At 38.5% G+C, this 144,179-nt stretch overlaps 7 protein-coding genes, 2 long non-coding RNA genes and 2 other non-coding genes across 14 annotated transcripts in view; 7 read left to right on the top strand and 4 right to left on the bottom strand.

Annotated features, from left to right (window-relative positions):
* Positions 1 to 6,927: 6,927 nt before the first annotated feature.
* Positions 6,928 to 10,128, bottom strand: LOC110922733. Its single transcript, XR_002583448.2, has 2 exons — positions 10,045 to 10,128; positions 6,928 to 9,498 (listed from the first exon to the last, which is right to left on the bottom strand). It is a non-coding gene; the product is annotated as an uncharacterized LOC110922733 (long non-coding RNA).
* Positions 10,129 to 13,261: 3,133 nt separating this feature from the next.
* On the top strand, positions 13,262 to 15,105 carry LOC110922983 (amino acid transporter AVT3B). Its single transcript, XM_022167181.2, has one exon. The coding sequence runs from the start codon at positions 13,403 to 13,405 to the stop codon at positions 14,696 to 14,698; it is 1,296 nt and encodes a 431-aa protein (XP_022022873.1). The 5' UTR covers positions 13,262 to 13,402; the 3' UTR covers positions 14,699 to 15,105.
* An 8,845-nt stretch (positions 15,106 to 23,950) lies between these two features.
* Positions 23,951 to 26,702, top strand: LOC110920802 (probable serine/threonine-protein kinase PIX13). The gene is made up of 6 exons (XM_022165001.2): positions 23,951 to 24,243; positions 24,508 to 24,830; positions 25,316 to 25,451; positions 25,573 to 25,715; positions 25,811 to 25,931; positions 26,024 to 26,702. The coding sequence occupies exons 1-6, from the start codon at positions 24,183 to 24,185 to the stop codon at positions 26,473 to 26,475; spliced, it is 1,236 nt and encodes a 411-aa protein (XP_022020693.1). The 5' UTR covers positions 23,951 to 24,182; the 3' UTR covers positions 26,476 to 26,702.
* A 4,719-nt stretch (positions 26,703 to 31,421) lies between these two features.
* Positions 31,422 to 36,862, top strand: LOC110926439 (probable galacturonosyltransferase 3). Of its 2 annotated transcripts, none has more exons than XM_022170203.2 (9): positions 31,422 to 31,698; positions 32,288 to 32,340; positions 32,499 to 32,559; positions 32,660 to 32,710; positions 32,784 to 32,921; positions 32,997 to 33,110; positions 33,193 to 33,527; positions 34,789 to 35,734; positions 36,460 to 36,862. In XM_022170203.2, exons 1-9 carry the CDS (start codon positions 31,519 to 31,521, stop codon positions 36,745 to 36,747), a joined length of 2,166 nt encoding a protein of 721 aa, XP_022025895.1. In that variant the 5' UTR covers positions 31,422 to 31,518; the 3' UTR covers positions 36,748 to 36,862. The 2 variants fall into 2 exon arrangements, with proteins under 2 accessions (XP_022025895.1, XP_022025896.1); XM_022170204.2 differs by having other exon boundaries at positions 31,494 to 31,708.
* A 5,323-nt stretch (positions 36,863 to 42,185) lies between these two features.
* On the top strand, positions 42,186 to 44,985 carry LOC110923520 (pentatricopeptide repeat-containing protein At2g17210). Its single transcript, XM_022167602.2, has one exon. It carries the CDS (start codon positions 42,396 to 42,398, stop codon positions 44,607 to 44,609), a length of 2,214 nt encoding a protein of 737 aa, XP_022023294.1. The 5' UTR covers positions 42,186 to 42,395; the 3' UTR covers positions 44,610 to 44,985.
* LOC110923521 (zinc finger protein ZAT3) lies at positions 44,705 to 46,069 on the bottom strand. Its single transcript, XM_022167603.2, has one exon. The coding sequence runs from the start codon at positions 45,767 to 45,769 to the stop codon at positions 44,705 to 44,707; it is 1,065 nt and encodes a 354-aa protein (XP_022023295.1). The 5' UTR covers positions 45,770 to 46,069.
* Positions 46,070 to 48,681: 2,612 nt separating this feature from the next.
* Positions 48,682 to 52,667, bottom strand: LOC110926022 (ubiquitin domain-containing protein DSK2a). The gene is made up of 8 exons (XM_022169793.1): positions 52,267 to 52,667; positions 51,126 to 51,830; positions 50,730 to 50,905; positions 50,536 to 50,649; positions 50,347 to 50,402; positions 50,207 to 50,235; positions 50,041 to 50,130; positions 48,682 to 49,124 (listed from the first exon to the last, which is right to left on the bottom strand). Exons 1-8 carry the CDS (start codon positions 52,496 to 52,498, stop codon positions 48,976 to 48,978), a joined length of 1,551 nt encoding a protein of 516 aa, XP_022025485.1. The 5' UTR covers positions 52,499 to 52,667; the 3' UTR covers positions 48,682 to 48,975.
* A 25,531-nt stretch (positions 52,668 to 78,198) lies between these two features.
* LOC118489355 lies at positions 78,199 to 78,305 on the bottom strand. Its single transcript, XR_004887374.1, has one exon. It is a non-coding gene; the product is annotated as a small nucleolar RNA R71 (small nucleolar RNA).
* Positions 78,306 to 100,651: 22,346 nt separating this feature from the next.
* Positions 100,652 to 100,758, top strand: LOC118489433. Its single transcript, XR_004887453.1, has one exon. It is a non-coding gene; the product is annotated as a small nucleolar RNA R71 (small nucleolar RNA).
* Positions 100,759 to 129,203: 28,445 nt separating this feature from the next.
* LOC110923478 lies at positions 129,204 to 130,975 on the top strand. Of its 3 annotated transcripts, XR_002584103.2 has the most exons (4): positions 129,204 to 129,526; positions 129,685 to 129,749; positions 130,305 to 130,448; positions 130,627 to 130,975. It is a non-coding gene; the product is annotated as an uncharacterized LOC110923478 (long non-coding RNA). The 3 variants fall into 3 exon arrangements; XR_004886513.1 differs by lacking the exon at positions 130,627 to 130,975 and having other exon boundaries at positions 129,205 to 129,526; positions 129,950 to 130,585; XR_002584102.2 differs by lacking the exon at positions 130,627 to 130,975 and having other exon boundaries at positions 129,207 to 129,526; positions 130,305 to 130,585.
* Positions 130,976 to 140,389: 9,414 nt separating this feature from the next.
* Positions 140,390 to 144,179, top strand: part of LOC110922623 (probable flavin-containing monooxygenase 1) — a 4,155-nt gene continuing 365 nt past the window's right edge. Inside the window, exons 1-5 of the mRNA XM_022166886.2 lie at positions 140,390 to 140,859; positions 141,605 to 141,842; positions 141,913 to 142,088; positions 143,549 to 143,907; positions 143,998 to 144,179. The exon at positions 143,998 to 144,179 is cut by the window's right edge and continues 365 nt beyond it. Coding sequence (XP_022022578.1) covers positions 140,428 to 140,859; positions 141,605 to 141,842; positions 141,913 to 142,088; positions 143,549 to 143,907; positions 143,998 to 144,179 — 1,387 coding nt within the window. The 5' untranslated portion in view covers positions 140,390 to 140,427. The remainder of the gene's footprint in view (positions 140,860 to 141,604; positions 141,843 to 141,912; positions 142,089 to 143,548; positions 143,908 to 143,997) is intronic.

Genomic DNA, 144,179 nt, shown 5'->3' on the forward strand with positions numbered 1-144,179 from the left:
ACTTTAAATCTGGACCTCCAACTGATATCAAATTTTCGGTGCAAGTTTATAAATTAGTAATAAAGGTTTCTACTCTTTCACTTTTCCAAAAATCACGTTTTATAGCAAAAAGGGCAAAATAGTCAACTTTAAGCATAAATCGGAAACATGCATATGAATCGGTTAAGCATGGAATCAAGTTGTAAAATTCCAGAGAGTTATACATAAATAAAAATGGTCCAAAATAAGCTCTAATGCAGATCTCAAACATGCATGCACGGATCCGAATCGAGAGTCAAAGAAAAAGTCGTTTTGTAAGACTTTCGGTTCCAATCCGGGCTTATACTAAAGATTGTCGAGTTGATCATGATAAAACATATTCTTACATTCATTATAAAGTTATTTTTGATGATCAAACTGATTGCATGTCATCTACATTTCCATTTATGCTAGATTTTACAAAAACAAGTTCTGTTGACTTTTTAAGAACAACTTTGACTCGACAAATAGCATGCTTAGAGTGGGAATCAGAGAATACCCTTTTGAGGGTTTGTTTCCCACATAAATACCAACTTGTAAGTAGTTTCAATTTGAGAAATGACAGAGCCATCTTCGTTGAATCGAAAAGTCAAACTATATTTACTACGGATTGACTTTTGGCTAATAATCTATGCTAGAACGAATTAGAGGAAGTTATGGATGCTTACAAGAGTCCTAATGAAGCTTAGATAGCACTTTGTAGTAGCCTTGTCGATCAGAAAGCTCCTGGAGATGCCTTGTGAATTTTTGAAGGTTGCTAGTGTTCTTGTTTCTAACACAAGACCTCAATTGTAGTGATTTTGATCAGATTTAAAGTGGTTTCAGGTGTTGTGAGAAGTCCCCAGGTGTCCTTACATGCATGGAAGGTGATTGGAGCATTTGGGAGGTGATGCAAGCTGTAAACCACTCAAAAATCGGACCTAGAAGCCACTGTTCGCGAGTTTCTGCATCTGGGCACGGGTCGCGGCCCGCGTAAGGCAGCCCAGGCGGGCCGCCTGGGGTCTGCAGCTCCCAAACATTTGTTAAATGTTGCAGTTTTGGTCCCTGTTCTTCGCACGCGAGGTTATTGCCGTTTATCTTGACTCGTAAACCCTCAAACTTGATTTTTAGGAACCTTGGGACTTTTACCAACATGGTAAAGTTCTCGGTTAACTTTGCGCTCACCCGAAAAGTCATGAAATTCGACGTTGACGCTTTTAACCCCTCAAGTACGGTTTTGGCCATAACTTTCTCATACGATAACGAAACTTCATGAAATTTTTACCACATATTCTAGTGAGTATATTCTAGCATTACAAAGCTTCGGGGCTGCTAAAAGATCACTCAGAGGTATAAATTCAACATGTTGACACTTTTAGTCCCTGTAGTTTGTAATTCCTCACTTTCGTGCATTTTCCGCTTCGTATGATCCATGATCTATCCGTTTAGGGTTATAAACACCATGTAGGGTTATTATAGAGTCTATTTATCCATTGTTGACACTTTGGACCCTTATGTTCCATAGTTTTCACTGTTTGTCAACTTTAGTCCCTCTAAAGTATGTTTTCACATATCCAATGCCCATGACACGTGTCAATGCATTATTGGACGTAATTTTTTCGAGGTGTTACATTAATAATGAAATCGATTATAAAACGTGTAATGATGGTCATGCTAATAACAAGATAGACTACCAAAAGAGGTGAATAAAGAGAGTGATCATATGAGAATAAAGTGTTGAAAGTTTGAGTTGCTAATACGATGTTGTCTCATATTTTATATGTTTAGTATACAAACAATGTGCACATAAAACATAGTGCAAGTAGTACATATATGATCATATGCTCATAAACTAGCAATATTATTAAAGAATATTCATGGTTATTACCAGAATAAAAGTTGTGTGGAGCTATCCATTCCCTAAAGTGAATGTAATGTTATAACGATCAGTGAAAGGTCACAATCATGTAATAACTAAGGAAATTGTAATAATGTCACCATGAATGTTCTATGATTATTCCTTGAATAAAATGTGATGATATAATAATTAGTGCAAAGATCGTGATCATGGTAATTGAGGAATGATGCTCATGTAATGAGATCAACCATGTTTATATTGCGATGACTATAAATTGATCGTTATAAAGGTCATGATCATAGTAAATGAGGAAACTGTAATGATCCTCAACCATGTTTATATCGACCACAAGAAGTGGCAATATAAGGGAGTGATTATACGAGAATAAAATATGGAAAACATGTTATAATATGAATGATTGAAATAATAATTGTTATTCTCTTGTATTTTTATTTGTGTATTGAACAAACACGAGTGCAACTAATAGCATATATGATGATCACAAACCCGAAGTTTATGGTTCATAATCATTTAATGATTGGCATGACCGGTTAGACCATACCGAGTCTAGATGATGTGAAAAATATCAAAGAACTAGAAGATTCTTCATGGTACTTACACATGCAATATTTGCTCTCAAGGGAAGTTAATGATATACCAACTAAAGTATGGTTTAGATCCCTAAATATTTTGGAAATAATAAGGGAATATGTGTATCCTGACATGATACCATTTAGTATTCTGAAATCGATGCATCGTCTAAATGGTTATCAAATCCACAACCTCAAGCTTGTGTGATTGTGGCTTAGCTAATGTGATAGCAAACATATTAATCCAGATTAGTATATTTATTTGATAATAGTGAATTTGATTCCCAAGTTATTAACGATCATGAATAAGTGTTATTGTTGAGATGATCACTAAACGTCTACTATTGGTTACAAAGCCAATGATCATGAGAGGAGCAAAAGTTCATTTAGGTACATGTAATTTTATATATAGTACCATCAATTCACATCAAGCCAATAAGTTATAGTTCTCCCCATACAGTTGGTTTTTGGTCAGGAACCAAAGATGTCTCATCAAAGATTTTGGTTGTGCGATACATATTGAAACTCATCCACCACACCGCACAAAGATGGGACTTATAAAAAGTTTGAGAATATGTTGGGTACAAATAATCGTCTATGATTAAATACTTAAAGCCATTAGTGAGAAAAATTCGTTTATGGCTCATTGGTTTTCACTTTAATAATTGAATGTTCCCAACATTAGGGGGAGATAACAAGCAGTTGAAAAGTGAAAAGTGAAATGAATTATCATGTCATCTTGATCCTCAGACTATAAACTATGAAATAGAAGTTAAAAGTATAATTCATTTACCAATATTAAAGAACAAATTACCAGACAAGTTCACTGACCTAAATAGAGTGACTAAGTAAGTCACATAATCAACTGCTTATGCTCCAGTTATATTTGTGTCCCAAGAGGACAACAACATATTTTTGTAATGAGTCTATTGCACGCCTAAAGCGTGGTAGAATAGTTGATTCCAATAATAAAATTCCTCGAAAATTGGAGCAAGTAATTAAGATGGTCAAGTCGAGGTTATAGTAATAAGATCTCCTGAAGAGGCAATACACATGATGGTTCAAGAAGAACCTCAGGTACCTGAAAATAAAGAGATCTCGATAAGTTGTATCATGTCTAAGATATGTATGGAATCGAAATAAAAAATCGACGTCGTTATACTTTTGTATATAATGTAGCGCTTAAAATGATTAAATGATAAGGATCAAGATTTAAGATCTGCCTATGAATGAATATTAAGAAATGATTGGCCAAAATAGAAAGACGCAAATAAGGCAGAGTTTAGTTCTCTAATGAAATGGAAAGTTTTTGGACCAACAGTCCATACAACTGAAGTTGTAAAATATGCTGGATACAAAAGTGTCTTTTACGCGAATCATGTGAAAATCAAATTAAGTGATATAAGTCAAAATTGGTGGCACAAGAATTTTCACAAATACCTATGATTGATTATTCTCCAGTGGTAGATGCATTGACTTTCCAATATCTTATTAGTCTGGTAATATATAAAAGAGAATTGACATGCGTCTTATGAAAGTTATGTATCACTTGATACTAAGTCATATAAAATAAGTTCTAGAGAATATTATGATTATTATATAAATTCAGATCTGAATACATATACATATTATATATGTTATTGAATTGAATATAATTGGAACTCCCCATGATTATCCTAAAGCATTTGAGTGCTTAAGAGGTTAATTGAAACACCTTATGGATGTAATTATAGTGCACCAATACTCTAATAAACATACATAGAAAATATGTACTTGGTTATTATGGCATCTCAATGTACACAGTGTACAAACAGGGTACAGTATGAATTTTGGAGATAAAAGCAAGTGTTCTTGATATTTTTTCATATGATACAGATATCTATGTGTTAAAAGGGCATGTTTACATGGAAAAACTTCTAAGAGGGAAAGCACATGCATATTTGGATAAGATGGAAAGAATTCCATCATGGATTAATAATGCTAGAAGCATTAGTGATGTCAAAACCTCAAGAACGTATTATATGAAGTTGACAAAATACGTATGGACTAAATAGTCGAAACGAGTGTTGTACAACTCGAGATATTCGCATAAAGAGGGATATAAGTTTGATTAAATTAGCCATGTAATATGAACATTCTACTTTTAAAAGTTTACTATAATCGCAATTTACAGTAATGATGTCTAGGCATCATCGAGAGAAATTGTCGAGCTTTAAAGGGAGAATTTTTTGAATGACATTGGCACGGTCTAATTATTACTCGAACTGTAGTTCGAGTATATATGTAATTATATTTTACTAATCCCTCAAGTACATCTAAAAGATGATGTTTGGATATTTTAGTATGGACATAGTTGAACCTTAAAGTATGTTAAAGGTTGTTAAGTCATTTGTTATAAGAAATGCCTATTATCATCTCCTACCAAAGTAGAGATTCTCATTCTAGAAGTACCATCGTTAAATGCATAAGTGTATTAATATGTTTTGCTAGCTATGTATGGCTATAATATCTCACTTGAGCTTATTGTCATGATATAACCTTTGTCAAGCGAAGAGACATTGGAATGAGTTCAAAGAAATATTTCAGGTATAAACGATATTTGATTATATTTTACTAACCTATCAAAAAACAAGTTTGGTTAGTCTTGTAGATGCAGGAATGTAACGAAACACAGTCATGGATATGATAATTTTTGGAAGGAGCCACCTAAAGTCTCGTTAGAAGATTATACAACATTGCTTAACATAAAGGATTGCACATTAAGGGATCAAGTGACAAATCATTCGGTACAAAAGCTTTATTCGACTTTCAAGAAAGATGAACACATGACACTTAAAGGACACATGTTAAAATGAGGGGGAGACTTATTCAAGTTGTACTCTTTTTCCCTTTACTAAGTTTTGTCCCATTGGGTTTTCTTAGTAAGGTTTTTAATGAGGCAACACACCTGATACAGAAGTATCAGGGGGAGAAAATACGCGCTGCACTCTTTTTCCCTTGGCTATGGTTTTATCCCATTGGGTTTTCCTAGTAAGGTTTTTAACGAGGCAGCATATATCACTAAGCGTATTAAAAGAATAATATATTATTTTACATAATCATGTGGATAGTCAAGGGTGAGTGTTATGAATGAATTAGAATATTGTGACTTTCCACATGCTTAACTCCCATCTCTTTATTGTATTTGTATTAATGTCAAGCACTATAAATACTAGCTATTGTATTTGTATGATACATCAATAAGAATGAGTTCTTCAATTCTTCTTTCTATCTTTCTCTCTATATGATCTTCTACAATTCTTGTTTACATACATCATATATTGGTTGCTATTAGGCCATTGTTTTGCAACATGTGGTTAATTTTGAAAAGGTGCGTCTATTAATTTTATGGTCGTGTCTCAAGTTACTATTTTGTTTGGAATAGACACGCCTTTTCGTTTTGTGTAAGAGATAGTGGTTAATTTTGAAAAGGTGTGTCTATTAATTTTATGGTCGTGTCTCAAGTTACTATTTTGTTTGGAATAGACACGTCTTTTCGTTTCTTGTCAAATCTTTTCGTTGCTTTTTGTATAAAAGATATAATGGGTTGCTTTATTGATTGATAACAATCTGTTTTTTTTGTTCTGTTTATTTTGATTATGTTTTTCCTTTTAGTTAGCCTCTTTTCTATGAGATTTCCTTGTTTCACACTTGTGTGTATCTTCGCTTTCTCATTGTTTTTTCTTTTTTTTTATGTTGGAGATTATTTAGAATTATGGTTTGTGATATTGAATACAAATGTAGGAATTTGGAACATGAGAAGTCACAAATAAGTAGTTTTCAGCTCTTGTGTGGACACAAATAAGGGATTTCCAATGAAGACTCATGTTTAATCCTCACTGGTGTCACTTTGGTTGATTAGGTAACGATGGATAGAGCCTAGCCTCTTTGTAAAGGTGTCAGGTTCTATCCTTTGACTTGACCTTTTGTGAGTTGTGATGTCACCCAGTTGTTGAGTGCCAACTAATGCTAATTTGACTTGGCATGAATTCTGATATAATGTTGCTTGATTCGGTTGGACACATGTATGCTTGCTTAGTGAGTTACGTATTTGGTTGTCTTTGAGTTTGAACAAAAGGTAGTTTCTTGAAAACTACTAGATGTTCAACTTGTGACTTCACACTGATCGACATGTGATCAACCCATGATCATTGCTTCAGTCCAGAACCTGCTGTAAATAAGAACATTTAGCCCTAACAATCTCCCTCAAAACTAAAATGGACAAACACTGCAACCTGGTCAATGTGTACACGACTACATATATAGTGTCATTTTCGGGAACCACCAACAAAATTCATTGATATATATGATATCTCAAAGGTGGAACCTTGTACCGTTGATAGTGCATTAGCCGCTAACTTCTCCACCTCTTTTTGTTTACGATTTCATAATCATACCCGAGCATTTTATATACCCAAACATGCTTCACTAGTATGGTGTTACTTTCTGGTCCAAAAGGTGCTTTCTAAGTTTTTTTTTTTTTTTTTTTGTATGTCTTGATTATAATGTGTGCTGTCGAGAGGTCGGCGTTTTATCACGCGCATAGTGGCAATTAGTTCTTTTTTTTTTTTTTTTTTGTATATGGACATAGCCTGCCGGTCTAGGCGACAATGCCCTCATGAAGGCTGCATTAGGACAACACCAATGCCCATGTTGGCTGCCTTCTCATTCCACAAAAGATTGACATAATTTTAAGATTGAGGACAACATCATGCATGTGTGTTCAAGAATGAGTTATCTTTAAAAAACACAAGCACAAAATAGAGTGTTAAAAATGGTTCTGTTTAGGTGTTAAATTATTTTTTTTGAGTTTGTCAACTTAAATTTAAGATGATAAACACAAGTTTTAAAAGTAATATAATATTTTACTTCAACAGTAGATCATGTGTTTAAGATGATAAAGGTTCTTTAATTACTTCATTTATTTTTATTTTTAGTTTTTATTTTCTATTTTTTATTTTTTTTTATCTTGACTTGAGATTTCAGCCACATATCTATTTAATGTTTATCACTTATCTTTTAGGTTCTTTTGTTTGAATTCAGCATTCAGATTTGCATGATCTGATCCACTTCCACACATACTGCTGTACCTTTTGCATAAAAAGTTGTTCTTGTAATTTTTTTTTTCCAAACGGTGGCTATTTTATTATTAGATCATAAAATAGAATATGAAGCTGGAAGTTCTAAAAGAAAAAACGAACATTAGACAATAATATCCCGGACATTAAAATCCCTCCATCTCTCCCAAACTAAATAACTAAAAGGCGCTCTTTGTTTAGGCCACATAAACGAGTCCTTTATGCCATCTACGGCTTTCAAAACTGAAAACGAGATGCTATTAAAAATGCAATCGTTTCGGGTCTTCCAGATCTTCCAAATGGAGGCATAAAGAATAGTTTTTTTTTTTCAATGTTGTTGAACCATTGGCCTCGTTCACCTTTTTCACCATGTCCCAGAACGGCGTTGCATTGGTCACTACCGGGAGTTGTTCTTGTACTGTTATGCAAGTTAATTTGTTTTCATGGTCTGATCTTTATGGTTATATTCAATAATAAAAATAAATTATTTTAATATTAAGGTATCTTGCTATTTTCTTAATATGAAGGTTGGGGAAACACATACACACGCAAAAGCAATAAAAAGCAACATGATAATTTATATAGTTTGGATTCGGTATGAATCCTACCTTCATGAGCTACAATCAGATATTCTTTATTATGCTCAGCACAAAACATAGGTTTATAACTTAGGCAAAAAAAAAAAAAAAAAAAAAAAAAAAAAAAAAAAAAAAAAAAAAAAACAATGATCGACCAAAAGAGGCCTAAAGTCATATAGGTTTTACCAAGCCCAAATATTTAAAGACTTAAAATCCAACAGTGCAAAGAATAATGTTTGAGCATTAGGAATTAGGAAATACTAGGAATGGCAATGTGACGGGTTTAGGTAATCTCAACTTCAAACCTGATTAAATAAACCCATCTCAAAACCCGCCAAAGTTCTATCGGGTAAAGACCGGTAGGGTATCGGGTAAACCCGTTAATCTAAAAAAATTACCTGTTGGGTATACACAACCCAAACCCGTAGGGTACCATTGGGTAACTACGAAAGCATTATCATTACGAAAATATATCAAATAATGGCAAAGTATATAAAATACCTAAATGTAAAAAAAAATACTCAAATTTATAGATGACAAAAGCTAATGTTTAACGATTCTTAGCACAATCTTGATGTTTCAAAAAGAGTTGCACCAAATCTTAGTTACAAGATTAAACTTTAACTTTCTTTGATGTTATTTAACTTCGATGTTGTTTCTAATAATGTGAAAAGAACCATTGTGTGACTAATTCAAAATGACGCAGGGGATCTGAGAATTGGGATTTTGGGTTTCCATAATAAAAAAGAAAAGAATATTTATATTTATATATATAAAATATTGAAATAAATTATGTCAGGTAAACGGGTACACTTTATCGGGTAATCCAGTCAGGTAAATGGGTATATCATCAAATCCCAAACCCATGAAAAAAATTAAAACTAATCTCATACCCGATCCCAAACCCGATTACTAGACCCAAACCCGTCCCAAATGTTTCGAGTTTCGAATTTACCCATCAGGTTCGATTGCCATCCCTAGAAAACAGGAACACACAATCAAGCATCAACTACTTTAATCAATATATATCAAATTTGAATACAACAATTTAATAATAAATGATTTGTAACATAAATATAGTAACAAAATGTAACATATTTTATGGTATTTTGCAACTAAAATGAGATGGTTCACAAAAAGACCTTTTACCTCGATGAAATTAAGGGTCCGGTTTCCTAAACCCAATGCTCACCATATGTCTTCAATCTGAAGCCGTAACCATGAAAATAGGCCAAGTTCGACGTGTTTGTGAATGACGGAGACAGCAACGCCAAATCCGCCTTGGTTTGTCAATCAAAATGTTGTATGGTATACATATAAATAGATGACAATAATAACAGGATGATTGATCCTAGTAACTGTTCAAATTGGGATAAAAAAAAGACATGTTACGCTTATTTTAATCCTGAAGAAGTAATGAAACTGAAAAACTTTTGTTATACAATGGACAAAATCACAAATTGGGAGGGGTTGGATAATGGGTAGGACCACAATCGTCGGGGTTAAGTTATATCTTATAATATAAAATGTTAGGATATTTGTACAAAAATGCAACTTATGTATACAAAAATTCATATACGTCAAAAGCCTTATTGGAAAAATATTAAGAAAAAAAACTTAATTTAAATTATTTATATACCTATGGCTAATTTTATAAAACAGACCATAACAATAACTAACATATTTATAAAACTGTATGCATTTAAAAGGTTGTATTTAAAAATGGGTGCTACTTTCTACACCCCCCTATTTACTTTTTTCACCCCCCTCCTCTCACATACTTACAGGTGGGGCCTGCGTGGGACCGACAGTTTTCCTCTCACAAGGGGGGGTGTAATCTTCATCGACACTTTTGACAAATTTTGATATATGAAGGACCAGAGACACGTCAACCCATAACTAACCATAAAATTTAGGAATCGGTGATGATTGGTCTTGAATCTTCATCGTTCACAAACACGTCAATCTTGATTTACTTCTGTAAACTCAAATTGTTGTTAGATGATGGTGTCTGGAATCTAAGTTATAGGCGCTCACCTTGTACTGTTTATGTGTACTTGGTACTACACAACATGTACTCCCCACTCGTACTACAACAAGTTCAACAATTCAAAAGGCAATTAATCATTTGGCATGATAATATAATTTAATAGGATCACACTCCATCATATAAAATCACTCTAGATCCAAGGTTCTATCTTGTTTTGAATTAATAAAAACCATGATTTTTGTTTATTTCTATCCGTTTAAGTGAATGACCAAGTTTTTTCTTTAATTGTGATCGTTGATAGTGTTTCTTTTAAAGATTTTATATGTTTGGGCTTGTTCTAAGACTATCCACATCAAGGATGTTTCTAGTTGATTCTTGGCCTATGTGGAGGACATTTGTGAGAGGGATGGATTAGTGGGTGTTGTAGAGGATGACATGAAGGGTGATCATTCTTAAGGATTCTTGGGGAAGAATGATGAAGAATGGTGAAGAATGGGGGAATGGTGGGTACTTTCTTTTTTTTTTTATTTAGTTTAAATTTAATAAAATAATTATAATAAGGTTGTTTGTGGGAAGGATATATATGTTATTGTTGTGGGTAAAAAGTGTTTGTGGGAAAAATAAATGAAAAGCTGATGTGGCATGCTGATTAGGCTGTTTGTAGAAAGGATAACCTTTCACTGATGCGGATAGTCTAAGGGGGGTTGGGACACCCATCACTCACTCATCATTCACAACTTCCAATCAAGTTCTATCATGTCATCAAATATTATTTCATCACTAGTTATGGATTTTAGTAGAAATACCCATCACTCACCACACCTAACAATTTCCCTCACATCTTCACGCGTGATAGATTCAACGTGTTATATATCTAGTATAGTCCACGCGTGATGGCCACGGGTGGCGACGGTGTTCCACGCATAGTCACCAGCCACCACGTGCCATCACGTATACGTCCCCTAATACTGCTTTGTTTATCTTGTTTTGCTACAACTATCGTATTAATGTTAGTATGTTACACTACGTATATATTCTTTTAGCATATTCGTACACTTGTAAATGTGAAAATGCTTGGAACTCCCATCGAATTATATCCAATCTTACATGAAAATTTAACTAAACAAGTCAAATCTGTGTCCAAAACTATAGAAAAAATTATTTAAATAATCATATTTTAAAAGGTAAACAATTTTTTAAACTGGAGTCTCCCCCCTTGTCGGGCTCAAGGACAAGGGCTTTGTCGTAGGGCAAGCGGTGCTCAAGGCAGAGGCGAGCAAAGTGGCAAAACATGAGAAAGCCTGCCTGGAGAATCAACATGTGTTTGTCCCGTTTGCGTTTGATACCTTTGGTGGTCTCGCTCCTGACGCTATGCGACTTTTGAATCGGGTTCAAAAAGTTGTTAATAGTAATTCTTCGTCGCTAAAGGTTTCAAACTTTGTATTTAATAGAATTGGTTTTTCTATTCAAAAGGGGGTGGCGGCGCAACTTGTTGCCCGACTACCTGCCATTGCTTTGTAATTACCCTTTTCGTGTGGAATGATATTAATTAAAAATTAGTATGAAATCTCGTATTAGCTGTAGAAATTTTCAGTCTTATATTGTTATTTACCTTACATTTATATTCTCTATTGTTAATGAGTCTCGTTATTAGTTCTTTTGTCACCTATAAAAGTTAAAATACTTTGATCACATTTAAAATACGATTACAAATATTACTTTATTATTTGTTTTTATACTTCCAAAAAAATCCAGCTATCCAAAAGATTCTTAATTTCGTGGGCTTTTCTCATAACCGGTTCTTGCCTCGGGGCCTTTGGGATTCTAATCAATCTTTTAAATTCCATTATATGAATTGGCCAGTTATATCGGTTAAATCGGATATTAGACACCGGTCCGGTATGATAAAGGTCGGTAAAACCTGAATACGACATTTCTTATATACCGACGGTAAATTCAGTTCTACCTATTCAAACCGTTAAACCGGTTTGCATTATCTTAAATTTTTTTTTTTTTTCATTATAATAAAATACGATATTAATGTAATACTGACCTCCCATATTTACGGTAATTAACTGCCTTTCATTCCAGTATTCTATCACTGTTGAAACTGTTATCCACCTCGTCCAATGTAGGGTTAAGTTCCCGTAAAAATAAAATAAACGTACGGAACGTACGAATTGGGGGGAAAAAGCAAAAAGTGGCGGTGGCTATCTGGTAATTATCAGCAACTTCAAAATTACTCTACTAGAGTAATTTTGAGCTTCTGTAGAGTAATTTTGTAAATGTTCATGTAGAGTAATTTTGGTCGTGTAAGGTAATTATCAAAATTGTAGGGTAATTATCAAAATTACACAAACCCCCCCCCCCACCCCCCAAAAAACCTAAACCACCCCCCCCCCCAAAAAAAAAAAAAAAAAAACCTAAAAAAACCTAAACCGCCCCCCACCTCACCCCCCCCCCCCCTAAAAGCTAAAAACTAAACCATAAAGCTAAACCTCATAACTAAATGCTAACAAAATTACTCTACAAGACATTTTCCAAAATCACTCTACAGAAAAGTCAAAATTACTCTACTAGAGTAATTTAATAATTACTCTACATTTCTCAAAATTACTCTACTAGAGTAATTTTAAAGTTGTTGATAATTACCAGATTGTCACCGCCACTTTTTGCTTTTTCCCCAGTAATTTTGAAGTTGCTGATAATTACCAGATTGCCACCACCACTTTTTGCTTTTTCCCCCAATTCGTACGTTTCGTATGTTTATTTTATTTTTATTTGATCTTTATCCGTCCAACGTAATATTGTTTATAAGTAATAAACATGTTCTTAAAATGTTTAATATTTTACAAGAAAATAATTGTTTTTAGATGAATTTATATTTTATGAAATTATAGCGTTAACTACTAACCCGGTTAAACCACCCGGTTCAACGTATTAAACCATTTGAGAGCCCAACCCGATATGATTTAAAAATCGTTTTTTAAAATAAAACATTGATTCTAATATTGGGCCTTGGGCTCCTCTCACAGTAAGCTGGCCCAACCCACACCGTTATGAAATATCTATCTAACCCCCATAAAATATCTGGATACGAGACAAAACAACACCAATCATCGTACTCAACTTACGCGAATACCCGCTGCTTCATCCACACATCTGTCACAATCTTCCTTCCTTCCATTTATTTCAAACCCATTTCTTCAAATATCCCCATCACATATCATCGATCTCCCCTCCAACAACAACAACGTTTTCATTCAATCAGCATGGTTTTCGACAACAATAATGAAACCAACTCTTCCTCAAACCCCATCATCAGATCAATCCCAAGAGAAGACTCCCCACTTCTCGGAACCTCAGACTCCTTGTCATCAACACCCAAAACATTCGCCAACATTTTCATCGCCATCGTGGGCGCCGGCGTGCTCGGTCTCCCTTACACGTTCATGCGAACCGGTTGGCTTACCGGGTTCATCATGATATTCGTTGTATCCGGTCTCGCCTATCGTGGCATGATGTTGTTAGTCGAAACCCGAAGGAAACTCGAAACACCTCTTACTTATTCTAGAATTAACTCTTTCGGCGATTTGGGCTTCGCTGTTTGTGGCCCGATCGGTCGGTTTGTTGTGGATATATTGATACTGGCATCACAGGCCGGGTTTTGTGTGGGTTATTTAATATTTATCGGTAACACATTAAGCCATTTGTTTCATTCTGCCCCTGTTGAGTCAGGGAATTATCTTAATGCAGCCCCTTACATTTGGGGGTTAAAGGCGAAAACGTTTTACATATGGGGTTGTTTTCCGTTTCAATTGGGATTAAACGCGATTCCAACGTTGACACTTCTCGCGCCTTTAAGTATTTTTGCGGATATTGTTGATGTTGGTGCGATGAGTGTAGTGATGGTTCAAGACGTCGTTGTGTTTTTGAAAACGACCACGAATGTGCACGCGTTTGGGAGCTTTTCGACGTTTTGTTATGGGCTTGGAGTGGCTTTGTTTTCGTTTGAAGGGATTGGAATGGCGTTGCCGCTTGAAGCGGAAGCTAGGGATAAGAAAAGGTTCGGTTTTGTTTTGGGTTGGGCTATGTTTTCCATTGCAGCTATGTATGGGGTTTTTGGAGTGTTGGGTTACTTCGCTTTCGGTGAAAACACGCGAGATATTGTCACTGCGAACATGGGGAAAGGCATGTTAAGTTCGTTAGTGCAGTTAGGACTTTGTGTGAACCTTTTTTTCACGTTTCCGTTGATGATGCATCCGGTTTATGAAGTTATGGAAAGAAGGTATTGGGAAGGAAGGTATTGTTTGTGGATGAGATGGGTGTTGGTTATGGTGGTGAGTTTAGTGGCTCTTTTGGTGCCGAATTTTACGGATTTCTTGTCATTAGTTGGGAGCAGTACTTGTTGTATATTGGGGTTGGTGTTACCGGCTTTGTTTCATTACATTGTGTTCAAGAACGAGCTAAAGAGGGAGGAGCTTATGTACGATTTGGCGATGATTGTTCTTGGTGTAATTCTTGGTGTTTTGGGAACTTGGTTTTCTTTAATGGAAATGTTGTTTTGAAGCTACGAGCGTATGATCACATCAAAGTATTAAATGATTGTGATAGTAAAGAGCCTTCGATCAAACAATGAGGTTTGGTTGTTTTGGATTGTGTTGGTTCGTTATGGCTGGAGAGTTGTTTAATAGTTTGTGGTTGATGTTAATCAATTGGTTGTTGCTTATGTGCATTGTGTTGTGGAACTCTTTGAACAGTTTATTCGGTGTTTTATTTGCTTTTGTTATCGTTGTTAGACGTTTGATCAAGTGATTGAAATTATATTAGCAAGTCTTGAATTATATATGATAGATTGGTAATGTCAGAGAAGGCTACGAGTATATTTGATTTATCGCGTCTTAACGTTTGGCGTATGTTCTCGTATACATGGGTATGTTAAATTAATATTCTTGTATCACGTTTAGCGTTATGGTTTATGGGGATGACAATCTGACAGGTCGTGGTAGCTTGCAGAATTTAGAGTGCGTTTGGTTTGCAAAATTCACTCGAATTAAATTACGATTCCTTATCTCTAATTTGTGGGTTCGTTTGTATAATATTCTTGCGAAAGCCAGGGTGCGTTTCTATAATATTCTTGAATCTGCTAGCCCCCCCCCCCCCCACTGCAGTTGACAATACGCTACCATCGTTCTGTTACAGCTCACTAAGAGCAAATGTAAATTGTGAAATATAAAGCGATATAAGTTGCTTACTGTTAAGGTTACCACTTACCACAAGCATGTGGTAAATGCAAACGAACTAGTGCTTCTGATAAATGCAGTAAAAGTGTAAAACAGCTTTGTAATATGAGATTAAAGAGACTAAACAGTTTTGAGTAACATGCCAAATACTGTAAAACAATATATATTCCTATTTAGTTGTATCAACAACACAAAAGACGAAGAACAAAATCAGTTCAAAATTAAACCAAAATCAGATAAGATATGTCATATGATGTCATTAAAGAAGGGATTGTAACATTCATTTAAAAGAGTACCAAAGGGTTGACACTTGGAGTGTATGACTGAGTCAATAAAAAGATGGTCAATTCAGCTCCAAAATGACAACAGCTAAACAAGTTTCATTCCATCTAATAGATTTTGACATCAAGATAATAAATAAGAAACCCCTAGAGTCAATGTAGAAATGCAAAATGTCATCAAGATTTGCAAAGCAAAGTTGGGTTCTTATTAGGAAATCTTCTTTGCTCTTAGTTCATTGTTTTGCATCAAATTTATGGTTGAACACAGCTCTAAAGCAGGAACCTTGCCTTCAATGGAGTCGACATTACCGTTATCATAGTTCAATCTCGATATGTGGTGACGTTGATAGCTGAAAGACACGGGGGCACATGCACCAATCAGTCTCTGTCCTGATTGTTTGAGTGTTATGTGTCTTAGGTCCAAGGCTTGATACAAAACTACAATCGAGCCGGGGGTCTCACTGGAAGCAGTCTCTCTATTCCTACGGGGTAGAGGTAAGGCTGTCTAAATCTACCCTCCCCAGATCCTACCTTAGCTTTGCTATTTGTGTGATTTACTAAGTATGATGATAGTTCAGTCTCGGTCTTGTCCCGTTTAATGTTGTCACCCAAATTTATTACAATTTCACATTCTTTTGATAGATTCCAATTTCTTTACATTCCAAATGCTTTTGGAAAATTCGAATTCATTCGAATTCCAACTGCTTGGACAAAACCATTACAGAAGGCCTTTAGCAATGGTTTTAAGTTGTGGCTGAAGGTTCTTCATGGTTGAGGCCTTGAGGGTATATATATACAAAACTCCAATCAATTCAAGTTTCGTTCAAAGTAAGAATATGGAAGACTATGCTTGTGATCATTTTGGATTTGAAGGTAAATGGAGAAGATATCTTAAAATTCAAGTGAAGTCATGGATAAGATTCTCCAAACATGAACAATGAAAGCATCTTTATGATGCCATTTTTCTTGTTCAGTTATTCCTCAACCACCAGAATTTGATCCTCAAATTTCAATTGTCTTTTAACGACCAACATGCACCCAGAAGACAAAATTTGACCATGTATTTTAATATTTGTTAATAAGTGTATTTTATTAAATCTACTAGGTATAGACCCACGTATTACATGTGGTTGTACGATGAAAACAATATAATTATATAATCTGTAAAAGAATATATTACCATGTCACAGTTCACACAATAAACTTGAATTTATCACAAAAATCGGCCTACGTTAATTAGTAATACTATTATACCATCGTAGCTCGTGTACTACACGGGTTAATTAGTAATACTATTCTTGATATGACTGAACTCACGTATTATATGTAAATAAAATAATATTATTTTTATTATTGTGTATCTTTTGTATATTAATCTTATTTAGTTTTTAAAGTAAATAAAAACAATTTAAATGGTATGTCATAAAATAGATTTGTTATTCTTATTAATAGTTTTTATGTGGATTTAATTCAAATTTATTATTATAAATTTATGATAAGCTAACCTTTATATTTGAAGAATAAAATATTTTCATAATTAATGGTTAATTTATTATGTCACAAATGGGTACAAAAAAGAAATTTATAATATACTTTTTTCGTACTTTATAAAACAATTTCTTTATATAGGGTCCGGTGGGATTTGGGCGGCCATTATTTAAGATTTAACACAAAGGATTGTTAACATACAAAGTGTAAAAATGATTTTAAAGCGTGCGTAATTTTGGTTGTTTTCATGTGTAATTTCCTTTGCGTGTAAGTTTGATGCTTAATATTTGATACGTACTTTTTTATTTTCTTCATGCATTTTGTACGCTTTATACGTTAAAATGCATTTATAGATTAACTTATCCCTTGAATTTAATTTAAAGATCTTCATAATTATTTGGTATTAAGTAAAGAGTAAATTACGTTTTTGGCCCCTGTGGTTATATCAGTTTAACTATATTGGCCCAAAATAAGATTTTTTAACAGATTTGCCCCCATGGTCCCTATAACTAACCGTTTTGGCCCCTAAATCTAATCAAACCCTAACTCAGGTTAATTTATTGGTCACATGAGGGGTATAATGGTAATTTCATCCTGATTTCTTTTTAACCCCTTCTCTCTCATCATCTTCCCCAGAACCCTCTTCAATCCCACTCATCATCTTCCCCAAAATTCAAAGCAACGGACGAACAAGCAATCAATTTCTAGCAATTAACAACTTCCGGCGAACCTGCAACTTCCGGCGAACCTGCAATTTCTAGCGATTAACAAAAATGTGAAAAACCCTATCCGATTTGTGGTCTCGTGAACCCTTGGCTCCCCCATTTAAATCTTCCTCCTCATCAGATCAAAACACACACACAAACACACTGATATTTTGTTTGTTCCTCCAAAATGTCTCTTCAAACGCCATTCTCATCATCATCGCCATTTTTGCTGAAGAATCTAGGAAAATCGATCGGATTTGTGAGATCAGGGGTTGTGCGTTGTGGATCAAGTGTTGGTGGGGAGAATCTGGGGATGAGCAGTGGAGTGTTGTTTCAGCCGTTTGAAGAAGTGAAGAAGGAGGAGTTTATTGTGTCGATTTCGCCTTAGAAGTCGCTTGCTTTGTCAACGCTATTTTCATGACTCTGAAGCTGTCATTAACGAGCAAATAAAGTAAGTTTGTGCCGATTTAGCCACTGTTTCTTCTGTTATATGAGTGAATCGACTGATTTGGTTTAGTTGCCTAATATGCTCGATTAGAAATCACAACTCAGTCATTTATGATTTGGTTTAGTTGCCTAATATGCTCCGATTGCTTGTGCTTGTTGACTGTACTGCTTCTGATGCTCGTGCTTGTTGATTGTACTGCTTCTGATGCTTGTGCTTGTTGACTGTACTGCTTCCGATTGCTTGTGCTTGTTGCCTAATAGGCTTTTGATATGTGTTTGAAGTTTATTTGGGGATGATGATGATGGTTGAAGATGATGATGTTCGTTAAAGATCTGGGTTAGATTTAATTGAAGATATGGGGATGATGATCATGGTTGAAGATGATGAGATCTGGGTTAGATTTAAATAAGATCTGGGGATGATGATGGTTGAAGATGATGATGTTCTTGAAAAATCTGGGTTGAAGATGATGATGTTCTTGAAAAATCTGGATTAGATGATGATGGGAGAGAAAATTACCAATTTACCCATCATGTGCCCATCATGTGCCTAATAATTAACCAGAGTTAGGGTTTGGTTAGATTTAGGGGCCAAAACGGTTAGTTATAGGGACCACAGGGGCAAATCTGTTAAAAATTCTTATTTTGGGCCAATATAGTAAAAGTGATATAACCACAGGGGTCAAAAACGTAATTTACTCTTAAGTAAATATATTTTGTGTTCTAATTTATGATTATGAAGAAGATATACACTAAAAGTAGTATATATAAATAAATTAATTAGTTTGAATGCTTATTATTCTATGAGAATATATTTACTAAAAATTGACTTTTTAAGCCAGATGGTGTGGACTAGACCTGTAAACGAACCGAACGAACACGAACATAGACATGTTCGTGTTCGTTCATTTAACTTTAACCGAACATGAACACGAACACGAACATATAATCGAACACATTTTTTTGTTCATGTTCGTTCATTAAGAAATCGGACATGTTCGTGTTCATTTATGTTCGTTCGTTTAAAGCCTAAACGAACAGTTCACGAACATAAATGAACACAAACGAACATAAAAAAAATTAACTGAACATATTTGAATAAACATAAATTAACATGATTGAAGAAACAAGTCTAATATATTACATTTCATCCGAAAACACATCTAAATAAGTGTTCATGGATATACTAATTAGTTATATTTATATAAGTAGTTAGAAAACTTAATATTTATATAAATAACTATTTATGTATTTATTAAAATTTAAACGAACATAAACGAACGTTCACGAACATTAATGAACGAACATAAAAGAATGTTCACGAAGATAAATGAACGAACACAAGGTGTGTTCATGTTCGTTCATTTAATTAAACGAACAAAATTTATTGTTAGTGTTCGTTCATTTATTAAATAAACGAACATAAATGGACTTCCCGCCGAACAAGTTCATGAACAGTTCATGAACGTTCGGTTCGTTTACAGGCCTAGTGTGGACTATGGACGTGTGGTTCTTCTCATCTCTATTTTCTAGGTTTCGACATTCGACTTTTGATTATATGAACCCTATCAAGTCAATATTCATTTCTATTTCCCAATCTCGTAAATATATTAATATAAATATAAATTGGTAATATTTAAGAATTACATTTTAGATTATCCAATTCATAAATTTATTATACATTATAACAAATAAAAAATTAGTTTATTTTATAAGATAAAAATGTTTTTTTTACTACTAAATTATAGAGTAAATTACAAGTTTTGTCCTTTATGTTTACACCAAATTGCAGGCGTTGTCATTTAGCACAAAAGTTGACAAATTTTGTACTTTATGTTTCAAAATCTTACACAATTAGTCTTTTGAGCCTAACTTAGTCAGATTTTTTGGTTAAGTGTTATCATGTGCCTTACACATGAAGGCATACTTATCATTTCATCTCCTAAGGACCATTGTGTAAAACAAGTTATATTAGAAGGACTATTGTGTAAAATTTAAAAGAGAAAACGTATAAAATAAAAGTCTGCACATTCACTCTCTCTAAACTAAGGTGTTGGTGGTTGTTACTGTCGGATGTGCTGACGATGGTGGTGTGGGATGTTACTGTCGGATGTGCTGACGGTGATGTTACCGTGCTAATTAAGGTGTTGGTGTTGACGATGTGCTGATTACGGTGTTGACGACGATGCTGATTGCGGTGCTGCTGATGATGCTGATTACAGTGTTGATGATGATGCTGATTATGGTGCTAATTCGATGATGAAGAATAGATTAGAAGATTAGGATTTGAATTAATCTTCATGAATTTAGGGATAATTTAATTATTGTTTTTAATTAGATATAAATAAAAAAGGATATAAAAAGTCTAAAATACCCTTAATACAATTTTTTAGTTGAGAACACATGTCGTTCTTACTGTTTGTACAAATATACTTGTTTGTATATGATCCTATACCTAAAGTTGTTTGTATATAATCCTATACCTTCAATATTGTGTCTTCAAAGTGTTTGACTCAACTTAAAGACTACAACAACTATTTTATAATATCGGAATTTCTTAATTGTCTAGAATAAGTTTGACTTGTCAATTGTCATGATAAATATTTAAAAATTAGATAAAGTAGTCAAAGATGATACAAATGTAAAAACATATTAATTTAATTAGTAAACACAAAGAAGATACTATCATGTTGCAGAACGACTAAAGTCGCTAGCTTTTACCAAATGCCCCGTAAAGTTAAACTTAGTTGCTAGTGATCTAATGTGTTGGATTATGTTTGACGAATTAGTATAACTCAATTTTCAGATGCGTATGTTATAAATATATAGGGGAAAGTTCCTGTACAAATAACGTTAACGTACTAAAAGTTTTGTAAGTTAACTTTATTTGTATTTGATCTTTTGTCTAAATATATAAATAAAAAGTTACATGTGTCATGCCCTATGTATATCTGCCTGTGCGTGTCATTATGAATGAACTGGCGATATTAACAGTTTTTATAGCATATGATCTTATATAATAGGCTTTATATTTGAAAAGTGTACATTTATATTTAATTAATTATACACATTGTTTTTTAAAAGGACATGATGTAGATGATTGAATCATAAGAAAGTTTCCCCTCTTTGTTAAGCTTATGGTATATATGATATAATTGAGTCCATTTAAATTTGGACCGACGTCTCTAGAAAAGAGAAAAACAATCGTTTCGAGGCAGGTGCGTGTATACTTATTGTTCACAAATCAACATTTTCTCATTTTGACAAAATAAATTTGTCAACCTTGGGGCCATGCACATGTAACACTATTATTGTTAGCAAACAACTCATTAGTCATGCTTGGCTGCCCTACCATATGTACGTACCCATAAGTCCAAATTCAACTTTATATGTATTGAACTATGAAGAAAATATTCATCTTTTTGTTCACATTATGCTAAGTTCATTCTAAGAGTATAACATTTTGTTTGAATTCATTTAAAAATCATCTACGTTTTTAGTTTTTTTTTTAATCTTAATTACTACCAATGTTTCTTAAAACTAGTAGATTGTATTTATGATTTACAAGTACCTCATTCCTTGGTTTCATCCCCTTTGCCCCATCCTCACACCCATCCTACGTGACGCTTATGTGAAGGGTCATCCTCCAAGGATGAGCCTCTCCCATACCGTATAGCCTAAACCATCCTAGGGTGTCATATATTTTACATTTCGAAGGTGATGTCAGTCTGTCACATATGTTACATTTTGATAGAGTTAGAAGTTAAAATCCTGTTGGGAGCTCAAATCCTGTATATGATTCAAGTTATGTATATTTATCTTAAAAAATCTAGGAATTGTTGTTAAAAAAATAATGTTCGGAACTGTTGTGTTTCGTTACTTTATAAATGCAAGTGTTATTCTTATACGCTGCTGAACTAAATTATTATTTCGTGTGTTACAGTGTCAGAATTTACAAAAAAAAAAAGTATAATGCATAAGTTATATGATTCATTCATATTTAATAAATTTTAAAAGGTAAAACATGTATAATCTCTTAACCATAACTCATGTCACACTCCGAATCCGGGAGCGACTTTTGATTTTTGTTGCCTTTGTTCATCACATACATGGATAAAAATAATGTTACATAAATCAGTTACACATTAAACTTTATACAATTAACTCTAATCTAGGTTTTCCATAGACTTGTAGATAGCCATAGCCGGCACTGGCAGTGGACAGGAAGGACCTCCGGCCAAAGTATCAAAAATTCCACGCCAGCTGATGTCAGATGCCACGTCATCAAAAACCGAACCCCAACCTAGTTAACTGATGTCAGATGCCACGTCATCAAAAATTCACGACAGCTGTCACGTCATCAAAAATGTCAAGTAAGTTGTCACGTCATCAAAAAAGTCATAAAAGCCACATAAGTTGCCACCTTAGCAAAAAGGGCCACATCAGCAAAACTAACTAGGTTAGAGTTCAGTTAGTTAGAGAGTGATAGAGGAAAATAAGTTGAAAGTTGGGAGTGTTGATGTACAAATAAAAAATTAGGAGTGTTATTGATCAATTCGTAAAAATTAGGGTTATATAAATTCAATATCCTTTTCAAAAATACAGAAAAACAACTGTGAAATTTACAGACCAAAAACCACATATGTATAAGGTATAAAAAAATCATACGTTAAACAGTTTACATATATTTCAGTTAACAGAAATACATGGTTTGCAAAGATAGTAATGAATATGGAGTAATATTCTTGATATATAAAAAGACTAAAAAGGAAATATAGAAAGTCAAATTTTCACCACCCAATGAAAAAGAATGTAAAACCAAAGTTAACTTATACGATGGGTGTGACTGTGGTGGTTCCCTCTTTCCCCATAGCCATATAGGCGTCACTCACCATCTTATCTTCATAGCAACGGAACTAGCCCATTAAATTAGAGGAATCCCTAAAAAAATTTATCGTACAATCATACAATAGTAAAAAAACGACAATAAAAAAATAAAGTAAAACAAATACCTAATAGATTTGTCCTCTTCTTTTTTTCATAGGTTGAAATCGTCCCATCACCTCGTCGTCTTTTACTTTATGAAAAAAATCCTATTCGACCGCACAAACCATGGCATTGTTCAAGAATGCACTGACTGAGCGAGAGGCCGAGAGCATGGACGAAGATGATGATGATTCAAGATTATTGCATCAGCAAATAGCAGGGATGAAGAATGCAGCGACTGAGTCTGAGCGAGAGGCCAAAGCGACGTTTAGTTTTCTTCCAGGTTGCCGCCATACGTACTTGTGTTTTTTTTTTCGGGCTACTCTAATCAATAGGGCCAGTGTTTCAATCGTGTTCCCTTATTTTATAAGTTTGGGTTGGTTAGGGGTTTTCCTTTTATTATTTTAGGGGTATCCTTTGTATAAACCGAAAAAAAATACACTACGAATATGGACTTGAGCCTTAGCCTGTACGGCTAACTTAACACTGGTTCCGCCCCTTCCCCTTCCCTTTCAACCAATCACCATCAAAGATCCAGGAGAAAAATGCTCGGGGATTCACCGATGGTCCGGATCGGGGAAAGCCTCCACCTCAGCTCCCCGAGCTACTTGCCGACGCCACACCCCATCGCCTTATTATTATTCACAGCATCTGACTTGGTCTTCCCTCCTATCTCCTCTACCCACCGAATAACGACATTGCTTTCCCCACATAGTACATACACATATTCCACACCTTAATAACATCACAAAATCCCAAAAGTAAACTAGTCAGATCTCACAAACCCACCTTCATTTACTACTAACAAAATATTTTAAATCTTTAACACCCACTCCCTTCTGATTCATCAACACTTCAACAATTTCAACTATGCCCTTCTGATTTCCACCAGTTTTCATCATGGGTATTTGCAGTTCTTCAACTAATATAGCTCCCACCACCACTCACAACCTCAGTTCAGGTACAAAGCTGAAATCTTTAACTTGTTTCTCATGAAATCTGTCTAGTTATTTGTGGGTTTTGTGTTTTCAGTTGACTTACTGTTCAACTTGTATGATTACATCTCAATCTTGCTCATTGACCATGCAAAGTTTCAATCTTTTTCACTTTTCTTTGTGGGTTCTGAGTTTGCCGTTGACTTATCTTTTAATTTCATCTTAATATTGTTTTTACCCATTTCTTGATTTAGGGTTTTAGTTAATTCAAGATTATTTTGGTGTTACAGTAACAGGTAGTTCACATACAACCAACAGAACAGGCTCAACATCAATATCATCATCAGGAATCAGTAGCAATTTATCTGGAAACAGTCAGTTTTCATCAGTTAGCAGTGGTGATGATCTTGGTCCAGGTGGCCAGATCTTGGCTCATCCAAATCTTAAAATATATACCTTTTCGGAACTCAAATCCGCTACGAAAAACTTTCGAAACGATACGATTTTAGGTGAAGGTGGTTTTGGTAAGGTTTACAAAGGCTGGATAAGCAGTTCTGTAATTGCTGTCAAGAAGTTGAATTCTGAGAGTATGCAAGGGATTGAAGAGTGGCAGGTAATTCGATTCGTGTACAACTCGTCGTTGCGTTATGTACAAGTTGGTAATGCGGGTGGTTCGGGTTTTTATTGATATTTATTGAACATTTGTTAGAATGTTGGTAAAGATGCACTTTTTGATAGGTTAGTGTTAGTGTGCTACAACTTTTGAGTATTTAATTGTTTTGTTGAATGAAAAAGGTTGTGCAATGTACATAGCACCAACTCTATAATTGGTATGCAATATGATTAAAACAAGAATGTTTTTTATTCCGAATTATTTTATTTTGGGAATATGTTAGTGTGAATTGTATTAGTTAAAAGTCGTATAGTTACAGTTAATAATATGTTGTTTGTGTAATTTTACCAATACGGTATACGCCTACGAAAGTTTGAATTTCGTTTCCTACTGATGGAATTTCTGGGTCCGCCACTGAATGAGTGGCCCACTATGTACGCGTTTTGGTTATTCTAATACATTAGTTTTCTGATTCTTTGGAACAGGCCGAGGTAAACTTCTTAGGAAGGCTTTCGCATCCAAATCTCGTAAAACTTTTGGGATATTGTTATGAGGGAAAAGAGCTTTTACTTGTATATGAATTCATGCAACGAGGCAGCTTCGAGAACCACCTTTTTGGAAGTACGGTTTCTTTATTAGTTGTTAGTTAGTCATGAAATGTTTTCATTTTATGAGTTTTGTTAATGTGGTGTGCATATGTGTAATGAATGGAAACTTATTCCGAGTGATTTGACTTTTTCAGGGGGGTCAACTGTTCAGCCGCTTCCATGGGATATACGGCTTAAGATTGCAATAGGAGCAGCTCGTGGGCTGTCGTTTTTGCACACTTCGGATAAGAAGGTTATTTATAGAGACTTTAAGGCGTCAAACATATTGCTTGACGGGGTAAGTTAACGTTTGTTGGTTGTACTTGTATCTCATTCATGAATGATTTTACTTTCTTTAGTATCACTGTATCATTGATTCTCCGTCTCTGGCAGTCGTATAATGCAAAGCTATCGGATTTTGGGCTGGCTAAATTAGCATCGGCTAGCCAATCGCATGTGACCACACGGGTGATGGGTACATATGGTTATGCTGCTCCTGAATATGTTACCACAGGTAATCTTAAATTCTTAATCGTTTACGCTTAAGGGCCAAAAGACATTGCTAAACTGTTAAACAATGGAGTAAACTTTCAATTTGTTTCTCAGGACACTTGTATGTGAAGAGTGATGTCTATGGTTTCGGCGTTGTGTTGGTTGAGATGTTAACCGGCATGCGGACACTCGACAATGGTCGTCCAGCTGCCCAACGAAATCTTGTCGATTGGGTCAAGCCGTATCTGGGCAACCGTAGGAAGTTGAAGAACGTAATGGACCCACGGCTTGAAGGAAGATACCCTTCAAAAGCGGCAGGCCAGGTTGCCCAACTAGCTCTCACGTGTCTTGGGAACGAACAGAAAACCCGTCCATCAATGAAAGAAGTGGTGGCAACGCTAGAACGACTAGGGGATATCAAAGAAAGGCCAAAAGTACCTAGAATACACAATTCAAGTCCTCGCTCGCCATACCCAAATGGTAAACAACCTTTGCGACATCGTTCACCGCTTCATGTTAAGGAAGATGTAAGCCAAAGGAGCCAAGATTCACCGAAAGGGTCATGATACATATTAGGATTATTTTTTGTTGTTATCTGATTGTGGGCTTAACATAGATAAATTGTTACCGAAGGGTATGTAGCCCAATAGTATCAAGGTGTTGAAATGGTGTCCCTCACCAAGTGGTGAGGTTTCAAGTCTCATTATGGCGTGATTTTGTGAAGATTGAAATTAGCATTTGTATGCTTTATAAGGTAGGTTTGAGTATGATATTAAAAAAAAAAAATTGGTTATTTCCAAATTTCCTGAACCGCTTCGGTTAACCGGTGTAGGTGGTTATTTTCAGAATTTTGCTTTAACTGGTTTGGTTATTGATGTACCGGTTATTAATCAGTTATGGTTAATAACCGGTTTCGATTAACAAAGCGGTCTTTTTGCCCACCTCTAATCACAAGACCGGTTAATAGATTAACAAAGCGGTCTTTTTGCCCACCTCTAATCACAAGACCGGTTAATAACCGGTTTCCGAGTAACAAAGCGGTCTTCTTGCCCACCTCTAGTCACAAGACAAGTTTTGGCTTTCTAGGTAAGGTTCCTACAACTTGTGTTGTGGGCCTTGTGGCATTGTGAGATATTATTCGCTGGTGTGTTGGATTGGGCTTTATGTGTGGGGCAAGCTTATTCTTAGAGAAGTGCTGATCTAGGGTCTAGGGGGAACAGACTAACAGATGGGCACAAAACCAGTTTGGGTCAAACCGGATCCGTTTTAAAATCGGTTCGGATTTGGTCAAAGGAAGTTATTACCAGATTGGATGTGAAACCGGTTTCAACAGATGCATTCTCATATTGAATTTAAACCGGTGGACCAAATCAGATTAGACCAGTTTCACCCAAACCGGCTTCAATATCGGCTTCGAATCAGTTTATAAACTGGTTTCGGATCCAAACCAGTCTTTTTGTGCACATCTTCGAGAAAAAGAAAGTTATAGAGATTTTTTTATAGCTATGTTACATTATGTTATAAACATGTTATGATACACACAGACACACGCAATGGCGGATCTAGAAGAAAAGTTGAGGGGTATCGCTGGCTAGAAAAAATTGTTCAGGAGTAGCCGATACATAAAACGAAAGAAAAAAATTACACTAAAAATATATACTAAAGGAAATTAGGCTAAACAGGAATCCAATGATTTCAGTATTTTGTGTTAATTGAAAACTTACATCATACATCTATTTATATACAACTGAATATCAAACTAACTAACCAACTAACACCTATGCCAGCTATAACTAACACCCTGCATACATATCAAAACACCCAAATCTTATAAGTTATAACTGTGAAATCAAATCTGAATTGTTGGATCATACAGACATAGTTAGTTAATCTTGTTAAAATAATATATATAACAACTAGTAGCAAGACGATGGCTCTGTGGTGGTCGCGAATGTGGTTTGAAGACTAGTTGCGATTGAGAAAGTGGTGATGAACTGCGTGAAAATATCACATTTCGTAACAACTAGCTTTAGGTGTCCATGATGATGTTAGGAGTAGTAAGACGAGCGGTTGATTTAAGAGGATTTTTGATTAAAAATAAGATGCTAACGAAATTATTATATAGGTAGAGGATCCTGTAAAAAGTGCTCAAAGTGTGAGAAGTGTAAGAAGTATATTATAACACTATATATAATACTATATAACACCATATAAACACCGTATAACAATATATAACACCATATAATACCATATAACACTATGTAAAACTATATATCATTATATAACAAATATAACACTATAGGTTGTCTGATAGCATGTCTATTATAGATGTATAGTGTTATATTTGTTATATAATGATATATAGTGTTACATAGTGTTGTATGGTATTATATGGTGTTACATATTGTTATACGATGTTTATATGATGTTATATAGTATTATATATAGTGTTATAATACACTTCTTACACTTCTCACACTTTGAGCACTTTGAGCACTATCCTTACCCTTATTATATATATTAAATCACATTATGAAAACTACTATGCACTTTCTTTTGTTTTATCTTTTTACCACATGTGTTTTATTAGTTGTAGCATTTATCCTTGACCAGTTTGACACTATTTTTATGAGTTGAATGCCATTTTAGTTCATGTGGTTGGGTCATTTTGCCAATTTAGTCCAAATGTTTTATTTTTCACATGTGGGTCCAAAAAGGTTTCACCGTTGCCATTTTAGTCCACTGTGTTAACTTCATCCATTATTTATGTTAACGAGAAAGGCAATTCAATCATTTTATATGGCAGAATTGCTCTTCTAGTGATTTACTTATTTTATTAATGTTTCAAACTCGCCGCAGAGCGCGGGTGGTAACCCACTAGTGGACAATGATGTAGATTTAACTATAGGAACGTAGGATTAGATAAATATTTAAAAACCTGGTTTATATACCGCACCGGTTGGCCTTAGAAAAGGTTTAACTGATTGTATCGGGCAGTTCAACTAGGTGATTAGTCAACCCTATTATTCCATAAAAATATAATTTCAACTCAAAAAATAATAAAAATTACATAATTCCATAATAAAAAAAAATCAATTTTCCAACCAAGTTTTTATTTTGTTAAGAAAATCAAAGTTTACAATAGGTTTATGACATTGAAATGTTGACTGCATCAAGTTCACGATCACTTGACGGAATTCACTATCATCATCATCCTCATCGACAAGAGCGTAACTATTTCGTTTCCTACAATATAAAATAAAACTTTTAGTTAGCAATAATCATAATATATTAAAATTACGTAAGACATGTAACATATATAACAAGTAAACTTGTGCTTGAGAAGCTGGTTCATCCTCGTTAAAACTCAAAACTAAACATGGGTATAAACTTGGTCAACGGTATGTATAGGAAACAATGTAACAAGGTTGGACCTATATGTCACACTCCGGCCCGCAGCGGAATAGGTGACCGGGGCATGATCCGATTGCTCACAGCATATGACAAAGTATTAAAAGTTAAATATTATTAATAATCAATTTGTCATAATACATACAATTCAAATAACAATGGAAGTACAGCACAAAATCCGGTTTATGTCTCTAAGGTATCATCCCTAAGTGTCGTCATCAAGTCTTTAAACCTGCTAACATGTATCATGTGAAAAAATGGTTTCTGGGTCAACAAAAGTTGGTGAGTAAATCTAAAAGGTTTTAGTAAAAATATTTTTGTTTATTTGTTTTTGAGAAATTATTACATGCGAATACAATGGTAATCAAATGATAAGTTGAACAATATGTAACAACCAAGCAACAATAATGTATTGTAATGTCATGAACGTAACTGAATCTGTAATGTAAATGAATGTAACTGTAATGTAAATGAAGGTACTGTATCTACAGTGTAATGTATTGTATTTGTGATGCCTTGTGCTGCATCTGTAATGTGAGACTCAAGCCCCGAAGAACGAGTCTTATGTGCGGTGACATACTAGTTACAACCCATGGCCGTGGGAAACTAGTCAGCCTATGGATCCATGGGTAATGTATATCTGTATCTTGACTTAAAATGCAACCAAAGAACCAAATAAACCAATGCATAACTTGAAATGTAAACAATGAACCAAGCAACACATATCACGTAATCACACATTGACTCGCATGTAATTGGAATGAAATTTAAATCGCAAATGTTATAAACAATGCACATGATACACCCCAAAACTTGTAAATGTAAAAAGGGGAATTAGGAAAGATCTACCCACCTCAACGATGCTCGAGCAAACTAGCATGATGTAAAAGAATCAAGATCAACAATTATATCAAGCTAGATGCCTTGGGTTTGAATGTATGTGACCAGACATCAGCTCAAATGAACAAGTGAACGATCCGAATAACAAGCGTGATTCAACCCTAGACAAACGAATGCAACAAGGAAAGGGTAAATGTTATGCTAGGCATAGCTAAATGAACGGACATGATAGGTTGGACTCGTTGGGCCTAACGAGCCTATACAAGGCTACGCCAATCCTAAAGGCAAGCCTAAGCAAAGCTATACGTCCTAAGGACGTGTCTTTGCAAAGCTTGGTCATCCAAAGGACGAGCCTAAGATATGCTAGGCGTTCTAAGGACTAGCCTTAGCAAGGCTACCTAAACGAGCATAATGCTCCCAAACTAAGACTATGGGGTATGGGGCGGGGGTTTCAACCCGGGCGTTAGGTGGGGCTACGAACATGACATGGCGGAACCTCGTTGGTCAAGAGCACTAGCCCTTTGAAATGGGCTTTTTTCCACGCCACCCCAGCCACGCCCCACCATACCCCTTTGAAATTGGCTTTTGGTCTTGGGTGCCCCATACTACACGTGTCGCACCATGCCCCCAACCCACGCCCCACCATACCCCACGGTCTAAGAACCTAGACTGGGGTGTGACACTATAGGCTTTCAAGGTTAGGTAAGCACCTAGGGCGTCATCAAGGTTAGACCGTCACCGTCATTCTCGCTAACTATGCGTGCTCGTTTCACTAAATGGTGTCCCGAATTAGAGAGAAATTAGAGGCAACATTAGGGAAAATAATGACGTCTCAAGGATAATCCAGGTTAGTTAACGACTATTTTTTGTAATGTTTACATATTGTGATATACCACTTCACTGTTTTCCCTAAATTCCTAATTGATACTTCGAATCTTTAAATTTTGATATTGTGCTTGCGAATTTCTGATTGAGACTTTGTAGTTCGCGTAGGACCTTCAAAAACATTGGACCGACCTTACAACGTAATATCAGATTTTGCAGCGATTCAAAAACTAAACCGGTATCCTAACTAGACCGTGCTTTATCGTACCTGTCTCCGATAATCGGTTCAAATCTCTAGTGACTTGTGTTATAGATTTAGGTTAAGATTAGATTGCCGTTTAAAAATTTAATAAAAAAAAAAGAAACAAACAAAAAAAATACGCGTAGTATTCGCTAAAGTGTAATTATTTTGAGAAAAAGTGTTCTCATGTAATATGAACACCTTTATTTATTATTATTATTACACAGACTTTTTTTATTATTATTACACCGACTTTTTGGGCAGCATATGATCAACGGAATCGGGGACACTGATGCTACCGGCAGCTACGATCTCCGATGCCGACACTCGATCTGATTTTCCGATCAATCTTTCAGCCACAAAACACAAACTAAAACGTCTCTATATCTCTCCACCTCTATCTACAGCCATGAAATCTCCAATTACAAGATCAACAACTTCTCTATCTCCTCTCACAATATTCATCTTCCTGGTAATCATTTGTGAGTTTTAATCAATTCCTTGCTTATTCGTCTACACATATAGCTGCCATTAGGGTTTTCCATTGAATATTGTTGTTTAACCCTTACAAATCTGATGCAACATCTGTACTTTGTTCAGGATTTGTTGATTACGATATATTCACTATAAATACTTACATTATGTAATGTTAATCTGAAATTAAGTAATATTCAGATGTAAAATTGCTACTAGCTATGTTAGAAACGTAGCACCGACATTGTTCTGTTTGTACTACCTGCTTTAAAAGTTGTACCACATTGTTATTGGATTTAGGATTTAAGTTTGTTCATTAGCCTTTGGTAGCATTTGTATGGACATATGGATGATAGCTACGATTAGCATATCGAATAAATTCAGCTAGTTTCGGTCGTAGATGAAGGTTTTTTTTCAAGTTATCTGTTAGTCTCTTGCATATATGAGAGTTTCTCAGCTTAGTTTATTTTTTGTATATCTGGTTGTGATATTTTGTTTTGTTTAATTATATATATAACTGTTTGTTTTTTTTGTATATTGTATACTTAAGTTTTACACAAGGTCTTTATATTAATGTGTATACACAGGTCTTGGTTCACATTTCGATAGTTGGAGCTGATGCACTTGATTCTTTAAGAATGTAAGATTACAATTATCTTGCTCTGTTGTTAGATTATAAATGAACTTTTATACATATAGACCTTGATAATAATAGATTTAAATTTATGTTTTTGTATCACTTTTAAGTGATAGTGAATACCTGCACCATAATCATGCTTCGTTTTCTGTTTGTTTTAGTCGAAGAGAGATTAATGGGAAATGGCCCATGTTTGATTGTCCTCAATGTATGGATAAGAAGGTACATAATCATCTTTTATATTGACATTCCAAAGCCAAACGGTCTTTTATTATATGCTTGAAAGTGGTTGCAGTTACTAAGTAAGAAGTTAATTGTGCAGGAACAAGCTAACGCAAACTCTTTGGCAGTTGGAAATCATAAAGTTGAGAAGGTAATATTGCAATTTCCGTTATCTTAATAGTGCTCATCAATGATGATGCCATGTTCTTTGTAATGAAATGCAGGATATTGACATAATAGTGACATACACAGACACTTCTGGTGCCATAAAAATTAGGACCGTGAAGTCCAAAGATTTGTCTGCTTCATGGGTTTGGAAAAACCCCATTGATGACAATCAAAGCAAAGCGGAGGACTCAAAGGTATATATACTTTTTTGTTTAAGGTTATCTTGGACACATTTGAAAAATAGTCAAACGTCTTTACTAAATGAGCAGCCTGAAACAAGATTCGAGCACAGCAACCCGCATTCATCCAATGAACATGTAGATATAAACGAACAGCCTCATAAAACTTCATCTCTAATCCATCCAGCGAAGCACAAACGTCGGGTAATTAGCAAATGCTTCTCTTGATCATATTTTATCACTAACCGTATTTCTTTAGCTAATCGTATTTTTTTTTCTCATTTAGGCCTTACGTCAGGAGAGGCGGGATCGTCGAACCGCAGAACTGATACAAGTAAGCCAAAAAATGATGACCCAGATGGAAGAAGCCGCCATTGAACGTGCCAAAACGTTTGACACCAGTATCAAGGGTAGATATGGTATTTGGAGAAAAGAATATGAAAGTCCTAATTCAGATTCTACGGTGAAGCTTATGCGTGACCAGATAATCATGGCAAAAGCTTATGCAAGTATTGCAAAAGCCAAAAATGAAACTGTTATATATGATTCGTTGATTAAACACTCTAAAAGAAGTCAGCAAGCTATCGAAAAAGCAACTTTTGATAGTGAACTAGCGCCAAGGTATTGCTCTTTGATTTCTTATAACTTTCTAACAAGTTTCTTTTGTACACTTGTACTAGAGGTGGCAAGAGACGAGTTGGGTAACGGGTCAAAACAGCTCCGTTTTTGTACGTTTGAAACGTTCCTTTCATCTGACCCCCATACAATATTTGTGTACATTTTCCAAACTTATTATAAATATTCAATGCGTTAATTATGATTACAAAAACAATAATATTATGATAACAATCTAAATCTGTAAATACGGACAAATTATGAGGTAGGGGTGTTAATTTCTGACACGAACCGAAGCATGACACGAACCTAACATGGAATTCGTGGGTTTGGGTTTAGTCTAAATGGGTTCGGGTCAGTTTCAGGTTGAACCCATGAACAAGTTTAGCTGAACGGTTCGGGTTCATTTCAACCCGATCCGGTTGGCGGGTTGACCCGTTTAACCCATTTTATTATATTTTATATTTTTTTACAATATGTTTTTATGTCATAAATTAAATTGGGTGGGTGTTTTATTCCATAATTATAAATTCACATTAAATTTTATAATTAAAATGTAATTGTATTATTAAAATTGTGTTTTTTGTAGTAAATTTTTAATATATTATTTTCCGAAAATAATTAAAAAATAATAAAAAATCGGGTTGAACGTGTCGTGTTCGGGTCAATCCACGAATATTCGGGTTGTGTTCGGGTTCATATGTATGACACAATTTTCGTGTTCGGGTTTGTCTAAAATTTTCAGGTTCAGGTTGGGTTGAACCCGCCAACCCACGAACACGACCCGTTTAGCACCCAGGTTTTATGCATTAAAAATGGAGTTATGGGCTACTTTCAGCCCGTTTGACCCATAGTTGTCAATAGCGATCGCTATAGCGAATAGCGTAGCGTAGAGGTCGAAGGTCGCTACAGGGTATGTAGCCATAAATAGCGGGATTTCAGTTTTTCTTATATATAAATAGCGATTAAATATAGCTATAAAATAGCTGGATTTTAGGTTTTTGTTAAATATACATGTAAAATAGTGTATATACAAGGGCATTTTGATATAATATACATATAAATTTTTGAAAAAAAAAAATTCTAGTGCACCCGCTATTTATTGCTATTCGCTATGTAGCATATAGGTACCTTATCGCTATTTGTCGTTGTTCTCCATTAACAACTATGGTTTGACCCACTCGACTTGTTCCCCTTTTAGCATTTTTTTGACCTGTTTGAGAACGGCTTGTTGTCTTACTTGAATTTTGTTTACCCACACCATCAGTGCAGTTGATCGGGCTAAAGAAATGGGTCATATCCTAGCATTGGCTAAGGACCAATTCTATGATTGCATCATAATGGCAAGAAAACTAAGGGTTATGCTTCAATCCACAGAAGCAAACGTCGATGAAGTGAAGAAAAAAAGTGCATCTTTAACACAACTAGCTGCCAAAACGTTACCGAAGCCATTGCATTGCCTTCCTCTAGTTCTCACCACAGATTATTTCTTGCTTACTGATAAAGATATTAAAATTCCCGATAAAAGATTTCTTGAAGATCCTTCATTATACCACTATGCCATATTTTCGGACAATGTTCTAGCAACGTCTGTAGTTGTGAATTCAACGGTTCTACATGCGAAAGAGCCCGAAAAACACGTATTCCATATTGTGACAGACAAACTAAACTTTGCAGCCATGAAAATGTGGTTTTTAGTTAACCATCCGGAAGGTTCTACAATCGAAGTTCAAAATGTGGATGATTTCACTTGGCTAAACGCTTCTTATTGTCCTGTTCTTCGACAGCTGGAGTCATCTAGAATGAGAGAATATTATTTTAAAGCACATCAAACGTCGTCTTTAACGGCTGGTTCGGATAATCTTAAATATAGGAACCCGAAATACTTATCAATGTTGAATCATTTGAGATTTTACCTTCCTGAAGTGTACCCGAAGCTGGATAAAATATTGTTTTTGGATGATGATATTGTTGTTCAAAAGGATTTGACACCTTTATGGAATGTTGACTTGCACGGGATGGTCAATGGTGCTGTGGAGACGTGTAAGGAGAGCTTTCACCGGTTTGACAAGTATTTGAATTTTTCTAACCCGAAAATTGCAGATAATTTTGAGCCAAATGCTTGTGGTTGGGCCTTTGGTATGAATATGTTTGATTTGAAGGAGTGGAAAAAACGTGATATTACGGGAATATATCATGGTTGGCAAAATATGGTAAGCCTTGCAACTATTCTAAGCGTGCTTTTATGGTTTTTTTTTTAAGGAGTCAAACGATTCGGTGTGAAATGGATCGGGTTGGGTTGACCCGCAAACACTTTTTGTTCATATTTATATACCTTTTATGAATAACTACGTGTTAATGATTCCATAAACAATATAATACTAAAAAGAGTAAAGTAGACGGATGGTCCTTGCGGTTAACCAAAATTTTGGATATAGTCCCTAGCTTTTTTAAAGTACACGGATGGTCCCTATGGTTTGCACTTTGTAACGCATTTAGTCCCCAACTCTTGCCAACAGTACATGGATGGTCCCTGTGGTATGCACTTTGTAACGCATTTAGTCATTAAACGTTTGTGACTAAATGCGTTACAAATTGCATACCACTAGGAATGTACTTTCGGCAAAAGTTGGGGGCTAAATACGTTACAAAGTGCAGACCACAGGGTCCATCCATGTACTTTTAAAAACTAGGGACTAAATCCAAAATTTTGGTTACGCACAGGGACCATCCATGTACTTTACTCTACTAAAAAAACCAGTTAGGAAGTTGTATGCATTAAATTATACTTTGGTTGTATATCAACCGGTTTGATCCCTTTGGTCATTTCCTTTTTTGTACCTAGATTTGATGACATGACCCGTTTGAGATGAAACAAAATCCATTCATGTGTAACAGGTTTTTCCAACTTATTTGTTTTGTTTGTTTTTTGGGTAAGAACGAGGAAAGAACTCTATGGAAGCTTGGTACGTTGCCACCTGGACTGATAACGTTTTATAATCTGACGCATCCATTGGAGCGGAGCTGGCACGTGTTGGGCCTTGGATATGATCCTGCCCTTAACCAAACGGAAATAGAGAATGCGGCTGTTGTACATTACAATGGGAATTATAAACCGTGGTTAGATCTTGCTATCAGCAAGTACAGGTCATATTGGTCAAGGTATGTGAAGTTTGATAATCCGTATCTACAAATGTGTAATATTAATAGCTTCATGTTATCATAATGATAGTGATATTCTTGTCTCGCGTAACATGTAATACGTTCATTGTTTGTATACAAACTCAAGGTAACAGAATTTTGTTCAGTAAGAACATTATTATACAACATGATTTACAGAATTTGTATGGTGTTAGTGTCTTTCAGTTTTGTTCTATATATGTGCATGCGGCGCCTGGCTGCAGTAGGTTATATAATATAATCAGGGTAATGACTATGCTTACATGTGTATAAATATATTAAATATAATGCAATAAACCTTCTACAGTAGCAAGCGCTTGAGTCGTCTCTCATGTTCAAATTCACCTTCACCGGTTTTTGGTCTTTAACCTCCTTGAAAGTTGAATGTAAACTGCCTAGTACAAGTCGAGTTTTACCATATCATATTGGTTAGTAAGGTACGCCCTGCTTGCGGTGTGCGCATATAATGTATATATGTGTGGGCCCTCATGGGGCAAAAGTGAAATTGCACTAATTTTAACGTTATTTTACTAATTTCGTGTAAATAACGTTAAAAGCGGCTTAGCGGCGGACGACTAATCATGCATCGTGTGGTGGCGGCGTTGATAGCCAAAAGACAAGGGGTACATGCACAAATGGGCCTTTGTCCCGATTGCTGAGTGTTATGTGCCTCATGTCCAAGGCTTGATACAAAACTACTATTGAGCCGGGGGTCTCATTGGAAGCAGCCTCTCTATTCCTACGGGGTAGAGGTAAGGCTGTCTACATCTTACCCTCCTCAGACCCTACGTTAGCTTTGCTATTGGTGGGATTTACTGAGTATGATGATGATGATGATGATGATGATATTGGTTAGTAAGGTATTGATGAGGTCGTGCATCAACAATAACAAGAAATTAAAATTCTCAAATTAACATCAGCTGAATAAATTTTCTTTTGTTTTAATATTTTACTTTGACAAATACAGTTTTTGTGGTATGAGTACATCTTATACTACAAATTAGAGATGGTATTTTATTGTTCCTATATAGAAGTTATATCATAAAAGATAATTGTATAAAGTATTTTATATATTTATTAATAAATCTATTTTATAAAAGTTCCTAAAGTAAAATGAAAAAAGAGAAGTACTAGGGGTGCAAACGAGCCGAGTCGAGCCCGAGCTTGACCAGGCTTGAGCTTGAGCTCGAGCTCGATTAACTTATGTGATCTCGGGCTCGAGCTCGGCTCGATTCGAGCTTTGTTTTCAAGGCTCGAGCTCGGCTCGTTTATTATCTATTAATTAATATATTAAATAAAAATAATATAAATAATAGACTTTTTATACTCGCAAGCTCGATAAGTGAAGCTCGGGCTCGGGCTCGTTTACTAAATAAGCTTATTTTTAGGTTCGAGGTCGGCTTGTAAACAAGTTTGAATAAGCTCGGATCGACTCGGCTCGTTTTTACACTAAGGCTCGATAAAGCTCGACGAGCCTAACGAGCTTCACATGCAAAGCTCGAGCTCGGGCTCGATAAACAAACGAGCTTTATTTTAAGCTCAAGCTCGGTTCGGGCTCGATAAGGCTCGGCTCGTTTCGAGTTTTTTCTCGAGCTGATCTCGAGTAGCTCGCGAGCCGCTCGGCTCATTTGCACCCCTAAAAACAAATAAAAAAATTTGAGGGTCCATCACACCCGTCTGTGAAGTCCAAGCCCACAAACGTGAAAGTTGAATGCGATGTTCGTGAGAGTGCCACCTATCGATGCCACATCGTCCGTCAAAACGGAATTCTATACATTTAAGACGGAATTGAAAACAAACTAGACAGACCAAATCTAGATAATTAAAACCAGTTTTGTAAAAAAAAAAATTCGGGCCAAAATTCTATACATTTAGACAATAAGGGGTGGGCGTTTTTTCCGGTGTTTTGGTATTTCCACGCGGTACACACCAGTCCGCCAACGGCGTGGAGGAAGGTGTGGTGTTGAAGACGGTGAATTTTCAACCGGCGTGGAGACATTTTGAAACATGACGTGTGATTGTCTGTGGACATCTGCCGTTGTCAACCAACGGTAAGTTTTTAAAATTAAATAAAAAAGTTACTTTTTAAAACTAAATAAACTCTCCCGTAAATACAACCCTCTTCCATTTTTTTACAACACATGTTATCTAAAATTATCTCAACTCTCTACCCATTTACATTTCAAAAATTCAAAAAATGGCAACGATCCCGTGGACTGAAGAAGAAGATATTGCGTTATGCGAGTCATAGGTCGAAGCTCTTAGCCACTACACAGCGCGTAATCGTTCGAGTGGTCCGTTTTGGGGTAAATTTTACAACACTTTTTGCGTCCGTAGGGGTGAGACCACCCGAGCCGTGGACGCGCTTTCTTCTCGTTTTAGGACTATCCGTTTGGATCGTGAAAAATTCGAGACGGCGCACACCGGGGTGGAAAATACGGGTGGTGATAGTCATATTAACATCCTCAGAGCATTCACAATCGATTCTTTACTCCATCTCTATAATTACACTAAAAACACTATCTTTTCTCTTATTTTTAATTAAATAATATTTTTTTATACTTTTATTATTAACTTTTCTCTCTTCTCCACTCATAATCACTTTCAAAAAATTGTAAGTAAATATAGAGTGTGAACAGTGACCCTCGAAATTTACTGATTAATAGTAACATTTTTTCTCTTCTCCACTCACATTTATATATAAATTTTAAATATAACTTAACAATAAAAAGATGTGTCACGTGTCGAATAACGCCCACTCTTTCACGCCCCGTTCCACACCCCCCGTTTTTGCACCATGCCTCGTTTCTGATGTACTCTGACGTGTCATTCACGTGTCGAGTAACGCTCACTTTTCAAGCCCCTCCACACCATATAGTCTTAGTACTAACTATTGAATCTTTACATTTAACCCACCTGGACTAACTAATACTATACCAAAACATCCAGATAAGTTATCTCATATACGAACGGTCTTAAACGGTCCTAACACTATAAATAAGTCTTAGTAAGAAAAAAAAACGCTACACTTTGTGTCCCCCACTTATAAAAAAACGTTACACTTTGCATCCTTGAAACTAAATAGGTTAGTTTCTTCAGTTAAATGATAACAGCCGGGGGGGGGGGGGGGGCATATTAACATCCTCAGAGCATTCACAATCGATTCTTTACTCCATCTCTATAATTACACTAAAAACACTATCTTTTCTCTCATTTTTAATTAAATAATATTTTTTTTACTTTTATTATTAACTTTTCTCTCTTCTCAACTCATAATCACTTTCAAAAAATTGTAAGTAAATAGAGTGTGAACAGTGACTCGAAATTTACTGATTAATAGTAACATTTTTTCTCTTCTCCACTCACAATTAGTCGTATAAATATTAAGATTCGATCTCACACCCTCTAATATCTTCCTCATTGCCTCTTAGGTCCCATCATTTCCATCTCAATTCCTTCCATCTCTCCGATGATCTCACTCTTCGTGGTATAATTACTCATAACATGTTTATAACTACGCAGTAAAAAACTAACACATATATTTACCAAATAATACATTGTTGTGTATAATAATCCAAATACAAAATTACATATATAACCAAACGAAACTCTTTTATTAACATATATCATGACTATACGAAAATTATATTATAGAGTTTATGGTATTATTGTCTTTAAAGGGGTAATAAAAATATTTAAAAGTTATTTCCTTAAATAAATCAAAAGTAGATAAAAATTAAGGGGAACATAACGAAAATAGTCGTTGACTGGTCAAATTTTCAAAAATAGTCGGTTGAAACCTCACCACGAGCCTTTACACGAAAACCAATGTTGCTGAAGCGTCTTTAAAAATCATTTCAGTGAACGCCAACCAATATGTAACACGTGTAAAAAAAGCCTGTAGTGGCTCTAGCGAGGCTTCAACCCTCTATAAAGAGGCTTCGGGCTTTTTTTTCTACGTGTCGCGTATTGATTGGTGTTCGCAGAAAGGATTTTTGAAGACGCTTCAGTAACATTGATTTTCGTGCAATGTTTTAAATACCGATATGAACCGACCGGTTATACCGGATACCGTACACGAGCCCGGTACGATAAAGACCGGTACACCCAATGTTTTAAAAAGTGGTTCAAACCGGCCAGTTGTACTGGTTGAACCGTCCGGTAAAACCAGTTAAACCGCCTAGTACCCAATACACCCGGTTAGATCGTTTCTGAGCCAAATCCGTTACAATATATAAACCAGATTTTAAAACATTGGGTAAACCCCGAATACAGTATCGCTTATATACCGTCGGTAAATCCGGTTCTACGGGTTCAAACCGTTGAACCGGTTTGCATTATCTTAAAATCAGATTATTTTATTTTAATAAAATACGATATTAAGTTAATATTGACATTACATATTTGCGGTAATTAACATAGTGCTTGCTTTCCATTCCAATATTCCATCAACTGTTTATAACATATAAGTAATAATAATACTCTAAAAATGCTTAATATTTTACAAGAAATAGTTGTTTTTTTAGATAAAACAGGGTAAGGTTATTGTAAAAAAGACCAAAAGTGTGAGAAAGGTAAGAAAGAATCTCAGCCATTAGATCTAAATTAATTGAAAAGGGTAAACAAGTAATTTTATCATTAATTCAATTAATTAAAAACTTCCCATAACCGCCACCTTAATTATAGGAAGTATATAACACCATTCAGCAAGTATATAATACCATTCAGCAAGTATATAACACCATTCAACAAGTATATAACACCATTCAGTAAGTATATAACACCATTCAGCAAGTATATAACACCATTCAGCAAGTATATAACACCATTCAGTAAGTATATAAACCATTCATCAAGTATATAACACCATTCAGCAAATATATAACACCATTCATTGACTAAACATCTGATCGAAACATATTTTTTTCTCTATATAAGTATAGCAACATGATACTCATATTAAAGATAAGAAAACGCTCGTTATTATGGTGTAATTTTTTTTTTTTTTAAAAGTTACATATAAAAAGTTATTGATGTTTAAAAAAGACGGGGGTAAGTTACATGTGCATTACCTAATTTCTAGTGGGTTTAAAAGACTATATTGCCCCTAGATATTTCAAATCAGTCCAAATTAATGAAAATATTTTACAATTTGGTCCTTATTGATCTCAACCATTAGATCAAAAGATTTAATGGCTGAGATTCTTTCTTACCCTTCTCACATTTTAGGCGTTTTTTACATGATACTCTACCAGATAAAACAATGATTAGTTACATAATGAATCCTAATTAAATTAGATTATTTTTTGAGAAAAAAAATTGTATTTTATGGAATTATAGGGTTATGGTCGATTTAACCAGTACTAGTTAACCCTAAATTAAAACATTGTTTCCGTGTGAAGGCTGGTGGTAGCGTTTCAACGGGCTATTTTTAAAATTTTGACCAGTCAACAGCTAGTTTCGTTATTTTCCCTGTCCCTCGTTGTTCTTACCTTCGGCCGTCGCTGATTCATCGGTCACTAGAACCTACACAGGTAACTTAACCCTCATCTCCGATTATCATTATACACCTCAATCTGTTTCTTATACATTCACTCAACACTTATCAGTTATATTCTATGAATGCTATCAACCCATGCTGACATTCGTCTTTATTACACTGATTGTTAATGTTAATTCATTGCACCGTGTGCAATGAATCATCCACCCATTATATCAATTTCAAAACTTTCAAACTGGGTTACAAAGATCAAAGAGTTATCTTCTAATAAAAGATGGCTAGAGCTACTTTCTTTATATAATGACTTGAATAAATCAGGAGTTCAGTTCACAGAGCCCACATTGTTCCATCCAATATTAAAGGCATGCTCAGTAACATCTTTCAGGCATGGGAAGTCCCTTCATGCGTCGGTTATTAAGCTCTGTGTCGTCGAATCATGCACATCGATAGGAAACTCTATCATGGATTTTTATTTAAAAGCTGGTATTTTGGATTCCACATTCAGTGTGTTTGATAACATGAAGGTTAGGGATTGTGTTTCATGGAATATTATGATTTCTGGGTGCATTGATCATGGTGATTATGATCGAGGTTTATCGACGTTTAAGGACGCTAGAGCAGCAGGGTTTGAAACTAATGTTTCCACTTTAGTACTTGTTATTCAGACAGTTAACATTCTTGGAGCTTTACATGAAGGGCAGAAAATGCATGGTTATATAATGAAGACTGACTATTTGGCTGTCTCGTCCGTCCAAAACGCACTTTTGGGTATGTATGCAAATATGGCAGTGGAGTTTGCACAGAAGCTGTTTGATGAAATGCCTGACAGAGATGTCATTGCTTGGAGTGTTATGATTTCGGGCTATGTTAGAAGCGACAATGCTCATTTTGGTTTGGGGATATTTAGAGAGATGTTAGCACAGTTCGGAAAGGAAGCTGATGGCCAAACAGTAGTGAGTGCGCTCAAAGCCTGCACCAATCTAAAGAATTATGTTACAGGAAAAGCATTGCATGGGTTTGTTGTTCGTAAAGGTTTTTATGGTGATTTGTTTGTAGGTAACTCTTTGATTGACATGTATTCCAAGTGTAACGATCCCGATGCTGCATTTCAAGCTTGGAACGACATGCCTTTAAAAAACAGTGTTTCATGGAACTCTCTTTTATCTGGATTAGTATGCAACGGGAACCACTCTGAAGCGATTAATCTTTTCATGTCAATGCAGAAGTCTAAAATCGAGCCTGATGCAGTCACATTAGTCAACCTCCTACAAGTATGCAAACATTTTGCAGACCCGCTTATCTGCAAATGCGTTCATACTGTGATACTAAGAAAAAACCACGAGTTTAATCACTTAATAATTAATACTCTAGTTGATGTTTATGCAAAGTGCAATCTTATATGTTTCGCACAAAGATTGTTTAATTCGATGAAGATTCGAGATACAGTTTCTTGGAGCACAATGATTGCCGCTTTCACACATTGTGGCTTGCCCGATGAAGCGATCAAAGTCTTCAATGAAATGATACAAACACAAGAGAAACCGAATGCTGTTACTGTACTAAATCTCATAGAAGCCTGCTCTTGTTATTCTGAACTAAAAGTACCAAAATCAGTTCACGGGATCGCCATCAGATTAGGGTTGGCAACCGAGACAACTGTCGGGACAGCCATTTTGGATATGTACTCAAGTTACGGAGATATAATAACCTCAAAGAAGGCTTTTAGTCAGATTATTGATAAAAATGTTATATCGTTCAGTGCCATGATTGCAGCATGTGGTATGAACGGTCTTCCTCGTGACGCATTATGCTTGTTAACCGAAATGGAAATGCACGGTATAAAACCTAATTCGATAACAATACTCTCGGTGTTGTCAGCATGTAGCCATGGAGGTTTGATAAACGAGGGGCTATCATTTTTCCAAAAGTTTATCAAAAGTCAAGAAGTCAAACCGAACCTAGAACACTACTCTTGTTTAATAGATTTATTAAGCCGGGGTGGGAAACTCGATCTTGCAATGGAACTGATCGACCAACTGGCCAAAGGAAAAAACGTCGGTGCGAGTGCTTGGGGGGCGTTGTTAAGCGGTTGCAGAACGAGCTACAACGGTAATGAAAATATTCAGGAAAAAGTGATCAAACATGTTCTCGAATTTGAACCGAACAACTCAAGTGGTTACATGCTTGCATCAAACGTGTATGCTGCACGTGGTTCGTGGGACGCTGCTGCAAGATTTAGGGCCATGGTTAAAGATAAACAGGTTAAGGTGGTGGCTGGTTACAGTATGGTTCATGTTAATAACGCGTGCTGTAAGTTCATCGCAGGAGATAAACATCGGTTTTTACTAAAGGAAATACTTGAGGAATTACACAAATGTATGAAGATGGAAAAGATACAAGTTAATTAGTACAAGTTATGGTATATATATAGAAAGGAGCAGACATACATCATACAGGATACATACATTTATGTGATGTTAGAGTTATACATTATATATATAGTTCACAAGCGTAATCTTAAATCCAAATCTGAACTTGAACATGTGGAATCATCTTGTAGAGATGCAGGGAAGTTCAAATCGAACCTAAATGGTTGCGAAAGTACTGATGTCGTTGCGGTTGCGGTTGCTGTTGCTATTGGTACAACACCACCATCTTCTTTCTCAAGGTGACACCTTTTGTGCCCACCAAGTGCTTGTCCACTTGAAAATATCTTCAAACAAATGCTGCATTTGTGTTGCTGATTGATGCTCAAAGCTTCACCGCTTTTATCGCAATGACTCGAATAATCGCCATACTCAAGTTCTTCAGTTCCAGTTCCTGCATCGTTTCTCGTATTCGCGAAACATCCCTTCACATTCTTGTGGCTTGCCCTGTGTCCCCCTAACGCTTGGTGCGACCCGAACACCTTCTTACAACTCGAGCACTCAAATCGGCTTTCTGGGTCATTAACCTGGCCCGGAAACATGTCGTTTGAACCGCAGTGATGTTGATGTTGGTAACTGGTGGATGCATGAGTGGTTGTATTCACATTTTGTGGAACAGTTGGTGTGTTGGCCAGCATCAGCAAGCATGCCGCCACATACTCGTCGTCCTCGGTTGTCGTAACAACCAACTCGCGGTGGTTATCCACCGGCGGGTGGTGGATATTCGGCGGCGGGTTGATCCCTCTCCACGGTCTCTCCGGGTGGCAACGCATGTGACCGAACAAGGCTTTCCATGACCAGAACCGCTTACCGCACTCGGTACATGGACGGGTGATCTTCGGTGCACTCGGGTCGGGTTTCTTCTTTGTAACCACGCCGGAATGGGTACCGGAAGGTCCAGAACCGTTACCGCCAGTGACAATGGGCTTGGTGTTGTGAAACTGGATCATCTTGGTCCGCTTCTTTCTCGGGTTCTGGTGGTGGGGTTGTATGGTGGTGATGGGGTGGACGTTCCATGCTGGGTCGTCGGAGGTGTGAAGTGTTGGCCGGAAAATGACGTGAGGGTCCGGAGAAGCAGTGTAGAGTTGCAAATCCGGTGGATTGGTGGTGGGACCGGTGGTAATATTAGTGTTGTTGTTCATAGTGTGGATGTGAAAACTGAAGGGGAAAGAAAGGGGTTGAAGTGGGGGGTGGGGGGGTGTTAAAGGTGGTGGTGGTGGCGACGGTTACACACAGTAAGTGTGTGAGAGAGAGAGGTAGTTATTTTCAGTTATGTTGATGCGTGTCTTTTTTGAGCTATCAAATGTGTGGGACTATGGGAGATGAGAATGGGCCACGGTTTTCGGAGGTTGTTCTTATACTTTCTTACCCCGCATTTTTACTTGAATTTCAAATACTTTGTATGTATAGTTTTACTTAAATCATATACTTTTTGTATGTCTTTTTTGTAATGTTTAGAAAAGATCTAATTAAAAATGGCTTTTGATTGGTTTGATTTTTATATTATAATAATGGAGTAAAACTGAAACGGTGGTTTTGAAAGGATATTTTATTATTATTATTAATTTTTTTTAATATGTAACTTAGATAGCAACCGAGTTTATAATTATTGTATTTGGGTCACTTGGGTGGGTGGTTATAAACTATAACATTTATTAAAGCCATGGATGGAAACAATGTTAAAATTTGAGTAATTTTTTTATATTCACAAAATGGCGGAAAATAATAAAACTTTTCTAACTTGTTTTTTTCTTTCATAAAATTTGCATTTCGGTGTCGGGTGTTCAAGTGTCAGTCATACAAACAATGCAACACACAGTTACACGCTCTCTCTCACACACAATCATAAGAGACTAAAGGGTTGTTTGACAACATCTGAATGATTTTGTGCTGAATTAGTAAGAGGTCTGAATCATTAAGTGTTAGTAAGAGGTCTGAACCATTAAGAGTCTGTATAATGCTTAACCGTTTAGAGGCAAATGTCTGACCAATTCAGATTAGAGATTTTAACCATTCAAACTCTGTATAAACCATTCAGAGGCAAATGTCTGAACCGTTCAGACATTTGCTCGTGAAACAAATAGTCTGAACCAGTAAGAGATCTGAACCATTAAGAGACTCATTAAGAGGTAAACAAACAGTCCCTAACAATGTAAGTTTTGACAAGCATATGAAAGAAGTGTTGAATTGGAGGTGTTGACCACAAGGAATATACCATAATGCAACTTTCTAATGTGTGATTTAACAAAATATCACACTTTATACATTTTAACAAAATAGCATCTAAGTTTGTAGTATTCAATAAGGGAAATTTAACTAGACTTATCATTGATCTCACAAATTGTGATCTCCGCAAAAAGCAACAAGCGTTGCATGTACAAGATCATATTTTGGTTTTTGCTCTTGCGGGGGACACATTTGGAAAGATGAATGACAAATCCAATTAAACTTTACTTCTTGTCATATAACTTTAATTAAAACTTGGACAAAACACATTATAAACGAAAAGTTCATAAACATATGGATTAGCACAAGGAGCAACAAGCCTTACGCCCTTACATGTACGAGGTATTAAAAATCCAATAAAGCATATGGGAAAATATTGTGTACATGTACAATATAATCAGCAAATCATGTCCTGGAATTCCAAGATCGGGAAGTTATATGTAGCACACTCACTTCAAACAAATGATGAATAATGGATCTACATGCAATCTCCATTTCGAATTCTCATCTAATTATCTACTTTATAAGGAACTGAGTCGAAAATCAGTTCCATCACTAGTTTAATATAATTTATATATTTTCCTACCATTAGTATTAATTAAACCTCCTAATGTAATGTTTCTTTTAACTTTCCGTTTTCATGTAATATAGTTGATTACTTGTTTTTAAGCCTAAACCATAATTCAGAACCATACGATCTTCACGGATAAAGTAATTTTGTAAAAATAAGATTTTTCGGATATCTCTTGCATTGAAAAACTATTCATCGTAAGTGAATGTATATCTTGTTTTCTCATCTTAACGATGAGATAAAGTTTTCCAATGGGACAAGATCTTTTACGCGGATATCCGTTACTTTCCTACGCCTATAAAAATCATTGTACATGCCGATCAAAAACAATTCCTTGGTTAATTGCTAATATGTAAGTATTTACGTAAATCCTAAAAGATTCATGATACACATTTTTCGTCATCATGTTCACCTTCCTCATGTCATATAACCGAGAAAATTTGGTATTTCCGTCTTCATTTGTTGCAAGTCTTGTTAGATTCTTCACTATGGAGATCAAATGCATGTTAGCTCGTAATGGAATACCAAAAAGACAAAGTATCAAAAAGGTGACCTTGTTTATGTTTTTGCATTCTAAATCAAAACCAGATTAGTCATCTCAAATCGGCTTCTAACAAGCGTAAACGATTTAGGTTTGTTGATAATGAGTTCCTATCAAATACCACAAAGATATAGTTTACAAGATGCATTTCCAGACCATGAATTTGGCTTGAGAACATAAACTTACGGATCAACTTCAAGAGTTCGGTATGGACCAAGAAAAAGTCCAAACATTAAAATCTATGATCATTGTGAAAATGCATCTTCTAAAATCTAGATCGAAAAACGTGGTACCAATCAGGTAAGTAAGACTATGGGGTATGAGGCGGGGGTTGGGTCGTGGGGTGGGTACAAACGCCCAAGTCACCACCTCGGGTGGGCTTGGGTTTCGACGTGGCTCCTTGGGCGGGGGTTTCAGCCCGGGCATTGGGCGGGCCTAGCGGTCTTCCGTGGCCGGCTCTCATTGGCTGGGTTGGCTAGACTATAGGTGGCTAGGATTTAAATTTAAATAATTGAAAAAAAAAATTTATAACACGTGGCCAACCCACGCGGGCTAGCCACGCCCCGCCATACCGACCCAACATGCAACTGACCAGCGGTGCCCCTCGAAGTCCACGTGTCAACCCATGCCCCAAACCCCCACCCCACCATACCCCACAGTCTAAATGCAATAAACAAGGAAACAAGTTCCATGCACGCGCACACGCATGAAGGAGATTTGCTTAAGGGGGGCTGGTTTTCCAGCGGTGCATACATAAGCAATCTTTCAAGGAACATGATAAAACAGCAATGAGCTATCAAATTTGTGTGTACAGTAAACACCAAAAGGTTTGCTTAAGGGAGGAAGGCCGGTTTTCCACCGGTGCAAGTAACAAAAGTAATCTTTTCTACTTCATCACACACACACACGGGCTAACGAAAATCCACATGCCTCCCTATGTCTAAAAAAGAATACTGTAAAAACGGACTCATATTAGCTGTCTTTAAATAGAAGAAAACAACTCCACGTTGTCACGGGCCAAAGTTTCCCAAAAGCCTCTCAACGGCAGCATGAACATTGCCTGCAGTAGCACGCAACGCCCTGATGTTTTCTTGGGTATCAAAGAAGCCCATTTCTTGAAGCTGTGACAGTTGAGTCGCATAAAGTTGTTCCGGTGGCACTACATGCACAAAAAAAAACTTAATTAGAAAAAATTCCTTAATAATCAAAACTTAGAAAAAGAGACTGTTTATGCAAATCTTATATTTAAAAACTATATTATTTCCCTTTAAAGTCTTAAACTTCTTGACAACTATTTTAACTGCATAGTTCATCTATTTAATGTTGTCCGCAAATCATATATTAATAAAATATACGATTCTTAGGAACTAAAAACTTCAATTAGATTAAAACGCAAACAAAGGGATGGTTGGCCCGATTCGAGATGGGCAATCTCTGATTACAAGGTGTAGAAGCCCTAATTTTGATAAATAAATATCGACACCTAAAACTAGACAACTATGGAAATACAAATACTAAAATATTTGGTAGTTTTCTGCCCCACGTCTCTACCTCCTTAATTCTCTCGAATCACTCCCCACTCCCTGATTTATTTTTCCCGTAATCCAATTTCCCGCTATTCAGCCCCGACCATAGTTGTCGATAGCGGCTGCTATGGCTGCTATAGCGAATAGCGTAGCGTATAGGTCGGAGGTCGCTACAGGATATGTAGCCATAAATAGCGGGATTTCAGTTTTTTTTAAACATAAATAGCGATTAAATAACAAATATAGCTATAAAATAGCTGGATTTTATGTTTTTGTTAGATATACATTTAAATTTAAAATAGTGTATATACAAGGGTATTTTGATATAATATACATCAATATTTTTTTTTCTAGTGTATCGCTATTTATAAAATAGTGCACGCTGTTAATTATCGCTATTCGCTATGTAGCGTATAGGTACCTTATCGCTATTTGCCATTAACAACCATGGCCCCAACCCAGTTTGACCCAGTATTGGGTCCGTATCAACTATTTTCTTAGGTTTGAACTTTGAAGGTATATCTATAGATAAAAGAGGTAAAGTCTTACCATCGGGCACATTTGGAACAGCTAAACCACCAGCTCCAAGTCCACCAAACATATTCATCAACAAGTCAAGCCCCATATTGTTTTGCGCTCCTGCAGGTTAAAAATATAAAACAATATTACATATAGCTGATACAATGACAAAATAACAAAAACGAGAAGTGCATACCTGTAGCAGCACCTGTCTGAGTAGGGTCCCTGAAACAGAAAAGACAGAAACAATTAAAGCTCGAATATTTAAATCATTCGTATCTCGAAACTGCATTTTCACAAGGTAGTTAAATACGCAATAAAATGATTTCCACTTACAAAGCAGATTGCTGTTGGTTAAGCTGAGGTAGAAGCTGCTGTAAAGACATCATTTGCTGTAGAAATGAATTGCAAATAGTTAGGTAAAGGTCAAGGTCAAGGTCAACTCGGAGTTTTCATCAATCGAACTATACTATGTAAAATGTCACCCGCTCACACAAAAGGTTATATATATATATATATATATACCTGCATCATCTGAGGTGAAGTTAACTGACGAAGTACTTCGGGATTCTGCATCATCTCTCTTAACTGAGGGTTAGCATCAAACATAGCGCGTAGTTGAGGGTTTTGGCTCACGACCTACACATTCATATTATTCAAAATATTAAAAAAGGTGGAAATCAGTAAACAATAACTGAAGCACACGTGGTATAGCATACCTGCTCCATATACTGAGGGTTGGAAAGCAAGCTTTGCATCATCTGAGAAATAGCGGGATTTTGCATTAGCTGACTCATGTCTGGCATACCCGTTGGGCGGTCTAAACCGGGTAGACCAGGTCCACCCAACCCGGATACGTTTGGTGCTCTGGTACCAGCATTTGTCTGAGCCCCACCTATTTATTTTCCACATACAAATTTTAGTAAACAAAAACTTAAATTGAAAAATCTTCCAATAGGCTGGAAAAGGAAAGATAAATTTCATTAACGAATAGAATTTGGAGATTTCAATCGAATTCAATTCCGTTCAACTTTACAGCCAAACATGCCACGGAAATCTTGAATTCCCATTTCGGGATTCATTCAGAGAAAACAATCAAGCGTTTAGATCTTTACCAGTAGTACCACCCCAAGGGTTGGGAAGCGGGTTAGAATTAGGAGCCGCAGACCCTGGAGTTGTTTCCGAACCAGTTGCTGAAGGATTGTTCACAGCACCCTGATTCCCAAGCAAAGCTGCAAACGGGTTCGACCCGGTATCATTCCCACCCGTTGTCGTAGCATTCAAAAACGGTTCTTGAACATTTTCATACATCCGTCGAAGCATATTAAAACCTTCAGGAGACGACTCGATATTACTCATAGCCCTATCAGTATTCCGCACCATTTCACGCATAAGTTCCGGATTCCTTGCGGTTTCAAGCGTTTGCCTAAGAATCGCAGGGTCGTTAAGAATATGCGCAAGTTCAGGATTACGATCAATTATCTCACGCATATGCGGATTGCTCATGATCATGCCACGCATGATTTCTGGGTTGTTCAGTAAGGTTTGAACCGATGGCATGTTCATCATGTCTATCATAATTTCAGGATGTTGAGCTAGCTGCTCTTGAACTTGTTCAAATTCCGGAAGTCCAGACTCAAAGAGTTCTGACACAGCATTCCTCCTAAGTCCACCCGAACCAAGCCCGGGAAATAATGGTGCGCCGGTCCCCGCACCACCTAACCCAACCCCTTCATTCGGACCACTACCTTGAGGCGCAGCAGGAGTCGGTGCTGGCGCAGAACCTCGCACCATATGAATCGTATGATCCGCCTGCAGACCTACACCACATAATTGCAATAAGTTATCTCTACCTCAGATAAAGAAATACATAAACAGTAACAAATCGACTAGATAGGAAGCTGCACTAAAAATGTAACCAAATCGAACACAATGACCGACGACGATGAGATCATAAAGAAAACCCTTTTAGACGTAACGTTTAACATCAATTCACAATCAAACCACATAAGAAGCTACATTAATCACAAACAATTCTCTTTAATTTCAACTGAAAGTTCAGATTTTTATTAATCACAAAAGGGTTACCAACACATACACAAATGATCAACATAATAACATATTAAATCAAGCTTACTGCTTTATCACTTTGCAATGCACATAACAATAAATTAATCATCAACAAAAACACCCAAATAAAAATCATCAATCTTTTTAAATTGGGTATCAAAATTAACACAAAAAAAAAATGTATACCATAACTGTCTAGGGTTTGATCATCCTTCAAGATTCTTCCTTTATAAATCAAGCGCTGTTGATTAGCCGGAACATCGCAGTTTTGGGCCAAAAGATCTTTAAATTCGACGATGGTTGATCGGAGGGTGGATCGAACGGAGAACTTGTTGCCGTTGGAGCATCGGATGTTGAGGTTGATCTCTGCATCGGCACCGTCAACGGCGGTTTGAGTAGACTCACTTTCGACACCCATTAATCAGCACAAAAACCCTAACTGTAGAAGCAATTCAATTATACATACACAAATGAAGCAGATTGTATTGTATCAGAGATTTTTAGGGATTGAGAGTATAAATGTGGGTGTGAATTGGAAGATATGTAATTAATTAAAAGGGAAGAGGGTCAAAATGTGTGAGAGTGACGAGGATGTAATAATATGTGCCAATGAAAAATAAGATGTAATAATATGTCGTTTAAATCCTTAGTTCAGTTTGGTTTGGTTCGATTCAGTTCGGTTACTGATAATGAAGATCATTTCCGAACTGTATTATCTCCAGAATATATAAATTATATACCGTGTTATCTTCGTAATGTATTAGATCTCGTTTACATCACTTTTGGGCAATATGATCTTCGGTATGTGTTATATTTGAATTACACCACCTCCGACCATAGCACATCTAGATTACATCTTCGCCTTACTAGATTTCTGGATCAACTATATGTAAAGGTTGTATTGATTCGTAGGGTAATAATCACACAAGATCTTACACGCGGTTAATACTGACAAGACTCGAGATGTACCAGCTCAACATAGTATTTAGGATGTCATACCATATGGTAACAGCAATAGCATCGACCTTGTTGGATAAGTTGTAGTAAGTGATTGCAACTAGCCGCAACTTTGTCCACCACTAAAGCATTAGGTAGGATGTGTTTAATTCTTATTGGAATACTCGACTTATTCTAATACTTATACTCACGTTAGAGTCCAGATACTGACACCGAGTCCCATGATGAGACTATCTGTCTATGGTTCTTACCTGCCAACTCCGGACCTCCTAAGTTCTAGACGACTACAAAACCCAAAAAAAGTCATTGTTTTATTCAAACTTAAAATGATTGCTTTAACCAAATGTTTTAAATAAAAACAAACCCAAGTATATATATGATGTTTGGCCATCCGTGATGGTTAATACCCTCTACAGGATATTATATTTTTCGATACATCAGCAAAAGCTCCTTTAAAAAATGTGTAATGATTAATGCATTTTTATTCGTTACTTTCTATTTTTTTTTCTCATTGGGCATTATTTTAGAAATGCCTCTCTCTCCATGCCCCTATAAGACCAAGTGTAGTTGTTAATGCCCCTTAAGGAGCATTTTTCACCACATCAGTATCAAAACGCCCCTTCAAAAAATGTGTAACGGTTAATGCCCTTTAATACCCATTACATTCATTACTTTCCATTTTTTTTCTCCTCTTTGGGCATTATTCAAAAAATGCCCCTCACTCTTCATGCCCGCTATAATTTCCAGAGGGACGGTGTTGGAGGCATTATCAAACCTTTTTGTCACAACCCCCGATCACACCCTGGACGGGAGTCGTGAACAGTCAAGTGGTACCAGTGGTTATTTTGAAAATATTGCAGCGGAATTTCATCAGGACCATGGGTTAGGAAAAGCACCAGAGTTTAGAAACACCAGAATTTTATTTATAACAAGTGGGAATAAAACCCATGTTTTACAAAGGTAGCTGTAACACCCCGTATTTCGAAAGTCAAAGTCAAAGTCAAGATTGAAGTCAAAGGAAGAAAAGATTGCTAATTGCGATATGTCACTCCTTGCTTAATTACTGATTTGACTTCTTTGACTTGTAATCGAATCTTTTATTTTATTTACTTTAGTTGTATTATGTGGAGTATCTGTGAAAAGTCGAGATTTAATCGATGTTTATCGCATGTTTTATCGCCTTATCGCTAATCGTATCGCAATCGCATTCGCAACTCGAATCATGCGTTCTGGATATTGTTTTACGTGTGTGTGCTATGTATGTTGTAACACCTCGAAATTTTGCGTCCAATAATGTATTAACACGTGTCTTGAGTTTACACGTGGTATTAAATACAGAATAAAGGACTAAAGTTGACAAACATGGAAAGTATGTAAATTCGAGGGTTAAAAATGTCAACAAGGGATAAATACATTATACAGTAACCCTAAATGACGCTCGTACCTTCAAACGGATAAATCATGGATCGTACGGAACGAAATACGGAAGAAAGTGAGAGATTACAAACTACAGGGGTTAATTATGTCAACATGTTTAAATGATACCTCTGAGTGACCCTTTAACATACCCGAGGCTTTGTAACAGTAAAATACGCTCACTAGAATATACGATATAAATTTCGCGAAGTTCCGTTTTAAAACGAGAAAGTTATGATCAATTCCGTATGCAAGGGGTTAGAAGCGTCAACAATGAATGATAAGGCTTTTCGGATAGCAATTAAACTAAACGGGGACTTAACGGCGCGGGTAAATGATTTGTAAATAATCGAGGCCCAAATCGCAAAGTTACCCCTTCGAAACCGAAAGGTCAGGCTAATAATGGCAAAAGATTTGAAAATCTTGAATTACAGGCCTCAGGCGGGTCGCATTAGAGAAACAAGGAAGCTTATGCGGGCCGCGAGCCATGTGAAGATCCGGTTCCTGACATAAGGATTCAGGCGGCCCGCGTGAGCCTAGCCTGATCCTTAATGCGGGCCGCGTCAAGGTGCCAGATGCAGAAAATATGCACAGATTCACTGTTTGATGTTTTAACCGACCTTGGGTGCAATTATGGCAGCATGGGCGCCCCCTACATGTCCCCTAGCACTCAGGGACAGCTGCTGATCATCCATGAGCAATTATAGACTTAGTTGTGATGATCTTGTGCTCTAATTTTCACTATAAAAGGCAATGTAATGCACACAATTGAAACACACCTCAAACCTGCTTTCTTGACCACTTCTGGAGCTCAAGAGCATTCTTCTAACATCTCTGGTCGTGCACCAAGCTTCTGTAAGTATGCCTAACCCTTTGTGGCTTAGTTTTTGCTTAGTTATAGCCTAAAAGTCAATCCGTCGTAATTAACGATTGACTTGACGATAAATCACAAATGGTCTAGTGGTTTGTCGAATCAAAAGTAGTTATATGATGGTAATCATGTGGGCATTAAACCCCTAAAAGGGCACCCTCTAATTCCCACTCTAACCAGTCCAAATGTCGAGTCAAACTTGCTTAGAAAAAGTCAACAGGATGCTATTTTACGATTTTAAGCATAATCAGTAATGTAGATGGCATGTAATCTGTTTTAACACTCATATAACATGATAATAAGGATATTAACTAGTCTAAGCTTGTTTGATCCGACCATTTACTGTTTTGACCCGGTTCGGAACCGAAAGTCGCAAAACTTTGACTTTTGCTTAGACTTCAGTTCTGACCCGTTATGGTATGATTTAGATATGCCTTAGGACTCTCTTAGGACCAGGTTACATGATGGTATAACCCTCTGTGACCGGTCCGTTGTTTGTCCGAGTCTTTAGCACATTTCCGTTAAATGCTTAAAAGTTGACCGTAACGCCCTTTCCAATTTAAAACGAGAATTTTTGACATGTGAAAGGACAATAACCTTAGTCACTGATTTCTAAGCATGTCCCTAAAATTTCACGTCAATCCGAGGTCCAGAATAGGAGATATGCTAAATAGCGCAATTACGGAAACTTTAGTAATTAAATGGCGCAATTAGCATAACGCCTATCTAAACCCAAATTTCGACACCAAACCTTTTACCCACTGATGTAAAATAATATTTTGAGATTTTTAAAGATTTTTAATGATTTTAACCTGCTCATAACATGCGGTTATGGCATCGGTTCGGTAAATACCGAATATACCCTTTTCGAGCGTAACTTGAGTTCTACAAGGTCTTTTGACCCGATTCCAGTTGCTACTGATTTTAAGTAATAAATAGAGTATTTTGGACTTTATAAACTGTTCGGAAAACTCAGATTTCCTGTAGAACTCAGAAACCTCTTTTATAATCTTTAAAATGACCGAAATACCCCTACGGGGCAAATATAGGATTAAAACTCGTTACGGGCATTATGGAAGGTATACTACTGATACCACAACCTCTTTAAAGCATATTGACCTAGGAAACTTGTGTAGGACTCTTACGGTTACCCGTTACGCCTTTTGCGCGCACGGTTCGGCTTATGTAACTAGTTTACATAAAATAGCCGAAACGGGTCAAACCTTATTGTTTTGACCTCAAAATCCAGAGTGTGATTATATTACCCATATAAAACAAGTCTTCAAACTTGTTGGGTCCGAATCACATTCCATTCCCGGTTTTCGCCTTTCACGCGATTAAGCCGTAATTATCCTTTGAAACCAACCGGTCTAGCTAAGGCTACATTAAAGACCCGTTAGGATTCTAATAGGTTGTTATAAACCTTCGTTCCAGAATAGGAGACCAGTAAAAGATACTTGCATTTATTTGATTGAGGATATTACTTGCAAAGGTAAATACTTTTAACTTATTTTCCGTTATACGGGCTTGGGTTACGGTATTTAAAATACCACTTGGTCGGGCAATTGACCCCAACTCATTAGTAGTTGGGTATTATCAATGTGACCCGTTTAAAACTTTGTTTTGTTGACTTTACGCCTTTGGGAGCTTAACGACCATGTCCCGGATATCCTTGGCATGAATTTACGAAATGGCCACGACCCCGACACACGGGTGTAGGCGTACACCCGTAATGTGTCTATATTATTAAAGGTATAACCGTTGGTTTTCCCACCACGGCTTTATGCTTTGTGGCGTGTCTATTAACCTTTAACCAGGCACGACCCGGGCGACCGAACGCATGGTAAACATGTAATTCTTTTACAAGATTTAATTATAAATTATCCCAAGTTACAAAGAGTTTGTGCCATGTGCATTCAAATCAATTTTATTATACCTTTTACAAAAGTGTCGATTGAATGTATTTACCAGTGTAAGCTGACGTATTTTCCCAAAAAGATTAAATGCAGGTACTAAGCGTAATAGGCTGGATATTTCCCCTTAGCATCAATAAAGAGTCTCGCAAGCTTAAGATGCCTACGTCTGTTGAACAATACTTATATTTTATTTTGATCCTCTGTGGATTATATTTCGACGATTATGATACTTTGATATTACATTCAATGGTTGAAATATATTTATCTTTATGCTTCCGCTGTGCATTTATATATTGTGGTTTGACTATATTGTTGCCAACTACGTCACGGTAATCCCCCACCGGGCCCACCGGTGATACACGTGGAAATCGGGGTGTGACATATGTGTTACTTGTACATGTTTATTTATGTTTATGTTGTGGTGATTAATCGAAACGCAGTCGCAACTCTATGGCAACGCAACTTAATTGCAAATGCTGAACGCAAGTTATTTATAGTGATTGTATGTTAGATATAGTAGTTAGGTTATTTGTGTAACTAATGGGTAATTCTATCGCATCGCAACGATCAACACGCGAATCGAAACGACAATACTCAACACGCCGGACACTTGGATCGAATGGCCAACCGATCGAGTGGCCATCCGATCGGTGGCCAATCCGACCCTTGTGCACTTTCCTCTTTTGGAAACCCCATAAATACCCTCCTGTCACATCACTTGTGATGTGACAGCTCGCTCACTCGACCAGCCGCACTCAGACCTTCTTTCTCTCGATTTCTCGCGATTCTTGTAAGTTTTCAACCTAAATCTTGTACTTCTATGATCTACACACACTTCTTCATCATTTTCTCTTTTGAATCTTAACTTTTAAACATGAAATCAACGGATTTGAGGTGTTCTAGGGTGATGTCATCATGGAGTTCTTATGAACTTCAAGTTTTGACCTCATTCCACCAAGGACAACCCATATCTGAAGGATTTCCACAAGATTAAACAATGTTTTCGCATAGATCTACACATCTTCATGGTTAAAAGGATTGAGAGATAGTTTTCTAACTTTCTTTCAACTCTTTTACACTCAATGCACTCAAAACCGATGGAATCGGAGCTTGTACAGACCTTCTACTCCTTCTTAGTGATGTGTTGGTTCAAGACCTGGTTTCTATCAAAGTGACAACCGACTTCGGGTTAAACATGAACAACCGTCACGAACCAGTAAACTGGTCGGATTTGGGTGATTCCTGTTCGAACGGATAACTTGGGTCTTGATGGGGTTTCTGTTGTCTTGCACGTTGTTACACCGTCTTGATCAAACCGCAAAACCTTCAAAAACTTAACAACTTTCAAGGTTGCCAGAATATCAGATCGCGGGACGGATCGTCGTCCGATCGGATTGCCATCCGATCGACCCGCAATCCGATTGGATTGCACCTGGATTCACACCTAAACTTTTCTTCAAACCTTTAAAGCTCTGAACGTCGAACGGATTGACGTCCGATCGGATAGCCATCCGATCGAATGACCATCCGACCATGTGACATTTGGAACTTCGACACTTAATCATTTTCACAATTTTCAAAGATCATCAGTGACAATCTTGCTGTGAACTTGTTCTCACTAAGTGTCCTACCAATCGGATCGCTATCCGATCGAACGACTGTTCGATCGACCGACCTGAAGGGTAGAGATACTTCTCTGTTTTCAAAATGCTACAACGAAAATTTCAAAGCCATCATACACAAACACATCCTTACCAAACGAATGTCAATCCGATCGAATGGCCATCCGATCGGATGACCATCCGAACGGATTGACATCCGATCGACTGGCCATCCGATCGGATTACCATCCGACACTTAATCATTTTTCACCGTTTAATGCACCGCTCATCGTTTATACTATCGTTAACTGTTCAGGCTAATCTCTCAGCGCTCCCTTCAATCCAAGAGAGTGTTTACTTGTTAAACGCTATCTGTGAGTATACTCGATCTCTTTTTGCTTTACACACTTTTGGGTGTTACATACGTTACTTACTCAAAATCACAATCGACATACAACGCAAACACTGTTTATACGCTGACTGTTATTGCATGCTACGTGCTATTCGATGAATGCTTGTATGTTATGTTAACAAAGTGATTGTTGCCTGACACCTTAGCAACGATAGTACTATAGTTTGGACTCAGCACCTGTCGTGGACAGGGGTTGTTAAGGGCTTTACTTCACGTGTCCCAGTGGGGATATGTGTAGCGCATTCTATAACTCGCAGTCACGTCTGTGCATATTTCTCTGTCGATAACCTACTTGCCTTCACTTTGTACATGTTTCATGCTGGTTATGCGTAAACGATTTCGAACTCTATTATATTATCAAACTTGTATGCTCACCTTTACACTATGTGTATTGACCTCTATTTTAACGTATGTGACAGGTGCTTAGGATGTTTTGCTGCTATGTGGGAATCAAGCTAGGATGGAGTCTTAGAAACAATCGAATTAAATAAAATATGAGTTGTCGGAACCGTATTTGGTTTATGAGACAATTATTTGTAATAACTGTTTGTTTAGATATGTTGTGGTATGGGACATGACATTTAATTATCTGGTAATGAATAGTTGTTATGGATACTCATGGACAATCTGTTTCGCTCAGTGCCATGCCCCGATGTTTTCGCCATCGGTTAGGGTGTGACAGATTGGTATCAGAGCCATAACTATAGGGAATTAGGCAAGACTCGACCTAGTCCGGGTCGATGTCTTAGAAACGACCTAGTCTATAGTCTAAGCACCAACAGACCGACTTGTGCATACCCGGTAGGGGTTTTGTACGAGCTTACTTGCTATTCCCGCTCGCACTCGTTGAACACTACACTATCACCGCACACTATTTTTCGAAAATAAACGAGTGATTGGATCGAGATTAGGTGTGAAAACCGCAAACTCTCGACCGGGTCGCTTGTTCGACCCGCATTTTTATCTATACATAGGAGAATTTGCGTTGAATCGGGAGTGAAATCCGTACTTTAACGCAGAGTTTCCCTCTATCTCATCAACACAGAAAGAAAGTTGTTAAGCCAGGGGTGAAACCCGAACCTTGATGACTTATTCCGCTCCATTTTGGTTTTACAAAACTCTCACCAAAGTCTCGACGGACTCCAACGACTTGAAGTCACGCTGAAACTGGAAGGATGCGTGCCGTTTGCCCAAAATCGAGGCGAGAGCACAGTCCCGAAACCCAAAGTTTGTACCAAAAGTCTTTGTGAATAGTCGAATCACTTTGGGTAGTCGACGTCTATCAAGCCTTAGACAATCTATTTCGATTTCAATCTCACAATCACTGATTTTATGTATTTCGATTTTGAGCCCGCAACTGCTGACTCTGATATTTGTCGTTTTATGTGGATTTATGTATTTACTGTGGTTTTATATGTTTATGTGTTTCAATTTTTGGTAATTTATACGCTCTTCACTTCCCGCTTTGATCGACACACACAATTCGCACTGCACATCTATCTCAAAACGTTAACAAATCGCTGCTACTTGTGGATAATCGTATGCTATGTTACTCGCTTATGCTATGCTACTCGATGTGTACTCACTAATCGCAATCGCTATTCTCGAATTCGTAAACTTTGAATGATAGGTGATTATGTGTGACCAGGATAGGTGAATACGTGCAAAATATAGTAGGGCCGCAAGGTTACTGTGTTATATGTGCCTTATGTGCTTTCGGGCTCTACATGCCTATGTGCTTCTGTGGATTATGTGCCTATGTGCCTATGCGCTTATGTGATTAGACGTGTTCCTGAGCTTTAGTAGTAATACGTGTGAGGTGAGATTCGACTATATAGCATTTTGAATCCTATGACGATGTCTATTGCAGACAATGTCGTCATTTGGATCGTTTAACTCGTGCTCTGCTCGCCGCAATCATGATGACAAACGCATCGCCGCCCGCGTCGCTAAGCAAATGGCGAAAGTCATCCCCCAGATTGTCAGCGAGTTGAATGAAAACGCTAGCAAGTCTTCTGAAGAGTCCCGGACTGATTCACCAAAGTCTGCTTTTAGCTTCAAGCAGTTCAAAGCTTGCGGTCCAAAGGAATTTACCGGCGAAGATGGGCCTACGGCCATGTTCCAATGGTTTGATTCGATCGAAGTCACCTGCGCTAGAGTGGTTGTCCTGATAATCTCCGTACTCTTAACGCCACTAGCGTCTTCCAATCCCGAGCTCTAGATTGGTGGACGGCCGAGAGAAACAAGCGCGGAAATGATGCAGCTTACGGGTTGACGTGGGATGAGTTGAAGGACGTTATGATGCAAGAGTTCTGCCCTCCCCACGAGCGCCAAAAGCTGGAGGACGAGTTCTGGCATATCAAGCAGAAGGATGGTGACAACGCTGGTTTGACTGCTCGCTTTAAGCAGCTAAGCATAATCTGTCCTAGTCAAGTTACTACGCCCAAGATCAACATCAAAAAATATATCCGTGCTCTTCCGGATTGCGTGGCTGATTTCGTTCAAGCTGGAAAGACGTCAACCATTGAGGAAACTTTTCTACTCACTGCTGAGATAAACGACAAGCGAGTCAAGGCTGGTTACTGGGATAAAGCCTCCAAGAATACGCATCAAGCTACCACTGCTTCAACCGCTGAAATTGCCGTCGCTCCGCAGTCTTCAAAGTCCTCTCGTCGCAAGAGGAAGAACAACAACAACAGTAGCAAAAATTGCGTTGTCACCACTGCTGCCCCGCTCCAATCAGTACCTGCTGAACCGCAACCTCAACACCGCCAAGTAGCGACACCGGTTACCCATGCACCGCCAGCAAAGCGTGCATACACTGGTCCTCACCCGGCTTGCCCTACTTGTACCTATCACCACCCAGTGGGAACCGCTTGCAGATACTGTGTGCACTGCAATATGTACGACCATTTCACTGCCAACTGTCGTACTGGTCCACGTCAAGCTCCAGCTCCAGCCCAGGGTCAAGCTCCTGCTCAACAAGCTCTACTTCCTGATCCTCAAGGCCAGCAAGCGGCTCCTGCACCCGCGATCCTAGAGCTTGCTTTGCGTGTGGTGATCCCAACCACTTCGCAAACATGTGCCCGAATCGAGTGGTGAAGCAAGAGCCACAACAGCAGCAACCCCAGCAACAACAACAACAACAGCAACAGCAGCCAGCAGCCCGAGGACGTACTTTCAACATCAATGTCCGCCAAGCTCAAGCCGATAACAACGTGGTCAATGGTATGTTCCTTGTGAATGGTATTTATGCTTCGTGTTTATTTGATACTGGAGCCGATAACTGTTTTGTATCGTTAGAATTTGAAAAGCTCCTTAATCGTAAGCGAGCCCATCTCCCCTCGACGTTCGATGTTGAAGTTGCCACCGAAAGAACCGTCGCTGTTAATTCTGTTCTCCGTGATTGTAATCTCGAACTCAACAATCACATCTTTCCCATCGACCTTATTCTGATGCAACTCGGTAGTTTTGACGTCATAGTAGGCATCGACTTTCTTCGCGAAAACCATGCTGAAGTTGTTTGCTTTGATAAGATGATTCGTTTCTCACTCGCTAATGGTGATCAATTGTGTGTTTATGGTGAAGTCGCGTCGAAGAAACTCCAACTCATGTCGTGTGTCTAGGCTAGCAAGTATCTCTGCAAGGAATACCAAGCTTTCCTGACACACATTGTAGTAGCGGAGAAGGAAAAGAAAAGAACCACAGGCGTAAACGATGTTTCCGTTGTTCGTGATTTTCCTCTTGTCTTCCCTGATGATTTACCTAGTTTACCTCCGAGTCGTGATATCGACTTTCGTATCGACCTCATTTCTGGAGCCAACCCCGTTGCCAAATATCCTTATCGCCTCGCTTCGTCCGAAATGCGCGAACTCTCGAGTCAGCTCCAGGAATTGCTTGATAAAGGTTTCATTCGCCCTAGCACCTCTCCTTGAGGCGCACCAGTCCTTTTCGTCAAAAAGAAGGATGGGTCGTTCCGGATGTGCATCGACTATAAGGAGTTGAATAAGCTGATAATCGAGAATCGCTATCCTCTGCCTTGAATCGATGATTTGTTTGATCAGCTACAAGGTGCTACATGTTTTTCGAAGATCGATCTACGCTCAGGCTATCACCAGTTATGCGTTCATGAGGAGGATATACCCAAAACCGCTTTTCGCACCCGTTACGGCCACTATGAGTTCATTTTCATGCCTTTTGGTTTAACCAACGCACCAGCGGTTTTATTGGATCTGATGAATCGCGTGTGTAACCATTTCTTGACTGCTTCGTCATCGTGTTCATCGATGATATCCTTATCTATTCCAAGTCGAAAACCGAACACGCGCAACATCTACGTTTGGTTCTCGAACTACTCCAGGGGAATCGACCCTACGCCAAGTTCTCCAAGTGTGAATTTTGGCTGGAGGAGGTTCAATTCCTCGGTCATATAGTCAATAGTCAGGGTATTCACGTCGACCCCGCGAAGATCGAAGCTGTTAAGAGTTGGGTTACACCTAAGAACCCTTCTGAAGTCCATTCTTTTCTCGGACTAGCGGGCTATTATCGCCGATTTATCGAAGGATTCTCTAAAATCGTCGTGCCGCTTACCTCTTTGACGCATAAAGACAAGCCTTTTGTTTGGGGAATTGAACAAGAGACTGCCATTTAAACTCTCAAGCATATGCTCTGCAATGCTCCCGTTGTTGCTTTACCCAACGCAAACGATCACTTTATTGTCTATTGCGATGCCTCGAACCTTGGTCTTGCTTGTGTTCTCATGCAACGAGACAAGGTTATCGCTTACGCATCTCGTCAGCTCAAGATCCACGAGAAGAACTATACAACCCACGACCTTGAGCTAGGCGCAGTTGTTTTTGCGTTGAAAATTTGGCGACACTACTGATGTGTGTAAAATGCAACATATAAATTACATCAATTGAGGCATAAAACTAACCCTTTTTAAGTACTAATATTGGAAAAAGAGTGTTTTTGTCTTCCTTTTGTATTTTCAGGATAAAATGAGCTCAAATTCACAAAAGAAGCAAAAAGACAGCTAAATCTAACATAAATACAAGAAAAGGAACAAAAGTGGATTGCCCAACCCCTCAACGGCATCTTCCCAAGCAGAAAAGAGAAGTCAGAAGACTGAACACGCCCCGTGCTCAGCCAGCACGGGGCCGTGCCCAAGAAGCAGCAGAAAAGACAAACCTATAGAAGCTTCTATTGCCCACCACGGGGTCGTGTCCAGTGAGCACGGGGGCGTGGCGAAAGTACAGCAGGCGCATTAATTGTAATTGCGAATTACAATTAATGAAGAGAGAGAGTGTCAGACAGGCACGGGGGCGTGTCCAGCGGACACGGGGCCGTGCCCAGCCTTCTGTTCAGCCTATAAATAGGAGTGCTTGGTTTCATTTCAATTCATCCCTTGGCACACCACCTCTCTCACACTTCATCCACCACCCACCACCATCACAACACCATCATCCACCACCATCATCCATTGTCCATCATAGAGTGTGTGAGTCGTCTCGGGATCCAAGATTGATCGTAAGAGTTCTTGACAATCAAGGCCATGTTTGCCTAAGTCTCTTACATCACTTGGTGAAGACAAGTGTTTAGTATAATACTTTTTATTTTTAATCTTTTGCACTTTTTATTTGGTTTTGTATTAATGACTTTAATAACTAGTTGCTTATGTTGAAGATGATCCTTCCTTATCGTTTGTCCGTGGTGTCTTGACATTATTTTACTGTCTATATAAAATAAAAGATTTTCACCATTCATATCTCCACGGTCTATATAGAGGTATGTTGGCTACCTGGTCGGGGGTTAAGGGAACGGTTTGGTAAGGGTCTTGCCCTTGTTCAGCGTTTAGAGGTCCTGCAAGGGACCTGGGTCAAATTTAGTAGGATCTCCTTCAATGCCCATAGGTATTGGATGGCGGGGATCCAAACTCTTTAACCCCCTCATAAGTTAACTACTATTAATACTATAACCCAGTTATTTAGGACTGTATCCCTGCTGACTCAGACTACTTAGCCGAGGGTAACGTCACCGCCAAAAGCGGGGCCTACCATAATTTGCATTAATAACTTAATTCATTATCTTCCAATAATCCAACCCTTTAGGATTGTATCCTTGTTGACTCAAACTACTGGGTTGAGGGTAACGTCGCCTTCAAAAGAGGGGCCTACTACAATAACTAAGATAATCTCTTAAACAAGTGCAAAAGTGCGAAAATAATCAAAGGTTATACTAATACACGAGTCGGATCCAAGTGATTCATCTTGTCTATCTGTTTTTATTTTATTTTAATTTTCAGCATTTAGTTAGTTTTTATTTTCTTAGTTTAAAAATCTTTTATAACTTCTTTTTGATTTGATTAGACGTTGAGGATAAACCGGTACTAAAAGCTCTTGTGTCCTTGGACGACCTCGGTATCTTACAAACACTATACTACGTCCACGATGGGTGCACTTGCCCATATGTGTGTTTAGTGTTAGTAAATATCGTGTTTTATAAATTTAAAAATTGGCTAAAAGTGTAAAAAGGGCTTAAAATATACATCTAAAATATATCACACTTCACGCACATCAAGTTTTTGGCGCCGTTGCCGGGGACACAAGGATTTTAATAAAGCTTAAAATCGACGGCCTAATCAGTTTTTCAAAACCTTTTTAAAACGCGCGCACATTTTTCTGCATTTTAGTTTAGTTTCCATTTACAGTAGCCTGAACACGGGGCCGTGCTCACTGAACACGCCCCCGTGCTGCATTTTTTTAGTTAGATACCCAGATACAGAGTCTGAACACGGGGTCGTGCTCACTGAACACGCCCCCGTGCTCAACGTGACCAGTAACTTTAATTAAAACGCCCAGATACAGATCCTGACCACGGGGCCGTGTCCACTGAACACGGGGCCGTGTCCAGCTTCTGTTTCCGTCTTTGTTTTTGTTTTCTGGTCCCGAGACTCAGTTGTGGTCTGTTGAGTGATTCTTATGGATCAATACTCAGGATGTTACAACTACACCTATGATGATGATGATTATAGGGGTAATTATTGCACTAATTGTCGTAACACACACTCGGTTGAATATAGTAACTCATATCAACCATCCAATTCATACAACCATTATGAGGAGCCCAGGTACGAACCGTCAACTTCATACACATCCTATGAAGACCAAAGGTATGAACCTTCTCCCTCATACTCATATTTTGATGAACCAAGGTATGAACCTTCATACTCATACTTTGAAGATTCAAGATATGAGCCACCACCTTCATACACTTATTATGAGGAACCATGGCGTGAACAACCCACCTCATATGAGTACTATGAAGAACAAAGTTACAACCCTTATCCATCATATACTTACAATGAAGAACAATGGTGTGAACCATCTACTTCATACGAGTATTATGAGGAGCCAAGGATCGAACAACCGGATTCAAGCTTTGAGGATCCCAATTCTTTTTCTCTCACCGAAGTAACCAATAGGATATTAGAACACATTAAAACTATCGAACGTTGCATAAAAGAATCTCGCGCAAGGGAAGAGGAATCCCGCGCAAGAGAAGAATTAAATTGTAATAATAACGTAGAGATAGTTGAAAATGTAAAAATGGAAGAACAAGAAAGTGAAAAACCGACACATGAGTTAAACAACGAAAAAGGTGAGGGCGGTAATGTTAACTTACAAGAAGAGTCTAATTTTGAAGAAATTGATCTCTTGTCACCTACTTTCGAAAATCATTGTTTAGTAACCCCTCATGCAAAGTTTTTAAAAGAGTTAAACACTAGTGCTAAAATCAAAGAAATGGTAAGTGTTAAGTTAACTAATGATCAAACCTCGCTAATAAAAGAAGATCCTTTTGAAATTAACATTACACCGGTTCCATGTTTCTTTCAAAATTCATTTATTAGTAATATCACCATTGATAAAGATCTTTGTGTTAACATAATGCCTAACTACATTTTTGAAAAATTAAGTATTAGTGATTTTTCTCCACTTCAAATACCCATTTTTCTATCCGATCGGAAAGTAATAAAATCAATCGGTGTAATTGAGGATGTTTTGGTTCAAACAAATCAAATGGTAATCCCAACCGACTTTGTCATCCTTGATGACGCTCCTCTAGTCTTGGGAAAACCTTTTGTACAAACTCATAAAGCTTTGAAAAACCGGAAATTCAACAATCTACCTCTTCAGTTAGGGGCATTCAAAAGGAGCATAGATCTTGAGCGTTCAATGAAATATCCTTTTGGCAATAATGACCCCCTAATTGAAGATGAAGATGAACCACCCGATACGATTGAAGAGGATGACCACTTTGTTGAAGAAGAGATCGCCATAGAACAAACTTTTGAGGTTCTTGATCTAAATGAGCCACAAAATAAGGTGTCTTCTAAAGACCCACCCATTGAGGTCAAAGAACTTCCTAAAGGTTTGGAATATGCTTTTCTAGACAAAGATGGTAGTTTACCTGTAATTATTTCTTCTAAATTAAGTAGCATAGAAAAAGAGAAATTTGTCAGTCTTCTTAAAAAACACAAAAACGCGATCGCTTGGAAGCTTGTAGATATTAAGGGAATAAGTCCTTCCATGTGCACGCACAAAATTTTAATGAATGGTGATTACAAAACAGTAATTCAACCACAACGAAGAGTAAATCCCAATGTACAAGAAGTGGTTAAAAATGAAGTCATCAAGCTACTTGACGCCGGACTAATCTATCCTATCTCCGATAGTCCATGGGTAAGTCCCGTCCAAGTAGTCCCAAAGAAAGGAGGTATGACGGTAATAACTAACGAGAAAAATGAATTAATATCGACAAGAACCGTCACAGGATGGAGAGTTTGTATAGACTATAGGCGATTAAATGAAGCAACAAGGAAAGACCACTTTCCTTTGCCCTTCATTGATCAAATGTTAGAACGACTATCCGGTCATAAATTTTATTGTTTCTTGGATGGTTTTTCAGGTTACTTTCAAATACCAATAGCACCAGAAGACCAAGAGAAAACAACTTTCACATGCCCCTACGGAACCTTCGCCTATCGACGCATGCCATTCGGTCTATGTAATGCACCTGCAACAGTCCAACGTTGTATGGTAGCCATTTTCCATGATATGATAGAAAAGACAATGGAAGTCTTCATGGACGACTTTTCTATCTTTGGAGACTCATATGACCAATGCCTCGTTAACCTCGAACGAATGCTATCCCGATGTGAGGAGACTAACCTCGCCCTTAACTGGGAAAAATGCCATTTCATGGTAACAGAGGGAATAGTACTCGGTTACAAAATCTCAAGTGAAGGTATGGAAGTTGATCGAGCAAAAATAGAAACTATTTCTCGATTACCTCCACCATCCTCCGTTAGAGCAATCAGAAGTTTCTTAGGGCATGCCGGATTTTATAGAAGGTTTATCAAAGACTTTTCAAAAATTTCAAGACCTCTAACAAAATTACTTGAAAAAGATGCACCTTTCATCTTTGACAAGGAATGCAATCAAGCATTTCTAACCCTTAAGGAAATGCTAGTCAATGCACCTATCATGATAACACCCGATTGGAAATTCCCTTTCGAAATCATGTGTGATGCAAGTGACTTTGCCGTTGGAGCAGTCTTGGGGCAAAGAAAAGAAAAGGATTTCCACCCAATTTATTACGCTAGTAAAACGCTTAACGATGCACAAGAAAATTACACAACTACAGAAAAAGAATTACTAGCCGTGGTATTTGCTTTTGATAAATTCCGTTCTTACCTTGTTTTTTCTAAAACTGTAGTCTATACAGACCATGCAGCTATCAGATACCTCTTCAAGAAACAAGACGCAAAACCCCGTTTGATCAGATGGATTCTACTCCTCCAAGAGTTCGACATCGAAATCAAGGACAAAAGAGGAGCAGAGAACTCTGCTGCAGATCATCTTTCACGCCTAGAAGACCCAGCTTTGGAGGCGACCAGGGACGAGCAAATCAACGAAAAATTTCCCACAGAGTCCTTGGAGATGATGGAGAGTAGACAAGAACCATGGTATGTCGACTATGCTAATTATCTAGCCAGCGGTATAGTCACCAAAGGATGATCGCATCACCAAAGAAAGAAATTCTTTGCTGATGTAAGGCATTACTTTTGGGAAGACCATTATCTTTTCAAAATGTGTGCCGACCAGCTCATCCGAAGGTGCGTCCATGGTAATGAAGCACGAAGAATTCTCCGTCATTGTCATGAAGGTCCATACGGAGGACATCATGGTGCCGCTAGTACCGCACGAAAGGTATTTGATTCAGGATTTTATTGGCTAACCATTTACAAGGATGCACAAAACCTTGTAAAGGCATGTGATGCTTGCCAAAGATCAGGTAATATTTCTTCCAAAAACGAAATGCCTCAAAACGGCATTCTCGTTTGTGAAATTTTTGATGTGTGGGGACTCGATTTTATGGGACCTTTCCCACCATCAAAGGGAAACAAATATATACTTGTGGCAGTCGATTACTTGTCTAAATGGGCGGAGGCCGAAGCTCTTCCAACAAATGATGGAAGAGTAGTGGTAAAATTTCTGAAAAAATTATTTTCTCGTTTTGGAACACCAAAAGCTTTGATAAGTGATAGAGGTACCCATTTTTGCAATCATCAACTCGAAAAAATATTAACAAGGCATGGGGTCTATCACCGGGTCTCAACAGCGTATCACCCTCAAACAAATGGGCAAGCCGAAGTGGCTAACCGAGGTTTAAAACGAATACTTGAAAAAACCGTAGGTTTAAATAAAAAGGAATGGGCTGACAAATTGGACGATGCTTTATGGGCCTTTCGAACTGCTTATAAAACCACTATAGGCACAACCCCGTATAAGCTCCTCTATGGAAAAAGCTGTCACTTGCCGGTAGAAATAGCTCACAGAGCCTACTGGGCAATAAAAAATGTAAACTTAGACTTAGAAACTGCCGGTAAGAACCGATTTTGTCAAATGAATGAATTAGACGAATTAAGGAACTATGCATACTCTAACTCCGAAATTTATAAGGAAAGAATGAAAAATTTACATGATAAATATATTAAGTCTAATGAATTTCGGGTGGGAGATCAAGTTCTGTTGTTTAATTCACGACTTCGATTATTTCATGGTAAACTAAAATCTAGGTGGTCAGGACCTTTTTCCGTCACCCATGTTTTTCCTCACGGTGCAGTAGAAATTAAAGCTCGAAATGGGATACCATTTAAAGTCAATGGCCAACGGCTAAAACTCTACCAAGGATCCATTAAGGATGAAGAAGAGGAGATCTCACTTCAAACGGTTAACGAATGAAAAGCATCCACATCATACCCAACATGTTACGAACAAGCGAGTGTACATAAAAAACCGGTAAGTCTTCTAACCATTTTTCGGAAAAAGGGGCATGCACACGAGCACGTTAAAAAAAAATCGGCACGAGGCCGTGTCCACTGGACACGGGGCCATGTCGAGGCAACTGTCGGGATAAAACCCTCTTTTCATAACAGTTACCTCATTCCACACGCCCCGTTTCGCCGAAAACGCTCTGGTTCAAGGCGATTTTCCGCAGATTTTCGACGTCACCTCCACGTTTAACAACATCAAGGTATGATTCTATCATCATTAGTAGTTAGATTAGTTACTTGCATGTAGTTAAACATCAAAAATTTGGGGAAAAATCTAGGGTTCTTCAAGTTCATCCGGATCGAACTTCAAATTTTTGATGCAATCTGTTAGTATTAGTTTAGATTAATATAATAGGAAGTAAATACACTTGTATTGTCGATAGATTTGTTCGATTTCTCACTAAAACCTCAAACCCTTGTTTTTGAACCGAAAAAGATGAAATTGGAAGGGTAAACGGGTTGTTTTGGGAAAAAACGACACTTAGGGTTTCATTTTCGGGGGAAACCACAACTACTTGGCTAAAAATTTTCAGATTTTCGGGACCGGGACGAAAAATGAAGTTTTTAGGTTACAGACGCCTGGACACGGGGTCGTGTCCGCTGAACACGGGGCCGTGTCCAGCCTACTGTTTGGAGTTTCTTTAAAAATCTCATTGTTTCGTGTTAATTTTTGGTGTATTCTTTCATATGGCTAAGTTCACAAGGTTCAATGCAAGCGAGCTCGATGCTAGGGCAAGATACGAAATACTTCAAACGAGACCCGAGGAGTACCCCAGGCGAGCATGCACGGACCTGTTAACCATGGTGAACCAGCTGGTCCGATTCAACAACATCGTTACGGGACCACTAGCAGTTGCATTGAACACTCGGCTCTGATCGGTGCATCAATGCACCATGGAGTTCTACAGTACTTTCACCTTTACTTCGAGGTGGGACCCGTTCGACAATGAAGGGGTCGCATTTCGGTGTGGCGGGACAAAGTACTCGATCTCCATGGCACAGTTTGGATCTATAATAGGACTGTACGGGGAAGAGGAATCGGGAAATGAGGAAAATACCGAGGGATTACGAGACTTGGATGAAAATGATCGTCAAGCCGCATGGGCTTAAATCGGTGAAGGAATCTACAACCCTAGCAGCACCAAGAGTACTAAGCTGAGGGACCCGCTCTACCGCTACATTCACAGGCTCCTCACCTACTTTCTTAACCAACGTCACGACAGTAGTGGCGTTGTAGGGTTGAAAGATTTGGTTGTCCTTCACTGTATCCACAACCGGAAGCCTCTCGATGTTCCATATCTCCTGTTACGAAACATGCATCTCAATCGCCTTGCTCGCGCTCCAACACCTATCTTCTTCGGGGGGTGGGTGTACCGTCTTTTCAAGCATTTCACGCGAATTCCGAGGTCCTTTGAAAGAAGCCGATGGTCGGGACGAGTTGACTACCACATTTGCCGGGCCATGAACTTACTTTATGAGGCAGAAGACGGGACGGTGAGCTTCCAAAGGGCACAAGGCTATGCATGGAACCCACAGGAGGCCCTAGTTCTTCACGCACCACCTCCCCACTACCAGTACCAACCCCATGGTGATCCGGGTCAATCCTCATCACAAGGAGGCGGTTTTCCTAACTTCCAAAGCTTACATGATCTTTTGCAGGAAAACCTCATGTGTACCAGGAACGCCTACAACCTCGCCAACAACACATACCACCGGGTCGGAGCTATTGAACGCAACATCAACGATATACAAGACGATATCGGTAGCATCCGGGAGTATATGGCAGGGCATGGGGATGGAGGTGATGATAGCGATGAAGACATGGAGTAGGAGGTTTGAAGGAACAGAAGCGGGTTGATGGCGAGCCCACAGGTTTTAAGTCCCTTTTTCTATCGAACAGTTTATGGCCTGCGTGCCAAGTGTTGAACAATTTACTTTCCTTGACTACTTTTATTTTCCGTTTTATTTTTCTTTTACTTTATGCTTGAGACAATTAACTATGGTAATGTAGGATGTTTGTGTTGCTTGGTGTGGTATTAAGTGATGAAACAGGTACAAACCGAGGCTTGGAGTGCTAGACCTTAGCACTTATACGCCCAAAATGGAGAAACCAGGGGAAGAAACCTGTTTTTTTAGGCTTACAGACTATCCACACGGGGACGTGTCCAGCCGACACGCCCCCGTGTTCACCTCCCAGAACTGCTGTTTGGTTACTGTCCTGCAAATTTTTGCCAGGCACGGGGCCGTGCCTAACCAACACGCCCCCATGTTCGCCTTCTGTAAGTTTTCGTCACTGGCAGTCCACCACGGGGTCGTGTCCAGCGGACACGGGGCCGTGTCCAGACTGCCAGTAACATAAATCTTTGCTTTTTAACACCACATTACACATCCAATCAACCTAAAAATTTATTTTTGGGACACATTGAGGACAATGTGTAATTTAAGTGTAGGGGGGGGGGAAGCTAAAACCTTGAAATTTTGCAAGTCCTATTAACAAGCCTAACACAAAACTCTATTGGAACCGCTAATCACCCCAAATTTTTTTCAAAAACTTTTCCTTTTTTTTACTTGTCTTGGTTTAATTCGGGAATAACAAGTTCTAAAAAGGGTATATTTTTACAAATTTACAACCGATAGCGTCGTGATAAAAAGAACCAACATAAGAAAATTATGAAACGGCATGACAAGCTTGGTTAAAATTCGATTATATATACTTGATCACATAAAAACCCATTCCCACAAAAGTGAGTTTTGAGCCTTTATTGAGCATACAAACTTATATCTTTAGACTAAATGCTCATTTTTCGTTTTTTGTGTGAATAGCCGCTTGGTTCTTACGACTCTAGAACTTGTCACGACGATTCATTCCCGGTCCTTACCAACTTAAACCCAAGTAAGTAAATGATGGAGGCATTAGGACTAACCATTTTTCTTTATACACCATTATTTTTCAATTTTTTTTACCACCTACCCAAAAATCCCCCTAGTTAACCCCTTTGAGCCTAAACCTTTCATTTCTTTACCCTAAAACCTTTTCACCCACCAAAAACCCTTTTTATTTTCATCCTTTATTTTAGTAACAAGCTCGGTTTTTCGTGTGACTAAAAAAAATGAATGAATGAAAAAATGATGAAGTTAGAAATAAACAAACAAAGCTATTAAAACAAAAGCTTGTTTGGAGAAATACTTCGAAATAAAAAGTCACTAAAACAAAGTGTTTTACGAAAACCGACGCTTTTTACGCTTTTCGCCATTTTTCTACTAACTCATTCACCCACCTTTAGCCCAAGCCTATACCCAAAAAGTCCTCTTGGTATTTACAAAGGTAACAAGTTAAAAGGAGGAGGATTGATTGCTTGGCAAGCTTATGGTAGGAATAAGTTCCACGCCGCTCTCGAGTGATTCACTAAAAATACACCTTCGGCCGAGTGCGAGTGATTTCTCCCGTGAGGTATGTGAACTTGTATATAAATGGAATTTTAAAAAAAGGCATGATTATGCCCAAATTAGTAATTTCTCCTATGAAACGTTCTAAACAAATCATAATGAATAGGATTGTAAATAAATAAAAATAAAACCCAAAAAGATCTTGGATTCCCGACACTCTATGACAAGCCAAAAACCTTCTCTTCTACCCATTCCATTTGGGAGTGTGAGCCACATATTAAAGAGTTTTGCTTGAGGACAAGCAAAAGTTCAAGTGTGGGGGTATTTGATGTGTGTAAAATGCAACATATAAATTACATCAATTGAGGCATAAAACTAACCCTTTTTAAGTACTAATGTTGGAAAAAGAGTGTTTTTGTCTTCCTTTTGTATTTTCAGGATAAAATGAGCACAAATTCACAAAAGAAGCAAAAAGACAGCTAAATCTAACATAAATACAAGAAAAGGAACAAAAGTGGATTGCCCAACCCCTCAACGGCATCTTCCCAAGCAGAAAAGAGAAGTCAGAAGACTGAACACGCCCCGTGCTCAGCCAGCACGAGGCCGTGCCCAAGAAGCAGCAGAAAAGACAAACCTATAGAAGCTTCTATTGCCCACCCCGGGGCCGTGTCCAGTGAGAACGGGGGCGTGGCGAAAGTACAACAGGCGCATGAATTGTAATTGCGAATTACAATTAATGAAGAGAGAGAGTGTCAGACAGGCACGGGGGCGTGTCCAGCGGACACGGGGCCGTGCCCAGCCTTCTGTTCAGCCTATAAATAGGAGTGCTTGGTTTCATTTCAACTCATCCTTTGGCACACCACCTCTCTCACACTTCATCCACCACCCACCACCATCACAACACCATCATCCACCACCACCATCATCCATTGTCCATCATAGAGTGTGTGAGTCGTCTCGGGATCCAAGATTGATCGTAAGAGTTCTTGACAATCAAGGCCATGTTTGCCTAAGTCTCTTACATCACTTGGTGAAGACAAGTGTTTAGTATAATACTTTTTATTTTTAATCTTTTGCACTTTTTATTTGGTTTTGTATTAATGACTTTAATAACTAGTTGCTTATGTTGAAGGTGATCCTTCCTTATCGTTTGTCCGTAATGTCTTGGCATTTTTTTACTGTCTATATAAAATAAAAGATTTTCACCATTCATATCTCCACAGTCTATATGGAGGTATGTTGGCTACCTGGTCGGGGGTTAAGGGAACGGTTTGGTAAGGGTCTTGCCCTTGTTCAGCGTTTAGAGGTCCTGCAAGGGACCTGGGTCAAATTTAGTAGGATCTCCTTCAATGCCCGTAGGTATTGGATGGCGGGGATCCAAACTCTTTGACCCCCTCATAAGTTAACTACTATTAATACTATAACCCGGTTATTTAGGACTGTATCCCTGCTGACTCAGACTACTTAGCCGAGGGTAACGTCACCGCCAAAAGCGGGGCCTACCATAATTTGCATTAATAACTTAATTCATTATCTTCCAATAATCCAACCCTTTAGGATTGTATCCTTGCTGACTGATGTGTGTAAAATGCAACATATAAATTACATCAAATAAAGCATAAAACTAACTCTTTTTAAGTACTAATGTTGGAAAAAGAGTGTTTTTGTCTTCCTTTTGTATTTTCAGAATGAAATGAGCTCAAATTCACAAAAGAAGCAAAAAGACAGCTAATTCTAACATAAATACAAGAAAAGGAACAAAAGTAGATTGCCCGAACCCTCAACGGCATCCTCCCAAGCAAAGAAAAGAAAACAGAAGCCTGAACACGCCCCGTGCTCAGCCAGCACGGGGCCGTGCCCAAGAAGCAGCATAAAAGACAAACCTGTAGAAGCTTCTATTGCCCACCACGGGGCCGTGTCCAGTGAGCACGGGGGCGTGGCGAAAGTACAGCAGGCGCATTAATTGTAATTGCGAATTACAATTAATGAAGAGAGAGAGTGTCAGACGGGCACGGGGGCGTGTCCAGCGGACACGGGGCCGTGCCCAGCCTTCTGTTCAGCCTATAAATAGGAGTGCTTGGTTTCATTCCATCTCATCCCTTGGCACACCACCTCTCTCACACTTCATCCACCACCCACCACCACCATAACACCATCATCCACCACCATCATCCATTGTCCATCGTAGAGTGTGTGAGTCATCTCGGGATCCAAGATTGATAGTAAGAGTTCTTGACAATCAAGGCCATGTTTGCCTAAGTCTCTTACATCACTTGGTGAAGACAAGTGTTTAGTATAATACTTTTTATTTTTAATCTTTTGCACTTTTTATTTGGTTTTGTATTAATGACTTTAATAACTAGTTGCTTATGTTGAAGGTGATCTTTCCTTATCGTTTGTCTGTGGTGTCTTGGCATTATTTTACTGTCTATATAAAATAAAAGATTTTCACCATTCATATCTCCACGGTCTATATGGAGGTATGTTGGCTACCTGGTCGGGGGTTAAGGGAACGGTTTGGTAAGGGTCTTGCCCTTGTTCAGCGTTTAGAGGTCCTGCAAGGGACCTGGGTCAAATTTAGTAGGATCTCCTTCAATGCCCATAGGTATTGGATGGCGGGATCCAAACTCTTTGACCCCCTCATAAGTTAACTACTATTAATACTATAACCCGGCTATTTAGGACTGTATCCCTGCTGACTCAGACTACTTAGCCGAGGGTAACGTCACCGCCAAAAGCGGGGCCTACCACAATTTGCATTAATAACTTAATTCATTATCTTCCAATAATCCAACCCTTTAGGATTGTATCCTTGCTGACTTAAACTACTGGGTTGAGGGTAACGTCGCCTTCAAAAGAGGGGCCTACTACAATAACTAAGATAATCTCTTAAACAAGTGCAAAAGTGCGAAAATAATCAAAGGTTATACTAATACATGAGTCGGATCCAAGTGATTCATCTTGTCTATCTGTTTTTATTTTATTTTTATTTTTCAGCATTTAGTTAGTTTTTATTTTCTTAGTTTAAAAACATTTTCTAACCTTTTGATTTGATTAGACGTTGAGGATAAACCGGTACTAAAAGCTCTTGTGTCCTTGGACGACCTCGGTATCTTACCAACACTATACTACGTCCACGATGGGTGCACTTGCCCATATGTGTGTTTAGTGTTAGTAAATATCGTGTTTTATAAATTTAAAACTTGGCTAAAGGTGTAAAAAGGGCTTAATTATATATCTAAATTATATATACACTACACACGCATCAAGTTTTTGGCGCCGTTGCCGGGGACACAAGGATTTTAAGAAAGTTAGGAATCAACGGCCTAATCATATTTTTATTTTTCTTTTTAATTTTTAGGATTTTCTTAGTTTTTTCAGCTTCTGCAGAGCTCAGCACGGGCCGTGCCTGGTCGGACACGGGCCGTGCCCAGCATCGTTACTGGCAGTTTTTAGTTTTCCAAGTTACAGAAGGCTGACCACGGGGCCGTGTCGGTGCAACATGGGGCCGTGTCCAACTTCCAGTACTTGGGATCTGGAAAACAATCACTGTAACTCCGACCACGGGCCGTGTTCGCTGAACACGGGGCCGTGGTGAACCTTCTGACCAGCATTCTTTTCTGTTTTTATTGCAGGACTTGGAACCAGACACCAATCTTACATAGTGTATGAGCTCCAGTTCTAATAGGGACATAAAAGAACCTCTAGAAGAACCCGAACGCTTTCTCAGAAAAAGACTAAAAGCTAAAAACCAAGAGATAGTTTCGGGTGATCTACCTCCAATGGCGGACCAACGTACCCTCATGGATTACCTACGACCCACCGTAGGTAACCTAGGCGCTGCTATCAATGCACCGAATGTTGAAGCTAATAACTTCGAACTTCGACCGCACTTGATTCAAATGCTCCAAAACTCCGCAACCTTCCATGGGCTTGCGGACGAGGATCCCCATCTACATATTACTAATTTCTTAGAAATATGTGATACCTTTCGGATCAATGGAGCATCAAATGACGCCATCCGCCTCCGAATGTTTCCTTTCTCACTAAAAGACCGAGCGAAAGCTTGGCTCAACGCCCTCCCAGCTGGATCGGTAAACACCTGGGATGAACTAGCCCAAAAATTTCTATATAAGTATTTCCCTCCCGCTAAAACGGCTAAATTAATGACTGAAATTAATACATATTCACAAGAGGACGGGGAATCCTTATATGAAACTTGGGAAAGGTTCAAGGAGTTATTACGCAAGTGTCCACATCATGGCCTTGCGATATGGCAACAAGTATCCACTTTCTCTAATGGACTGTTGCCACACACTAGGCAGACACTTGATTCTAGCTCCGGGGGACTTTTAGGTAATCGACGCCCGCATGAAATATATAACCAAATTGAGGAAATTGCTCAAACCAATTTTCAATTGCACACCCCCGAGGCAATAAATCTATTGCCCCGGGCGCCCATAAGGTCGATGAAAGCACTTCTTTACAAGCCCAAATCGAGGCCCTTTCTTCAAAAATAAAAAAATTAGAAATGACAAAAACAGTCTCGGTTATGGCTTGTGAAGGGTGTGGTGGGCCACATGAAAATTGGAGTTGTATGAAAGAAACGGACGATCAACAAGAATCGGCAAGCTACATTGATAATAGACCTAGGCCGTCGGGTCCTCCAACGGAAACTTACAACCAAGGATGGCGAAACCACCCAAACCTTGGTTGGAGAGAACCCGGCAATAGTAGTAACCAACAAACCCAACGAACAAACTTTCAACAACCAAGAAATGAGTCGCAAAATTTCACTCAACAACAAAGTGGACGAGAAAGGCTTGAAGATACTGTATCTCGCCTCATCTCCGACACTGAAAAGAAAAACTCGGAAAGATTTCTACAATTAGAATCAAATTTTAGAAATCAACAAGCTAGTATTCAAAACATAGAAAAACAATTAAATCAAATAGCTCAAAATTTTGCCGAGAGACCGCAAGGCGCATTACCTAGCAATACCGAAACAAACCCAAAAGCGCAAGTTCATCTCATCACGCTACGAAACCGCACCGTAGGGCCTGCAGAAGCGCCGCCGCCAATAGAAGAAACGGTATCCACACCTCTGCAGGAAAAGAACTCCCCTCCGTCACCAGAGCCTACCAAGGCTCCTCGAGTTTCGTACCCCGGTAGGTTAATCCGTCAAAAGACCAATGAGCAATTCGCGAAGTTCGAAAGTCTGTTAAAGCAATTGCATGTCAATATTCCTTTTATTGAGGTCCTAACCCAAATGCCCAAATACTCTAAGTTCATGAGGGACTTCCTCACTCATAAAAAGAAAATTGAAAATTTGCAATTAGTCAATTTAGGCGAAGAATGCTCAGCCCTCGTACTCAATAAACTTCCCCAAAAGAAAATCGATCCCGGAAGCTTCATGATTCCCTGCTCAATCGGGGAGTCCCCCGTTCGTAATGCACTAGCCGACCTTGGGGCTAGCATTAACCTCATGCCCTCATCAATGTTTAAAAGACTCGGCCTAGGAACAACGAGTCCTACAAAAATGAGCATACAACTTGCTGATCGATCCGTCAAATTCCCGCAAGGTGTCATTGAAAATGTCTTGGTAAAGGTAAGCAAATTCGTCTACCCAGCCGACTTTGTCATACTCGATATGGAGGAAGACACCGAGGTCCCCCTCATACTAGGGAGACCATTTCTTGCCACCGCACAAGCGGTGGTAGATATGAATGACGGAACACTCACTTTGAGGTATGGGGATGATGAAGTAAAATTCGGAGTTGGGAAGAGAATAGAGGACGACGACCCGGTCAACTACATGAAGGTTATTGTTTCGAGTTTGGATGCTGCTCTCCGACGGTGTAACATGGGACGCCAAGCATCCCACTCAGAAAATATATAACCTCACATTGGGTCTAGCCAAGGACCCTTATAAACGTGGCGCGCCACGGAGGCATTCCGCGGAACTATCCTTAGTTTAGTTTAATCTTTTAGTTTTAATTTGCAGGAATAAAACACACTCGTGGTGGTAATGGATGAAAAAGGGAACGAGAAAAATGGCCCCATGCACAAGAACGAGGCAACCCGACACAAATCTCCATTACAGAAGGCTCAACACGGGCCGTGCTGGCCCCGTGTTAAGCCACCTGCAGAAAAAACGCCCAGTTCAGGTAACTGGACACGGGCCGTGTTCACCAGACACGCCCCCGTGTCCAAGCTTCTGTCTCATTTCTTTAATTTCTGTTACTGGCACCTGAACACGGGGCCGTGTCCGGTCCCCACGGGGCCGTGTCCAGACTGCCAGTAACATAAATCTTTGCTTTTTAACACCACATTACACATCCAATCAACCTCAAAATTTATTTTTGGGACACATTGAGGACAATGTGTAATTTAAGTGTGGGGGAGAAGCTAAAACCTTGAAATTTTGCAAGTCCTAACAACAAGCCTTACACAAAACTCTATTGGAACCGCTAAACACCCCAAATTTTTTCAAAAAAAAAATTTCATTTTTTTTACTTGTCTAAAGTTTAAGTTAGGAATCCCAAGATTAATAAGGTTATATTTTTATAAATTTTACAACCGAGAGCGTCGGGATAACAAGAACCAACATAAGAAAATTATGAAACGGCATAACAAATCTAGTTAAAATTTGATTATATATACTTGATCACATTAAAAACCTATTCCCACAAAAGTGAGTTTTGAGCCTTTATTGAGCATACAAATTTACATCCTTAGACTAAATGCTCATTTTTCGTTTCTTGTGTGAATAGCCGCTTGATTCTTACGACTCTAGAACTTGCCACGACGATTCATTCCCGGTCCTTACCAACTTAAACCCAAGTAAGTAAATGATGGAGGCATTAGGACTAACCATTTTTTTTTCTTTTTTTTTCTACACCATTATTTTTCAATTTTTTTTACCACCTACCTAAAATCCCCCTAGTTAACCCCTTTGAGCCTAAACCTTTCGTTTCTTTACCCTAAACCCTTTTTACCCACCAAAAACCCTTTTTACCCACCAAAAACCCTTTTTATTTTTCACACTTTATTTTAGTAACAAGCTCGGTTTTTCGCAAGCTCGTTCTTTTAATGACTTTAAAAAAAAAATGATGATGAAGTTAAAAACAAACAAAGCTATGCAAACAAAAGCTTGTTTGGAGAAATACTTCAAAATAAAAAGTCACTAAAAACAAAGTGTTTTACGAAAAACCGACGCTTTTTACGCTTTTCGCCCTTTTACTAACCACTAACCCAACCACCCACCTTTAGCCCAAGCCTAACCCTTCACCCGAAAAAGTCCTCTTGATATTTACAAAGGTATAAAGTTAAAAAGGAGGAGGATTGATTGCTTGGCAAGCCTATGGTAGGCGTAAGTTCCATGCCGCTCTCGAGTGATTCACTAAAAATGCACCTTCGGCCGAGTGTTGAGTGATTTCTCCCGTGAGGTATGTGAACTTGTATATAAATGAAATTTTAAAAAAGGCATGTTATGCCCAAATAAGTAATTTATCTTATGAAACGTTCTAAATAAATCATAACGAATAGGATTATAAATAAATAAAAATAAAACCCAAAAAAATTCTTGGATTCCCGACACTCTATGACAGGCCAAAAAACCCTCTCTTCTACCCATTCCATTTGGGAGTGTAAGCCACATTTTAAGAGTTTTGCTTGAGGACAAGCAAAAGTTCAAGTGTGGGGGTATTTGATGTGTGTAAAATGCAACATATAAATTACATCAAATAAAGCATAAAACTAACCCTTTTTAAGTATTAATGTTGGAAAAAAGAGTGTTTTTGTCTTCCTTTTGTATTTTCAGAATGAAGTGAGCTCAAATTCACAAAAGAAGCAAAAAGACAGCTAATTCTAACATAAATACAAGAAAAGGAACAAAAGTAGATTGCCCGAACCCTCAACGGCATCCTCCCAAGCAAAGAAAAGAAAACAGAAGCCTGAACACGCCCCGTGCTCAGCCAGCACGGGGCCGTGCCCAAGAAGCCGCAGAAAAGACAAACCTGTAGAAGCTTCTATTGCCCACCACGGGGCCGTGTCCAGTGAGTACGGGGGCGTGGCGAAAGTACAGCAGGCGCATTAATTGTAATTGCGAATTACAATTAATGAAGAGAGAGAGTGTCAGACGGGCACGGGGGCGTGTCCAGCGGACACGGGGCCGTGCCCAGCCTTCTGTTCAGCCTATAAATAGGAGTGCTTAGTTTCATTCCATCTCATCCCTTGGCACACCACCTCTCTCACACTTCATCCACCACCCACCACCACCATAACACCATCATCTACCACCATCATCCATTGTCCATCGTAGAGTGTGTGAGTCGTCTCGGGATCCAAGATTGATAGTAAGAGTTCTTGACAATCAAGGCCATGTTTGCCTAAGTCTCTTACATCACTTGGTGAAGACAAGTGTTTAGTATAATACTTTTTATTTTTAATCTTTTGCACTTTTTATTTGGTTTTGTATTAATGACTTTAATAACTAGTTGCTTATGTTGAAGGTGATCTTTCCTTATCGTTTGTCCGTGGTGTCTTGGCATTATTTTACTGTCTATATAAAATAAAAGATTTTCACCATTCATATCTCCACGGTCTATATGGAGGTATGTTGGCTACCTGGTCGGGGGTTAAGGGAACGGTTCGGTAAGGGTCTTGCCCTTGTTCAGCGTTTAGAGGTCATGCAAGGGACCTGGGTCAAATTTAGTAGGATCTCCTTCAATGTCCATAGGTATTGGATGGCGGGGATCCAAACTCTTTGACCCCCTCATAAGTTAACTACTATTAATACTATAACCCGGCTATTTAGGACTGTATCCCTGCTGACTCAGACTACTTAGCCGAGGGTAACGTCACCGCCAAAAGCGGGGCCTACCACAATTTGCATTAATAAATTAATTCATTATCTTCCAATAATCCAACCCTTTAGGATTGTATCCTTGCTGACTCAAACTACTGGGTTGAGGGTAACGTTGCCTTCAAAAGAGGGACCTACTACAATAACTAAGATAATCTCTTAAACAAGTGCAAAAGTGCGAAAATAATCAAAGGTTATACTAATACACGAGTCGGATCCAAGTGATTCATCTTGTCTATCTGTTTTTATTTTATTTTAATTTTCAGCATTTAGTTAGTTTTTATTTTCTTAGTTTAAAAATCTTTTATAACTTCTTTTTGATTTGATTAGACGTTGAGGATAAACCGGTACTAAAAGCTCTTGTGTCCTTGGACGACCTCGGTATCTTACCAACACTATACTACGTCTACGATGGGTGCACTTGCCCATATGTGTGTTTAGTGTTAGTAAATATCGTGTTTTATAAATTTAAAACTTGGCTAAAAGTGTAAAAAGGGCTTAAAATATACATCTAAAATATATCACACTTCACGCACATCACTACCTTTATGGTACCAAGTGTACGGTCTTCACTGACCATAGGAGCCTACAACACATTTTCAGCCAAAAAGAACTGAATATGCGCCAACGCCGATGGGTAGAACTTCTCAACGATTACGACTGTGAGATTCGTTATCACCCTGGCAAAGCAAATGTCGTTGCCGACGCCCTCAGCAGACGAAGCTATTTGCATAGCATTCGTAATGTTCGCGCCCAACATCATCTCGAAACTCTTATCTGCGACGCCCAGCATGCCTGTTTTACCGAACGCACTTTGAAGAAGGAAAGGATTTACCATAACGGCGAGCAGTTAGTGAATAAATCGAATGGGATATTCCATTATTTGGACCGAATTTGGATTCCCAAACGCACTAACTTGCGACAAATCCTGTTGAATGAAGCCCACAAGTCTCGATATTCCATTCATCCTGGCGCCGACAAGATGTACCACGACCTTCGTCAACGGTATTGGTGGCCTGGAATGAAGAAGGATATCGCAATCTATGTTTCGAAGTGCCTGACTTGCTCGAAGGTCAAGGCCGAACAACAAAGACCCTCTGGCTTGCTTATACAACCCGAGATCCTGATGTGGAAATGGGAAAGCATAGCCATGGACTTTATCATGAAACTTCCGCGTACAACCTCAGGTCACGATAGCATCTGGGTTATCGTTGACCGTTTGACTAAATCCGCTCATTTCCTGCCGATACGAGAAGACTTCAAGGTAGAAAAATTAGCCCGAATCTACACCGACGAAATTATCTGTCGACACGGTACACCTCGTGACATCATCTCTGACCGTTATGGTCGGTTTACCTCGCGTCTTTGGGAAACGTTTCAATCTGCTCTCGATACCACGCTTAATCTAAGTACCGCTTTCCATCCCCAAACCGACGGTCAGACTGAAAGAACGATTCGTGCTCTTGAAGACATGCTTCGCTCGTGTGTCATAGATTTCGGTGGTAATTGGGACGCTCACTTACCTTTGGTCGAATTCTCGTACAATAACAGTTATCACTCTAGCATACAAATGGCACCATTTGAGGCATTATACGGAAGAAAGTGTCGATCGCCGATTGTGTGGGATGAGATCGGAGATGCACAGCTAACCGGTCCCGAGCTACTGCAAGAAACGACAGACAATATCCTCCAAATTCGAGACAATCTGCTGAAAGCTCAGAGTCGTCAGAAAAGTTACGCCGATAGACGACGCAAGCCCCTTGAATTTGACGTTGGCGATCACGTACTCCTAAAAGTATCACCTTGGAAGGGTGTGATCAGATTCGGCAAGAAAGGAAAGCTCGCGCCTTGATATGTTGGACCCTTTAAGATTCTGGAAAGGATCAGCAAAGCGGCCTACAGACTCGAACTACCGGAGGAACTTAGCAACGTCCACATGACCTTCCACGTCTCGAACCTCAGAAAGTGTCTGGTCGAGCAGGATTTACAAGTTCCACTGGAGGATCTACAAGTGGATGAAACATTACACTTCGTGGAGAAGCCTGTCGAGATCATGGATCGGGAAACCAAGAAGCTCAGGCGCTCACGCATTCCCATTGTGAAGGTTCGATGGGAAGGCAAATGCGGCGCAGAGTTCACCTGGGAACTCGAAAGTGACATGAAGGCAAAGTACCCGCAACTGTTTGTTACAGCCAAAGTCAAAGTCAAGATTGAAGTCAAAGGAAGAAAAGATTGCTAATCGCGATCTGTCACTCCTTGCTTAATTACTGATTTGACTTCTTTGACTTGTAATCGAATCTTTTATTTTATTTACTTTAGTTGTATTATGTGGAGTAGTTGTGAAAAGTCGAGATTTAATCGATGTTTATCGCATGTTTTATCGCCTTATCGCTAATCGCATCGCAATCACATTCGTAACTCGAATCATGCGTTCTGGATATTGTTTTATGTATGTGTGCTATGTATGTGTTACTTGTGCATGTTTATTTATGTTTATGTTGTGGTGATTAATCGAAACGTAACTTAATCGCAAACGCTGAACGCAAGTTATTTATAGTGATTGTATGTTAGATATAGTAGTTAGGTTATTTGTGTAACTAATTGATAATTCTATCGCATCGCAACGCTCAACACGTGAATCGAATCAAAACGACAACACTCAACACGCCGGACACTTGGATCGAATGGCCATCCAATCGGATTGCCATCTGATCGGATTGCCATCCGATCGAGGCGCTATCCGATCGGTGGCCAATCCGACCCTTGTGCACTTTCCTCTTTTGGAAACCCTATAAATACCCTCCTGTCACATCACTTGTGATGTGACAGCTCGCTCACTTGACCAGCCGCACTCAGACCTTCTTTCTCTCAATTTCTCGCGATTCTTGTAAGTTTTCAACCTAAATCTTGTACTTCTATGATCTACACACACTTCTTCGTCATTTTCTCTTTTGAATCTTAACTTTTAACCGTGAAATCAGCGGATTTGAGGTGTTCTAAGGTGATGTCATCATGGAGTTCTTATGAACTTCAAGTTTTGACCTCATTCCACCAAGGACAACTCAGATATGAAGGATTTCAAGAAGATTAAACAATGTTTTCGCATAGATCTACACATATTCATGGTTAAAAGGATTGTGAGATGGTTTTCTAACTTTCTTTCAACTCTTTTACACTCAATGCACTCAAAACCGATGGAATCGGAGCTTGTACAGACCTTCTACTCCTTCTTAGTGATGTGTTGGTTCAAGACCTGGTTTCTATCAAAGAGACAATCGACTTCGGGTTAAACATGAACAACCATCACGAACCAGTAAACTGGTCAGATTTGGGTGATTCCTGTTCGACCGGATAACTTGGGTCTTGATGGGGTTTCTGTTGTCTAGCACGTTGTTACACCGTCTCGATCAAACCGCAAAACCTTCAAAAACTTAACAACTTTCAAGGTTGCTAGAAGATCAGATCGCGGGATGGATCGCCATCCGATCGGATTACCATCCGATCGACCCGCAATCCGATTGGATTGCACCTGGATTCACACCTAAACTTTTCTTCGAACCTTTAAAGCTCTGAACGTCGAACGGATAGACGTCCGATCGGATAGCCATCTGATCGAACGACCATCCGACCATGTGATATTTGGAACTTCGACACTTAATCATTTTCACAATTTTCAAAGATCATCAGTAACTAACGAATTACCGTTCGATCGGATTGCTATCCGATCGAGTGACAATCCTGCTATGAACTTGTTCTCACTAAGTGTCCTACCAATCGGATCGCTATCCGATCGATCGACCATTCGATCGATCGACCTGAAGGGTAGAGATACTTCTCTGTTTTCAAAATGCTACAATGAAAACTTCAAAGCCATCATACTCAAACACATCCTTACCAAACGAATGTCAATCCAATCGAATGGCCATCCGTTCAGCTTACCATCCGACATTTAATCATTTTTCACCGTTTAACGCAACACTCATCGTTTATACTGTCGTTAACTGTTCAGGCTAATCTCTCAGCGCTCCCTTCAATCCAAGAGAGTGTTTACTTGTTAAACGCTATCTGTGAGTATACTCGATCCCTTTTTGCTTTACGCACTTTTGGGTGTTACATACGTTACTTACTCAAAATCACAATTGACACACAACGCAAACACTGTTTATACGCTGACCGTTATTGCATGCTACGTGTTATTCGATGAATACTTGTATGTTATGTTAACACAGTGATTGTTGCCTGACACCTTAGCAACGATAGTATTATAGTTTAGACTCAGCACCTGTCGTGGACAGGGGTTGTTAAGGGCTTTACTTCACGTGTCCCAGTGGGGATATGTGTTGTGCATTCTACAACTCGCAGTCATTTCTGTGCATATTTCTCTGTCGATAACCTACTTGCCTTCACTTTGTACATGTTTCATGCTGGTTATGCGTAAACGATTTCGAACTCTATTATAGTATCAAACTTGTATGCTCACCTTTACACTATGTGTATTGACCTCTATTTTAACGTATGTGACAGGTGCTTAGGATGTTTTGCTGCTATGTGGGAATGTGACACCCCAGGAAAACCAGGAAAACCATGCAACTTAACTAACTTCCTCAGTAAGTACGTACCAAATTTCGGGACGAAATTTCTTTCAACTTGGGGATAATGTGACAACTCGTAATTCGAATCTATCTTTGAGTTTAATGTAACGTATGTGAACGTGATGTGATTATGTGAACTTGATAGATTAATTGAATGTTATGTTATATGTTTATGTGTAACGAGTGTATGTATTTAAACGAGCCCAAACGCACAACACTTGGCCGATCGCACAAGCCCATTCGGGCCACACTCTTTGTATCCGAATCAAGGGCAGCCCAAAGCTGGGTTCGGCCCACTCTTTCATACGCATACACATACCCTTAGGGAGTTTTGTTTCTCATTGTTACAAAACAAGAACACACACCAAACCCTAAAGCTCTCTCTCCTCTTGGAAACCCGACGGCAACCCCCCCACTCTAAGCCCTTCCCGTCGATCCAATCAACCTATTCGAACATTACGGTTAGTGTTTCACTATTATTTGTTTAATAGATGATGTTGTGACTGCTATGATTGTATGTGATAAACTAGGGTTGTACATGTTAGAAGATTTAAGGCATAAGAATCCGGAATATGTGATGTTTGGTACGATCTTGGTGTTGTGATGATACGTGATTAAATAGAACTGCATGATAGGGTCGTGATGATTGTTAACAGAACCGAATCGAGTGATGATTATGATATGAATGAATCGGTTGATGAATGATTTGTGGTGGTACGTGATTTAATCATTTTGATGTTCATATGAGTCTAGAAAGTTAAACCGTTTGAATTGATGTTAGTGTTCAAAAGAATTAATTAAGAACCCCTGATTTGATCGATCATTGTAATGGTTGGAAACTGTTAGAATTAGTCTTGCAAGATAAATGGAAACAAGGTAATTGATCGCATAGTTTTAGGAAAACATGTAACTGATTGCCTAAATTACTGGACTAGTTACGGATCGCACAAGCTTGTTGACCGCACAAGGGCAGCCGCACAAGCCCTGGTCGCACAAGACGGATGTACAAGCTTGGTACATTAGTTTAAAGCTCACAGTACAACTCAGCTATGCATAATCGCACAAGATTAAGTGCATCGCACAAGCTGGGTACAATTACATAAAGCACAGTGTACAACCAGGATATGCATGATCGCACAAGACTTGTGGATCGCACAAGACAGTGCCGATCGCACAAGGCTTGGGCCACGCACAATAGATGGACTTCACTTAGGCTGTTGGGCCGAATAGCCCAAAACACAATCGCACAAGTCCATCTGGACCGCACAAGAGATCCATGTTTATTTGTTGGGCCATATACATGATTGGACTACTATGTTGTTGGGCCGGGTATCTTTGGGCTATAACGTGTGAATCGCACAAGGCTGTTAGACTTGGGCGAGCCCAATCTTTTGAATCGCACAAGTATGGATATGTTATGTACTTGACTGTTAATGTGTTGCCATGATCAATACGTGTTCGTAACCTGTTAGCTTATGTGTAAACTTACGTGCACTACTTGAACCAAGACTTGACTTGTATGGTAACCATGTTAGGACGTGGTTGACCCCTTATAGCTCAAGTAACCTTTTCGTGTATCTGCCGAGCAAACCAAGGTGAGTTCACACTCTTACCAAGGCATGGGATTCCCAAGGGTTGGGAATGGGTAAACGAACTAAACGATAATTACTACCATCCTCTGGGAGTAGGATGCCAAGATTACACACTGGACCAAACCTCTATCATTTAAGTCCCTTATCATATCGACTTAATTGCCGAGGCCTATGGCGAGCGGGTCATTAGTTAATAGCGCTATTAGGTTTAACAAACCTCACACCGTGCCGGTCAGAAGAGCGTGTACTAATGGACTATGGGCAAAGGGTCAATGCTGATAGACATTGACTTAGGGCACCTCTTACATTTTCGTAGCAGTCGATACACTCGGTCTAGTAACACATGGGAAGCCCCCACTAATCTTCGCACACATATCTGGGAGACCGCGATACGAATTAATACGATACATGGTTTACAAAACGAACATACGATTTACGAACGAATACTATAACCAAACAACCAACTGTGAACTCGATCAACTTTGTTGTTGACTCTCTGTTACATGCCTTGCAGGTCGTTAGGTACTCATGGAGCTTGCACAGGGAGGCGCGGTCGTTGTGGAACATGGCAGTGTGTGCCATACTAGAAACATTTCTTTATTTCGTATTTAATACTTACATTGGGTTTTACAATTATGCTTCCGCTAAACACTTAACTATGGTTTTGATTTGAAACACCTTTCATATTGTGTGGTTGAATTTTACTTACTTGCTATATTTAATATGATTGGTGGCTTGATCCTGGTCATGTCACGCCTCCAAGCGGTGATACTCCGCGGGTGGATTTTGGGGGTGTGACAGGGAATCAAGCTAGGATGGAGTCGTAGAAACAAACGAATTAAATAAAATCTGAGTTGTCGGAACAGTATTTGGTTTATGAGACAATTATTTGTAATAACTGTTTGTTTAGATATGTTGTGGTATGGGACATGACGTTTAATTATCTGGTAATGAATAGTTGTTATGGATACTCATGGACAATCTGTTTCGCTCAGTGCATTGCCCCGATGTTTCCGCCATCGGTTGGGGTGTGATAGTAACTTTAATAGGGGATAAACCTGTTAGTGCATTATCTGTCTATCGCCTCCGTCAATCTAGTCCGTAGCAGAAACTGAAGAAAACAAGATTTATATTGTTATATTAGTGATACTTGGTCAAAAAGGTAAGGTGGCATGATTGTAATTAATGAGAAACCTCATTAAACCCCTTGGCCTATAAATAGGAGGCTTATGCCTTTGTTTTAGAACTTTTGACATTTTTACATCTTGGAGAGCTAGAGACTAGAGAGAGAAGCTAGAGAGAGAAAGTTCGTGTTTGTGATTCAGGTGCTGTACGTTTTCAGATTCATCTAATAGAATCACAGTTTAGATTACGTCTCGTGTGTTCGGTCACGTTCGTGTACGGATTCCGCACGTCACACTTTCGATTACGCAATCGTTTCGGAGTTAAAACCGGTCCAACAAGTGGTATCAGAGCAGGAGCTCGATTGCACTGATCTTTCACACGATTTCGCACAGGATTACATCAGATTCAGATCTGAATTTCATCTCTTCTTCATCTTTTCATATTTTTCACGGTTTTTACTGATTTTCGTCAAATCGAACAGGTTTTCACGGTCCGATTCAGTTGAAATTTTGGATATGTTGTGCGTAAACATCTGATCTACAACCCTACCAAGTTTCAGATCGAAACTCCTAGCCGTTTAGGAGAAATCAAAGTTTTTTTTTTGAATTCGCGTCATACAAACAGGTCCGTTCAAACGAACCTGGATGGTTCGCTCATAGAGATTCGCTTATTGTGGTTGATTGAGGTTCGCTCATAAGGTCTAAGATTAGTAGGTTCGCTTATATTTGTAACATTTCAAGTTCGCTCATTGGTCACAATATTAGGTTCGCTTATTAGTAACATTTCAAGTCCGCTCTTATGCTCAATACATAGGTTCGCTCATAAGACCATTTCATAGGATCGCTTATCTGTCATCGTCAACATTGTGTCTGCCACGTTTAATAACAGGTCTAATGATATAGTCGAACTCATTAAGTGTTGTCGGCCACAATCAAGTAAAGGCCCAATCATCATACATCGCCCCACTATAACATGACGGTCCAATCAAAAATTAAAACAAGTAAAGTCTTCGGTCACGTTTAAGATACATTGAGTCAGAGATCATGGCCCAATCATAGTTGACCTGTGTAATTGGTTGTCAGTTTTAGTGGATTATTTGGTCCATAGTTGTCGGCAAGATTTGAGGCCTCGGCATATTAATTCATTTTAAAGGTCCAATCAAAGAGCAATTTGTGTTGTCAGCACATTTATTAAAAATAGTGCACCGACCCATTGGCCCAATCATCAAAAATTTTAATCGGCCCAACCATAGTTGTTTGTTAATTGAGTTTAGCGATTTTATCCTACATTTTGATTAAAGGTCACGTGGACATCTCGGCCCAAATTGCACATGATATTGGCCCAATCAGCATATTGCATATAAAGGTCTGTTAGAAATTGTCGGCCACTGAATTGATGGTTCATGTGATGATTAATTAAATCGATATATTCCACTTGCATTTGTGGCCCAATCAAAATGAAGGATGACTTAGCATTGTCGGATGTAAACTGAGATTTGAATGATTGTAAGATTGCATGTGTCAGACTTGAAAGTGTTCCTTTTCATGTGCTTTGACTTTAATTTGAATTGTGACTAAATTGAGAGGTTCATTTAGACTAAATTGTTGTCAATCAGTTTTTGGCCCAAGTTCAAAGCATATCAGTTCAAAAGAGGTGGTCCAGTTCATTTGAACCTTGTCAGGTCATTGGTAAAGGTCATTTGAATATTGATCCGGGTCATAGCACTTCGTACGGTTTGACAAATTAAATCTCAGTTCGCATCAAGTTCAGTCCGCACAGTCTGTCAACCTTCTGTCCGCACAAGAATATTCACCAGTTCGAGTATTATTTTGTTTCAGTTGTTTGATAAGTGTTTAAACTGATAAGTGTTTGTTTGTTTTGTGTGATTCAGGTAATTCGAGACATTCAAGTGATTAAAGATGTCAAACAACGGTGAAGAGTTCTACAACACATTCTACAACGCATTCAGTTCCGAACGTCAGATAGAAGATCTGAGTTGAAAGAATATTCAAGAGAGATTTCGGAAAATTTGAAGTTTGAAAACATGTACGGAAGTCAACAGAAGCCACCAAAGCTAATGAAAGTTGAAGACTATAACTGGTGGAAAAACAGGTTTGAAGGTTGGGTAAAAGCTTTCGCTCCTGAAAGCTGGTTAAAATTAGTGAGTGAATATAAAGCACCAGTGAAAGAAGGAGGAGAGTTAATAGATGAGAAAGATTTTACTGAAAAAGATATAAAAGAGGTTGTGGCTGAATATAGAATGATAACGTTGATCAAACAGTCAGTGAGAGAGAATATTATCTCGTTACTTGAACAAGAAAAAACTTCAAAGAGATTGTGGGAAGCATTAGAGAAAAAGTGTGTTGGTAGTAATGAAATTGTCAAAAACAAAAAGAAATTGTTGCATAGAGAGTTTGATTTACTCAGTTGTATGAAAAATGAATCTGTATGTAAAATGATCGAGAGATTTGGACATCTGAAAATGGAGTTGGCCAGATATGAAATCAAATATTCTGATGAGATGATGGTGGATAAATTGTTTGATTCATTGCCCAATGATCAAGAGTGGCAATATTTTGCTCTTATGCTGAAAAATACAATCAAGCCAGATGATTTAAAAGTGGATTTGCTGATTGAAAGGCTTGAAAGTCATGAGTTGGAGATAAAAAGATCCAAAGTCAACAGTCCAGCTTATCAGCAGAATGTGGAACTTTACTACAGAGGAAATGCACCACAGGCTGGATCTCCAAAAACAGCATTTTCTGCAGAAAGTTCAAACTCAGTGAACAATGAAAGTCTTCACAGTGGTTTTCACAGTGGATCTTCTTCAAACACCTCAGACCAATCTGCTTCAAAGAATCTATTCCAGTGTAATATCGCAGTTGATTTGAAGAATGGGCAGAACTTCAGCGAAGAATCGGCGAAACAACAGATGGTTTTCTTGGCATCTGTACTGGAATCGTATGAAAGCCTCGTTGCAGGGAAGATTGGCAATACCAATTTGACGAAAGAAGAATATGATCAAATAGACCCCGAGGAGATGGAACTAATGGATATAAGATGGTGCATGGCCAGTGCGGTTCGTAGAGCACAACGGTTCATGGAGATCACAGGGAGGAAGTCAATTGGTGGACCATCTACCAAACTGGGATTTGATAAATCCAAAGTGACATGTTTCAAATGCAAACAAAAAGGTCACTTCAAGCGCGAGTGTAGAAATGCGTATGCTGCTGATGATTCTGAGAACCCGTTCAACGAAGATTATTACAAGAAAGCGATTTACCATCAGAACAAGTTTGAGCCACCAAGATTGAAACAGCTGGAAGAAAAATCAAGGGCTCTTGCAGTTATATATGATGATGAAGGTTATGATTGGAGCAAAGAGGTTCTACCAGAAAAAGATGCAGTTGGATATGCATTTGTTGCAAATGATGATCATGATGCCTGGTGGCGAAGAGACAGTGCAAGATGGGAGATTAGAAAATTGAATGAACCATTTCAAGAAGCACAAAGAGCCAAGAGATGGAATGAAGAGTTGGAGTGTTACATGGATCCACAGGGTAATCCAGTAGTTGATCCGTCAAAAGTGGATTTTGATGCTGTAACCAATTTTTTCCAAGTGAGGGAACTTTCAACACAAGAAGGCTTTCTGATAAAGGTTATCTGCCAGATTTGATGAACAAGTTAAAGGAGGTTTTTGAAGCAAGTCTACCGAAGGTGGTAGAAATGAAGAAGAGAAAAGAAGAAGAATTGAAAAAGATGATTGAAGAAGTAAAGACTGTTGCAAAGCTTGCTGTTGAAGAGGATCAAAAAGTTGAGGAAGAACAGAAAAAGAATGAAGGAATGGTGCTGAAAGAGATTGAAGAAAAGAATGAGAAGGTGAAGATTGTCAGTGATGATGGTGCTGATAACGAGAAGATACAAGAGATGAAACAGACAGAGGCAGCTGAGCATGCCGAGGTGTCAATCACTGAGGTAAATTCTGATTCTAAAATCTTAAAATCAATTGAACAATGCAAGAAATGCATGGAAACATGTAGAGCTTGTAATGATAAAGATGAACTGATAAAAACAAAAGATAATGAAATGAACAAACTTGAAAATCTTTTAAAAATGAAATGTAAAGAAAGAATTGAAATAGAAGAAAGTTTAAAATTAAAAGTTGAGAAGTTAACACAGAAATGTCATGATTTTGAAGAAGAAAATAAGATTTTGAAAGAAAAATGTGCCGCAAAATGTGTTGATTGTGTTAAGAAAGAATCTAAATTTCTTGAGTTACAAAAACAATATGATTCTTTAAAATGGTCAAGTCAGAGAGTACAAGAAGCTTATGATACTTTGAAGAGCCAAGTCAAAAGTTTTGATCAAAGACTGTCTGAAACTTTAACAACCAAAGAAATGTATGAAAGAAAGTTTAAAGAAAAGCAAATTGAATTGAACAAGTGTGTTGATGAAATTGCTATTCTTAAACAAGTCTTGGCTGAAAAAGAAAAGATTGTTACAAAACTTCAAAGTTATCATAACTCTTCGTACATTCTCGAACGCATTTTCAATATCACACCGGATGACAAAGATACTGATAATTGCAAAAAGGGTATTGGTTCAGAATTTCATCAGGTACCACCACCATTGAGAAACAATTATACTTTTTATGATGAGGAAAAGGTGGCAAAGGGTTTGAACATAGCTGACCAATTACCTGAAAGTATCGATGTGACTTACACCAAATCTGATGATGCTGATGATTCAGAGGTGGTAAGTAAGGTGGTTGATAGTGTTTTGAAAGATGAGTCTACAAAAGGTAAGTCTGAATCACAGGATGAAGATGAAGGAAATCTTTATGATGGATATCTGAAAGACACAAAATCCGAGAAGAATTTGAATGATGATTCAAAAGGATTGGTTTATACCATGATTGGATCGGACAAACTATTCTTAGATGTTGTTTTCCCGATTCAAAATGTGATTTAGAGAAAATTGACAAAGTTTTCAAGATGGTTGAAATTGAGAAATCTGAAATGTCGAAGTTTGCTGGTAAAGGTTACAAAGGTTCTTATAACAAACCTGGTTCTAAGAAGAAAAACATGAAGGCTGGTTTGGGTTATAAGAAGAAACAAAATCGAAACAAAACTGAAATGCCAAATTTTCAGACAAAAATGAGTTTTGTTCAAGGAAAAAGCTTCACAGAAGAGGAAAAACTCAAATTTGGACAACAGTCTAATGAGGACTTTGATGCTATGAAAAAGAAACAACAACAGGCCAAGGATGTTTCAAAGAAAGTGTGTTTTAAGTGTGACCAAATTGGACATGTTGCACGAAAATGTCCAAATCCAAAGCCTGTTGATGTTGAAAAACAGAAATCTGAGAATGTGACTGATGTGCGTGAAGTGTAATATATTTTAGATGTATATTTAAGCCCCTTTTTACACTTTTAGCCAAGTTTTAAATTTATAAAACACGATATTTACTAACACTAAACACACATATGGGCAAGTGCACCCATCGTGGACGTAGTATAGTGTTGGTAAGATACCGAGGTCGTCCAAGGACACAAGAGCTTTTAATACCGGTTTATCCTCAACGTCTAACCAAATCAAAAAGTGAGAAAAATGTTTAAACTAAGAAAAATAAAAACTAATTAAATGCTGAAAAATAAAATAAAATAAAAACAGATAGACAAGATGAATCACTTGGATCCGACACGTGTATTAGTATAACCTTTGATTATTTTCGCACTTTTGCACTTGTTTAAGAGATTATCTTAGTTATTGTAGTAGGCCCCTCTTTTGAAGGCGACGTTACCCTCAACCCAGTAGTTTGAGTCAGCAAGGATACAATCCTAAAGGGTCAGATTATTAAAAGATAATGAATTAAGTTATTAATGCAAATTGTGGTAGGCCCCGCTTTTGGCGGTGACGTTACCCTCGGCTAAGTAGTCTGAGTCAGCAGGGATACAGTCCTAAATAGCCGGGTTATAGTATTAATAGTAGTTAACTTATGAGGGGGTCAAAGAGTTTGGATCCCCGCCATCCAATACCTATGGGAATTGAAGGAGATCCTACTAAATTTGACCCAGGTCCCAAGCAGGACCTCTAAACGCTGAACAAGGGCAAGACCCTTACCAAACCGTTCCCTTAACCCCCGACCAGGTAGCCAACATACCTCCATATAGACCGTGGAGATATGAATGGTGAAAATCTTTTATTTTATATGGACAGTAAAATAATGCCAAGACACCACGGACAAACGATAAGGAAAGATCACCTTCAACATAAGTAACTAGTTATTAAAGTCATTAATACAAAACCAAATAAAAAGTGCAAAAGATTAAAAATAAAAAGTATTATACTAAACACTTGTCTTCACCAAGTGATGTAAGAGACTTAGGCAAACATGGCCTTGATTGTCAAGAACTCTTACGATCAATCTTGGATCCCGAGACGACTCACACACTCTACGATGGACAATGGATGATGGTGGTGGATGATGGTGTTATGGTGGTGGTGGGTGGTGGATGAGGTGTGAGAGAGGTGGTGTGCCAAGGGATGAGAGAGAATGAAGCCAAGCTCCTCTATTTATAGGCTGAACAGAAGGCTGGACACGGCCCCGTGTCCGCTGGACACGGCCCCGTGCCCGTCTGACATTCTCTCACTTCATTAATTGTAATTGCGAATTACAATTAATGCGCCTGCTGTACTTTCACCACGCCCCCGTGCTCGCTGGACACGGCCCCGTGGTGGGCAATGGAAGCTTCTACTGGTTTGTCTTTTCTACTGCTTCCTGGGCACGCCCCCGTGTTCGCTGGACACGGGGCGTGTTCAGACTCTGTTTCTTCTCCTTTGCCTTGGGAGGTGCCGTTGAGGGTCCGGGCAGTCCACTTTTGTTCCTTTTCTTGTATTTTATGGTAGAATTAGTTGTCTTTTTGCTTCTTTTGTGATTTTGAGCTCATTTCATCCTGAAAATACAAAAGGAAGACAAAAACACTCTTTTTCCAACATTAGTACTTAAAAAGGGTTAGTTTTATGCCTTAATTGATGTGATTTATATGTTGCATTTTACACACATCAAATACCCCCACACTTGAACTTTTGCTTGTCCTCAAGCAAAACTCTTTAAATGTGGCTTACACTCCCAAATGGAATAGGTAGAAGAGAAGTTTTTTAGCTTGTCCTAGAGTGTCGGGAATCCAAGGTTTTTATAGGTTTTATTTTTATTTATTTACAATCCTATTCGTTATGATTTATTTTGAACGTTTCATAAGATGAATTACTTATTTGGGCATAGCATGTCTTATTAAAATTCCATTTATATACAAGTTCACATACCTCACGGGAGATCACTCAACACTCGGCCGAAGGTGTATATTTTTAGTGAATCACTCGAGAGCGGCACGGAACTCACGTCTTCCATAGGCTTGCCAAGCAATCAATCCTCCTCCTTTTTAACTTTTTTACCTTTGTAAATATCAAGAGGACTTTTTGGGTGAAGGCTTGGGTTTAAAGGTGGGTGGTTGGTTAGTGGTTAGTAAAAAGGGCGAAAATCGTAACAAGCGTCAGTTTTCGTGAAGTACCTTGTTTTTAGTGACTTTTTATTTTGAAGTATTTCTCCAAACAAGCTTTTATAGCTTTTGTTTGTTTTTGACTTCATCATCATCATTTTTTTTTCAATCGTCACATAAAAAGGTGAGTTTACGAAAAAGCGAACTTGTTACTAAAAAAATAAATAAAAAGGTTTTTGGTGGGTAAAAAGGGTTTTGGGGTAATGAAATGAAAGGTTTAGGCTCAAAGGGGCTATCTAGGGGGATTTTGGGTAGGTAAAAAAAATGAAAAATAATGGTTTTGAAAAAAAAATGGTTAGTCCTAATGCCTCCATCATTTACTTACTTGGGTTTAAGTTGGTAAGGACCGGGAATGTATCGTCGTGGCAAGTTCTAGATTGTAAGAACCGAGCGGCTATTCACACAAGAAATGAAAAATGAGCATTTAATCTAAATATGTGTATTTTTGTGCTCAATAAAGGCTCAAAACTCACTTTTGTGGGAATGGGTTTTTAATGTGACCAAGCATATATAATCGAATTTTTAACTCGACTTGTTATACCGTTTCATAATTTTCTTATGTTGGTTCTTTTTTATCACGACGCTATCGGTTGTAAACTTGTAAAAATATAACCTTTTTAGAACTTGTTATTCCCAACTTAAACTAAGACAAGTAAATAAAAAAAATGAAAAAGTTTTTTGAAAAAATTTGGGGTGTTTAGCGGTTCCAATAGAGTTTTGTGTAAGGCTTGTGTTTAGGATTTTGCAAAATTTCAAGGGTTTTAGCATCCCCCCCACACTTAAATTACACATTGTCCTCAATGTGTCCAAAAATAATGTTTTTGGTTGATTAGAATGTATAAAAGTGGGTTAAAAAGCAAAGATTTATGTTACTGGCATCCTGGACACGGCCCCGTGTTGACCGGGCACGGCCCCGTGGTCAAGTGGCAGTAACAAAAATTACAGAATTGAAACAGAAGCCTGGACACGGGGGCGTGTCCGCTGAACACGGCCCGTGTCCAGTTACCTGAACTGGGTGATTTTCTGCAGGGGCTCAGCACGGGGCCGTGTTGGTTGGGCACGGCCCGTGTTGAGCCTTCTGTGATGGAGATTTTTGTCGGGTTGCTCTGTTCTTCGTGCATGGTTCCATTTTTCTCGTTCCCTTTTTCATCCATTACCACCATGAGTGTGTTTTATTCTGCAAAAACTAAAAGATTAAACTAAACTAAACTAAGGATAGATCCGCGGAATGCCTCCGTGGTGCGCCACGTTTATAAGGGTCCTTGGCTAGACCCGATTCCTGGTTATATATCTTCTGAGTGGAGTGCCTTGCTTCCAAAGTTACACCGTCGGAGAGCGGCATCCAAGCTTGAATCAATAACCTTCATGTAATTGACTGGGTCGTCGTCCTCTATTTTCTTCCCAACTCCGAACTTCACCTCATCGTCCCCATACCTCAAAGTCAGTGTCCCGTCATTCATGTCTACCACTGCTTGTGCTGTGGCAAGGAAGGGTCTCCCTAGGATAAGGGGGACCTCGGTGTCTTCCTCCATGTCGAGTATGACAAAGTCAACTAGATAAACGAATCTGCTTACCCTTACCAAGACATTCTCGATGACACCTTGTGGGAACTTGACTGATCGATCAGCGAGTTATATGCTTATTTTTGTAGGGCTCGTGGTTCCCAAGCCAAGCCTTTTGAACATCGATGAGGGCATGAGGTTAATGCTAGCCCCTAAGTCGGCCAAGGCATTGCGAACGGGTGACTCCCCTATAGAGCATGGAATCGTGAAACTTCCGGGATCGATTTTCTTTTGGGGTAGTTTATTGAGTACGAGGGCAGAGCATTCTTCGCCTAAATTAACTAATTGCAAATTTTCAATTTTCTTTTTATGTGTAAGGAAGTCCCTCATAAATTTAGAATATTTGGGCATTTGGGTTAGGACTTCGATAAAAGGAATATTGACATGCAATTGTTTTAACAGACTTTCGAATTTTGCGAACTGCTCATTGGTCTTTTGACGAATTAACCTACCGGGGTACGGAACTCGAGGAGCCTTAGTAGGCTCTGGTGATGGGGGAGAGTTCTTTTCCTGCAGATGTGTTGGCATTGTTTCTTCCGTTGGTGGAGGTACTTCTGCAGGTCCTACGGTGCGGTTTCGTAGTGTGATGAGGTGAACTTGCGCCTTTGGGTTTGTTTCGGTATTGCTAGGTAATGCGCCTTGCGGTCTCTCTATGTTTTGAATGCTAGCTTGTTGATTCCTAAAATTAGATTCTAATTGTAGAAATCTTTCCGAGTTTTTCTTATCAGTGTCAGAGACGAGGCGAGATATAGTATCTTCGAGCCTTTCTCGTCCACCTTGTTGTTGAGTGAAATTTTGTGACTCATTTCTTGATTGCTGAAAGTTTGTTCGTTGGGTTTGTTGGTTACTACTATTGCCGGTTTCCCTCCAACCAAGGTTTGGGTGATTTCGCCATCCTTGGTTGTAAGTTCCCGTTGGAGGACCCGACGGCCTAGGTCTATTATCAATGTAGTTTACCATTTCTTGTTGATCGTCCGTTTCTTTCATGCAACTCCAATTTTCATGTGACCCACCACACCCTTCACAAGCCATAACCGAGACTGTTTTTGTCATTTCTAATTTTTTTATTTTTGAAGAAAGGGCCTCGATTTGGGCTTGTAAAGAGGTGCTTTCGTCGACCTTATGGGCGCCCGGGGCAATAGACTTATTTCCCCGGGGAGTGTGCCATTGAAAATTGGTTTGAGCAATTTCCTCAATCTGATTATATATTTCGTGTGGGCGTCGATTACCTAAAAGTCCCCCGGAGCTAGAATCAAGTGTCTGCCTAGTGTGTGGCAACAATCCATTGTAGAAAGTGGATACTTGTTGCCATATTGCGAGGCCGTGATGGGGACACTTGCGTAATAGCTCCTTGAACCTTTCCCAAGTTTCATATAAGGATTCCCCATCCTCTTGTGAGTATATATTAATTTCAGCCATTAATTTAGCAGTTTTAGAAGGAGGGAAATACTTATATAGAAACTTTTGGGCTAGTTCATCCCAGGTGTTTACCGATCCAGCTGGGAGGGTGTTGAGCCAAGCTTTTGCTCGGTCTTTTAGTGAGAATGGAAACATACGGAGGCGGATGGCGTCGTTTGATGCTCCATTGATCCGAAAGGTATCACATATTTCTAAGAAATTAGTTATATGTAGATGAGGATCCTCGTTCGCAAGCCCGTGGAAGGTTGCGGAGTTTTGGAGCATTTGTATCAAATGCGGTCGAAGTTCGAAGTTATTGGCTTCGACATTCGGAGCATTGATAGCGGCGCCTAGATTACCTACGGTGGGCCGTAGATAATCCATAAGGGTACGTTGGTCCGCCATTGGGGGTGGATCACCCGAAACCTTCTCTTGGTTTTTGGCTTTTAACCTTTTTCTGAGAAAGCGTTCGGGTTCTTCTAGCGGTTCCTTTATGTCTTTATTGGAACTGGAGCTCATACACTACGTGAGGATGGCGTTGGGTTCCAAGTCCTGCAATAAAAACAGAAAAGAATGTTGGTCAGAAGGTTCACCACGGCCCCGTGTTGAGTGAACACGGCCCCGTGGTCGGAATTACAGTGATTGTTTTTCAGATCCCAGTTACTGGAAGTTGGACACGGCCCCGTGTTGCACCGGCACGGCCCCGTGGTCAGCCTTCTGTAACTTGAAAAACAAAAACTGCCAGTAACGTTGCTGAGCACGGCCCGTGTCCGACCAGGCACGGCCCCGTGCTGAGCTCTGCAGAAGCTAAAAATCTAAAAAAAATCCTAAAAAAAAAATCAAATAAAAATATGATTAGGCCGTTGATTCCTAACTTTCTTAAAATCCTTGTGTCCCCGGCAGCGGCGCCAAAAACTTGATGTGCGTGAAGTGTAATATATTTTAGATGTATATTTAAGCCCCTTTTTACACTTTTAGCCAAGTTTTAAATTTATAAAACACGATATTTACTAACACTAAACACATATATGGGCAAGTGCACCCATCGTGGACGTAGTATAGTGTTGGTAAGATACCGAGGTCGTCCAAGGACACAAGAGCTTTTAATACCGGTTTATCCTCAACGTCTAACCAAATCAAAAAGTGAGAAAAATGTTTAAACTAAGAAAAATAAAAACTAACTAAATGCTGAAAAATAAAATAAAATAAAAACAGATAGACAAGATGAATCACTTGGATCCGACACGTGTATTAGTATAACCTTTGATTATTTTCGCACTTTTGCACTTGTTTAAGAGATTATCTTAGTTATTGTAGTAGGCCCCTCTTTTGAAGGCGACGTTACCCTCAACCCAGTAGTTTGAGTCAGCAAGGATACAATCCTAAAAGGTCAGATTATTGAAAGATAATGAATTAAGTTATTAATGCAAATTGTGGTAGGCCCCGCTTTTGGCGGTGACGTTACCCTCGGCTAAGTAGTCTGAGTCAGCAGGGATACAGTCCTAAATAGCCGGGTTATAGTATTAATAGTAGTTAACTTATGAGGGGGTCAAAGAGTTTGGATCCCCGCCATCCAATACCTATGGGCATTGAAGGAGATCCTACTAAATTTGACCCAGGTCCCAAGCAGGACCTCTAAACGCTGAACAAGGGCAAGACCCTTACCAAACCGTTCCCTTAACCCCCGACCAGGTAGCCAACATACCTCCATATAGACCGTGGAGATATGAATGGTGAAAATCTTTTATTTTATATAGACAGTAAAATAATGCCAAGACACCACGGACAAACGATAAGGAAAGATCACCTTCAACATAAGTAACTAGTTATTAAAGTCATTAATACAAAACCAAATAAAAAGTGCAAAAGATTAAAAATAAAAAGTATTATACTAAACACTTGTCTTCACCAAGTGATGTAAGAGACTTAGGCAAACATGGCCTTGATTGTCAAGAACTCTTACGATCAATCTTGGATCCCGAGACGACTCACACACTCTACGATGGACAATGGATGATGGTGGTGGATGATGGTGTTATGGTGGTGGTGGGTGGTGGATGAGGTGTGAGAGAGGTGGTGTGCCAAGGGATGAGAGAGAATGAAGCCAAGCTCCTCTATTTATAGGCTGAACAGAAGGCTGGACACGGCCCCGTGTCCGCTGGACACGGCCCTGTGCCCGTCTGACATTCTCTCACTTCATTAATTGTAATTGCGAATTACAATTAATGCGCCTGCTGTACTTTCACCACGCCCCCGTGCTCGCTGGACACGGCCCCGTGGTGGGCAATGGAAGCTTCTACTGGTTTGTCTTTTCTACTGCTTCCTGGGCACGCCCCCGTGTTCGCTGGACACGGGGCGTGTTCAGACTCTGTTTCTTCTCCTTTGCCTTGGGAGGTGCCGTTGAGGGTCCGGGCAGTCCACTTTTGTTCCTTTTCTTGTATTTTATGGTAGAATTAGTTGTCTTTTTGCTTCTTTTGTGATTTTGAGCTCATTTCATCCTGAAAATACAAAAGGAAGACAAAAACACTCTTTTTCCAACATTAGTACTTAAAAAGGGTTAGTTTTATGCCTTAATTGATGTGATTTATATGTTGCATTTTACACACATCAGTGACACCAAGGTCAACCAGATTTGATTCGAAACAAACTTGGAGATACAATACGAACAAGTTTGCTTCCAATCAAAAATGGAAATCAAACCCGAACAGGTTTGATTCAAGACAGACCTGGAATTCTCACACACCCAGATTTTGAACGACACAGAGTTGGAGAACATCTGTTGATATGACAAAACCTCAAGAGTTTTGGAAACCTAAAAATGTTGTTCAAAATCAAAAGGTTCAGAAAGGAACAAATTTTTACAAAAGAGGTACTCCGGGAGGTCAAGTGTGGAGTGTTAAGAAACATATCAATTCGATAAAAGAAGAAAAAGTTGAGGTTAAAATTGATGATGTTTTTGAGAAAAATGACAGGAATTATCCGGTTTTACATGGAAGAATTCATGTTCAATTACCTGAGTCTAAACAGGCTTGGGTTGCTTTGTTCAAATGATCAAATTGTTGATTGTGCAGGTGCTCAATGGTGCTGAAGATTGTGAGATTGTTAGTTGGAGCAGCCTGGCACAGGAAGAGGTTGAAGAACCCTGGTTTTGGTCAAACAGGGAGTTTGTTTGTTGTTTTGTGTAACTGTGTGATGTTTGATGTTATTTCTGTTTGAATAAGTATTGACTGAATACGCCGAAACCCTCACGGCTGAACAAACATGATTACTGTCACAGATTGAAAAACGGTTTTCTAACTGTCAAAATCAAAGGGTTGTAAATCATGGGGGTACTTGATAATAGATTTTCTGCAAATCAGAGCACTTTAAGCAGAAAATGGATGGCGAGACAAAGTTATCAGTGTCGGTTTGTCAAATTTCTTTAATGATTTTGCATTTTAGGGGGAGAAAAATTGTTAGAAAATACAAAAACATTAGAAAATTTGAAAAAGCCAAAAACATGATAAAATTCAAAAATTTGAGTTGTTGCGTAAAAAAGAGGAAATGATAGTACATCAGTAGACAGTTACAGTATGCTAAAGAATTGTAATGATTAAATAGCGTTAAACAGTCTCACTGATGATATGTCGATAGGTTTTTATACACTTAGTAAACTTTTTCGGGATATAAACCTAAAATTTCAAACTTGCTTATTTCGTGGGGAACACTACTTGAATATATAGGTAACCCCTGAAATCTCGTTTGAAAGGTCCCATATTCTGAGATACTAGGTCTTTATACTCAGTGATATCTGGGGTATTATTCCGGGACTTCTGCTGTATGGAAATACTGACCTAGTCCCCGAATAATACTTTTTGCAAATGCTTGAAACACAGCATTAGCCCTCAGCTGATTAGACAATAAAATTGATAATCAACTGTTGTAGCTGAAAAGATCCTCTAAAGGGGACATACTGCAAAGTCGAAACTGATATCTCTCTGCGCATACGGAAGTATCGACCTGAGATCCCTCAGTTCTCGCATTTAACCCCTAAATTATGTACAGATATCATTGTAGTATACTCACCTGTAAGACTGAATATTGAGATTCTGGATACGGGAGTATATTCAAGAGGTGGGACACATGAATGAGTTTAAGTTCTTAAAACATCTAAATCGTATCCTGAATTAGTTGAAATTTGTATGAAAATTTAAGTGGATCAGTATATCGATAATCTAAGTGAATTGTTTAATTCTTAATGTGTAACTAAGCTCAACGGTACTTATGACTTGTCAAAAACTGATATGATCCTCTGACGCATACTCAAACAAAAATATTGTCTGTAAATATGTTTGTACATATTTCTTTACTGCTTTATATTTTCAGAAAAATACAAAAAGATTTTGATTTCTGCTTTATTTTCGACAACCGATATCTGAAATGCTGAGTTTTAAAATCTAAGTAAGCTGATTGTGTTTCTGAAAATAAAACAAGTTCATTAATTTGATACTTGAATTAAAATCAAAAATTTCAAAAACAGTTTGTGATATCTCCAAGGTCATTGACTTGAACTTGGACGATTAACTGTGGGGGAGTTGGATTCTTTAACATTGTCAAATTTCAGAAATATTGTTGATAGGGGGAGTGTTTTAGAAAGTTGTATAGTGCCAGATTACGGATTCTGGTTAATGGTTTTAAAATGTTGTTACTTATCATTTGTATGAGTGATTGCAGGAAAAATCCAGATTACGATCCCGAGAGCTGAGTCTAAGGGGGAGTCTGAAGACGAGCTCAACACAAACGGAAGTGTGCAAAGAGCCAGATATCGTTTCTGGAAGAGCTTGTAACCGGAAAGCCAGGTGTCGATCCCAAAAGCACGGAAGCTTGACGAAAGGGGGAGCCTGAAGAGTTTACCGAAAGGGGGAACTGAAGCTGAAGATAGATCCACGGGGATTCTGTTCAAACAAAAGAGAGTCTACGTTGATGAAAACATGTTAAAGTTTCAAGAAGACTCAAGATAGAGAGAAAGAAAAGGCGCTACGAGCTTGACTACAGATTGACTGCAGCAATATCCAAGGGGGAGTCTGTTAGTGCATTATCTGTCTATCGCCTCCGTCAATCTAGTCCGTAGCAGAAGCTGAAGAAAACAAGATTTATATTGTTATATTAGTGATACTTGGTCAAAAAGGCAAGGTGGCATGATTGTAACTAATGAGAAACCTCATTAAACCCCTTGGCCTATAAATAGGAGGCTTATGCCTTTGTTTTAGAACTTTTGACATTTTTACATCTTGGAGAGCTAGAGACTAGAGAGAGAAGCTAGAGAGAGAAAGTTCGTGTTTGTGATTCAGGTGCTGTACGTTTTCAGATTCATCTAATAGAATCACAGTTTAGATTACGTCTCATGTGTTCAGTCACGTTCGTGTACGGATTCCGCACGTCACACGTTCGATTACGCAATCGTTTCGGAGTCAAAACCGGTCCAACAAAACCCAAAGTCATAAAACAACGTTTCTTAATTTAATTGATAAAATAAGCCACTCCTTTAAGCATTTTGGTGTCGCATCACAATTCTTATTCAGATCTACTGTAATCACGTGAAACATGTTTAAAAACATTTTATCAGCAGGAAATACTGGTTTGATCATTCATTTGTATAAAATGACACATTCTTATATTCACAGTATTAAAGGTTTTTACATTTGTTTATCTTACCAAGCTACTATTGGCTATCTCATTATCCAATAGTAAAGAAACCACTTTTAATGGTATTTGTCACTCGCTCATTTCGGTGATTGTGGTCATATCACTATTTGGCTAACTCGTTGTCCAAATAGTAACCTATAACAAGTAATGTATACAAAACCCCATATATCGGCAGTAATTTCCCATTAAAAATACAAAAACTTAATCTCCTGTAATTATAAGTAATAACCGGAAAACATTTAGGGTTTTGAAATGTAACATCCCAAAAACGGGTTTGGTAATCAAACCACGTTAATAGTAAAGACGGGTAAAATACAGTTAGTGGTAAAAAAAATTAATTAACCCGGTAAATATTAGGACTCAAATAAATAAACCTAATATTAATTAGAAAGGGGAATAAATACTTTGAGAAAACAAAGTATATAAAAAGGCCAAATTAACGGGACTTAAAACATAACGGGTTATAATTTCCCGAACCCGTTAAAGTAACTAGGAATAATTAACCTAGTTAGTAGCATATAATTAAGTGACTAACGGTGAGTTGTAGCTTCATTTGATCAAAATAAAACATGAGGGACTAATATTGCCAAGTGGGAAACTTGTTTTATTAAAACAAGAGTTAAACACCAAAACACACACTTAGAGTGTGTGTTCTGGTCGAAACATCCACAGGAGCCAGGGAGCTCAAACCCTAACATTCACTAATCTCACAAATTGAAGGATCAAACCAAGTCCAAACCGAAAATCGAGCATAGATTAATGATCCCCATTGCAAGGAGATCATAAGGTATGTAAAATTCGACAAAAATTCTCTACTTGAAATTCTCATGAATTTAGAGAACTTGAAATCTGATGATGCATGTATGAATTGTATATGAATTAGGAACATTAAAATGTCTAGGAGTAAACCCTAGACAAGTACATGTTGAAATTATGCTAAATTCTAGTGAAATCCATGGTCACCATTGTAGGTGACTAGTGGGTTATGTAGAACTTGATAAACACTAGGAAATTTGGGGTTGTTCTAGTGTAATTTGACATATGCGAAGTTATTTCAGAACTTTAAAGGCAAATCTTTGTGTTAAATAGTTTGAATGATGAAAATTTGGGTTATATGACAAGTCATGAGATTGTCAATGAATTATTTATAGAATATGCCCATAAGGTGTTTGATATAATGCCTAAGTGAAATTGGGTATCTACTAGTTCGTAGATAGAACTTGGTTTGGATAAGTATTTGGATAAATGCCTAATAACATGTCAAAACGGGTTTCACTTATAGAGGGAAAACCCGTAGATTTTAGGAGATAAAGAAATATAGTGTCTTCGATAATCAAGAGCTAGGCTAACTTAGTGTTAACAATAGCATGAACTCGAGTTAAAAGATTCGTTAGAACGATGGCTTAAAGGAACCCCCACCGGGTAAATTGAAAATGCCTAAATTAGCTAACGAACATGAATGTGCATTTTATATATTAAGGGATGTTTGACTTTCAAAAAGCCAAACTGACCTATAATACGATAAATGGTAATTTTGATATGAAATGCGTAAGGTGGAATAATCGTATTAGATTATGATTAAACTAACCACCTTGAAAACGATGATGGTAGTTTGACGCGTAACAAGCTAGGTGGAAGCTTGATGAGGGAGCGGGTCAAACAAATCAAGAAGGAAAGGAAAAGCGTAGTTCGGATGCGAGGTAAGTGTAATTTACACACTTATGTAGAATACATGTTTATTCGATACGTTGTAAACGTGATAACGATAATATTGGAAATATGGAAATTTGTCAAGTGTCGACTAATGTAAATCAAGGTTAAAGGGATACCCATGGCGTAAGCCGAAATGGGTTGAAATTGTAAGAAAAGAGTGTAAAAGAAAAAGGGTACGGTAATAAAATCCGGGATGGGATGGATGTATGAATTGGAGATCAAAAACGATGTTTTTGATTAAATAGATAATGTAGGGCATATAGTCCAAACGGGTCGAATGGTGGTGATAACACCATTTGACAATATCGACTAATGTGGTTGTCAAGTCTTATGTTAACAGGACCGATTAGCAAATCGGATAATTGCGTCACCATTGATGGTGTGATAATGAAAACGAGGTATAAATCGGGTCTACTTGTTGATCCAGGCCAGGTACGCATAATTATGTTGTAGTTAAAAGTGCTATTTTGGTCGAATAATTTGAGAGAGAGTCCTTCGTCGTAAAAGGACCAAAATCGACCAAAACGCCCTTGTAGGCTAAATTGAACAAACAACCCTTAAAGGTTGTATGGAAACGAGTTTTATGATTAGGTAAATACTTAGAATAAGTATAGAAGTTGAAAGAAGTATTGTGTTAGTCAAATGGCACTATTTGAGTTTTTGCCGTAAAATAATGATTCGAGAGGTAAAAAATTGGTTTATATAGATCACTACATTAAACCCACCATAAATACAGTTGTGGTGGGAGATTATAGGATAAGAAATGTGGTGATGGAATGTTAGAAGCAAATGAAAGCGATTTCAAGCTTTAAAGTGCTTAAATACCCCTAACGGGTCAAAATAAGCATACGAGCAAAAACGGGTTTAAATCGTGAAATAAACCTATGATTAGAACCTAATAGGGTAGGTAACATTAATTTGAAAAAGTGTGTGTGATATAAGGATCAAACAAATATGTTTGTTTGATAAAGTACATAAACGGGTTAAAAGTCGATAAAAAGGTAACGAGTCGAAGACGTAGAAGTCTCAAAATTTATTATGTTGGATGTTGGATTTTAACTCCACATGATGGAGAATTAAATTACGGATGCATAGGAAAAAGAATCGGGTAAAACGGATTAAAAACGAGAGAGTTATGCTCGTTTCCGTGAAATTGGGTCATGCTGGGTATGTACAGCAACTGATTAAGCATCAGGCTGTGAAAAAGGGGGCCTAGCGTCACGCGACGCCCCTTGGCGTCACGCGACGCCCCCTGTTCCGGAAATAAATTTGTTTTGTTGTTGTTTGACCCATGTAACTTGTTTATACTCATCATTTAACTATCAAAACTAACATTTAAGTTGGTTTTGATCATAGGTGAATGCCAAGAGTGCCCGGATGAAGATCAAGCTCGACGAGGAACCGAACACGATAAAATACAAGCTTCCACGCGACGTTTCGTTGTAACTTTTAAACGACGAACTTATTTATATTATGTTGAAAACTTTAAGTTGTAAAAGTTTTAAATTACTCGTATTTTCTAAGGATACTTAATCGTAATTACATGTTTATTTTCGTTATTTATACGAAAAACTTTAAAATAATAATAAGGGTGTTACATGAAAAACATTTAGGTATCACATAATGTGAAGAAAAGAGAATGTCTTACTTTGCAGAATTAGGGTTTTGACTTAACAGGCCTCCTATTTTTAAGCATTCTGATACTAAGCCTCTTGATTAACAGTAAGTTTATAGCTCCAAGTCTTCTTATAATTAAGCATCTACTTTATTAGTGAATTTATAGTTTTAAGCCTTCTGATTCTAACCCTTAATTTCACAGAATGTAATCCTTAAGTGTATAAACCCAACTCAAACTATAACGATAATCACGATATCAAAACCTCAACGTAGTTAACAAAGTATAGCCTTATTCAGGCAGCACTTTAGCATCCGTTGATTGGTTTTGGATCACTCGGACAGGGTATCGTTTCAGTGATTAGGGTTTAATACACGAGAATACAAAGAAACAAAGTTACGAGAGATCAGAGGATTGATTTCAGAAGTCGTTGGTGCAAATAAAATTAGACTTTTTAATTTGATATATAAATTAGGGTTTAAGATATCACTTTTTTTTTGTTATTTGATATATAAAATTGAGTAAATTACAAAAAATAGTCCTTTATGTTGACACTACATTGCAAACTATATCCTTTATCTTCAAAAAGTACAAAAAAATGTACTCGATGTTTGCAAACCTTGGTTAAATCTGACCAAAAGGACCCCACATGAGGGTATTTTGGTCATTTACCTTAAAAAACTAAAATATATAATCATCCATCACCACCTACCCCACAAAGGTTTGCAAACTTCGAGTACGTTTTTTTGTACTTTTTGAAGATAAATGACATAATTTGCAATCTGGTGTTAACATAAAAGACGATTTTTGTAATTTACTCTTTAAAGTAGATTTATTCAACCCGTGCAATACACTTTTTAAAGATATAACTTTTTTATTATTATTTGCTATATAAAATTACATTTATTCTACCCGTACAATACACGAGATTCTTAAAGATATATTTTTTATCTCTATAATTATAAATGAAAATAACTATCCACGTGTAACATTTACAGACCCTCCCTTTAACTATTCTATATCTTACATTTACAAACTACTTGTACAGTAACTTCCATTTTGTTTTTGTTTTTTGTTTTGCTTTTTCATTTTTTGTCTTCTTTTGTTTTTTATATATTTTTGTATACTTATTTTACCTTTCAGTTTAGTATTAACACCTACAGCCGTAAATGTTTATTTATGTGTTGGTATAAATTCAAATTCATTTACGTTTAGACGTAAATTTTTCTCATAAATGAGTTAGGTCAGATATAATATGTTTTTATACTTATTATTAGACACGTTTTTCAGTTGTTCAATGTTTTGACGCAAATTTTTTCTTCTGAAAATGAGTCAGGTCAAATATAATACATTTTCTTGCTTATTTTTATGTAAGTTTTCAGTTGTCTACGTTTTGACGTAAATTTTGTTCGGAAACGAGTTGGGGCAAATATAATATGTTTTCACTAGACGGTATAAATTCGGGTCACTTTACGTCCCACCGCTGTAACGCGTCATAAATGTTTTCTTATGTGCTTATTTTTATGCACGTGTAAGTATAAATTCAAGTTGGGCTACGTTTTGACGTAAATTACAATTAGCAAGTTGTGTGCATAGTGATTTCATCGTATTTGCTTTTTTGTTTCTTTCTTGATTTTTTTTACTTTTCTTTATATTTAGTGTTTTAGTTTAAGGTTCCTTTTTCATTAAAGTTATATTTAATATAGAGTTTACATTTTCATTGATAATTAATTTAAAATCAGTCTGTCCCGCTGTCCAATTTAAATTTATTTTTATGGTTTTCGGTCGGTGTAAAACATGTTTTATATTTTTTGAAGCATATTTCTTTCGATTCTATATGAAACCAAAATAGATATCGTACCTTGTGACACCAGAGTCCAGGAGAATCGCCCGTTTCATTGGGGGCTTAGAGCCTGCGATAAAGGCTAGTGTGAAGGCCTCTCGGCCGACGACCTTCAGGTCAGTAACTGACCTCTCCTTGTCTCTCACTTTGGATGTTGTCCGTCTGAGGACGCTAAGGAGCAAGGAGGCGGAAAAGAGGAAACGTGAGGACGACACCTCACGTAGGTCAGGAAAGAAACACCGTGGAAACGGTGAAGGCAAGAGAGGGACTGAAGCAAAGAAAGATGGGCAAGCTGGGGAAAGGCCCAAATGCAAAATATGCCAGAAACCCCATTCTGGAAAATGTAGGTTTGGGTCGAATTCACAATCCCAGCCAAAGTCTTTTGCCTGTGGACTATGCAAGTCCAAGGACCATAAGACGGTGGACTGCAAGAAAATCAAGGATGCAACATGCTATGGTTGCAACGAAAAGGGGCATATCAAGAGTAACTGTCCTAAGAATGCCAGGAAACCGGAAGAGAACAAGAAGACGAATGCGAGAGTCTTCCGTATGGATGCAAAGGAGGCTGTGCTGAACGACAATGTACTTACAGGTACTTTTCTCGTAAATAATATATTTGCAAGAGTACTTTTCGATTCAGGCGCTGATAAATCCTTTGTAGACCAAAAATTTTGCGAACTATTGAACATGCCTATCAAGACCCTAGACGTAAAATACGAGGTAGAGTTAGCAGACGGCACGATAGAAACCGTCTCCACTGTTCTAGAGGGATGTGAAATGTCCATTAAGAACCATTCTTTTCCTCTATCTCTACTTCCCTTCAAACTGGCGGGTTTCGACATAGTTCTAGGCATGGACTGGTTATCCCGTAACCAGGCCCAAATCGTTTGCAACAAAAGGCTTATAGTGCTAAAGACTCCGAGTGGTGAATCGCTTACCATTCGAGGAGACACGCAGTATGGATTACCCGAGGACGTATCTATGCTCAAAGCTTCTAGATGTTTGAAGAGAGGCTGTGTCATTTACATGGCTCAGGTGATAATTGAAGAGCCCAAGCCAAAGGTAGAAGACCTTCCTGTTATTTCTGAATATTCCGAGGTTTTCCCCGAAGAACTACCTGGTTTACCACCAGATAGACAAGTGGAATTCAGAATAGATATCATACCTGGAGCAGCTCCTATAGCTAGAGCGCCTTACAGGCTTGCTCCGACGGAAATGAAGGAATTAAGGACCCAGTTGGATGAACTGTTGGCAAAAGGTTTTATCAGGCCTAGTTCGTCTCCCTGGGGAGCACCTGTCCTATTTGTAAAGAAGAAGGACGGATCGATGCGGTTGTGCATCGATTACCGTGAGCTGAACAAAGTTACCATAAAGAATAGATATCCTTTGCCAAGGATCGACGATCTGTTCGATCAGCTGCAAGGAGCGAGCTACTTTTCGAAGATCGACTTAAGGTCGGGCTATCATCAGCTAAAGGTCAGAGACGAAGACGTGCACAAGACAGCATTTAGGACTCGCTACGGTCATTACGAGTTCCTAGTGATGCCATTTGGGCTCACAAATGCACCGGCTGCGTTCATGGATCTCATGAATCGCGTCTGCAAGCCGTACTTGGACAAATTTGTCATCGTCTTCATCGACGACATCCTTATATATTCCAAAAGCCAAGCTGACAACGAGAAACACAGAGATCCGTAGTTTCCTAGGATTGGCAGGATCCCGCTAAGGTAGAGGCCCTAAGCAAAAGCCAGGTGGATCCCGCTAAGGTAGAGGCGGTCATGAATTGGTAAGAGCCAAAGACGCCCACAGAGATCCGTAGTTTCCTAGGATTGGCAGGATACTACCGAAGATTCATTGAGAACTTCTCAAGGATTGCTGCACCCTTAACCTCTCTAACCAAGAAGAAGGAAAAGTTTATTTGGGGCCCTAAGCAGCAAGAATCCTTTGATATTTTGAAACAAAGATTGAGCAACGCTCCTGTGTTGACGCTACCGGAAGGTACTGAAGAGTTCGTAGTCTACTTCGACGCGTCACACACCGGCATGGGGTGTGTGCTCATGCAGAAAGACAAGGTGATTGCCTATGCTTCAAGGCAGTTGAAGGTGCACGAAAAGAATTACACCACCCATGACTTGGAGCTGGGTGCCGTTGTATTCGCACTGAAACTATGGAGACATTATTTATATGGAATCAAATTTGTGATCTATTCAGATCACAAAAGCCTTCAACATTTATTCAATCAGAAGGAGCTAAATATGAGGCAACGCCGTTGGATGGAGACCCTGAATGATTATGATTGTGAGATCAAGTACCATCCCGGCAAAGCGAATGTAGTCGCTGATGCCTTGAGCCAGAAGGAAAGGATGAAACCCATCCGAATCAATGCGAGGAGGATGGAAGTAAGGAATAACTTGATTGAAAGGATATTAGCTGCACAGCGAGAGGCTGTGTTGAAAGCTAATTATCCTAAAGAAAAGTTGGGAGTAACTGAGGAGCAGTTAACTCTTCACAAGGATGGACTTTTGAGATTGAATGGGCGGATATGGGTTCCTATTTATGGAGGACTACGAGATGTTATCCTCCAGGAAGCCCATAGTTCCAAATATTTTGTCCATCCCGGAGCCGACAAAATGTATCATGACTTAAAGGCAAACTATTGGTGGATAGGCTTGAAAAAGTCTGTAGCCGCCCATGTAGCAAGGTGCTTAACTTGTGCTCAAGTCAAAGCCGAGCACCAAAAGCCGTCTGGCTTGCTACAACAGCCTGAACTTCCCGAGTGGAAGTGGGAATGCGTAACTATGGACTTCATAACCAAGTTACCCAAAACAAGGAAAGGAAACGACACAATATGGGTCATAGTCGATAGGCTGACTAAATCAGCTCATTTTCTACCCATCAAGGAGACGTATAGCTCTGATATGTTAGCCCAACTCTATGTTGATAAGATTGTAGCCTTACACGGCATACCTGTGTCTATTATCTCCGACAGAGATACCAGGTACACTTCTCATTTCTGGAAGAGTTTCCAACAATCTTTGGGCACGCGTTTGAACTTCAGTACGGCTTACCATCCACAGACGGACGGTCAGAGTGAGCGTACTATCCAAACGCTAGAAGACATGCTTCGTGCATGTGCGATCGATTTAGGTGGTAACTGGGATAAGAATCTACCCCTAATCGAATTCTCCTACAATAATAGCTACCATACCAGCATAAAGGCTGCGCCTTTCGAGGCATTATACGGTAGGAAATGTAGATCGCCTGTTTGTTGGGCGGAAGTGGGAGAGGTCCAATTATCAGGACCAGAGATAGTTTTCCAGACAACGGACAAGATTGTCCAGATTCGGGAACGTCTCAAGGCTGCCCGCGATAGGCAGAAGAGCTACGCTGATCCGAAGCGTAAGGATTTTCACTTCGAAGTAGGTGAAAAGGTGTTGCTTAAAGTGTCACCCTGGAAGGGGGTGATGCGTTTCGGCAAGAAGGGTAAGCTGAGTCCGAGATACATAGGACCTTTTGAGGTCATTGAACGCGTCGGATCAGTCGCCTATAAGTTGAACTTGCCTGAAGAGCTCAATGGAATTCACAATGTGTTCCACATCTGCAATCTCAAGAAGTGCTTCGCCGATGAATCATTGGTGATCCCACACACAGATGTGCATATAGATGAGAGCTTAAAATTCGTAGAGAAGCCGTTGTCGATTGAAGATCGACAGGTGAAAAAGCTTCGACGAAAGCACGTACCGATTGTAAAGGTCAAATGGGATGCCCGTAGAGGTCCCGAATACACGTGGGAAGTCGAAGCCACAATGAAAGAAAAATACCCTTATTTATTTGAGTAAATCTCGAGTCGAGATTTATTTTAAGGGGGTGAGGATGTAACACCTCGAATTTTTGTGTCCAATAATGTGTTAACACGTGTCATTTGATTACACGTGGCATTAATATTAAATAAAGGACTAATTTTGACAAACCTTGAAAGTATGTAAATTCGAGGGTTATAAATGTCAACCAAGGGTAAATATACTGTATAGTAACCCCAAATGATGCTCGTACCTTCAAACGAATAAATCATGGATCGTACGGAAGCGAAACGCGGAAGAAAGTGAGAGATTACAAGCTACAGGGGTTAACTGTGTCAACATGTTTAATTATACCTCTGAGTGACCCTTTAACATTCCCGAGGCTTTGTAACAGTATAATACACTCACTAGAATGCAATATATAAATTTCGCGAAGTTCCGTTTTAAAACGAGAAAGTTATGATCAAGTTCGTAGGAGAAGAGTTAAAAGCGTCAATAATATAAATTAAGGTTTTCCGGATAATAAATAAATTAACCGGGGGCTTAACGATGCGGGTAAATAACGCGAGGTCCTTAACTGTAATTAATCAAGGGCCATATCGCAAAGTTACCCCTTCAAACCCGAAAGGTCAGGTTATTAATTACCAAAGATTCGATATTAATTACAAGATTTAGTAATCATTTCAAAAAGATACAATTTTAACCCCTTACGGACCGTAAAGGGTATGCCTTACGGACCGTAAGGAGGAGAATGATTGATTTCGATCCGCCTATGGCTTACGGACCGCAAGGCCTAAGCCATACGGTCCGTAAGCGATGCCCAGCGACAGAAAGTTGGCTGTTGGCTGTCCAAAGCGGTAAAACACGGAGTAATGGGTTTCTTAGGGTCATGGGTGCCCCCTACTCGACCCATAACTCTCTAGGACACCTGCCATTCATCCATGGTCACTTGTAGACCAATGTGTGATGATCTTGGACCTTGTCTTTGACTATAAATAGACTTGCATTGTTCATAAGTTTCATCACAACTCAAAACACGTTCTCTGGTCATTTCAAAAACTCTCAAGTGTTCTTCTTTGTTCTCTAAGCAAGCCTAAGCTTCTGTAAGTCGTTTAATTCCTTTGTGGTTCAATTTTACTTAGTTATATAGCTAAAAACCAAACCGTCGTAACTACGGTTTGACTTCAAAATAAATCCGTAATGGCTCAGTCTTATGACGGATCAAAAGTAGTTATGAGTTGGTAATTAGGTGGGTAATAAACCCCTAAAAGGGTTCCCTCTGATCACCACTCTAACTAGCTCAAATGTCGAGTCAAATGAATGCTTAAAAAGTCAACAGAAAGCTATTTCTGCGATTCTTGCATAACCTGTGATATAAATGATATGCAACCTGTTTAGACACTCATAAAGCATGATATTAAGTATATAAACTTTTTACGCTCGTTTGAATCGACCATTTGCTATATTGAACCGGTTCGGAGCCGAATGTCGCAAAAATTTGACTTTTGCTTTGACTTTAGTTCTGACTCGTTTTAGTGAGGTATAGATATGCCTTAGGACTCTCTTAGGACCAGGTTACATGATGGTATAACCCTCTGTGACCGGTTCATTGTTTGTCCGAGTCTTTTACGCATTTCCGTTAATCGCCTAAAAGTTGACCGTAACGCCCTTTTTAAAATAAAACGAGTATTTCGGACACGTGAACGGACCATAACCTTGCTTACTAAATTATAAGCATGTCCTTAAAGTTTCACGTCAATCCGAGGTCTAGAATGGTAGTTATGCTAAATAGCGCAATTAAAGTAAACTTTTGTAATAAACGGCGCAATTAGCATAACGCCTATCTAAACCAAGTTTTCGTCACCAAAACTTTTACCCACTGTTATAAAATAATATTTTTGGAATTTTAAAGATTTTTAATAATTTTTACCTTGCTCATAACCTGCGGTTATGGCTACGGTTCGGTAAATACCGAATATGCCCTTTTTGGCCGAAACTTGAGTTCTACAAGGTCTTTTGACCCGATTCTAGTTGCTACTGATTTTAAATAATAATTAAAGTATTTTAGACTCAATAAACTGTTCGGGAAACTCAGATTTCCTGTAGAACTCGAAAAGCTCTTTAAAAGTCTTTAAAATGACCGAAAAACCCCTACGGGGCGATATATCAACTAAAACTCGTTACGGGCATCACGGAAGGTATCCTACTGATACCACAACTTCTTTAAGGCATATTGACTTAGGAAATAAGCGTAGGACTCTCATGGTTAACCGTTTCGCCTAATGCGCGCACGGTTCGGCTTATGAAACTAGTTTTCGTAAATTAGCCGATATGGGTCAAATTATATCATTGTGACCCCAAAATCCAGAGTGTGAACTTTAAACCCATATAAAACAAGTCTCTGAACTTGTTGGGTCAGAATCACACTCCATTCTCGGTTTTCGCCTTTTCACGCGATTAAACCATATCTGTCTTTTGAAACCAACCGGTCTAGGCTACGGCTAATATAAAGACCCGTTAGGATTCTAATAGGTTAATTAAAACCTTCGTTCCAGAATAGGAGCCCCAGTAAAAGCTACCTGTGACGTGATCCATTAAGGAATATACTTGCAAAGGTAAATACTTTAACTTATTTTCCCTTATACGGGCTTGGGATACGGTATATTAATACCGCTTGATTGAGCATCATATCTTCCATCGCTTAGGTGGTTAATTGAATAATGTGATCGGCTCATTTAAACAGTCTTGTTACTTAAAAGCCTTTGGGGGGTTAATGATCGTTGTCCCGGATATCCTTGGCATCATTTTACGAAATGGCCACGACCTCGACATCCCGGTGTAGGCGTACACCCGGTATATTATGTCGACATTATTATTATTAAAATACGTAGCCGTTGGTTTTTACACTACGGTTTTACGCAATGTGGTGTGTCTATTAATCTTTAACCCGGACAGGATCCGGGCTACTGAACGCATAAAAGGACATGTAATTCGTTCACAAGATTTTAATAATTTTCCCAAGTTATAAAAGAGTTTGTGCCTCGTGCATTTAAATCAATTTTAATAAACATTTTCAAATGTGTCAGTTGAACGTATTTACCAGTGTAAACTGACGTATTTTCCCCAAAAGATTAAGTGCAGGTACTACACGAAATTTGGCTGGTAATAGCTTCCTAGCATCACGAATAGTCTCGCAAACTTGATGCTGTATCTGACTGAACAATACCTTATTTTATTTATGATCCCCTGTGGATACAATTCGACTTCTGTAATACACTTGATATTACATTCAAAAGGTTGAATTATATTTATCTTTATGCTTCCGCTGTGCATTCATATAATTGTGTGGTTTGACTATATTGTTGCCAACTACGTCACGGTAATCCCCCACCGGGCCCACCGGTGATACACGTGGAAATCGGGGTGTGACAGGTTGGTATCAGAGCCAACATTGAGTGAATTAAACACTATCCTAACGTGTTTAATCTCAGTGACACAATTGCACATACTTGAGTCTAGACAAGAACATAGGACAAATTCGAGTTGTTATTCCAAATTGTCTTTTCTTTTATTATTGGTATTTAAAGTTTTATAAAGCAGGAAATATGCCGCCAGTGATATTCCGAGGAAGAGGAAGGGGAAGAAGAGGCAGAGGAGAGATCATTACTCATCACGATCACGAAGCCGGGCCTTCAGGTACGCGAGCTCCTTCGACTACCAGGAGTGAAGAACCGCAGAGGCGAAGAGACCTTTACGAACCTGCGAGGCATTCCACCTCGCACAGCTCGACGCCATCATACCGGCACTCATTCGGGCCAAATTCCGAGAATGGCCCCAACAACCCGCAACCCTCCTTCATACCTCTACAACGTTCGGTATCGCACCGAAAATATGACGACCCTACTCCATACATCAGAGGTTAGTTTAATCCAGCTGACTACATCCAGGAACCTTCAGGTTTTGTTCCACTAGGGCCGCAAGATCACTTCTCCGAAGATCATATGGACGAAGATACTGATCCGACAGAACCTGCTCGTGGTACGCCCACGCATCCAATAGAAGTCTCTGATGGGTCATCCTTCCATGGCACACCCTATCAGGGACCTGATAGCTTTCAAGCGTTGTTTGACCGACATGAGTGGTACTACACGCCACCTCAGCAGACATCACAACAACCGCGACATCCGCAGGATCCCTCCGAGGATTCACGCTTCGTGGCAGTTACGCCACCACCTCCGCCACCGGTACAGCCAGTAGTGCCTGATCCGCCAAGGCGTAGGAGGACAAATGCTCGTATGTCCACACGAGGAGGAGGAGATTTCCACTTCAGCACCCCTCGACACTCTAGTAGTAGCCACTATCCGCCACTACAAGAAGAAGGACCTTCAAGTCCTATACAGGAGGCGAACTCCGCACCAGCTGCACCAAATTCGCCACCATTTGGGTATGACCAACCCATACCTGCTTACACGGGTCCAACGGCTTACAACCCGTTCGAACCGTCACAAGCACATTACAACTACAATTACGAGCACGACCCATATGTGGTGTCGGCTAGATATAATGCACGCTATCCCGACGGAGCTCATGGGAACATGGGAGCACCGGACTACTCAGCTCATGGGTATCCAATACCTCCCAGACCTCCAGTTCCGCAACCAGCATCTCAACCACGTTTCTCTCCTCCTGAGCATGAAGAGATACTCCACCGATTGGATCGCGTGGAGAGAGAGTTCGAGGAAGAGAAAAAGAGCCACCGAGGATTCCTCAAGGGCTTAGCGAACCTACTGAAGGGCAAGAAGAAGAAACGTGACCATTAGCCCTTATGTACGTTCTAATGTAATGTTTATTTTAAAAAGAAGTCCCTGCGTGGACATTTATCGTATTTCAGTCCCTACGTGGACTTATCTTTTAGTCCTGGCATGGACACCTATCTTATATTAGTCCCTGCGTAGACTTGTCACTTATTTTAAACCTCTATGTAGGTATGTACTGTTTAAAAGTCCCGTTTAGGGCAGTGTGTAATCGTATTAAAATTATGGAATGTTATATTATGAATTTCATTTTGTTATCACTATATATGAAATAAATCAAAACCATTCCTTTTAATTTGATCTGCCAATATAAAGAATCTTAGAGTGAAACCTAGCCAGGTGTCTTTTAAGATCCGGCCAAGATGGTACGACCAAATTAAAAGATTCAGATTCCCTATTAACCTCTGCAAGCATGTTGACAATCATGGCAGATGTGATTCGTTAAAATCACACACGTCATTCTTATACAATAATCCTTTAAAGGATTCCAAAGCCCAAATTAATGATATAATAAATCATGGGTCAAATCATCAATAAAGATGATCATTATTAAAACATCCATTTGTGATGTAGTGCCTACGGGCCAACCTTATTAAAACATCCATTTGTGATGTAGTGCCTACGGGCCAATCTTATTAAAACGTCCATTAGTGATGTAATGCCTATGGGCCGTAATAATTGTTTATAAAGGACAAAAGACAGTGGTAGTTTATGACTCCCTGTCAAAAAGGGGTAAAATAACTACGGTTCAAACCTCTATGCCTTTGATTCTCTGAAATCTCGGCTAATATTATAAAACATCCTCGTGATTAGGCTTTATGCCGCCAATATTATTGTTATAGCTAAAATAGGATATATTCAAATCCTAAGATTAAGTGAGTAATAAGTTAACCAAATATGGTCTCTGTTACCATGGTTAACGAATTGTCATAAAAGACAATTCTATAATAAGCTCCTGAATAAAATTTTGTTATCTTCTGTAACAGATTCAAGTTACAATGGCGGATCCCAACGGAGAGAATAGCCATACAAATGAAGATGACTACGACAATGCGCAAGTGCATCTGACAGGCGCACAGTTAAAGGCTCTGATTGACAACGCTGTTCAGGCAGCTCTGGATCGTCAATATACTGAGTCTCAAGGCAGAACCGTATCGAAACCACCCTCCAAACCAAAGTCACAATCCAAACCACTCTCCAAACCCAAGAAAGATGACGATAATCACTCGTCCGCTGAGAATAGTATTCGTCGTGAACGAGAATATACTGATGCGTCCGGTGCCAAGGGCTGCACCTACAAGTACTTCGTGTCTTGTAAGCCCCGGGAATTCACAGGGGAGAAGGGTGCTGTGGATTGTATCACCTGGCTAGATGAGATGGACACTATTGTGGACATCAGTGGGTGTGCGGAGAAGGATGTGGTGAAGTTTGTGTCACAATCATTTAAGGGCGAGGCCCTAGCATGATGGAGAGCGTTGGTACATGCATCCGGTAAGTCTGCTCTATACAAGATGACATGGGAGGAATTTATTGCTCTCATTAAGGAAAACTACTGTCCTCAGCATGAGGTAGAGAAGATCGAGTCTGATTTTGTGTCACTGGTGATGACAAACCTGGACTGCCAGGCCTATTTGACGAGCTTCAATACGATGTCTCGCCTGGTCTCGTACCTTGTGACACCAGAGTCCAGGAGAATCGCCCGTTTCATTGGGGGCTTAGAGCCTGCGATAAAGGCTAGTGTGAAGGCCTCTCGGCCGACGACCTTCAGGTCAGTAACTGACCTCTCCTTGTCTCTCACTTTGGATGTTGTCCGTCTGAGGACGCTAAGGAGCAAGGAGGCGGAAAAGAGGAAACGTGAGGACGACACCTCACGTAGGTCAGGAAAGAAACACCGTGGAAACGGTGAAGGCAAGAGAGGGACTGAAGCAAAGAAAGATGGGCAAGCTGGGGAAAGGCCCAAATGCAAAATATGCCAGAAACCCCATTCTGGAAAATGTAGGTTTGGGTCGAATTCACAATCCCAGCCAAAGTCTTTTGCCTGTGGACTATGCAAGTCCAAGGACCATAAGACGGTGGACTGCAAGAAAATCAAGGATGCAACATGCTATGGTTGCAACGAAAAGGGGCATATCAAGAGTAACTGTCCTAAGAATGCCAGGAAACCGGAAGAGAACAAGAAGACGAATGCGAGAGTCTTCCGTATGGATGCAAAGGAGGCTGTGCTGAACGACAATGTACTTACAGGTACTTTTCTCGTAAATAATATATTTGCAAGAGTACTTTTCGATTCAGGCGCTGATAAATCCTTTGTAGACCAAAAATTTTGCGAACTATTGAACATGCCTATCAAGACCCTAGACGTAAAATACGAGGTAGAGTTAGCAGACGGCACGATAGAAACCGTCTCCACTGTTCTAGAGGGATGTGAAATGTCCATTAAGAACCATTCTTTTCCTCTATCTCTACTTCCCTTCAAACTGGCGGGTTTCGACATAGTTCTAGGCATGGACTGGTTATCCCGTAACCAGGCCCAAATCGTTTGCAACAAAAGGCTTATAGTGCTAAAGAATCCGAGTGGTGAATCGCTTACCATTCGAGGAGACACGCAGTATGGATTACCCGAGGACGTATCTATGCTCAAAGCTTCTAGATGTTTGAAGAGAGGCTGTGTCATTTACATGGCTCAGGTGATAATTGAAGAGCCCAAGCCAAAGGTAGAAGACCTTCCTGTTATTTCTGAATATTCCGAGGTTTTCCCCGAAGAACTACCTGGTTTACCACCAGATAGACAAGTGGAATTCAGAATAGATATCATACCTGGAGCAGCTCCTATAGCTAGAGCGCCTTACAGGCTTGCTCCGACGGAAATGAAGGAATTAAGGACCCAGTTGGATGAACTGTTGGCAAAAGGTTTTATCAGGCCTAGTTCGTCTCCCTGGGGAGCACCTGTCCTATTTGTAAAGAAGAAGGACGGATCGATGCGGTTGTGCATCGATTACCGTGAGCTGAACAAAGTTACCATAAAGAATAGATATCCTTTGCCAAGGATCGACGATCTGTTCGATCAGCTGCAAGGAGCGAGCTACTTTTCGAAGATCGACTTAAGGTCGGGCTATCATCAGCTAAAGGTCAGAGACGAAGACGTGCACAAGACAGCATTTAGGACTCGCTACGGTCATTACGAGTTCCTAGTGATGCCATTTGGGCTCACAAATGCACCGGCTGCGTTCATGGATCTCATGAGTCGCGTCTGCAAGCCGTACTTGGACAAATTTGTCATCGTCTTCATCGACGACATCCTTATATATTCCAAAAGCCAAGCTGACAACGAGAAACACCTCTGTTGTATCCTCGAATTACTACAGCGTGAGAAACTCTATGCCAAATTCTCTAAATGCGAATTCTGGCTACGAGAGGTTCAATTTTTGGGTCACGTTGTAAGTGAAAGAGGTATCCAGGTGGATCCCGCTAAGGTAGAGGCGGTCATGAATTGGTAAGAGCCAAAGACGCCCACAGAGATCCGTAGTTTCCTAGGATTGGCAGGATACTACCGAAGATTCATTGAGAACTTCTCAAGGATTGCTGCACCCTTAACCTCTCTAACCAAGAAGAAGGAAAAGTTTATTTGGGGCCCTAAGCAGCAAGAATCCTTTGATATTTTGAAACAAAGATTGAGCAACGCTCCTGTGTTGACGCTACCGGAAGGTACTGAAGAGTTCGTAGTCTACTTCGACGCGTCACACACCGGCATGGGGTGTGTGCTCATGCAGAAAGACAAGGTGATTGCCTATGCTTCAAGGCAGTTGAAGGTGCACGAAAAGAATTACACCACCCATGACTTGGAGCTGGGTGCCGTTGTATTCGCACTGAAACTATGGAGACATTATTTATATGGAATCAAATTTGTGATCTATTCAGATCACAAAAGCCTTCAACATTTATTCAATCAGAAGGAGCTAAATATGAGGCAACGCCGTTGGATGGAGACCCTGAATGATTATGATTGTGAGATCAAGTACCATCCCGGCAAAGCGAATGTAGTCGCTGATGCCTTGAGCCAGAAGGAAAGGATGAAACCCATCCGAATCAATGCGAGGAGGATGGAAGTAAGGAATAACTTGATTGAAAGGATATTAGCTGCACAGCGAGAGGCTGTGTTGAAAGCTAATTATCCTAAAGAAAAGTTGGGAGTAACTGAGGAGCAGTTAACTCTTCACAAGGATGGACTTTTGAGATTGAATGGGCGGATATGGGTTCCTATTTATGGAGGACTACGAGATGTTATCCTCCAGGAAGCCCATAGTTCCAAATATTTTGTCCATCCCGGAGCCGACAAAATGTATCATGACTTAAAGGCAAACTATTGGTGGATAGGCTTGAAAAAGTCTGTAGCCGCCCATGTAGCAAGGTGCTTAACTTGTGCTCAAGTCAAAGCCGAGCACCAAAAGCCGTCTGGCTTGCTACAACAGCCTGAACTTCCCGAGTGGAAGTGGGAATGCGTAACTATGGACTTCATAACCAAGTTACCCAAAACAAGGAAAGGAAACGACACAATATGGGTCATAGTCGATAGGCTGACTAAATCAGCTCATTTTCTACCCATCAAGGAGACGTATAGCTCCGATATGTTAGCCCAACTCTATGTTGATAAGATTGTAGCCTTACACGGCATACCTGTGTCTATTATCTCCGACAGAGATACCAGGTACACTTCTCATTTCTGGAAGAGTTTCCAACAATCTTTGGGCACGCGTTTGAACTTCAGTACGGCTTACCATCCACAGACGGACGGTCAGAGTGAGCGTACTATCCAAACGCTAGAAGACATGCTTCGTGCATGTGCGATCGATTTAGGTGGTAACTGGGATAAGAATCTACCCCTAATCGAATTCTCCTACAATAATAGCTACCATACCAGCATAAAGGCTGCGCCTTTCGAGGCATTATACGGTAGGAAATGTAGATCGCCTGTTTGTTGGGCGGAAGTGGGAGAGGTCCAATTATCAGGACCAGAGATAGTTTTCCAGACAACGGACAAGATTGTCCAGATTCGGGAACGTCTCAAGGCTGCCCGCGATAGGCAGAAGAGCTACGCTGATCCGAAGCGTAAGGATTTTCACTTCGAAGTAGGTGAAAAGGTGTTGCTTAAAGTGTCACCCTGGAAGGGGGTGATGCGTTTCGGCAAGAAGGGTAAGCTGAGTCCGAGATACATAGGACCTTTTGAGGTCATTGAACGCGTCGGATCAGTCGCCTATAAGTTGAACTTGCCTGAAGAGCTCAATGGAATTCACAATGTGTTCCACATCTGCAATCTCAAGAAGTGCTTCGCCGATGAATCATTGGTGATCCCACACACAGATGTGCATATAGATGAGAGCTTAAAATTCGTAGAGAAGCCGTTGTCGATTGAAGATCGACAGGTGAAAAAGCTTCGACGAAAGCACGTACCGATTGTAAAGGTCAAATGGGATGCCCGTAGAGGTCCCGAATACACGTGGGAAGTCGAAGCCACAATGAAAGAAAAATACCCTTATTTATTTGAGTAAATCTCGAGTCGAGATTTATTTTAAGGGGGTGAGGATGTAACACCTCGAATTTTTGTGTCCAATAATGTGTTAACACGTGTCATTTGATTACACGTGGCATTAATATTAAATAAAGGACTAATTTTGACAAACCTTGAAAGTATGTAAATTCGAGGGTTATAAATGTCAACCAAGGGTAAATATACTGTATAGTAACCCTAAATGATGCTCGTACCTTCAAACGAATAAATCATGGATCGTACGGAAGCGAAACGCGGAAGAAAGTGAGAGATTACAAGCTACAGGGGTTAACTGTGTCAACATGTTTAATTATACCTCTGAGTGACCCTTTAACATTCCCGAGGCTTTGTAACAGTATAATACACTCACTAGAATGCAATATATAAATTTCGCGAAGTTCCGTTTTAAAACGAGAAAGTTATGATCAAGTTCGTAGGAGAAGAGTTAAAAGCGTCAATAATATAAATTAAGGTTTTCCGGATAATAAATAAATTAACCGGGGGCTTAACGATGCGGGTAAATAACGCGAGGTCCTTAACTGTAATTAATCAAGGGCCATATCGCAAAGTTACCCCTTCAAACCCGAAAGGTCAGGTTATTAATTACCAAAGATTCGATATTAATTACAAGATTTAGTAATCATTTCAAAAAGATACAATTTTAACCCCTTACGGACCGTAAAGGGTATGCCTTACGGACCGTAAGGAGGAGAATGATTGATTTCGATCCGCCTATGGCTTACGGACCGCAAGGCCTAAGCCATACGGTCCGTAAGCGATGCCCAGCGACAGAAAGTTGGCTGTTGGCTGTCCAAAGCGGTAAAACACGGAGTAATGGGTTTCTCAGGGTCATGGGTGCCCCCTACTCGACCCATAACTCTCTAGGACACCTGCCATTCATCCATGGTCACTTGTAGACCAATGTGTGATGATCTTGGACCTTGTCTTTGACTATAAATAGACTTGCATTGTTCATAAGTTTCATCACAACTCAAAACACCTTCTCTGGTCATTTCAAAAACTCTCAAGTGTTCTTCTTTGTTCTCTAAGCAAGCCTAAGCTTCTGTAAGTCGTTTAATTCCTTTGTGGTTCAATTTTACTTAGTTATATAGCTAAAAACCAAACCGTCGTAACTACGGTTTGACTTCAAAATAAATCCGTAATGGCTCAGTCTTATGACGGATCAAAAGTAGTTATGAGTTGGTAATTAGGTGGGTAATAAACCCCTAAAAGGGTTCCCTCTGATCACCACTCTAACTAGCTCAAATGTCGAGTCAAACGAATGCTTAAAAAGTCAACAGAAAGCTATTTTTGCGATTCTTGCATAACCTGTGATATAAATGATATGCAACCTGTTTAGACACTCATAAAGCATGATATTAAGTATATAAACTGTTTACGCTCGTTTGAATCGACCATTTGCTATATTGAACCGGTTCGGAGCCGAATGTCGCAAAAATTTGACTTTTGCTTTGACTTCAGTTCTGACTCGTTTTAGTGAGGTATAGATATGCCTTAGGACTCTCTTAGGACCAGGTTACATGATGGTATAACCCTCTGTGACCGGTTCATTGTTTGTCCGAGTCTTTTACGCATTTCCGTTAATCGCCTAAAAGTTGACCGTAACGCCCTTTTTAAAATAAAACGAGTATTTCGGACACGTGAACGGACCATAACCTTGCTTACTAAATTATAAGCATGTCCTTAAAGTTTCACGTCAATCCGAGGTCTAGAATGGTAGTTATGCTAAATAGCGCAATTAAAGTAAACTTTTGTAATAAACGGCGCAATTAGCATAACGCCTATCTAAACCAAGTTTTCGTCACCAAAACTTTTACCCACTGTTATAAAATAATATTTTTGGAATTTTAAAGATTTTTAATAATTTTTACCTTGCTCATAACCTGCGGTTATGGCTACGGTTCGGTAAATACCGAATATGCCCTTTTTGGCCGAAACTTGAGTTCTACAAGGTCTTTTGACCCGATTCTAGTTGCTACTGATTTTAAATAATAATTAAAGTATTTTAGACTCAATAAACTGTTCGGGAAACTCAGATTTCCTGTAGAACTCGAAAAGCTCTTTAAAAGTCTTTAAAATGACCGAAAAACCCCTACGGGGCGATATATCAACTAAAACTCGTTACGGGCATCACGGAAGGTATCTTACTGATACCACAACTTCTTTAAGGCATATTGACTTAGGAAATAAGCGTAGGACTCTCATGGTTAACCGTTTCGCCTAATGCGCGCACGGTTCGGCTTATGAAACTAGTTTTCGTAAATTAGCCGATATGGGTCAAATTATATCATTGTGACCCCAAAATCCAGAGTGTGAATTTTAAACCCATATAAAACAAGTCTCTGAACTTGTTGGGTCAGAATCACACTCCATTCTCGGTTTTCGCCTTTTCGCGCGATTAAACCATATCTGTCTTTTGAAACCAACCGGTCTAGGCTACGGCTAATATAAAGACCCGTTAGAATTCTAATAGGTTAATTAAAACCTTCGTTCCAGAATAGGAGCCCCAGTAAAAGCTACCTGTGACGTGATCCATTAAGGAATATACTTGCAAAGGTAAATACTTTAACTTATTTTCCCTTATACGGGCTTGGGATACGGTATATTAATACCGCTTGATTGAGCATCATATCTTCCATCGCTTAGGTGGTTAATTGAATAATGTGATCGGCTCATTTAAACAGTCTTGTTACTTAAAAGCCTTTGGGGGGTTAATGACCGTTGTCCCGGATATCCTTGGCATCATTTTACGAAATGGCCACGACCTCGACATCCCGGTGTAGGCGTACACCCGGTATATTATGTCGGCATTATTATTATTAAAAGACGTAGCCGTTGGTTTTTACACTACGGTTTTACGCAATGTGGTGTGTCTATTAATCTTTAACCCGGACAGGACCCGGGCTACTGAACGCATAAAAGAACATGTAATTCGTTCACAAGATTTTAATAATTTTCCCAAGTTATAAAAGAGTTTGTGCCTCGTGCATTTAAATCAATTTTAATAAACATTTTCAAATGTGTCAGTTGAACGTATTTACCAGTGTAAACTGACGTATTTTCCCCAAAAGATTAAGTGCAGGTACTACACGAAATTTGGCTGGTAATAGCTTCCTAGCATCACGAATAGTCTCGCAAACTTGATGCTGTATCTGACTGAACAATACTTTATTTTATCTATGATCCCCTGTGGATACAATTCGACTTCTGTAATACACTTGATATTACATTCAAAAGGTTGAATTATATTTATCTTTATGCTTTCGCTGTGCATTCATATAATTGTGTGGTTTGACTATATTGTTGCCAACTACGTCACGGTAATCCCCCACCAGACCTACCGGTGATACACGTGGAAATCGGGGTGTGACAACACGCGAATTCAATATACCCACCCATTATTGGTGTTTACTCTATAACCCGGCCCGTTAAATGAAAACTTTTATTTTCATCGTATTCCTTGATTGAGGACAAACCCTAATTTGAGTCTCTGAAGCATGATACGGCAATTAATTAACAACAGGTCAATTAGCTCTTGAAATTGCGCTCCAGTTACACAAAGAAATTACAGATCAAAAGATCATCATTCTCAGTATTAACCACACATTGAAGGTTTATGTGTGAAGCAGCAGAAGAATTTCGTGAGAACCTGGTTAATCCATGAGGGCTTTTCATGAATTAAATGCTACTAAAGTTCATGACAAAGAAACATGTATCATCCAATGTGGTCTCTCGAATGGGATTTCTATTAGCTACAAGGTATATGTTGTCTTTTTAATTATTTTTTCAGTTGTTTTTACATTTATTTTGTCTATGTGACATGAATAATTTGTTTTTATATAGTTTTTAGCGTCCATACTAAATGAGTTATTAGCGTGCAATAAATTTAATGTTGTATGTTGTTAATCGGTTTGCAGGTACTGCAGATGGTATGGGAAATGTTAGAAAAGATGAGCTTTTTAGGGCTTCTACTATCCTTAAGGTGACACATTATGTTTACAAACCATGGAAATGCATAATCTGTTTGTATGTATCCTTTTTATTACAATGTGGACCTTCTTCCATTGTTAAAGTTTATGTTCCCGTGTGAATGCTTATGTGTATTGTAAAAAGGACTTCACATGACACATGAGTGCACTTGTGTTGTCAGTTATTACCAATGATAATTACTTGATCATCTAGGTTCCTATCTAACAAGTGACAGTAATGGATCATCCAGACTTTCGGGTATCATTCCATACCAGCATATAACTTTTATCACCAGTTTGTCTATCATCTGCTAACCCTAACCCCCCTTTTGATCTCGTCAGTCTTCTTCTTTCTTCTATTGGTCTACTTTGATCAGTTCGGAAGTGCTAAACACTAACGAGCCCACACGAAGATCCGTGGAGCTATTGATGGTTACACCAATTTGATCGGTTTAGAAGTGTTTTCACACGATGAATATCACTTAGATGATAAGGAAAAGACCCCAAGTCAGATTCTTTTCGGAAGTTGTTAAGGGTTTATTAATTCTGTGATATTTGTTTTGTTTAAGGTCTCAATATTGAGAAGAGGAGTGGTGACGGCGGTGGGATGAGTTGCTTTCAGATGCAATTACCGAGGTCTCGGACAGTAGCTCTGCAAACAAAAATTTGGATAAAGATTTGGTTTTTTTTGTCTAAAGATGCTGAAAATGACGGTGAGAGAGTCTGTCGTTGTTCTACGATTTTAGAGGTGTTTGGAATTGTGTTTTTTAAAAGTGATTATCTGATAAGTGTGAATGGTTTTTGGGCATAGTACAACTGATCTTCAATTATATTGATAAGTTTTGAAGCATAATCTGATACATATTTTACAACCATTTTTACTATGACAAGGGTGTTTGAAGCTGCAGTAGAATATTTGAGAGCAACGGGTTATGAATTCACTACAACTGAACTTATTGCTAATGGTTTAGTTTGCTTAGCGTATATGATGACAGTATTGGTCGTGTTCTTCAAAGGTGACTCCATCATGTATTGCGAGTGAGATGCATTTAGCCGATGTGTTAGTCTCTAGACTACAAGGAGGGATTGCTAAAGATGGGAGAGAAACCCCTACATGTAGACAGATGTTTCATGACATTTCTGAAACTTTACATCTGGATGGTTTAAATTGTTTATATTGTTCAACCCGTGTAATACACAGGTATCTAACCTAGTTATTTAATATATAAAATCATTTATTCAACCCGTTTAATAAATGGGGTTTTAAAAAATATTTTTTTTATTATTTAGTATATATAAAATTACATTTATTTAACCTGTGTAATACACGGGGTTCTAATATAGCGTGTGTGTGTGTATATATATCGTGTATTTACTCAAGTAGAGTAATTATGTGTAATTACTCTTGAGTAATTACATAATTACTCTACTAGTGTAAATATATTATTTTTTTTAAAAATTCTGATACTAAAATATGTGCTTGATAAGATGAAAAAAGATTAAAAAAAATTCCTTCTATCAATTTTCATATACCTATACCATAACAAAAACTCGAAACTTTGTTTGATCTCCATCTCTCAAAAGAACTACCGTCCTTTGAGAATTGAGAGCTCCTTAATCCCCATTGTGGCCTGTTCTTTCACCTATTAGTTTATGGCCCATCAATTTTGGTTAGCCCACGTTTTCATTAATTGAACCCAAGTGGATTTAACTTGAAGCCCGTATCATTTCCTACCAAAACCAATTAATTAAGCAATCTCATGTTTCCTTTTGATCCAATCACCATAATTTGATTGGTTCATTTTTGTTGATATTATGTCATCATTTTAACTTCATTTCATTTTCGTCCCGAAAAGTTGCTCTAGTGGTTAGTCACTTGATTTCTTTCCTTGAGGTCCCAAGCTCAACTCCCACTAGCATCACTTTAACACTATGTTCCCGAGTTATTTAACAGGGGAGGGGAGGGGAAGAAAAATTTTCTTTCCTAATCTCTCCAATTTGGGAGGATGAATATATGGTCATATTTGGTCATATTTTCTTCCTTTTTTCCTCCCCTCCCTCTGTTAAATGAAACTCGGGAACATGGTTTTTCATATTTTCATCTCTTTTCCCTCCCCTCCCCCTGTTAAATGAGTCTCGGGAACAGAGTGTTGGTGGTGACAATGAAGTTTAGAACTAGGCCTCTCTTGAGGTCGCCAGTTCGAACAAGTTGCTCTAGTGGTTAGTCACTTGATTTTTTTCCTTGAGGTCCCAGGCTCAACTCCCACTAGCATCACTTTAAAGGACATTGGTGGTGACAATGAAGTTTAGAACTAGGCCTCTTTTGAGGTCGCCAGTTCGAAACCGAGCCGAACCGGGTTTTAACGCAGTGGGCCTTCGGGCGCGGGTTTTCCCCGGAAATGGTGGCTTGGTAGCTCGGGTATGCATCCAACTCTGACCGTTATGGAGGAGGAGATGCATTTGCTCGATTGAGGGCATCCCAAAATGCTTATCCGATGATTTAGTTGGCCGTTAAAAAAAACTTCATTTCATTCCTAACCGGTAAAATACATATATAAAAAGAAGTTAAAATAATTACTTATAGTCTACAGATACATTAACAAATAACAATCAATGCATAAAAAAAGGTGTATATAGAATGCACTGAGTACCAGGACCCATCCCACAATTAGCTAGTTTTCTTTTACTTTTTTTTAATTATTTTGTGTTTAATTTTATTGTAATTAATATTTTATTTTGTTTACCCTACATTTTGTAAACTTTAAATTTCAACAGTTACAACTTATTTTTCTTTCTTAGGGATTTTACTAATACTTTATAATTTAAAATATTTTGAATAAATTGTTAGTACCGAGTGCAGTTCCGACAGTAAAACTTCAAGGAATTCTTCGGTAAAGGGTACCAATGTTCCACTGGGGGTCTGCCAGCAACATGCATTTTGGACAACCTTATAACAGTTGTTGCGATCCTACGGTAAAGTACTCCGTCGGTGGCCCATCGGTAAACTATTGCAAACGAGTTTACTTACAACCATTTATCGACTGCCCATTACCGGCGGATTTTCGTCGGTTGCCACATTCACCAACGGATCTAACCGTGGGTGATACTCCTTTGTCTTGTAATGCTATACCACATCCACTAAAAATATCATATATAATGGTCTTACTAGTTGTAGGACCCGCGTGAGCACACGGGTAGGTTTAATAACCATCGAAATCAAATACTACAAAATAGATTATAATACATCATTTAAATTGTTTGCGTTTAGTTACATATCTTTATGAATGAACTCCATTATCACTTCCACCACTTTACCCTTCAGTAATGAAAATCAAAAATTAAAAGAGGACATCTTTTAAATAAAAAGAAAATAACAAACATGTTTAAAGAAAGAGAACATCTTATAAATAACAAATAAATAAAAAACGGGTTTACATGTTTAACAAACATGTTTAAAAATGCAATAAAAAGAAAGGGAATTAATAACACATGTTTTCACACGGCTATACTAAGGTGGTCAACCTTGATGATTCGACTTTTATAGTGCATGCAAAGAGTAAAACTACCTGCCCATTCGCAAATTAAAACTTTAGTACATAAATAAATATAATTAAACATATAATATGTGGTAGTAAAATACATTTAGGATGTACTCCACATCAAGAGATGTTTCATGTCCTTCTAATGCCAACGCCTAAAACAAAAAATATATTGATCTGTTAAATTAACAAATAACAATAAATTTAAATAATGAATGTTGAAAAAACATTACTAAATGTCTCGTATACCTTCATAAATATATCGAGATCTTCATTAGGTCGTATTCTTGCAACTTTCTCTCATCTTCGAAGAACTCTACATGTAAATTGAAAAATAACTGTTCCATATTAATACCCAAGGTAGTTCTTCGAACCAGGGAGAATAAAATACCGAGCAGCAACAAAATATATTGATGGTTATTTTATAACCTGGCATAAGCTTCAAAAAGAGAATAAAATACCAAGCAGCACTAATAACTAACCACTTCTATATCTTTCAGAAGCAGGGAGAGATGTGTTGTATACAGCCATCTACAACCATCAAATTAATATATTCATTTTTAAGTTTCCTTTATATTGAAAACATGTTGTACCTGAACATATCTCAAATAACCAGTCCGTTCATCTCCATCATAAGATTCAACGTTTAAAATCTTTATACCTGAAAAAAAAACAAACAGATCCAAAGCAAAACGACAACTGTAACACCCCGAAAACGGGTTTGGTAATCAAATTCCATTAATACTAAAAGACGGGTAAAGTACCGTTAGTAGTAAAAATAACCAGGTGAATATTTGGATTTAAATAAGAAATCATAATAATAAATACAAGCGAATCAAAGTTTTAAGGAATTGAGTTTATAAGAGCCCGAGTTAACGGGACTTAAAATAAAACGGATTATAACTCCCGGGACCCACTAAGTAACTAGGGATAAATTGTAACATCCCGACAATGCGAATTCTTAAATTTGCAATATGGTTGCGAATAAAATAGTGAAATAAACTGACTAAGAGTGGCACTAACCAAGTTAGTTGGTCACCTATAAGTATTTAGGAGTTAAAACAAATAAAGTATCAAAAGTGAGGGACTAAAAGTGTCTAAATGAGAACTATTTTTAATAAAATAGCTAAATTAAAACACAAACATATTTTGTCTGTGTTGTGGAGATCGATCAGGAGTCAGAGGCGACCCCAAGCTCCATCCAAGCCCTAGTTCATCACAAATTGAGGGTCTAAATCTGATCAAAAACAAAAATCGAGCATAGATTATTGATCCTCATCACAAGAGGATTACAAGGTATGTAAAATTTGATAAAAACTCTCAACTTGAAATTCTCATGAAATTGGGAAATCTAAAAATTGATGTTGCATGATTGCTATTTGGGTAGAATAAGGTTGATATAGTGTCTAGGAGTAAAACCTAGACAATAACATGCGAAATCTTGGCAAATTCCTGAAAATCTCATGAACACATGGAAGGTGATTCATGGGTTTGTGGGAAACTAGTAAACACTAGGGTTTAGAATGATTATTCTAGTGTAATACGGGTCATAGAAAGGGATTTCTGATATGATGATGTTAAAATATGTGTATATAGTCTAATTGAAGTTAATTAGGGTGATAAACTCAAGTCATGAGCTTGGTTTTGATCGTGTAGAAATCTGACCCGCTAGGTGTTTGACGAAACGCCTAAATGAGGGTTAAAATGTTAAAAGTTGAGTAAAAACGCAGATTTGATCATTTTAGAGAATTATGCGTTAAAGCTTGTGAAAGAGTTCTAAACTTATCGTGATTTAAACTCTTTAGGCAAAGAGTCCGGAACGTCAAGCGGACAAGCCGGAGGTGATACTCGCTTGAAACGTGTGCTTTAAAGGTACGTAACTACGGTTTCGTTACGATACGCTCGATTACATATTTTCGCTAGTAGACTTTAAATTATCATAATAAATGAAATTGGTATTTAGTTAAAGTGACGAAGATCACTAAGTAGATAAACGGGTCAAAAGGTGAAATTATCACCCTTTGACAATATCGACTAATGGTTCGTTGAGTTATATAATTATAGGAATGAATATCATATGGATGTTTACAGCGCTATCACTTAACAACCACTAAGGCAAGGTATTGAAACGGGTCAATATATTGATCCGAGCCAGGTATGTATAATAACACAACTCATCACGTAGAATTTGGAGTTCTATAAGAGTTAGACAAGGTTAAGGTATAGATATTCGGTTATCTTTAGGTAAACCGAATAAGTTGAATTATGTTTATGGTGTTTTAGAAGTACATGAGTTTACAAACAAGAATTATAGTTAAAAGGTTGGATTTTTAGTCAAACAAGTATTTAAAGGTCCTTGTAGTAAAAGAATGATGAAAATTGACCAAATTGCCCTTGTAAGCTAATTTGAACGAACGATCCATAAAGGTGGTTCGGAAATAAGTTTTATGATTAAATATATGCTTAGAATGAGTATAGGTAGTGAAGGATGTAAATCCTTGGGTCGAAAGACTTTATATGAGTCTTGCCGTAAAATGATAATCCGAGGGGTAGAAACTCGGAACATATAGATATCCATATTAAATCCAACACACATATAGATGTGGTGGAAGATAACTTGATAAGAAATGTAGGAATAAGATGCTAGAAATGAATGAAAGCGATTTCAAGCTTTAAAGTGCTTAAACACCCTTAACGGGTCAAAATAAGTATACGAGCATAAACGGGTTTAAAGGGTGTAATAAACCTATGATTAGAACCTAATATAGTAGGTAACATTGATTTGACGAAGTGTATGAGATATAGGAATCAAATAAATACGTTTGTTTGATAAAATGCATAAACGGGTTAAAATTTGGTAAAAAGGTAACGAGTCGAAGGCTTAGAAGTCTCAAAATTTCTTATGTTGGATGTAGGATTTTAACTCCATGAGATGGAGGATTTAATTACGGACGCGTAGGAAAAAGAATCGGGTAAAACGGATCAATAACGAAGAAGTTATGGCCGTTTCCGTGAAATCAGATCGTGCTGGGTATGTACAGCATCAGCTAAGGCACCAGGCTGTGAAAAACAGGGCTAGGCGTGACACCTAGGCCCTTGGCGTCACGTCTAGCCCCCTAACTCCAAAAATTTTTAAATTTTGTCATTTTTAACCCCTGTACTTGTTTGAACTTAATATTTGACTATCAAAACTAACTTTTAAGTTGGTTTTGATCATAGGTGAATGCCAAGAGTGCACGGATAAAGATCAAGCGTCGAGCAAGAACCGAACACGATTAAGAAATAAGCTTCCGCACTATGTATCGTTATTATGTTAAACGACGAACGTACACATGATATGTTCTATACTTTTTAAATTGTAAAAAGTTTTAATAAATCCGTAATTTCCAATGCATATGTAATCTTAATTACATGACTGTTTTTCGTAAATGCTACGTTAAACCTTAATTTATAAGAACGGGTGTTACAACAACATGATTTGAGAAATATACCAAAACGAATCAGATTTAATACCTTACATGTCAGATGAATAACATCCCAGCCAATACGCTGTCATTTCTCGGTCTGAGATCATCGTCACTCATTGAAAACTCCTTCACAACACATCAATTAGTTAATTGTTAAAAGTAACTTCCATTTAAATTCTCATCAATCAACAAACACCTATCAGATAAACACTGACGTTCTCAAACAAATTAAATAAAAAAGATAAATTAAAAAAGAATTTAAGTAAATTGTCAAAATCGTCCCTGAAGTTTTATATTTGGCAGTTTCATCCAAATATCCTTCAACTTAAAAGAAAAAAGTAAACTAAGTTTGTGGTTTCGATAAAAATAACAAAAAAATGCTAAAGGTGAAAGACTATTTGGCACAAAAAAATCATTTAAATGAAACTGACAAACAGACCTAAACCTCAGGGACAATTGTGGCAATTTACTCAATAAAATTAATCTAAAACATTAAGAACAATCAACATTATAAGCAACTAGGATTTGAATCCCCGCGCGCTTCGCAGCGCATGCAAGCGGTCAAAATAATTACCGTGTTCCACATGTTTTGATTTGAAAACCAAATTTTGTTTTCTAAATGTCAACAAATTTATTATGACACAAAGGTCCAACAGGTTGCTAGCTTACATCAATATAGTACACCATATTCAATAAACATTACATCCATTCACTATCACCCCATCCTATTTACATTGAAACTATTCCAAATCTTCCAATGCAAATTCATTTGTTTGGAGGGTGCCTTGACCCAAAAAAAAGGACAACCTCTTTACATCTCCCATGATCAAATACTACTTTGTTTCGACACCTCCATAAACACCAAAATACCGTGTGGTAAATTGCTTGTATCACTTTCTTGAACTTTGCCGAGCCGCTAACATACAAGTGTAAATCAAGATCTCTTGCCCAGAATGCGTATATCAGAAGTAGCTTGCACCATTGCAAAACGAACTGCGAAACCTTTCAAGCAAAACTACACGTCACAAACAAATGTTCCGTCAACTCTTGCTCCTAGCCACATTAAACAAATGCATGTAGGCACAATTATATTTCTCCTGGCCAATGCGCATCCTGTCGATAGTTCGAACTCTATGTGAGAATCACGACTATTTGTTTCTTTGTTTATGCAACATAACCTTCTTCTATATCACCATGTTTTTTTTTGGAAAAAAGAAGCAGCATTTAACTTTTTTAAGTAGACAACTTGCCAATATAAAGCTTTGTGCTTGATGACTATCACTTGTGGTACTTGCACCTTCACAAGCTAGGACGCAAACCACAGTTCGGACCTAAAATATATAAAAAATATTTTAGTCAATCAAGAACCATAAAGGGCAACGTGACCGAGTAAAAAAAATGTGATTTTAAGTGCGGGTAAACTCACTAACAGTTTTTAATCTCCGTTTCCATATTTTCATTTATCATCACAAAAATAATGTTAGTAAAGAGATTTAGGAGGCCTTTGTGTATTTGAATACACCTGGAAGATGTGCGGAACAACTCTTGATTACTGCTAGTTGATTAATCATCATGGGGTTTTGTGGACCCCGCAACGCGTACATTTTCCACTTCCCATCTGCAAAACATTAACAACCAATAAAGACATTGCCACCAAATACTTTCAATAGAATTCTTTAATGAAGAAGTACTTGTATTTATCAAACCAAACAATTACTTTAAGTCATGTGTGACTAAAACCAAAGATAACTCACCTTCTCTTCTTTAAAGAAGAAAACCAAAAAAACTCATCCATGTACAAGTTCATGTTTTCTAATAAGGATCGATTTCTGAAGCACAATATCCCCAGTATCAATTATGCTCTAATTGAAAATGCATATGTAAAATAATCCAACAATATTGTTACAAACAGTTCCCCATTTGTGAATTGTAAGTATATGGGATCTAAACACTACCTTCATAAAACTGGTTCTTAAAGTACAGAACACAAAAAAACCCACATAAAACAAAATCCAGAGTTGTAAAAACCGGGCTCAGAATTTCAAAATCAAGAGTACACATGGCTGCAAGGGGGTTGCAGGTGAACACCAACCAGCCACCTACCCTGCCACGCCAAGGTAACATCAACATCCAATTTACAATAACATATAAATTCATCACGGCCACACGAAAAATATAAGGTGATACAAATGATAAACCCAAGCCAACCATCCACCAAAACTTTGAAGAATTAGATGAAGATTTAATCGACACCATGCACCAACACTAACATTCTCTACGCAACCATGACACGGATCCTCGACCACCACATCGACAAAAAGAGGCGGCCGCGTCGACGACCTCGACACAAAGGTCGGACACCATCAAACACCGAGAATGAAAGCATGAATTTTTCACGCCCGCTGTTTGTGGCAGGGTTAATCGAAAGTTAATATGAAGGCATCTACTGCCGCAAATATCATCAAATAGTTCTACTGTCACCATCAATACAACCCGTACATTAAACAATTCTAACTCCCACATGATCATTCAATCAATCTCAGAAAATAAAACAAACAAAAAACGAAATCACCAACACCAATCGACTCAGATCTGAAAAGGTCATCATCGTCATTGAACCCGCTCTGTGGCGCTACGGTTGCAACCGGAGTTGCCATACCAAGTAGCAAGCCACCATCATCATCAGGTAGTTAACAGCCCTCTCTTTTCTTAAAAAGGGGTAAGATGTAATGCTGAAAGACGAGCGTCTCAATGGGAGATAACCGCCCAAATAGGCCAATCGGAACAAACCAAAACCAAAACCAAAACCATTGCTCATATCCATTGCTCTATTAATATAGAGTATACAGTCTCTGTGTCACAAACCCTAAAATTTTCATTAAAGGCAGTAAAAAATTACCCCCAAATTGAATATTGAAGGTAAATCCAAAACAAACCCAAAGATTTCACTTACAAGGAAGAAAATCTAAGCAAACCCAACTTCTGGTTTGCTAGATTAAGAAACCCCAAATAGCAAATTTTGTAATTTTCTCACATGAACACAAAAAGAATAAATGGAATTATATGGATTATATGGACGTTAACAAACCAGACGGTTGAGCGGCGACCGTTTTCGTTTTCTGGTGGTGGGTGGGTAGTTGATCGCCGGCAGAGAGACATAATAGAGCCATGTCGTCGTGGTGCGACGATGGTGACCCGGTCACCGCCCCTTCTCTCTCCTTCTCCTCCCGCGGTTCTCTCTCTCTTTTGAGGCTTTTAAAGAGCTGCAAAAGTGGAAGACACATGTCTCAAATATGGATGACCGCCCAAATAAGTCAATTGGGACAAAGCACGTTCAAAAACCACTGTTCATTTCCATGCTCAATTAATAGATTTAGATTAGATGTTGCATCAAAGTCCGAATAATTTAATTCTTAGTGCCCATCCAATTATTATTATTATTATTATTATGGACGGCGCAATTGTTGGATCGTGATTCGTCCCTATTTATTAATTATATCCAAATCTAAATATAAGTCTAGATAATATGGACCGTGATCCGTATCTATTAATTAATTATATCCAAATCTAAGTATTAGTCACGTGTCCAGTTTGCAAATATTATATATGGATTGGTACCCATACTATATATCGGACGTATACATAAACAGGTAAGGTGATATCCGAGACTGCATCACTGGGAGATCATGGATAAGAAGCAAGTTGTCATCGTCGGAGCCGGAATCAGCGGCCTGCTCGCCTGCAAATACTGTCTCTCCAAAGGATTGAACCCGACTGTGTTCGATTTAGAATCCGGCATTGGTGGTGTATGGGCTAAAACCATCAAAACCACAAGGCTCCAAGCACCTAAAGATTTGTACCAGTTTTCTGACTTCCCATGGCCGGATTCCGTTGTCGACGTTTTCCCAACCCACCAACAGATGCTAGAGTACTTCCACTCATACGCCACACGCTTTGATCTCATGCCCCACATCAAACTACAATCCCGTGTGAGCAGCATCAGCTACGACGGACCATCATCGCAGGCATGGTCTCTCTGGAATGGCATCGGTGAAATGTCTTCGTCTAAAGGCAAGTGGAATGTCACTGTCACGGACACTAGAACCACCACCACCCAGGTATGCGTTAGATCCAGAGGCGGAGGTAGTGTACAAGCAGGGGTACCCCGTGTTACCCCTCAACTCCGTCTCCTTAGTGTAAAAAATATCCTTCAACCCTGTCTACATAGTGTAAATTTTTTTTATACAAAAGATACCCTGATCAAAAAAAAAAAAAAATTGGGATACCTTTGAGTTTTTGTGCTAAATCCGCCACTGGGTTAGATACATGTTAGATTAAGATCATTTCTACACGTTTCTTGGAATATATTTATATATTTTAGACACTTTAAGAATTGCAAAAGCTAGTTACGTGACTAAACTTTACACTTGGTGAGAAATTTCAAATATTTTGTACGTTTATGACTAGGAAATTTGTATTATTTTCTTGACTCTTCTTCATTGTTTTGACCACGATTGTCAAAATTCAATAAAAATGGACATCTTAAATAATGAGTTTGACAACATAGGATTAAGTTTTAGAAGTTTACAAATCCATAAGAGTTACTTAACATATTTCAATCCTAGTGCAACAAATCCATTCTCTAAGCCAAAATTTTCACCACCTTTTTGAAATTGGCGCAGTAGATCCATGCATGACGCATGATTATTCGCTAGGAACCCCACTAACCAAGTTGGAATTACAAGCCAAATCACGGTCTTCAAAAAATCTGTTTTGTCAAACTCGTGATGGCTATTTTGATGGATTTCTTTTACTAATAAAATGTCACCTTTACTTAACGAAGCATAAATATCGAATCACCAGGTCTACATTGCCGACTTTGTGATTCTTTGTTTGGGACGGTTCAAAGATGTACCAAACATGCCTAAATTCCCTGTCGGAAAAGGCCTAGAAATATTTCGAGGGAAAGCCATACACTCCATGGAATACGCAGCCATGGATGACGACAAAGCTGAAGCGTTCGTGAAAGGGAAGAAGGTTGTCATTGTGGGGTTCGGGAAAACAGGACTCGACATTGCAAGGGAGTGCGCATCCATCAACGGTTGGTTTTTGGTTGCATAGGTAACCTTCATCTCTACTCAGTTAACTTAATTTCCTACGTTTATTTTCAGGCCCGGAACATCCATGCACGATAGTTTACCGGCGTGATCATTGGAAATTACCGGACTGGGCTCCATGGGGAATCCCATTGACGTATTTATACTTCAATCGATTCTCAGAGCTTTTAGTTCATAAACCCGGAGAAGGTTTCGTGCTTAATCTGCTGGCTACATTACTTTCACCTCTAGTAAGCTAGCCTCTCAACTTTCAAAAACTATCATTAATTTGAAGTTGATAACATAGTTATGGATTAGGATCAAATACAAAGGATCCTAATCGTAAGAAGTGTAAGAAAAATTTATAGAGTGACAAGTGTTTAATAACCTAAAAAAACCCACTACACAAAAAAAACCCCACTACAAAAAAAAAAAACCTTAAATATCCACCGCCACCAAAAACCTAAACCCCCCTCCCCCCCCCCCCCCCACCACATCACCCACCCTAATTTTTTTTTTTTTTTTTTTTTTTTTTTTGCCGGGGGGTGAGGGGTGGGGGTGGGTGTTTAGTTTTTTTTAGATTTTTTTTTAGTTTTTTTTTTTTTTTTTTTTTTTGGGGGGGGGTAGGTTTTTTTAGGTTTTTGGGGGGTGGGGGGGGGTTTAGGTTTTTTGAGGGTTTTTTTGGTGAGGTATAGTTTTTTTTTTTTTTTTGCCCGGGGGGGGGGGGTTAGGTTTTTGGGTGGGGTGGGTTAGGTTTTTGGGTGGTGGTGGGGTGGGGTGGGGGTGGGTGTTTAGGTTTTTTGTGGTGATGTAGTGGGTTTAGTTTTAGGTTATTGGACACTTGTCACTTTATAAATCCTTCTTACACTTTTTACAATTAGAAGCCTTTGTAGAATAACTTGACCCGTTATGGATTAGGATCAAATACAAAGGATCCTAATCGTAAGAAGTGTAAGAAAAATTTATAGAGTGACAAGTGTTTAATAACCTAAAAAAACCCACTACACAAAAAAACCCCACTACAAAAAAAAAAAACCTTAAATATCCACCGCCACCAAAAACCTAAACCCCCCCTCCCCCCCCCCCCCACCACATCACCCACCCTAATTTTTTTTTTTTTTTTTTTTTTTTGCCGGGGGGTGAGGGGTGGGGGTGGGTGTTTAGTTTTTTTTAGATTTTTTTTTAGTTTTTTTTTTTTTTTTTTTTTTTGGGGGGGGGTAGGTTTTTTTAGGTTTTTGGGGGGTGGGGGGGGGTTTAGGTTTTTTGAGGGTTTTTTTGGTGAGGTATAGTTTTTTTTTTTTTTTTGCCCGGGGGGGGGGTTAGGTTTTTGGGTGGGGTGGGGTGGGTTAGGTTTTTGGGTGGTGGTGGGGTGGGGTGGGGGTGGGTGTTTAGGTTTTTTGTGGTGATGTAGTGGGTTTAGTTTTAGGTTATTGGACACTTGTCACTTTATAAATCCTTCTTACACTTTTTACAATTAGAAGCCTTTGTAGAATAACTTGACCCACATAGTTATTATACTTATTTGAATATCGCGATACATAATGATGTTTTCTTATTATCATTAGTTGGTTAACTTTATCGTTAGTTTTTGTATTCTAGTATCTCAAAATAAAGAGATCTGGTTTTTAGTTATTCAATGCCAAAAGAATATTATTTATCAATATAGCTTGTGAATACTATCAGTTATTAATATATTTGTTTGATCTAACAGCGTTGGGGAGTCTCAAAATTCGTGGAAAGCTACATAAAAAACAAGCTTCCACTCGCCAAGTTTGACATGGTGCCACAACATAGCTTCGAAAAAGACACCCGCTCGTGTTTGATTCTATACATGCCAGAACCTGACAACTTCTTTGATGCAGTTGAGGAAAAAAGCATCAAGTTAAAGAAATCCCAAAGTTTTTGCTTTTATGAAAACGGGATTTCTATCGATGAGGACAACACACAGATAGAAGCAGACGCTGTTATTTTTGCTACAGGATTCAAAGGTGAAAAAAAACTCAAAAATATATTTGGATCATCAACATTTGGTCACTTCATTGCAGGCTCGCCGCGTGTCCCACTTTACAGGTTAGTCGGTTTATTTATCGTGTTATATATCATTTTGTACCTAAATGCAAGTTGAGACTAAACTACTAATATGGTTGATAATGTTATTAGGGAATGCATTCATCCACAGATACCTCAATTAGCAGTAATTGGGTACTCTGAAAGTCTTTCCAATATATATACTTCCGAAATGAGGGCTAAATGGGTGGCAGCGTTGCTTGAAGGCGTGTTTAAGCTACCGAGTGTTAACGAGATGGAGAAAGATATTGCAAGATGGGATGAATACATGAAAC

The sequence above is a fragment of the Helianthus annuus genome, chromosome 17 (assembly GCF_002127325.2).
Source record: "Helianthus annuus cultivar XRQ/B chromosome 17, HanXRQr2.0-SUNRISE, whole genome shotgun sequence".
Taxonomy (NCBI): Eukaryota; Viridiplantae; Streptophyta; class Magnoliopsida; order Asterales; family Asteraceae; genus Helianthus; species Helianthus annuus.

Coding starts and splice junctions, on each gene's coding strand:
- LOC110922983 (XM_022167181.2), top strand. CDS start 13,403: ATGGTTTTCGACAACAATAATGAAACCAACTCTTCCTCAAACCCCATC.
- LOC110920802 (XM_022165001.2), top strand. CDS start 24,183: ATGGGTATTTGCAGTTCTTCAACTAATATAGCTCCCACCACCACTCAC. Junction 24,244..24,507: donor CACTCACAACCTCAGTTCAG/GTACAAAGCTGA, acceptor TTGGTGTTACAG/TAACAGGTAGTTCACATACA. Junction 25,452..25,572: donor CGAGAACCACCTTTTTGGAA/GTACGGTTTCTT, acceptor TGACTTTTTCAG/GGGGGTCAACTGTTCAGCCG.
- LOC110926439 (XM_022170203.2), top strand. CDS start 31,519: ATGCTACCGGCAGCTACGATCTCCGATGCCGACACTCGATCTGATTTT. Junction 31,699..32,287: donor TCACAATATTCATCTTCCTG/GTAATCATTTGT, acceptor GTGTATACACAG/GTCTTGGTTCACATTTCGAT. Junction 35,735..36,459: donor ATCATGGTTGGCAAAATATG/GTAAGCCTTGCA, acceptor TTTTTGGGTAAG/AACGAGGAAAGAACTCTATG.
- LOC110923520 (XM_022167602.2), top strand. CDS start 42,396: ATGAATCATCCACCCATTATATCAATTTCAAAACTTTCAAACTGGGTT.
- LOC110923521 (XM_022167603.2), bottom strand. CDS start 45,769: ATGAACAACAACACTAATATTACCACCGGTCCCACCACCAATCCACCG.
- LOC110926022 (XM_022169793.1), bottom strand. CDS start 52,498: ATGGGTGTCGAAAGTGAGTCTACTCAAACCGCCGTTGACGGTGCCGAT. Junction 50,650..50,729: donor ACCCTCAGTATATGGAGCAG/GTATGCTATACC, acceptor ATGAATGTGTAG/GTCGTGAGCCAAAACCCTCA. Junction 50,403..50,535: donor CTTCACCTCAGATGATGCAG/GTATATATATAT, acceptor TCATTTCTACAG/CAAATGATGTCTTTACAGCA.